The following is a 109,974-nucleotide window of genomic DNA, read 5'->3' on the forward strand; positions in this document are numbered from 1 at the left end:
CCCACTGTGAGAAATTTGCCTTAGGCCACTTCTAGGTAAAGGTAAAGGTTTTCCCTGACGTTAAGTCCAGTTGTGTCCGACTCTGGGGGTTGGTGCTCATCTCCATTTCTAAGCCGAAGAGCCGGCGTTGTCCGTTGACACCTCCAAGGTCATGTGGCCGGCATGACTGCATGGAGCACTGTTACCTTCCCGCTGGAGCAGTACCTACTGATCTACTCACATTTGCATGTTTTCGAACTGATAGGTTGGCAGAAGCTGGAGCTAACAACGGGCGCTCACTCCACTCCCCGGATTCGAACCTGCTACTTTTCGGTCTGCAAGTTCAGCAGCTCAGTGTGCCACCAGGGGCTCCTAAGCTACTTCTACACTGCCCTCTATCCCAGGATCTGATCCCAAAATATCTGCTTTGAACTGGATTATATGAGGGCCCTTCCACACAGACATATAACCCAGAATATAAAGCAGAAAATTCCACAATATTTGCTTTGAACTGCATTATCTGAGTCCACACTGACATACATTCCAGATCAAAGATGAAAATGTGAGATTTTATTCAGCTGTGTGGACGGGGCCTGAGTCTCCACTGTCAGATAACCTGGGATAAGCAGATAATCTGGAATCAGATATTAGAATATTGGGGCAGTGTGGAAGGGGCCTCGGGACACTAAAACAGAAAATATTGTGATTACATATGTAAAGACAACCTAAATTCACATAAGAAATTGCAAACAAACATCAGACATGGGGCTAATTTCCTCACGGACAGATAGAACACTTCCAGCTGGGTAAACTATCACATAGTCATTGCCATTTTAGAACTCAAACTGGGACCATCATTGCTCACAAAAAGGCTAGACGTATGTCCAGGCAAATTGTACATATGTTTGGCATAACATGAGAACACCCATATGCCTGCCCATCTCACCTTTGGACGGTCTCTCTTCCTTTTTTCTTCCATCATTCTCTTCTCCAAGCTTTCCTGTCGCCTAACAATGTGGCTAAAGTACTCCATCTTTGCCTCTAATATCCTTACCTCCGGTGAGCAGCCGGGCATTAATTCCTGGAGTGTGGACTAGCTGGATCTTCTTGCGGTCCAAGGCACCCTCAGAATTTTTCCTCCAACACCACAGTTCAAAAGCATCTATCTTCCTTCGCTCAGCCTTCCTTATGGACCAACTCTCGCATCCGTAGGTTACTATGGGGAATACCATTGCTTTAACTATGTGGACCTTCGTTGCCAGTGTGATGTCTCTATTCTTCACTATTTTATCAAGGTTGGCCATTGCTCTCCTCCCAAGAAGTAAGCGTCTTCGGATTTCCTGGCTGCAGTTTGCATCTGCAGTGATCTTCGCGCCTAGAAATATAGTCTTTCACTGCCTCCATGTTTTCTCCCTCTATTTGTCAGTTATCAATCAGTCTGGTTGCCATAATCTTGGTTTTCTTGATGTTTAACTGCAACCCAGCTTTTGCACTTTCTTCTTTCACCTTGGTGATAAGGCTCCTCAGCTCTTCCTCACTTTCAGCCATCAGAGTGATATCATCTGTATATCTAAGGTTGTTAAATTTTCTTCCAGCAATTTTAACTCCAGCCTTGGAATTGTTAAGCCCCGCACATTGCATGATGTGTTCTGCATACAAGTTGAATAGGGAGGGTGAAAGTATGCAGCCCTGCCGTACTCCTTTCCCAATCTTGAACCAGTCTGTTTTTCCGTGATCTGTTCTTACTGTGGCTATTTGGTCTTTATACAGATTTCTCAGGAGACAGACAAGGTGACTTGGTATCCCCATTCCACCAAGAACATGCCACAGTTTGTTATGGTCCACACCGTTGAAGGCTTTAGAATAGTCAATAAAGCAGATATAGATGTTTTTCTGAAACTCCCTAGCTTCCTCCATTATCCAGAAGATATTGGCAATTTGGTCTCTCATTCCTCTGCCTTTTCTAAACCCAGCTTGTACATCTGGCAATTCTTACTCCATGTATTGCTGGAGTCTGCCTGGCAGGATCTTGAGCATTACCTTACTGGCATGGGAAATAAGTGCCACTGTATGAAAGTTTGAGCATTCTTTAGCATTTCCCTTTTTCGGTATGGGGATCTAAACTGATTTTTTTCAATCTGATGACCATTCTTGTGTTTATACTAGAGCTTGAAAAACTACTTTAAGTCTAGAAGGAAAGATCATGCTGTTGGGGGCTTATAAAAGTTGCAGTCCCTACTGTACCACTACAACTACTACTCCGTCGTCTTCTTTTACAGTTTCTGTTTTGTATGCACTTCAAAGCAGAGTGTAGCACTACTACCTGACAACTCTGCTTTCAACTACAGCTTTAATGAGCAATCAGCTGTTTTGAGCTTGATTTCTAGATCGGCACAATTATGGGAGCTGAAAGCAAAACACAACTGAGCTGCAGTAGTTAAAAGAGACATGGAGATTTGCATCACCTGGAGGGCCTGAGTTATGCAAATAGTGCCTTTTCTCCCCGCTCCAGTCAAATCCTTTTCTCACTTTTTCCAGTTTACACCCCTCTCCCACCTAGGGTGGCCAAATAGTAAAGGAAACGCCTCTTTTAAAGCTGCATGTAGATGCTAATACAGTAGAGTCTCACTTATCCAAGCTAAACGGGCCCGGCAGAACCTTGGATAAGCAAATATCTTGGATAATGAGGGATTAAGGAAAAGCCTATTAAACATAAAATTAGGTTATAATTTTACAAATTAAGCACCAAAACATCATGTTATACAACAAATTTGACAGAAAAAGTACTTCAATAAGCAGGAATGTTATGTTGTAATTACTGTATTTACGAATTTAACACCAAAATATCAGGATATATTGAAAACATTGACTACAAAAATGCGTTGGATAATCCAGAATCTTGGATAAGCGAGTGTTGGATAATTTATTTATTTATTTACAGCATTTATATTCTGCCCTTCTCGCCCCGAAGGGGACTCAGGGTGGATCACATTACACATATAGGCAAACATTCAATGCCTTTTAACATAGAACAAAGACAAACAAACATAGGCTCCGAGTGGCCTCGAACTCATGACCTCCTGGTCAGAGTGATTCATTGCAGTTAATTGCAGCTGGCTTGCTCTCCCGCCTGCGCCACAACCCGGGCTCGGATAAGTGAGACTCTACTGTACAACAGATAAAAACATATTCCAATAAGTAAAATGCAATAAAATCGACATAGTACAGGAGCAATACAACAATAAAAACTCATTTAGAGCATAAAATGAATAAGATAAAATGGACCACCAGGTTGAAGGAAGGGGATAGTATAGAGGGGCCATTAAAACTAAAGTGCAATAATGTAGTTATAAGGTGCTTCAGGGCAAAAAGACAAAATGCGAGCATTTCTCAAGAGTCGAAGTGAGGAAGGATGACCAGTTAAATATAGGGAAAAGTGGGACAATGCAAAAAATAGTATATATATTTTTGACTTTAGATCATGCATGCCATATGCCAGCAAATACGGAAAACACAAGATTGGCCATCAGATTGGAAAAAATCAATTTATATCCCCATACCAAAAAAGGGAAATGCTAAAGAATGCTCAAACTTCCGTACAGTGGCACTTATTTCCCATGCCAGTAAGGTAATGCTCAAGATCCTGCAAGGCAGACTCCAGCAATATATGGAGCGAGAGTTGCCAGATGTCCAAGCTGGATTTAGAAAAGGCAGAGGAACCAGAGACCAAATTGCCAATATCCACTGGATAATGGAGGAAGCCAGGGAGTTCCAGAAAAACATCTACTTCTGCTTTATTGACTAGGAAAGGAGTACAGCAGGGCTGCATACTTTCATCCTATCTATTCAACTTGTATGCAGAACACATCATGCGATGTGCGGGGCTTGACGATTCCAAGGCCGGAGTTAAAATTGCTGGAAGAAACATTAACAACCTTAGGTATGCAGATGATACCACTCTGATGGCCGAAAGTGAGGAGGAGCTGAGGAGCCTTATCACCAAGGTGAAAGAAAAAGTGCAAAAGCTCGGTTGCAGTTAAACATCAAGAAAACCAAGATTATGGCAACCAGACTGATTGACAACTGGCAAATAGAAGGAGAAAACGTGGAGGCAGTGACAGACTTTATATTTCTAGGTGCGAAGATCACTGCAGATGCAGACTGCAGCCAGGAAATCAGAAGACGTTTACTTCTTGGGAGGAGAGCAATGGCCAACCTTGATAAAATAGTGAAAAGCAGAGACATCACACTGGCCACGAAGGTCCGCATAGTCAAAGCACTGGTATTCCCTGTAGTAACCTATGGATGCGAGAGCTGGACCATAAGGAAGGCTGAGTGAAGGAAGATAGACGCTTTTGAACTTTGGTGTTGGAGGAAAATAATAATAATAATAATAATAATAATAATAATAATAATAATAATAATATAATAAAACTTTATTTATACCCCGCCACCATCTCCCCAACGGGGACTCGGGGCGGCTTACATGGGGCCATGCCCAAAACAATACAATGTAAACAGCATATAAAAGAACAGCACAACACAATACAATAAGCAATACAGTAAATAATATCCATTATAAAATAAAACAAGGAGACAATAAAAACAAGGGCAGACCACATGAACATTAAGTTAAAACTCGGGGTGAGACATAAAAATAAAAACCACAGCGAACAGGGTCATAAGGGAGTGGGGTATTCTGGAGGATAGATATTAGGGGGAGAGTGCCTTGGACCGCAAGAAGATCTAACCAGTCCATCCTCCAGGAAATAATGCCCGGCTGCTCACTGGAGGGAAGGATATTAGAGGCAAAGATGAAGTATTTTGGCCACATCATGAGAAGACAGGAAAGCTTGGAAAAGATCATGATGCTGGGGAAATTGGAAGGAAAAGGAAAAGGGGCTGACCAAGGGCGAGATGGATGGACGGTATCCTTCAAGTGACTGGCTTGACCTTGAAGGAACTGGGGGCGGCGACAGCCAACAGGGAGCTCTGGCGTGGACTGGTCCATGAGGTCATGAAGAGTCGGAAACGACTAAATGACTGAGTAGCACCAGGTTATTCAAAAGCACAGCAGGTTATTCAAAAGTTTTTAATTCCTTTTAAAAAGATGCAAGGGTGGGTGCCTGCCTGATCTCCCTAGGGAGGGAGTTCCAGATCCGAGGGGGGCACCACCGAGAAGGCCCGCTCCTTCGTCCCCACCAGCCGAGCTTGCGACGGGGGCGGGAGCGAGAGAAGGGCCTCTCCCGTTGATCGAAGAAACCATGCAGGTTCATACGGAAAAACAGGGTCCCGAAAGTAGGTGGGTCCCAAACCGTTTGCCACAGATGCAGGCGAAACACCAGGAAAGAATGCTACTGGAACATGGCCATATAGTCCGAAAAGCTCACAGCAACCCTGTGTATACATTTGATAGTTTTCAACATCATTCCTATTTTGTTCTATTTCAGGGGTCCCCAAACTTTTTAAACAGGGGGCCAGTTCACGATCCTTCGGACCATTGGAGGGCCGGACTATAGTTGGCTACCGAACAATAATAATAATAACAACAACAACAATAGACATTGACAAAATTACGATCTGCCAACTACAAAAGGCCACCCTGCTGGGATCTGCACGCATCATCCGAAAATACATCACACAGTCCTAGACACTTGGGAAGAGTTCGACTTGTGGTTTTGTGAAACGAAATCCAGCATATCTATCTTGTTTGCTGTGTCATACAACGTCGTTGTGTCAATAATAATAACAACAACAATAATAAATAAGAGGGTTGGAAGAGACCCTTTGGGCCATCGAGTCCAATCCCCCTTTGCCTTTGTGCACCGAAAGCACAAGCAAAGCATCCCTGACAGATGGCCACCCAGAATCAATGATAATAATAATAATAATAATAATAATAATAATAATAATAAAGAGGGTTGGAAGAGACCTCTTGGGCCACTTAGTCCAAACCCCTTCTGCCTCTGTGCACCATAAGCACAAGCAAAGCATCCCTGACAGATGGCCACCCAGAATCAATGATAATAATAATAATAATAATAATAATAATAATAATAATAATAATAATAAAGAGGGTTGGAAGAGACCTCTTGGGCCATTTAATCCAAACCCCTTCTGCCTCTGTGCACCATAAGCACAAACAAAGCATCCCTGACAGATGGCCACCCAGAATCAATGATAATAATAATAATAATAATAATAATAATAATAATAATAATAATAATAAAGAGGGTTGGAAGAGACCTCTTGGGCCATTTAGTCCAAACCCCTTCTGCCTCTGTGCACCATAAGCACAAGCAAAGCATCCCTGACAGATGGCCACCCAGAATCAATGATAATAATAATAATAATAATAATAATAATAATAATAAAGAGGGTTGGAAGAGACCTCTTGGGCCATTTAGTCCAAACCCCTTCTGCCTCTGTGCACCATAAGCACAAGCAAAGCATCCCTGACAGATGGCCACCCAGAATCAATGATAATAATAATAATAATAATAATAATAATAATAATAATAATAATAAAGAGGGTTGGAAGAGACCTCTTGGGCCATTTAGTCCAAACCCCTTCTGCCTCTGTGCACCATAAGCACAAGCAAAGCATCCCTGACAATGATAATAATAATAATAATAATAATAATAATAATAATAATAAAGAGGGTTGGAAAAGACCTCTTGGGCCATTTAGTCCAAACCCCTTCTGCCTCTGTGCACCATAAGCACAAGCAAAGCATCCCTGACAGATGGCCACCCAGCCTCAATGTTAATAATAATAATAATAATAATAATAATAATAATAATAATAATAATAATAATAATAATAATAATAATAATGGTTGTAAGAGAAGAAGGGACCTCTTGGGTCATTTAGCCCAACCCCTTTCTGGCCTTGTGCCGTGGGGGCCGGATAAATGGCTTCGATGGGCCGCATCCGGCCCCCGGGCCTTAGTTTGGGGATCCCTGTTCTATTTAGTATACTTCACATCATATAGGCTTACTTTCTATTTGAATGAACATGATTAGAGAATGAGAAGAGAGAGCGAGAGAGAGAGAGAGGGAGGGACGGCGGCTTCTCTTCCCCTCCCTTTTCCCCGCCCGTGGAAATCAAAACCCAGATTTGCAGCAAGGTGCAGGTATTCTCTGACGCCTGATTGGACAAACAAGGCCAATCAGCTCCGAGGGGAAGGGAGGCCTCGCGGAGAAGGCAGGCGGCAGGCGGCGGGGGAGCTCGCGACGCGGCCTGAGCGCGAGACGGGGATTAGCGCGGGAGAAGGGAGCTGGGTCTCGTCGCTCCCGGGACACCAGAGGTGAGGGCGGCGGGGGAACGTCGGCCGCGGCAACGTTCTCTTTTGGACCGCGGCGTACAATCGCTCCGCAGGCGCGCGCCTCCGGAAGGGAGGGAGGAAGGAAGGAAGGAAGAGGAGAGAGAGCAAGGATGCCCGCCTGGGCGCGTGGAGGAAGGTCTGGACCTGAATTTCCTTTTGGGGTTGAAGTCGGGGAAGGAAGGAAGGAACCTGCTCTGCTTCCTTTAGTGGACAAGGAAGGGTTGGCTTTCCTAAGAGGAAGAACCCAGGAGGGTCTCTTTCCCTTTCCTCCTCCCAAGAAATCCCAAAAGTAGAACAAAGTAGATTGCGTTTCAGTGATTATTACAATAGAGTCTCACTTATCCAGCATTCGCTTATCCAACGTTCTGGATTATCCAACGCATTTTGTAGTCAATGTTTTCAATACATTGTGATATTTTGGTGCTAAATTCGTAAATACAGTCATTACTACGTAGCATTACTGCATATTGAACTACTTTTTCTGTCAAATTTGTTGTATAACAGGATGTTTTGGTGCTTAATTTGTAAAATCATAACCTAATTTGATGTTCACTAGGCTTTTCCTTAATCTCTCCTTATTATCCAACATATTTGCTTATCCAACGTTCTGCCGGCCCGTTTATGTTGGATAAGTGAGACTCTACTGTATTTGTATCCCTCTTTTTCTCTCTCTCACCCAATACCGCCAAGACAATTGGACACCTTAAGAAATATGCAAACATTAAAACTGAATTAATAGTATTAAGAAAGCAAACAGTTAAAAGCCTTAGAACAGGCATGGAAGCATAAAGGGCAGACTCAGGGGAGGTTGGGTGGGATTTTAGTGTATTGGTTGTGTTTACATTCTGTTTTTACCACACTGTCCCTATTTCATTGTTTTGTTTTGTTTTTTACTTTTGTATTGTACTTTTCAAACTTGTCTAGTGTCTGAGAATTCCCTCAGGCAGGAAGCAGCCAGGCTTTGAAGCTGCAGCACCTTTCAGTGCTAATCAAGGTGGCCAATTGCAAACATTCACACTTTCCTCGAACAGACAAGAGTTCTTTCTCCCACACAGGACCCTCCACAGATATATAAACCTCACAACAAACCTCACAACCTCTGAGGATACCTGCCATAGATGTGAGCGAAACATCAGGAGAGAATGCTTCTGAAACATGGCTATACAGCCCGGAAAACTCACAGCAACCTAGTGTGAGATTGCTAGCCGCCTTGAGTCCTCATGGGGAGAAAGGTGGGGTATAAATAAAGTTAATACAGTAGAGTTTCACTTATCCAACATAAACGGGCCGGCAGAACATTGGATAAGTGAAAATGTTGGATAATAAGGAGGGATTAAGGAAAAAGCTGATTAAACATAAAATTACATTATGATTTTACAAATCAAGCACCAAAACATCATGTTTTACAACAAATTGACAGAAAAAGCAGTTCAATACACAGTAATGTTATGTAGTAATTACTGTATTTACGAATTTAGCACCAAAACATTGCAACATTTACTACAAAAACATTGACTACTAAAAGGCAGATTGCGTCGGATAATACAGAACATTGGATAAGTGAAGCTTGGATAAGTGAGACTCTACTGTAGTAGTAATAATAATGGGCATTCAAGGCGGCTAACAATCTCACACTAGACTAGTTTAAAGAGATCAATACATAAGTTAAAAACAATGAAATAGTAACAGTGTGGTAAAAACAATTAAAATACAACTAATACACTAAAACAATAATCTGCTCTCCAGGTGTTTTGGACTTCAACTCCCAGAAATCCCAGCCAGTTTACCAGCTGTTAGGAATTGTAGGAAAAGTGTGATTTATTGTTATAATTGTATTATTTTACTTTGTTTAATAATGTGTATTATGTTGTTATGCAATGTTTGTGTTTGCTTTTATGACTGTAAACCGCCCTGAGTCCCATCCGGGAGATAGGGCGGTATATAAATAAAGTTTTATTATTATTATATTATTATTATTGTAGGAGTCGAAGTCCAAAGCCAAAGTTTGTTATAGAAGATATAGCCACAGTTCAAGCCTTTATAGATCGAATCTTTCCAAACTCTGTGTTGTGACACCTTAGCTACAGTGTGTGGCAGTGCTGTGCAAACCTAATGACTCCATGTGAACTAAGCTCTGAATCACAATTTTAAAAAACAAAGGTTTTCACAAAATAAGTTGTGTCCTTGGGCATTTCGGTATTACAGTTTATGTTTGGACAGGCAGTCCCCTAGTTACAAACTTCAGACTTACAAACAACTGAGAGCTAAGAACAGGAAGTAAGAGAAATCTATTTAATTATATTATGTATACTAGCTTGAGTACCCGGCGTTGCCCAGGTTATTTGAAAAAGTAAATGTTTTACTTGTACAAAATGCATAAGGTTATGGGTTAAGTGCAGCTGACATCATGCCAGGTTAACCCCCAGAAACTCCATTAGTACTTAACGTTTGTTATGTTGGGCAAGTTTGCTCTGGATGCATCATCGGTGGGATTCAGTGTGCTCTCTGGATGTAGGGTAACTACAACTCCCACTATGGTGAGTCAGTCCCCTCAAACCCCTTCAGTAGGTTGAGTTAGTCATGGGGGTTCTGTGTCAGTTCTGCCCAAACCTCTCCAGTAATCAAATTTTGGCATATCAGGTATGTGTGCCAAGTTGGGTCCAGATCCATCTGTATTTGGGTTTTCAGTTCTCTCTGGATGTAGGTGAACTACAACTCCTCCAAATCAAGGTGAATTTTCCTCAAAGACCTCCAGTATTTGTTGCTGGCCATGGGGCTTTTGTGCCACGTTTGGTCCAGTTCCATCATTGGTGGAGTTCAGAGTGCTTATTGATTGCAGGTGAACTATACATTCCAGTACCTACAACTCCAAAATGTCCAGGCAAATTCCTCTCAAAACCCTCCAGTATTCAAATTTGGGCATATCGGATATGCATGCCAAGTTTGGTCCAGATCCGTCATTGTTTGGGTTCATAGTAGTCTCTCGATGTAGGTGAACTACAACTCCTATAAAACCCTCCAAAGACCTCTAGTAATTTTTGTTGATCATGGGGGTTCTATGTGGCAAGTTAGTTCCAGGTCCATCGTTGGTGGAGTTCAAAATGATCTTAGATTGCAGGTGAACTATACATCCCAGTCCCTACTACTCCTATAAATAATGCTGAATTCTCCCCAAACCTCTCTAGTATGTTCAGTTGCTGATCAATTCCTCTGTTTGCTGTGTGCCATAGAAAAGAATAGGAAAGGGTTATGGGAGAGGCAGTGGGAGGGGTCATGCAAATTCCACACCAATGGAGAGAGTCAGAAACATAGGGATGTCTGTGGTGGAGGAAATACAGAAAATCTAGGATGAAAATCTAGCCTTCACTTGGGTGGTGGGCAGTATTGTGTTTATGGAAGACCTTGGCAGGGCTCTTGGACATATTCATGGCACTCACTATAACCTGCAATGTCATTGGAGGGAGAGCCGTTGATGTCTTCTGAGTAGTGGGAGTTATCCCTATTTCTGAAAGTGGGACCTTGTGGACACCCCAGCCACACACACACACACATATTTTCACTTCTATTATATATATAATTGTATTAAACATTGAAAGTGTACTGTGGAAAAATCTATGGTACATTATCTGGGCGGAGGCCACTGGGGGCAGTAGAGAGAAAGATACTCCACTTTTTGGGGGGAGGGTGGGTTGAAGGAATACATAAATTTCCCCCATTTTCCTGTTATTTCCCCCACCCATGCCGCCTATATAGAAACAACCCTTGTTTATGGAAAGGGGGGAGGGAAAATAGCCAGCAAAACTGCAAAAATTGTTTTCCTCCCCTGCCCGATAAAATGGACTAACCTTGTCTGTCTAGTGCCCCCTTTTGGCCTATGCCCAGATAATGGAACGGTGCCAAATCTACTTATAAACATTCAATTTACACACAACCTATATTTAAAAACGGGGTGATGAAACAGGAAGTGAGATACATCTACCCCCAGGAAGGGACATTCAATCCTGGAAGAGTTATGGGAAAAAGGGTCTCCACTGAAACTTTATCCTCAATTCTTGTTTCCACAGCAAGCCAATTTTTTCAAAATCCAGCTATCACAGGGACAGAAAGTGAGGTGAAATCTTCTGAACTGGGGCATAGACAGCAAAACAAACACCTCAGTGATGTTAAACCTTCCCTGTGTCATCCAGGACATATATACTCTCTCACACACACATATACGCCATATATATATTTATATTATGTGTGTGTATTTATATATATACACATACATAGAGTGGAGTCTCGCGTATCCAACATAAACGGGCCAACAGAACGTTGGATAAGCAAAAATGTTGGATAATCAGGAGGGATTAAGGAAAAGTCTATTAAACGTCAAATTATGTTATGAATTTACAAATTAAGCATCAAAACATCATGTTTTACAATAAGTCTGCCACTTGTTTGGGAGCGTGGCTGCACATGTGTTGTTGTTGGGCATGTTGGCCCGCTGCATGTTGCTGCCTAGAGAAACAGCAGGATCCGGGCGGGAGGCAGACTGCGTTGAATAATACAGAACGTAGGATAAGTGAAGGTTGGATAAGCGAGACTACTTTGTGTGTATGTATGGCATATATAGAATCACAGAATCATAGAATCGTAGAGTTGGAAGAGACCTCTCGGGCCATCCAGTCCAACCCCCTGCAAGAAGCAGGAAAATCTCATTCAAAGCACCCCCGACAGATGGCCATCCAGCCTCTGCTTAAAAGCCTCCAAAGAAGGCTTATGTGTGTGTGTGTATATATATATATATATATATATGGTATATACACACATACACACACACACCTTAAGAAAACCTACAGAACCTATGTTGCTTGTAACATGGGGACTGCCTGTATATGTAACTCTTATAAGTGGTAGGTCATTTCTTAGTAAAACTTGAATGACTGCGTCACAAAGTGATGCATGTCTACAAAGCTTGTCACCGACATAAAATATTTAGAAAGCATCTCTTCAGAAAGCTACAATTCAAGAGGTCCCCTCAAAAGGGAGTGTTCAACTAGCCTAAATCTTTAAGGTGGCAGTGGCCAAATCGATCAACCTTTACCTAAAGGAATATTATAATTGAAGCAAGCATGCTAGAAATTCACTTTGAGCACTGCTTGCTTAACAGGACTCACACATTAGATCTGTGATGGTGAAAAGTAATACTACATGGGCCAAATCTGGCCCTACAGAAACTTAGAGCATGGCCCAGATAGACTCCTTTTTAGGGCCCCTTTTGAAGATTAATAGCACTCAAACACCATTTCTGAATTCAAGAGGGGACTTTCCTGCATAACCTTTAAAGATGAATCTACACTGCCTTATAATCTAGTTCAAAGCAGATAATCTGGATTTTATATGGCGGTGTAGAAGGGGCCAGAGTCTCCATAATGAAGGTTGATGTGAGATTGAAAAACTAACTGAGAACAGTTGGAAGTCAAGCCCACAGAGGCTTCCAAACTCTGTGACACATTAAGAGAGTTCGCTGCAGAGTGTAGGTGTGTCATGCAAATATGACAATATTGGAAATGTATGTTATTTTCTCTCCAATCATATATTTTAAAATAGAGAAATGAAACGTTTTGATGACATACATTTCCTCCTTCCAATTTGCGCCTGTATCTCTTATAAGGGGTTGATTTAATCTCCTGTTTGCTAGTAAAAATTACTGTTGCAAAATAAATGTATCCCTAAAAATCGTGTCAAAGGGGACGCTTCCTCTTCAGAAGTAATTCCCCCCTGGAGGACATCAGCAAGGCTAGGAAAGACACTCTTTTGCAGGGCAATTGTAAGTATTAAAAACTATCATTTGAAGTGGTACAATCCATTCTGCCTGCAAGGATGATACTTTTTTTTGTTGGTGTCTTGGTTTTGAGGCCTGTTCTTGGGATTATTTGGGGTATTGATTCAGAAAATTACATTGGATAAACTGTATAAGTTCTTTTTTTTTAGATGCAGTGTGTCAAATGATTGGAAACTTTGTATTATAGGTATCATAGGTTTGTATGAAATACAGGCAGTCACCAAGTTACAAACAAGATAAATTCTGTACCCCGTTTCCCCAAAAATAAGGCCTCCCCTGAAAGTAAGACCTAGCAAAGTTTTGGTTTGGAAGCATGCCCACTGAATAGAACACCAGAGCATGCAGGATCAGTAAATGTACGTACCATAGATTGTTGTACAGGGAAATAACGGTAGTAACAAGAAAGTTTTGATAGGATTCACAGTTTGGTTATGCTGGCTTGTGATGGCAACCACTGTACAGTATATAATGAATGTTCTTTTTTTTTTGTTCAACAATAAATTTGAATTCTTCTTCATGGAAAAATATGTCATCCCCTGAAAATAAGACCTAGCACATCTTTGGGAGCAAAAATTAATATAAGACACTGTCTTATTTTGGGGGAAACAGGATAGGTTTGTTCTTACGCTGAATTTGTTTATAAGTCGGAACAGATACATTTTAAAAGTGTATCTCCAGCCATACTACTTTCCAAGGCAAGGTGCCACCACAACTTCAAATCTGGCCATATTTATTATTCAATACAATTAATTGTTTTAAATATTCCATAGAACGTTACACACACATACATAGGCTTTGGCTAGCATAGAGAAGGGTTAACACCCCTTTGCTGTTTGTTCCCTTTCTGTGCCCCTGTCAGAAGATTTCACCTCACTTTCTGTCCCTGTGGACTTTGAAAAATTTGGCTTATTGTGGAAACAAGGATTGGTAAGAAACCTTCATTGGAAACACATTTTCTCCATGCTAACTCTTTCAGGAATTTCCTTTCCAAGGGGTAGATTTCTCTCACTTTCAGTTGTCTCACCTCTGTTTGTAACTATGAGTCATTTGTAAGTTGGATGTTTGTAACGCGGAGACTGCCCATAACTAGAATTTTTTGTAGTACACTTTCACTGTTTAATATATTTAATATATAATTAAATATGCTAATCCAAACATCACATTAAAATATCCTGATTTTTAATGGGTGAACACAGTGAAGGTTGATAGATAGCATATGTTCTGTATCTCAAACACTAAAGCTGATAGGGAAAAACTGGTGCCATTTTTGGAATCAGCAAGTCAAATATACTCAGAAAGAGGTCTAATATTTGAGGCACAAAAATATGTACTGACCAGTGTTAGGGAGCAAGAGAACTCTTCAAAGCAGAGATGTTCTCTAGAGTTGGTCCTATAACTGCTTTAAATCTCAGCTCCTAAAATTACTTGGTGGTGCCAATTGGGACTTCTGGGAACTGGAATCCTAAACATCTGGAAGATCTTAGGTTGGTGACCCTTCAATCCTGTGTCTGGGGCTAATAGTAGCTGTAAACTGTGAATGTCTGGAGCAGGCCAGATGTTCCCCATTTTTGTTTTACAAGTGAGATATATACAAAACAGTTCAGTGGGCAATTTATTGTTCTCCCTAGTCTAGGCATCATCTAGGGTAGTGGTTCTCAATCTGTGGGTCCCCAGGTGTTTTGGCCTTCAACTCCCAGAAATCCCAGCCAGTTTACCAGCTGTTAGGATTTCTGAAAGTTGAAGGCCAAAACATTTGGAGACCCACAGGTTGAGAACCACTGCTCTAAGGCTTCTGGAAGTTGGAGGCCCAAATGACTGGAGGCTGGAGTTTGAGGATGCCTTCCTTAGCTCCACCAGAAACAAAGTGTAAATCTTTAATAAATGGGCCTTGCTATTGGGGAACATGCAAGTCTTCTGATAATATTTTTTTCTCTTTCTCCTCAGCTGCTGATCATGAGGAAGAAAGCTGAGGCGTGGAGGAGATACTTGGATTTCTGGCTCTGAATCACACATTGTATGCAGCATCCCGCGCTCATTGAGAAATGCATGTTCCGTAAATAAATGCTTCACTCTTCCCGGTGCTACATCTGTTGCTGGGGGGCTTTGAAACAAGAGATGGCTTTGTTCTGAGAGCTCTTGCTTATATGTAGAAGAGCAATCTATAACGGAGGAAAGCTGAATTTGAAAGAAGATTTGGAAATAATGGAGGACTTCACTACCAGGACCTATGGGACCAGAGGCCTGGACAATAGGCCTCTCTTTGGAGAAACGTCACCAAGGGTAACATGAAATCTGTCCTGTTTTGCTTCTTTTATATTTCTTCAGCTCTTAAGAAGCAAGTTTGGTTGAGAGACAACTTTTTTACACTTCACGGTTGCATTGGTGTGCCCTGGAGTTCTTTGCAGTCTTGTGACTGATGCAACTTTGCTTAAGTATAGTTCAGTGCTGTTCTTCCAACCATTCCTTTTAACACTGCAAAGGACTCTGGGGTGCATTATTTTTACGGTTAATTGACACCTTCAGAGCAGTTCCTTTCCAAGCAGCTGTGTAGATGTTTAATTTATAGAAAGGAAAATTGCAGAGATTGGATGCATTTTTCCCAGCGGCTTTTCAGATGCTTATGTCAGTAGCTTGAAATGTATGATACACTTTTCAGTCAAACAAAGCAGATTGTGTAATTTGTACAAGTGTTGCACCAACAGCATGCCTTTAGTACATAGCCTTCCCTTTTTGCTCAGTTATCTTCCTGATAAAGAAAAGCTTTGCGCCGCAGCCATTTGACAAAGCATTTGTCATGACAAACATACTTTGAAATTCACTTATATGTTTAATGGGATTATTTAAAGGGACCTTTTTGGAAGCACCTGGAATTCTGTGATTCCAATGTGAAATTGACTCATGTAACTGAAAACTCTGAATGAAGTGATGCTTTCCTATGAGTTTCCAGTACTACTTAGGCAGCTAATAAAGGTAATGCAATTTTTGGCTGCTTCAATCAGAGCATAATGTTGACAATGAAAGAAATAGTACAACTCTATATTCTATTCTATATTGGTCAGATCTCACATGAAATACTGTGTCCAGTTCTGGGCACCATAATTCAAGGAAGTTGTTGACAAGTTCAAATGTGTACAGTAGGCTTGAGCAAATTTTTCGTTAGTTCGTTAAATTCGTTTAAAATTCGTTTCATAATTACTTTTGAATTGATATTGAACCATCTGCTCACTGCCTTACAAATATTACGAATTTGAATAATAAAAGTACCTTTTTTTCGTTTGTTTCTGATGTCTTCGGATGTAGCTGTAGCCCCTCTGAGAGGAGAAGCCATGTTGGCATGCCTCTCAGCCAATCAGAGCGGAAGAGGGAGGGAGGGAGAGGCATGGCCATCGATCTGCTATCCCCCCCCCCCCCCGTGGGCCATTCCCCCCCCCCCCCGCAGGGACCACACCGGCTCAGTAGAAGCCTTCCGCGAAGCAGGGAGGGAGCAAAGAGAAGAGAGAAGAGACATGCCTGCCTGCGCTTGGCCTTCTCCTCGCCCTGCCTCACCCTGGAGCCGCCGTTTGGTTTTGCTTCTTCAGCCAGGCTTAAAGGGGAATACCAAAACCAGGCTTGCCTTGATGCCTTCCTAAACGGAATCCTTAGAGCCAGAGGATATCCCTTTAAGAGATATCTCCACTGAGGAGATCTCCCGGAAAGGATTCTGGCACCAGCTCAATTGCAACAGATTCAGTGCCATGTCATGTGAGCTGTAGTTTTACAAAGTCCCTAGCCTTCCCTGCAGAAGAGAGCCAGTACCATGCCAAACTACAACTCCCAGTTTTCTTTCAAATTGTTTTGGATTTCAACTCCTACAATTCCTAACTCCAGACATGGGCAAAGTTTGCCCTTGCCTGGTATAGAAGCATTCTATTCTTCTCCAGACATGCCAACAGTATTAAGTGATAAAATCTTGGGCATTTTTTCCTTTAATGCTAAAAGTTCATAGGTTGTTCAGCAACAGCCTACTGGCTGGGTTGCTATGAGTTTTCCGGGCTCTATGGCCATGTGCCAGAAGCATTCTCTCCTGACGTTTCACCCACATCTGTGGCAGACATACTCAGAGGTTTTGACGTCTGTGCGAAGCTAGGCAAGTGGGGTTTATATCTGTGGAAGGTCCAGGGTGGGAGAAAGAACTCTTGTCTGTGGGAGGCAAGTGTGAATGTTGCAATTGGTCACCTTGATTAGCATTGAATAGCCTTGCAGCTTCAAAGCCTGGCTGCTTCCTACCTGGGGGAATCCTTTGTTGGGAGGTATTAGCTGGCCCTGATTGTTTCCTGTCTGGAATTCCCATTTTCTGGGTGTTGTTCTTTTACTGTCCTGATTTTAGCTTTTCTGTAGCTAAAAATGCATATAAAATTGATTCTATAGGGAGGATAAATGATTGGATTTCAACTCCTACAGCTTAGCTTTCTCTGCCAATAATGGTACCATACCAAACTAAAGCTCCCAAGATTCTGTAGCAGTGAGCCATCTTGGATATTGTAAGGGATTTATTATTATTATTATTATTATTATTATTATTATTATTATTATTATTATTATTAGACCTTGCTCCCAGGAAGGTGCCTTCGCTGTGGCTCCCAACTTATCTATCTACCTTTCCACATATTCTCCACATTGTGTGTATGTGTATGTATATTATATATACATGAGCCCCGATGGCGAAGTGTGTTAAAGCACTGAGCTGCTGAACTTGCAGACCGAAAGGTCCCAGGTTCAAATCCCGGGAGCAGAGTGAGTGCCCGCTGTTAGCTCCAGCTTCTGCCAACCTAGCAGCTTGAAAACATGCCAATGTGAGTAGATCAATAGGTACCGCTCTGGCGGGAAGGTAATGGCACTCCATGTAGTCATGCCGGCCACATGACCTTGGAGGTGTCTATGGACAACACTGGCTCTTGGGCTTAGAAATGGAGATGAGCACCAACCCCCAGAGTCAGACATGACTGAACTTAACGTCAAGGGATACCTTTACCTTTACCTATATACACACACACACACACACATATGCAGGGACTATATATATATATATATATATATACAGTATATATCACACACACACCAATTTAACAAAGTTTCAGCCACAAAAACAAAGTTTCTGAAGTAGAACAATGACTTTCACAGTAAAGACAACCCAATTTAACAGGAAATAAGACTTTCAAACCAGGAACAGATTTCTGCAATTATTAAAAAATGGTTTATTATAAAAGCTATGAAAATTCGCCAAAAATCAGAGGATAAGGGAAACGTTCCAAATTTTGGTGAGCTATCAGTGTTAAATGTGTTCTACCACTGTACCAAGTTTGAAGAAGATCACTCAAAAAATGAGGGCGGGAGAGTCCTGTAAAATCTCCCCTCGTGCTGTTTTTTTTGGCCACTGCGCATGCGCGTCCGCCATTAACGAATTACTTTTGAAACTAACGAATTTTCGTTAAATTCGAATTTTTGGGGGGGCAAAATTCGGAAATGACATCAGAAACGAAACGCTGGCGCCCCCTACTTTTGAAACGAGTTTAGAATCAATTTTTTCATGGATCGCTCAAGCCTAGTGTACAGAGGAGGGTGACCAATATGGTAAGCAAAGGTCTGGAATTTGCTGTGAGGGGCAGCTTAGGGAGCTGAGTATATTTAACCTGGAGAAGAGAATCTTAAAAAGGGACATGATAACCATGTTTAAATATTTGAAATAATGTCATATTGAAGGTTGAACAGGCTTCTTTTCTGAAGCGTAAGAGTCTAAGGCACAGAGTAATGGATTTAAATTATACATAAAGAGATTCCACCTAAACATTAGGAAGAATTTCCTGGTGGTAAGAGTTGTTCAACATGAAATATGCACCTTCGAAGTGTTGTGGAATCTTCTCTGGAGGTTTTAAAACAATGGTTGGATGCGCATTAGCCAGGTTTGCTTTCTTGTGTGTTTCTGCAGTGCAGGAGGTTGGACCAGATGGCACTTATGGTTTCTTCTAGCTCTTTTGATTCTATGTTTCCACATGTCTTCAATTACTTAGTATTTTTATGCAATTTCTTTTAAAAAGAGAGTTGTATTATGTCTATGATACCTGTTTGTAATTCTATTGTTTCAAGATTTCTTTTTGTTCATTGTCCTGGATAGGATAGTTGTCTTCTCAATAGTTTTTGTAATCATAACTTTGCCATTTCCGCATAACCTGGCAGTAATAGAGTCTTGCATTTACAGGTCACAGAAAAGGCATGGTTGATTCTTGAATATGGACAATAGGCATTGAGTTATTATTTGCTGCCCTGGTCTTTTCAGGCAACTTGATAGAGTTGTCTTAAACACATATCAAGCTCTTCATATCTTGAAGCCAAGATGACCTATAATTAAGAATATCAGTGCAAAGTGCACCATAATTGAGAGCATATTCTAACATCTATAGCAGTGGTTCTCAACCTGTGTGTCCCCAAGTGTTTTGGCCTACAACTCCCAGAAATCCCAGCCAGTTTTCCAGCTGTTAGGATTTCTGGGAGTTGAAGGCCAAAACATCTTTGGATCCACAGGTTGAGAACCACTGATCTATAGTGATGTTGCAATACATGACTTCAGAGATGCACCCAGGCTGATGTCTTGTGACTCTAGGAGGTTTTTTCCTAGCACTGCTGCACTTCTGTAGAGTAAAGGTTGGCAGTTATGGGTCTTCAGTTGTTTTTTGGCCTACTGCTACCATCAGCTCTAGATAGCGTTGCCAGTGGTGAGAGATTATGAGACCTCTAGCTAGACAACATCTGGAGTTCCTCATTCCCGTAGTAAGAGGATACTGGAGAATTCATTTAAGATTGATTGACGCTTCACAATTTTGGTAGGAACTTTTCCCAACTTTATTCATTCTTATAGTTGTGGTTACGGTGGCCAGGAAACAAGCTGCTAATGTAGTGGCAGTTAGTTTTCCATGCATTTACTGTCTCTATAGGGATCTAAAGCAGCAAATGTGTTTTTGTATTTCTTTTCTGTCTATCTGCAGAAAACTTAGTTTTTCCTTGAAATTGTGGTGGGATTTACATCCTTCTTTCTCTTCCAGCCCCATGTTTATTTTTTGCGATAGATCAGACATTTATGTGAAAACATATGGCTATGTATGGGAAGTCTTTGGCTTGTAGATATTTTGGACTTCAGTTCCCAGAAATGCGAGCCAGCCTGAGCAGTAATAAATGTGAGAGTTGCGGTCCAAATTATGTGGTGGGCCAAAGGTTTCCAACTCCTGTAATTGTGTTGGAATAATATTGCATCTCGGAGTCTCTAAGGGTGTATCCATACTGTTTAAATCAGGCTTCTTTCTTGACTGCTGAGTAACAGCCAGTTCTTCTGCTTGTAGGGCAGCATGTGCTTTGTCTGCGGGTCTCTTCAGAGTGTCTTGATTGTGTTTCCGGAAATGTATTTGGGCTCACTTGTTGCAGTGTTTATCAAAGAACACCAAACCGAGAGAGGAAGGAGCATTGTTTCCTGGAATTTAAAGACTAATTCGTATGAGGCAGCTTCTGAACTGCATAGTATTAGCAATTTGATTTTTAGGTTTTGAGATAAAAAACAAACCCAATGGAAGTAAAATTATGTTTTAAATAAAATGTCATTATTGAGAAGTTTGAAATTGCTTCTTACAGTCTTTTTGGCTTTGGAAGAAACTTATCATATATATCTGTTTAGAATTCAACCTCATGTATAAGTTGAGGTCAGGTTTTGGGGGCAAAATTAAGGCCTTCTGATATTATGCGTGGATAAATTGGGATTATTCCATAGAGAGAGGTCAGCATGAATACAGCATCGGGGTCAGTATTTCTTCTAGGTTCTCCTGGGACAGATAAAACACTTATCTTTTGCCAGTGTATTTAGAGAAGGGAATGTTTCGAGTTAAGGTACAGTACTCCCATTGACCCATGGATATACCCACGATCTTTGGTTGATTTTTTTGACTGAAATTTTTATACTTACACATGAATATATGTATGTATGTAATCTTTCTGTGATCATGGCCAATGTAGATATTACCTTAATTTTGTTGTATGCTACCCCAAGATCATTTGATACAAAATGGAGATTTAAATGTTTAAATAAATATTTAAAGCATCTGTTTGCTCAGGAATAAGCCCCACTGGGTTCAGTGAGACTTATTCTGAACTAAGTGCATACCTATGTCACCCTGTGGATAAAATGAGCTGGGGAAGTTGTTGTTGGTCCAGATGTTTTTGGTCTAGAGCTTGGAAAAGATTGTAAACTTTACTTGACTAGTAAACTGTTGCCGTCAGATCATTATTGTCTGAAAATACAAATGAATATAAAATATTTTGCCTGCCAGTTTCCTATAACTGTTAACAAATTGGAAGGGGGATATTTAAAAGGCAAGTAGATTGGGAGAGAAAGGTTTTGTTCCTGTGTCTGTTTGCTTGTTAGATGCTGTGTCCTGTTTTCATTGTAAATCGTTGTTTTGGCATTGATTGCTGTCTGCAGACAGAAAACTTGGGGGGGGGGGGGTTCATTGTGGAATTCCACCTGAACATCAGGAAGAACTTCCTCACTGTGAGAGATGTCCGGCAGTGGAACTCTCTCCCCCGGACAGTGGTCGAGGCTCCTTCTTTGGAGGCTTTTAAGTAGAGGTTGGATGGCCACCTGTTGGGGGTGCTTTGAGATTTTCCTGCTTCTTGCAGGGGGTTGGACTGGATGGCCCGCGAGGTCTCTTCCAACTCAATGATTCAATGATTCTATGAATGCCATTTGCCCTGCAGAATATAATATTGCTCTTTAACAGATATGAGAAGTGACCTTCCTTCATTCTAATGGTGAAAGGTGCCATGGCAGTGGAAGAAAAGCATTTTAGCCATTGTGCTGAGGTCCTCCTTACGTCTTCAGTTCTGTAATCGGAAGAAAGTGCTTATGGTAGTTTCACGGTTATGTGACCTAGGCTCCTTCCCATTCTTGGCCATGTGGAAATAACTCCTCTGAGCATCAGAGGCAGATAGGAAAATCTTTCTTGCCACATTTACTTGCTGAAGAGCTACAGTTGGCCCTCCATATTTGATTCTTTTGTTTATTTGATTAAAATGTTCCCTGTAAGAATCTCTATGTCCTCCAGTGTGACTCTGTGGTCATTGTCCACCAGAAGTTCACCATAACATTACTCTGAAAGATGTAGAGATTCCTAAAATGAACATCTTTCTAGAAATTCTACTTCCTTTAGTGCAAATCTGTGGTCACCTTCTGGTGGAAGTTGATCATAGTGTTGTGTTGGAGGCCTTGAGGTCTTCTCTCAAATAAAAATGATAGTTTTTTATTTGTATTTTTCTCTTTTGCATGGGTCCAATGCCCCTAACCCCAATGAATGTTCAGTGGAATACATGAATACATACTTGTGTGTGTGTTCTCATCCTTGTCATTAAAATAATTATTACTTCGTTCATTAAATCCAACTTTTACAACTCCCCCCTGCACTTGATTATAAATTGTCACCCAACTGCCTAATTAATAATAATAATAATAATAATAATAATAATAATAATAATAATAATAATAATAATTTTATTTTTTACCCGTCTTTCCTTTTGGCTTGAAGCTGTTTACAACATAGCTAAAAAACACACAATCATCTAAAACCATTCTACAAAATACATATTAAAATGCATAGAACAAAGATTAAACATAAGATGCAAGTTTAAAATTAAAACTGGCTGGATAGGTCTGCAGGAAGAGATATTTCTTTAGATGGTTTTTAAATTTCAACAGCTCACTTAGCTGTTGGAGCTCTTATAGCAGGTCGTTCTACTGTCTTGGGGTGGCTGATGGAAAGGTCCTCTGGGTGACAGTTGCAAGATGGATTCTGGCAAGCTGGAGCATATGTGCCTCAGAGGACCTGTGTTCCTCAGTGTTTGGGGCGGATTGTGCGGGAGAAGGCAATCCTGTAGGTAACCTGGACTCAAACCATGAGTAGGACTTTAAAGGTCAATATCAACACCTTGTACTTTGCTTGGAAACTAATTAGTAGCCACTGGAGTGACTTTAGTGTAGGTGCAATATGCTCATTCCTGGATGTTCCTGTAACTAGTCTGGCTGTCATATTTTGAACCAGCTGGAGTTTCTGAACTTGTTACAAAAGTAGTCCACTGTAAAGCACATTGCAGAAGTCCCAACCCTGAGGATTCCAGTGCGTGAACTACCATCTTTAGGTCCTCTAAATCTAGGAAGGGGTGCCGTTGGCATATTGGCCAAAGCTGGTAGTAAGCACTCCTGACCATCGCATCTACCTGGGCTGACATTTGGAGAGATGGATCTAGGAGCACTCTCAAGCTGCGAACACAGTCTTTCGGGGGAGTATGACCCCATCCAGGACTGGTTGACACACCTCCATCCCCAGATTAGGACTCTTGATGGCAAGCACTTCTGTTTGTCTGGATTCAGTTTCAGTTTGTTTTTCCTCATCCAGCCATCCAGTCCATTACCTCCTCTAGGCATTCATTCCGAGGAGACACTATCCTTAGCTGAGGCTGTTTTTGAAAGTACGGAGAAATATATTCGGATGTCATCAGCATACTGATATCACCCTGCCCCATGCCTATGGATGATCTCTCCCAGCTGCTTCATATGATTATTAAAAAGTATTGGAGATAGAATGGCATCTTGTGGGACACCACAGAACAGCTCCTTTTTGGAGGAGGAGCTATCCCCAAGCAACACCATCTGGAATCTGCCTGACCGGAACCACTGCAGCACATTGCCTCCAATTCCCAGCCCCTCCAGGTGTTCCAGAAGGATACCATGGCTGATGGCATCAAATGCTGCCGAGAGGTTTAGATGTACTACAGGAACCTACTTCCCTTGTCAGTGTTAAGATGAAGAACGTCCACTAAGGCTACCATAGCAGTCTCAACTCCCTATCCTGCTCTGAAACCTATTTGAAATGGATCAGGGAAATGTGTGTCATCCCAGACTGCTTGAAGTTGGAGGGCAACTACTTCTCAATTATTAAGGTCCAGGGGATCCAGGGAGGACTTTTTCAGCAGCTGTCTAACTACAGCTTTTCAAGGCTCTCATGTGTGACAAGTTCTGTTATTCTGTGCTAAAAATGAAAGTACAAACAATTTTTCTTGCTACACAAGAATGAGGATTTTCTATTTGTCTCTGACAATTTGAGTGCCAGATATTTCCATATTTTAAGAATGTATGTTTAATTTTAATTTTTAATTTTGCATAAAGCTCCAGTAATTCCTGCCTTGTTACATGGACAGAGGAGAAGCATTGGATGAGTTCTTCATAACTGTGAGCAATCAGCTGGTCCTTTATTGCTTTCTGTTTATGTCTTTGTTTACCAAAAGATGCTAGAAACATTTCTGTGCAATATGGATTAAAATGCTCATGGTGTCTTGTGCTTGTACTGGCAACAAACTCTTTTGAGGGGTTTTTCAGAATCTGTGACACAGTGTCATGATCAGTGTTCATGTGAAGTCTTGGTTGTGCCATAATTTGCATTTTTCTTTTACAAATGAAAACATAATTTTATTTTTATTTATTTATTTTATTTTATGTAAATGCTTAGAACTTTGTCTAAGTAAAGCTTAGTGCCTTTACATGTATTTGATTTCAGTGGGCGCTTGGTTGTCATGTTGAAATCAATGGGCTATAAGACTGAATTTTAATGCCTGTTTAGGATCATAGAGCCTGCCTTATACAAAGTCAAATGATCTACTCTGCCATTCTGTCATGGCCCTTCCCTTTTGTTGAACCCCCATAGCAACATGCCTCTCAGTAAACACAGATGGGATTGCTGTATTTAGTCTAGTCTATTGCGCCATTGACTCTAATGTGCACTTCAATTTCCAAAACCCGGACCCCCAAAATTACCATATTTTGCTAATCTAATGTGCATGCTAATTTTGGGACGGTTATTTAGTTAAAAAAAGGGGAGCATTAGATGTGAGTAAATATGGTATATCATTCTAACTTGGACTGTGTTCCAGATCAAGGCTGCTTAATCTATTCAACTTGTGACCCCTTTTTGCTCAAGAAATTCTTATGTCACTCTGGGTATATAGGTATATAAAAATCAACCTTATTTCGAATATCAGGTGGTTAAATCTGTGGATATGAAGGACCAGTTGTATCATAGCAATTAATACATGGCTAGGTTCCAAGTACAAAAAACCCAAAGCCCTTACATAAAATATATTGGTCCTCAGTATCTGCTGGAGTCTGGTTCCAGGACGTGCAGTGGATACCAAAACCCATGGATGCTCAAATCTCATGATATACAAAGGTGTAGTAAAATGATTTCCCCATATATAAAATAGCAAAGTCAAAGTTTCCTTAAAATAAAAAAATCAGATTTCCTTCAAGCAAGAGGATGCAGTTGGGGAGAACAAAGAGCAATAAATTCCTGGAGGAGCTAACAGGGTTCCTTCACCACCACCACCCTTACACAACTCCTTTGCCTTTCCTCATTCCTCCTCCATTGCTGGGCTGATTTTTTTTCTCCCTGTATAAGGCTGCCTCAGTTGGGCTCCTTTCCCTTCCCTTAGCAGTTTGGACTGGGCTTTTTCTTTTTTTCCTTTGATACTAGTAGTAGCAGCAGCAGCCACTCCTACCCTATGGGGCAATGCCCAATATTGAGCCAAGGGGACCCCATTGGGGTCAAGACCCACAGTTTAAGAAGCTTTGTTCTAGATAAATAGGACTTTTAACCCTCTATTTTATCTTTAATGATCTTTGTGATGGAATAGGCTCTGTGAAGTTCCTTGTATGAAGGGGTATCACTTGGCGACCGGGAAGCAAAGGCACTAGCTCTATTGTCCACAAGCCCCGACATCAAATGAGCCTTGACTAATTAGATTGTGCTCTTGTTCATTACTAGTGGGACTCCTTTGCTCCCAGATATGTGGAGCTATGTAATATATCTTCTGGCATCCATGTTCAGTACATGCCACTATGGATGCAACAGGAGCGATGAAATCCTTGCTTCGAAGAGGAGACTATATAAAAGTCCATATAACCTCCTTCCTTTGCAGAAGCAGGCTGACAAGTCTTGTGATTTAGCTTTTAAGTATTATTACTCTGGCTTGGCTTGGTTGAATTTACAAAGCAAGAATGCATATTCCCAATGTGGAAACTGGTAAAAGCATAAATCATTTATATAATGTAATGTGAGCTATGCCTCTTTGCTATGAAACTTGTAAATTGCTTTTCTTCACTTTGGCATCCTTGGAAATATTCCCATCAGGCCATATATACCTCACCTCTTGTTTTATTGCAACTGTTCGGAATACTGAAATAGAGGTTTATTCCCACAGATAGACCATTGTATCTCTTGATATTAGTGTAAATATAATACTCTTCAATAGAACCCCTTTATTTTCACAGGGACAAAATAATATGTGTCTCTCAGAACATCTGATTTCTCATTAGGAATTTCTCATTAGGATTTCTCATTTCTCATGGGAATTCCCATTAGAACTACAACATGCTAGTAGATTACCCAAAGTATGGATAGACAACAATATTTTGGAAACCAGGATTTTCACTAGGTTTAATGCTTACTCGCTGATTCTGGGATTCTATATGTTAAGTTTCTAATTAAAATTACACCTTCCTTGCCTATTTTAAAAAGAGCCAGATAGACCTGATAGCCTTCCCAATAGTCCAATGTCTAGTTTGGCTTTTGAATGTTGTCAACATTTTGACATTGCAGGCCTGGGCCACTTTTACCTGTTACTAATGTATGTATCAGGTGTGCATTTTCTCAATATGGGATTGGGCAAGAATTTTTTAAAAGTTACATTTGACTGGCATGTCTCATCTTTTTGCTGTTAGGGAAACTTGAACATTAACTACCCTGTTTCCCCTAAAATAAGACATCCCCAGAAAATAAGACCTAGTAGAGGTTTTGCTGAATTGCTAAATATAAGGCCTCCCCTGAAAGTAAGACCTAGCAAAGTTTTTGTTTGGAAGCATGCCCACCGAACAACACCAGAGCATGCAGGATTGGTAAATGTACGTACCATATAGTGTTGTACATGGAAATATTGGTAGTAACAAGAAATTCTTGATAGGATTCACAGTTTGTCTGGTTATGCTGGTTTGTGATGACAACTACTGTACAGTATATAAAAAATGTTCATATTTTTTGTTCATGGAAAAATAAGACATCCCCTGAAAATAAGACCTAGTGCATCTTTGGGAGCAAAAATTAATATAAGACACTGTCTTATTTTCGGGGAAACACGGTATATTTAAAGCATTTTTGGTACAGTAGATTAATCTTTACCAGCAGTTGGTTTATTTTCAATAGCAGTAGCTGAAATCTATGCAATACTTTCAATGGTATCTAAAGTCTCAAATTATATCCATAGATTAATGGTATGACTTCTGCTTAATATGCTGATAGTGTTGAATTTTATTCAGGTTGATGCAAATCTGTGCAAGCTATTTATTTGTGGTTCTTTTTTAAAAGAGGGTGTCCCATAGCATATAGAATTAGCCTCACTGTATGTTATGTATGTCTTGTAACATTTCTCAAGTTTGGTCTCTATATTGTGTATGGTATGGCTTAAATAGAAAGCCAGCATGGTGTCATGGTTCAAGTATTAGGTTATGATTGTTGGAGACCAGGGTTCGATTCCTTGCTTATCCATGGAAACCCAGTGGGTGACCTACACACGAAGCCCCAGAAAACCTGTGATAGGTTTGCTTTATGGTTGCCATATACTGGAAATTATTTGAAGGCAAATACTGTAACAACAAATGACTTAAATATCTCAGAGGCACTTGATCCTTTCTGATGTGGGAAGCTAGCCAGAGTCAGCACTGGTTAAAACTTGGATGGTGGAAAACCAATAATGGTAGGTTATATTTCAGAGAAAGAAACTGACAAAACCACATCTTAATATTATTTGCTTGAGAGAACAATTGGCAGGTGACTTGAAGGCATGAACACATGCAAATGCACACTGCCCTCCCCCCCCCTCCGATCATAGAATCAAAGAGTTCGAAGAAACCACAGGCCATTCAGTCCAGCCCCTTGCATCTAGCCACCCCAGACTGCACTTTGCTCAGCCTTGTTATACAACCTTGGGGAATTATAAAACTGAGAATAGATATGCCACTCCATAGTTTAGTGGCTGCCCTTATGATGCTGAACCATCTTTTTGTGTATTTTTATTTTTATTGTACACAAGTAAACAAACACAAAAACAAATAAGCAATAACTAACAAAAAGTATACAGTTACAACACTATACACTTGATGGAGTGGGGCTACTACTCAGCATGTTCAATAATGGAAGAATGTTAAAGTGGGATGGGATGCAGTTGACGAGTGTGAGTGGCAGTACTCCATGCAGTAACATCTTTTTGCAGATCCAACTTTTGTAGCAGTAGAAAGAAATCTTGGCTATGATTTATTGTAGTTGACGGAAGACTGCTTTATATTTCTCCATTCACATTTTGCTTGCATACTGAAACCAGGTAGAATTTATGACTTACCTAATGTTGTTGAGATCATAGAACCTGATTGTTAGTTTCAAATCCAGTCCAGAAAAATTCTCAGAAAAGAAGTTAATTAAGAATAAAAATCCTGGATGAGTTGCATGTGTGTGAGCATGTATAGAAAACCTGTTAGTCTAGTGGGTTAGTGGTTATACAGGTTGAGCAGCCTTTATCCAGAATTCCAAAATCTGGAATTGCCCACATGGGTGGCTGAGAGGGTCACACCTCTTGTTTTCAGATGATTCAGTGTAGACAAATTATTTAAAATATTATGTAAATTTATCCTCAAGTAATGTGTATAAAGTGTATATGAAACATACACAAATTTTCTGTTGAACTTTGGAACCCCTCTCCGTGATATCTCATTATGTACATAGATATATTTAATTCTATTTTAATGTTTTTTATATTTTAGGGCTACTGTTCCATTAACCAGGTGGAGGCCAAAGGGGGCACTAGACAGAGAAGGACAGTCCATTTTACAAGAGGGTGGGAGTTGAAGGAGGAAAACTATTTTCCCTGTTTTCACTGGTTATTCCCTCCTGCCTTATGTCATAAACGAGGGTTGTTTCTACAATGGCAACATCTGTGGGGGAAATAACAGGAAAACAGGAGGAAATAGCATTATTCCTTCAACCATTCCCCCCCCCCCCCCCAATAAAATGGACTATCTTTCTCTGTCTAGTTCCCCCTTTTGGCCTCCACCCAGATAATGAAATAGTACCTTTTTAGGTTTAAAATTGTATTGCATTTGTTTTATTGCAAGTTGCTTTGAGTTTCTTTTGTAGAGAAAAAAATGGGTATAAACAAACAACAACAATAATAATTAAATATTGGTATACAAAAATTTGAACAAAATACCCAAAACATTTCTGATTTCAGCATTTCAAATAAGGACTGTTCAACACATTGAGTCCTTCTATCAGGAAAATGGTGGGATAAAAATAAAGCAATTAAGAATAAAATATTTCTAGATTTTTCAGGGTTGAGCAACCATAGAAAGCACAGATTTTTTTTCCTATGTATAGAATACAACATCCTGGAAACTCCAATGATGAGAGAAATCCATGCCTAATTTCTCTTTAAACCAGTCTCTAAAAAGTTGGTTGTCTAATTAAGACTATCAGCCCAGACTTTAGAATATGTAGGCAGAAGTCTGATGTCCCAGTGAAGGGGAGATTAAACATGGGGTTTAATGTCAAGATTCCAGAAAACATGATCTTCCTCGAAACTTAACAAAATCAGAATGGATGTAAAAAAACATAAGTAATTTTGTGGCGCACAGATGTATGCATATTTTTCTTGACCCAAAAGGGTGATCTTCTCCTGGTTTTGTGCATTTTATTATACTTCTTCATGTTCAAAGGGATCTTGAAACACCTTAAAGACTAACAGAGAACAGCGTACCTGAAGTTTTACTATAAGCTGGCTGACCCTGAGTTGGTATTACTGTTTCCCCTTTTCATGGAATGACCCTTCACTTATCCATTGGTCATATTAAAGTCTATAATTTTGGCTTCAAATCTGCTCAACTTGTACACAAGGTAGACTTATACATGAGTATATATAATAGGTAGCATAAGCTTTTGTAGATTGAGTCTCAGTCTACTTCCTCAGATTGCCATCTACTTAATTTTTTAGTTCATCTCAAAGATGATACAAGATCACTTTGCATAGTAGTATTCCACACTTATATCTTTGTATATTGTACAATGGTGCTTGAAGAAAGGCCCACTAGTGGGTGAACAGTGGATGAACACTTGAATACAGAGAAAAAAAAAGAAAGTGCATAGCCTTGGGGGGAAAATATTTTATAGATAGCAACATAGTTACTATATTAATTAACACAATTATTTTATTATATTTTCATATTCAGCTCTGATACAGCTGTATTCTTACTACCTGCAAATGTCATCAGCTATGGTTCATTGTCTGTGATGTTTGTTTGTAACCAGAAAACAATCCAGACACCTTCCTGGCTTCTGGTCTGCTAAGCCGCCTCCTCTTTGCCAGTGTATTTTTAACCTTTCACTAGGCTAAGCTGTCAGCAAATTGTGGTGTTGCATGGTGCTATGGGAAAGCAGCTTGAGATCAATTCCAGGATTTCTTGTTCAAGTGCTTTTCATCTTGGGCTCCCCAAATGCCTGGCTTTGCCAAGAGGTTTCCTTTCAAGCTCTAAAAACATGAGTGTACTCTCAAAACTACCTAAAATTTTCCTTATTTTGTGGAGATATGGCTACTTCTTTATCTTTTACCTTCTCATAATTGTGTCCTCCATTTGTCTATTAGTGTAAAGTGTCTGTTGGCGATAGGCTGGATCAAAACAGTCCAGGTATGATTGGACAAAAAGCAACAGAATGGGATATCATCAGGTGATGTTACTTTGCATTCCCTGAAGCAAGGCCAGGGTAGAATTATAGTTGGGATATACCTGGATAAAAAGGACAGGGATGCTGTATTGTGTTGCCTAGAAATGTGGGTTTTGGCCAATGTAATCTGGCAGGCAGCCGTGCAAAATGTTCCTCCACGTTTAGCTATCAGTAATGTTGCAACTAGCATCTACATAATTTCCTTACCTCAGATCTGAGAGTGCACTTGCAGAATGCCAGGTTGGAGCATGATCAAATCTTCCCTAACTTTGGCTCAGTATACAGGCAGCTTCTGTATACAGGCAGCCCCTGAATTGCAAACACCTGACTTATGAACAATTCGTAGTTAAGAACGAGGGTGAGACAACAGGAAGTGAGAGAAATCTATCTCTAGGAAGGGACATTCACTCCTGAAAGAGTTATCATGGGGAAAAGTGTCTCCACTGAAGCTTTCTCAACAATCCTTGTTTCCACAACAAGCCAATTTTTTCAAAATCCAATTATCACAGAGACAGAAAGTGAGGTGAAATCTTCTGAACAGAGGCACAGACAGCAAAGGAAAACCTTCCCTATACTATTCAAAGTGTGCGTGTACACACACACACACACACACACACACACACACACGGCTGGAGTTACACTTAAAATGTACCTGTTCCAACTTAGAAATGTACCTGTTCCAACTTACAAATTAAATTTAAGAACAAACCTACAGGACTTACTTTGTTTGTATTAATGCCTGTAATTTAGAGATGGAGGAATATTGGTGTATTCTGGGTATTTGATCCAACATAAGTTTGTGCATGAAAAATGAGAAGGGAAGTCAGTGGTCTGCAGCAGAGTTGAGCAACTTTGAGTCTCAAGTTAGCTCTAATGCCCCTTCTATACTGCTACATAATCCAGGTTATTACAGCAGTAAATCCACATTATCTGCTTTGAACGTGATTATATGAGTCTACACTGCCATATAATCCAGTTTAAAGCAGATAATCTGGATTTTATTTGACAGTGTAGAATGGCCCTTAGAAACTGCATAGACATTAAAAAGTTTTAGTTTTTCACTTGGCTAATGTCTGATCAAACCAGGGGCTCTTTGATGCAGGCAAGGTACTGTACTCATATCCAGGGCAGAATTTCTGTCCCTTCTGGAATGGAATATATAATGTAAGTTTCCCACCTCGTACTGTGATTTTTTTTTTTTGTTAAACCTAAAATACTTGAAGGCACCAAGATGTCATCTGATATAGGGAGCTAGGTATGGGCAGGGATGAGAATATGTCCAGGTGGAATATGTCAGTAGGAATGTGACTAAGATTGCAGAGCATCTGGAAATCAAGATATTTGAGGAATGGTTCAGGGAACTGGGTATGTTGAATCTGGAAAAGAGAATATCAGTGGTGATATGGATGTTGTCTTAAGTAGAAGATAGAACAAATTTCTTTTCTGCTGCTCCAGTGGGTTGGACCTCAACCAATAGATTAAACTTCCAAGGAAGGAGATTCCAGCTGAACACTAGGAATAATTGCTTAGTAAGAGCTACCTGGCAGCAGAACAGACTCTTGATGATTTGGAGCAGAGAATGGATGCCCTGATGCTTTACCTATGGATTTCTGCATTGGCAGGGAGTTGAAATGGATGTCCCTTGGCATTCTTTCCAACTCTACAGTTCTGCCAGCCTGATAAGAGATCAGCATAAGCATTGCATAGTGGTAGCAGTGATAGTGAAAAAGCAGTTTTATCCATTACTGTTATGATGTGTCATTGTCATCTAACAATATTTAGTGGTATTGGGGTCATTCTGGTGACCTAATGGAATTCTCGATAACATGGTGTGTCAGTTTAGCAAGATATTTTGAGAATAAAATTGCTTTTATCTATTATAACTTGGCCTCCGTAATGGATACTGTCAAGTTCAATCCAAAGTTTGATTTAGTTCTGTGTTACTGGATGTCATTCATTTCAGTAGCTTGCGTATGTGACCAAGCATTTGTTAGAATGTGTTGTCGAAGGCTTTCATGGCCGGGATCACAGGGTTGTTGTATGTCTTTCGGGCTGTGTGGCCATGTTCCGGGCTTAGTTTTCTCCATACCTCACAACCTCTGAGGATGCCTGCCATAGATGTGGGCGAAACGTCAGGAGAGAATGCTTCTGGAACATGGCCACACAGCCCGAAAGACATACAACAACCCATTTGTTAGAATTTGACCAAGCAGATGTCTATGCTTTTAGCAACCCATGTGTCAATCCTTCCTCCTCATGGCTGATTTATATCTAGCAATGATTAAAGAGTCGATGAGATTCAGGTATTAGTCTACTGATTCTTTATTATGCGGTACCCCCAGCCTTCTTAAATGAAGCACTACTGTGACTGCGCATTGACTCAGAAGATCTTAATCAAAGGCTAGTCACAAATCAGCCTTCCTTGGAAAAAGGTGCTTGAGTGAGTGATTTTGGACAAGATTCTCGCTCATCTACATGATACTAAGCCTGTTCGAATTAAGATCTAAGCCTGCTTTTGGTACTAAAATAGGATTGTGGGATAACTTTGGCTTTTTGATGCCTTACCAGGGAGAAATGGAGCTGTGGTGATACCTGTACATGCATGTGTGTGTGTGCATGCATCTCAGTTTATAGTAACCTGTGGAATTCCATAAGACTTCTTTAGTTAGGGAACACTCAGATGTGTTATTTCCTTATCATTTTCCAGGAGCAGCTATCTAAATTTGGCATTGGTGAGGCTCCATTGCATCTCTCCATTAACAGATGGATGATCACTTGCAGAAGATGGAGTTAGAGACTGTTTCCTCAATCCTGTTGTCTTCGTTTTAAGGTCTCATTTTATTGCTCATGGTGTTGAACACCTACATGGAACACAGCAAGAGCTTTCAGGAAGTTTTGTCATTGTTCTCTTAGATTTTTGTATTTTTGTTGGTTTCATAGTGATGTTGATTTTTTAAAAATATTTTTCATACTTTTTATTTTTTAATAAAATGCTTGAGGAATGTAATTGATAGGGAAATCAAATTGTCTTTTTGATAAATAGGCATAACAAAATAAGCTTTAATATTAAACACATTTCTTGGGCTGATTAGTGGATGTAATTATCAAATTAAGTCACAGTATCCCTCCTGATTGTTTCATGACACTCTGTATTTATTTATGTGGCTTTTGCCCTAATTATTCCTAGAAAGAGTACAATTCTCACTGCACTAGCTTTTTCAGAGCATGACCATTAATACCATCCTTATAGGCAGTCATGTATAGGATATATTTTGTGGTTACCAGAGATTACCAAAAGGACACATAAATGGATTCTACAAGGAAATCAAATCAAACATGAGCTTTCTCTAGAAGCCAAGATTACAAAATGGATATACAGTAGAGTCTCACTTATCCAAGCTAAACGAGCTGGCAGAAGCTTGGATAAGCAAATATCTTGGATAATAAGGAGGGATTACAGAAAAGCCTATTAAATGTCACCCGGCCTGGCGCGAACGAGCGGGTGAACGGGGAGGGCCTTTGCGGCCTTCTTTCTTCACCCGCCCGTCCGTGCCTTGGCTCCTTTGCCACGCAGGGGCCAGCAGCACCGGCACCCAGTGTGGCGAAGGAGACAGTCAGCGAGCGGGTGAATGGGGAGGGCCTTTGCAGCCCTCCTCCTTCACCCGCCTGCCCATGCCTCGGCTCCTTCGCCACACAGGGGCCGGCAGCACCAGCGTTGGCCTGGCCAAGAAGAGAGAGAGAGAGCCCGCCCTCCTTCCCTCACTCACTCACCCGACTGGGTTCCGGCAGCACCAGGATCTGGCGGGGTGAGTGAGGGGGGGAGGAATTTGGCTTGGATTGCACGGACGCTCAGATGAACGAGGATTGAATTAGCAGGGCTTTACTGTACTTCAGATATACTGTGAAATGATAGGGCTAATTGAAAAAGGTGATTATGTATTTTAGTAAGAAATGATGGGAGACCATAAGACTACATCTATATATATAAAAGAGTGATGGAATCGCGGCACCGAGCAAAGCAACTAAACTACGGGCCCCCCAACCTCGACATTGGACAACACAACCCATCATCAACGCCTTAAGGTTAAAACAACACAAAATCACTTCACGCACCTCTACATGGAGAGAACCCACAACGCCCCATCGGGAGCCATGCCCGGGAGGGAAAAGAGAAGCCCTCATGGCCGCCGGCAACAGGGAAGGCAGGCAATGGGAAAAAGCTGACCCCTGGGTCCTAGCGCCCTCCCATCATCCAAACCATTTCTCTCCACTCCAACCTTCTACAATATCCAACCCATTTTAATACTCTATATTTTAAATATATGCTATGAACCATGACAATCAACACAGTCTCTCTCCTAATATTTTAACAAGCTTAAAATCACAACACCAAATAAAAAACAACACTCTTAAAACACGGGAATGCCAGACACTAAACAATCAGGGTCAGCGAACACCTCCCACAATCTGCCATGCAGGACACAATCCAAGCACTCCCAACAGATGGCCACCCAGCCTCTCAATAATAATAATAATAATAATAATAACAACAACAACAACATCATACAATCCTAATGTTTGCAGAGGCTGACTATTTCTGTGGCCTTTACATGTCACATCTCTTTTTATGTTTGGAACCTTTAGAGTGTTTACTTATCTTTTTCACATAGAAAGAAGATGGCTGTATACTCAGAAAGGCCTGACTATTTCTGTGGCCCTGACATGTCACATCTCTTTTTATGTTTGGAACCTTTAGAGTGTTTGCTTATCTTTTTCACATAGAAAGAAGATGGTTGTATACTCAGAAAGGCCTGACTATTTCTGTGGCCCTGACATGTCACATCTCTTTTTATGTTTGGAACCGTTAGAGTGTTTGCTTATCTTTTTCACATAGAAAGAAGATGGCTGTATACTCAGAAAGGCCTGACTATTTCTGTGGCCCTGACATGTCACATCTCTTTTTATGTTTGGAACCTTTAGAGTGTTTGCTTATCTTTTTCACATAGAAAAAGTATAGCTGTATACTCAGAGAGGCCTGACTCTACTGTACATACTAAACATAAAGCCAACCATACAACAGACATTCAATACCACCACTAACTCAAATTTCTCACCAACACTACCAGACAACGCCACAGCAACGCGTGGCCGGGCACAGCTAGTTGACTTAATAAAGAAAGGCAAAACAGTCTAGTTGGTAACAAGGTTCTTGAAAATCTTTCATTTTGGATTGCCTTAGTTGCTGCATTTGAAGCTATGAAACCATGTCAGGATTTTGGAATAAGGATGAGGAAAAACTAAGTAGATACTATTTTGCTAACTAGAGAGTTTTGTAGGGTTGGAAATTCTGAGTGAAAGTGCTGAAGATTCATTGCAAATCAAAGTGAGTCTTACCTCCATAACTGGCACATTTGCGATATTGGTTATCTTCTTTAGATAATTAAAATGCACAGATTTTTTGAAATGCCAAACTCAGAATTTCTAAGGTAACAAATATTTTTGCCTTTCCTATTAGATATTTATTTCTCTTACTATGAACAGACCCCGGGGAGAAGAGGCAATGAAAGTCAAAAAGGACTGCTTGGTCATGCCTTTAGCCTTCCTCTTAACCCAGTGCTTTGATACAACTTCCCTGTGTTTTAGTGTATTTTCTGTAGTAGAAGCACATCTTTTTATTCATAGTCCAGTTTTTGCAGGCAGAAAAGATATCTTCTGTATTGAAGCCAGTGAGTTGCATAATGAAAAAGATGTTTCTATAGATGTGGACTTCTGAAAATGCTCTTGCTTTACCACTGTTATTAAAACTTGAACAGTTTTTGTATAAGTTGAACATCCCTTATTTGGAATTCAAGAATCTGAAATGTTCCAAAATCCAAAAATATCTGCATGGGTAGCTGAGATAGGACACATTTGCTTTTTGATGGTTCAGTGTACAGAAGCCTTGTTTCATGCAATATTATTAAAAATAGTATGCAACATATATTGATGTTTTAGACTTGGATCCTTTCTCCAGGTTAACTCACAATGTGCATATATGCAAAATCCATTAAAAATCAAATTACTTCTGGTCCCAAGCATTTTCAATCAGATATTTCCAACCTGTACCAGAATTACCTAGTTCCTGTTATAAATGGTTGTAGGATTACTTTTTTTAATCATTCATGTATAAGCTAATGCATTTTGCATTCCTACACTTTTGAGAACAGCCACATAAATGACGACACTGAAGTTACAGCAGATATATGCAGAACCCCACACTTTGTTGCTGCCAGACAGCTTTATAATAAAACTTTTGAATTTGTGCTTTTACATAGAACAGAATATTCAGCCTGGGGGCCGGATGTGGCCCTCACAAGGCTTTGGTGTGGCCCAGCAAAGGCTCTGAAACTAAGCATTAGAGAGGGAGGCCACATGCAGTGCTACAGCAGAGTAGCAATTGGAACCCCCGCCATTCCCTTTTCCCAATTGTTTTACCTCTGCATTTCCTTTCTCTATGCATCAAAGTTTCCCAACTAACTTATGGAAAATGGGGCACCACTGATACATTCAATCAGGATGCTGGAGGTGCTTGGCTGGAAATATAGCCTGGGAAGATTGTTGTACTCAGGTTGGAGTTGTGAGGAGGGGAGATGAACTGTTAAGGGGTATCGGACATTTATTCAGGGATGTTGAAATCTTGGGCTCCAGGTTATGTTAAAATTTAACATATGATTGGCTGTTTTAGAGGGAGAAGGGTCTCAGGTCTTGCCTTTGCCACTCCTCCTTTCTCTTTGCTTGTTGTCTCCCTCTTCTCCAGTGGCAAAACCACCAACTCCATACTGTTCATTACCCTCATTTATATGGGAGAAACTTAGCTTCATCATGAAGCTGTTGCAGCAAAACTAAGTTTCTCCCTAACAAGTGAGGAAAATGAATGGAAAGGTAGTTTTTCCTCCTGGAGGAGAAGGAAAACAGCAGAGGCATCCCGGAGATAAAGAGAAAGAAAGGGTGGTGTAGATAAGAACTGATGTACTTCTTTTCCTTACAGGGTTTTGGGAGCAAGGACGGCAAAGGGGAAGGGATCTGGACAGAGAGGAAGGTGAGGGAGATGAGGGGAGGGCAGGAACAGGAAAGAGGAGGGAAAGCTTGGAGGGGGAGGGAGAGGAAGGGAACCCCAAGGTCTCTGTGGAGCACACTTTGAGAACTCCTGGTCTACAGGGATGGCTATAGAAGTGTTGTTGCTGTTAATTCTCCCTAAAAGGCTCCCAGATTTAATGCAATTTAATGCTATGACAACAACTGATCCTAATCCCTGGGCTCTGATTACAGCTAGACAGGCCAGTTTGTGTATCGCTTGATTTGCACAGCTGGTTTTCTGTAAAGCTTGGTATTGCTAAATCCTGCTTCACTTAATTTGCTTAATTCACAAGTACCCCACAAGCTTCCTCCCTTCCCCATTTGTGCCGCAAGAGTTTGTGACCTTCTGATGGAGGCCAGGAGCTAGTAGAATGGCTGGGAATACAAACATAGGGGTTGGATGCTTTCTCCAATCATCTTTTGATATTGTAAAATATGTGCCTGCATGCAACTTGTAGACTTGCTCTGACCCCTGAATTGTACAGGATTTCTTTATCAGGCAAGGGATATTCAGAGGTGCTCATGAATTATTTTATCTGAACGTAACCTCTATTACTTGGTAGTTGGCAGTCTCTGTTCCAAAAAAATTACCATGCCTGTCTTTGCTTTGCTTCTGCAATCTGATAGGGTCTGGTATCTTCAGGGAATATACCTTGTGGACTCTTTGAGAATTGCTGATGTTCTCAGTGGACCACTTTGTATACTTTTCTAGATATAGGTGCATGTAACTGGGTTAACCAAAGTGGATTCTGTGTATGCTTCTATTAATGGGATCCTTTTCCCCACTTTCAAAGATTACAGCATTAGGGAGTCTGCTGAATGGCATATACTTTGGAATGGAGAGTTTGAGTTTGTATGTAAAGTAAATCTTATAGAACATCCTCCCCAAATATATGTGATTTCTCTTCCACCCACATCACAGTTACACCATTCTTCTGTTAAGCATTTTTGGTGGTTTGGATGCCAATGAATAGGAACTTCTGCCTGTCCAAGTGTAGACTCATTCCTTGTTTCTTTAACAAATCACAGTATTTTAAAAACCTCCCATTTTAATTATATGAATCTTATCTTCTCTCATGTGATTGCTATGCCTGTTTTTATACAGTGCAGTTGTATCACCTTTGTTACACAGCAGGCCGCATCCATTGTTGGCTCTGTTTCTGCATTTAAACCGTGTGTCTGCTTCACTAGAATAAATCAGTAACAAACTTTATAGCTAAAGCGATGTGGCCTGAGGGTCAACAGGATTATTGATTTTTTCTGTTGATAGCCTGTATCTCTAATGGAAGGCTGGTTTACAACATGTAACTGGTACCTGAAGACTATTAAGTGTTAAGGTGGAAGTAGAAATGGTTGTTGTGTGCCTTCAAGTTGTTTCTGACCTATGGCAACTCTAAAGTGACTCTATCATAGGATTTTCTTGCCAAGATGTATTCTGAAGAGGTTTGCTATTGTCTTCCTTTAAAGCTGAAATAATGTGATTTGCCCAATTGGTTTTCATGGCTGAAACTCAAACCGCTACATCATGGTTTGTTTGCGGGGGTGGGGTGGGGAGCATTTTAAGAGTGCACCTGCACTGTAGAATTAATGTAATTGACACCGCCTCAATTGACATGGCTCAATGCTATAGAATCTAGGGAGTATGGTTTGGTAAGGCAGCATTACTCTTCATCAGAAAAGGCTAGACATTGTAAAACATACAACACCCATGATTCCATGGCATTGAGCCATTACACTTAAAGTGGTGTCAAACTGCATTAATTTTACAGTACAGGCATACCCTAAGTGCCATTATGTGAGCGATAATTGTGTTGTAGTTATGAAATGGTGACTGTAAAGGTATGAACTGCTGCCCTGCAGACTTGGACGCGGAACAATGGCTTCAAACTACAGGAAAGGAGAATCCACCTGAACATTAGGAAGAACTTCCTCACAGTGAGGGCTGTTCGGCAGTGGAACTCTCTTCCCCGGACTGTGGTGGAGGCTCCTTCTTTGGAGGCTTTTAAGCAGAGGCTGGATGGCCATATGTCAGGGGTTATTTGAATGCGATTTCCTGCTTCTTGGCAGGGGGTTGGACTGGATGGCCCATGAGGTCTCTTCCAACTCTACTATTCTATGATTCTATGAATTACTCACAAATGACCTTTCCTGGCCTTTATTTTTAAATCATACTCATTCCATTTAATGTACATTAAAACATGGGCTTTGAATGTTATTCGCACAATATTCCTGCAGATTTTGAGTGCTATTGTTTGTAATAAGTAACAGATTGTTACAGCTTGGTGTAACACCATTTTTTAAATTCTTCCAGGATAGAATAATCAATTTAGCTGTTGGCAGTGTAACATCCTTGCTGCTCACAGTAAGTATTCAATTTGGTTTAGTACATTTAAGTACAAGATCATGGTTTATAAGAATAATAGTGTGGGTGTGAACCTAACTTGGAACAGCAACACAATATTACACTGCATTCTCACCATCTAGTAGTAGTACTGTCCAGTTTTTTAGCCAGCTAGTCATGTCAGCTGTGACTATAAGGCGCTGAACAGGGCATCCCAGCTTTAATTTCTTTCCTTTCCATTAGACAGTGAATATTAAGCCTTGGTCGCTTTCCGTGTCTTTGTGGTAGATTTTCTGTCCTTGTGGGCTTTTAAAATCATTTTCATGTTGTCTGTGCATGCTGATATTAGAGGTGTGCAAAACTTTGGCTGTTGTTTCACTGCATGAGCGAAACGTTTTGAAACTTGGGAGGCTTACAGTTCTAATAATTGTCCTACAAGTGTTCCAAGTTTCATACTGATAGCCAGAAAAAAAATATTTTTGTAATTCTCTGAGGATGTGTGACTTGTCCAAGGTGCTAAAATTGGAAAAAAATCCTAAAAATCAGTGGATGACAGAATCTTTCTGAAACTTTGCAGGAATGATGTCCTACTCATGTTCTGCCACTATGGAGAAATTTAAAAGGCGACTTCTTTTGGTTTGTTCTTTTTAAAAATATATTTGTAAAAAATTTAAACATTTCTTAAAAATTAGTGGATAAACAAAACGTTCTGAAACTTGGCAGGCTTACAGTCATAAATGTGTCGTACAAGTGTCCCAAGTTTCATCTTGATAGCTATAAAAATTATGATGAAACAATCCCCTTAAATTTCCCCATTGCCACCAATGGAACAAAACGAATGAAACGATAACTTTGGAAATTCGGATTCGAAACGAAATTGGTGAGTAATGGTGGAAGTAGGGCTGACAAAAGCTAGCCTAATGCAGGCAATCAGAGCTTTTTGATCATGCCTGGTTTTCCCTTCCCAAGAATAATAATACAAATTCCAGAGAAGATTAAAATTTGAATTGTGTTGTTAGTTCTGGTTAGAATAGACCTATTTAATCAATAGGTCTTACCAATCACTGGACTCACCTTTCAACATTAGATCCACTGCTCTACTTGGGATTTAGGGCTCAATATTCACTTAGAAATAAAATGGAGTCAGGGAAAGAATGAAAGAGAGGTGAAGCATTCCTTGTCAAGAATGCTGGAATACTCTTGAAATCGTCCACATGAGATGGTGGCTGAGATAATTACAGCTTTGCTTTCTGATAAAAGACTTTGTTTATGCAAAAAAGTATGAAAAATATTGTATATAAAAATACTCTCAGGTAAGGTGTATATGAAACAACGGAATGTTACTGTTTGGTATTGGGTTCCATTTCCAAAATATCTCACTATAAACGCATATGTAAATACAGTAAATATAGTACTTTAAAAAATTGGAAATCCAAAACACTTATTGTCCCAATCATTATGTATTAGGGACATTCAACCTGTACCTTGGAAAAGTCCTTCGTGCATACACCAATCACTAGGAGAACAGACTCCCCTTTCTCTGTGCGGCAAATGCCTGATAAAATAGGTTTGGGGAGGTAGAGTTAGGGTCATGGCAGAAGTACCACAATTGTGCCTGCGTAAGAACTACTGAATGGTACAGATGTGTAACTCCAGGTTACACATTTGTACATCTGATCTTGGCATTTTTATGTTTTCTTCAGATGGTCTTTTTTCATCTGTCCCCGCTTACCTATGTGTAATTTTTAAAAGCTGCCTTTGGGGTATTACAAAACTTCAAGTAACATGGGAATAACCATAAAACAATTGAAGGAAAAACTATGCACATAAAATGTTCTAACGACTGAGTTTTAGCGTTTGTGCTATTGTCTCCACCGAGCTCTTCACACAAATGTTAACTAGTGCATTGAAACCACAGATTATTTATTTCATGATGCAAAATTCATAACATTGAGTTAACACTTGTGCAAAGAGTTGTCTGGGGAAAGCTCATCTTATTGCAGGCAGTCTCTGAGTTATAAACATCCGACTTATGAACTACTCCTAGTTAAGAAACATGACCGAAAAGTGAGGTGAAATCTTCTGAACAGGGAGACAGAAGGCAAAAGAAACACCAAAGGGTTGTTAACCCTATCCTATGATATCCAAAGCTACAAAATACATATTTTTGGCTGGAGTTACACCTAAAAATGTACCTTACAAAAAAAATTCAACTTAAGAACAAACCATACAAGCCTATCTTTCATAACTGCCTGTAATCTAACTTGGGAGACTGTATATCAATTTTAAATAATTAAAATTTCAAGTTAATATAATTCAATCAGTCCAAAGTAGCATTAATTTCCTAACTGGATGCTTTTTTCCTGTTCAAAGTCACCACTTTAAATATATACAAGGCCAGGCAGAATGGTCCTGGCATAGGAAGTAACTCAAAACAGTCACAACACGAAGTGCGCTATTCATTTCCATCCTGGCTGAATAAGCCAGATGGTCAAACAAAAGGAAATCCTTAATCTCCAAGGAATCCAGCTTGCAGTCAGGTCTTGAACTTGACTATTTCTCAAATTGTTAGATGGTGCATGATCTGGGAGTGCAAGCTGATTTTCATCCAGTTGGCTAGGAATAGGAGTGAACTGAAAAGAGCAGCCAAGTGATTGAGCCTAGCATAAGGAGACATGGAGAGCTGGGCTGGTGGCTTTTCAGATCTTGTAAGGCCATATTTAAGTGTTATTTGCTTTTGACATTGAGTTAAAATGTAGAACGTTAAACATGAAGCTAAAGCAGAGGATGCATACTGTTTCCACAGTTGGAGGTAAACATTTTTGTTAATGAAACTGGGATTTTTCTCATCCTAATTAGTTCTGTTGAAATAATTGTGTCTGTGGAAAAAAGTTACATGAAACTGACTCAACTGCATTCCTACAGATCTGCAGACCATGTTAGACACCATGGTGAAGTACGTAACACAGATTGCACCTTTTTCTCAGCACGAAGGTAATGCTTGTATCCTTGTGTTCTGTCCTATAGGTCACTCTAATCAGTGCTTTTGTGTTTCCACAACTACCTCCAAAACCAGTGAATATATTTTTTGCTTTCTGCATCTCCTTGTGTAGTGTTTCGGCGGGCATTCTTGTAAGTATTGTCACCCTTGCTTCTGTTAAGGTTAAATGACTCTTGCTCAAATTGAATAACATGGAGAGGATATTGCACAAGAGTTTGGCTGATACGGATTTTAGTACACGTTGTGTGGCTCCCTGTTCATTCATTACAATGTCGTAAGGTTGCTTTGCAACATCACCATTCACTTTTCTGGTCATTGCACTCATGGAAATCTATCCGCCCAAAAATCTATCTTTTGAGCATTACCCCCACCCCATCCCCCCGCTCAAAAAAATAGCCATTTCCATGTCGCATGAGAGTAGGGGATGAGTGGAGATACATCCAGTTCTCTGTCTGTAGGTGGATGTGTCTATAGAAAAAAAGATAGGTGTGTACTCTTATCTCCAGGTTCTCAGGCAGCACAAAAATTGTTATGGTTTTTTTTTTTTTTGGAGTGGGGTCTGTGCTGAAGAAAAGGCAGATTATGGTAGCATTGGAAGATGGAACTGTATCTGCGGATGCAGAATCGCAGCCATGGTTTTAGAACAGTCTGCATGACAAGCAGGATGTTTAAGTTACCTATTATAAATTTAGAATGAATGTGGAAAACAGTTGCTCCTTAATTACAGGATTTCCTTTGAAAAATAAACAGTTGATCTGTTTTAGGAATATTGAATAGCTGTGTGGAGATATTTACTAAGTGCTATATCAGAGATAAGAATATCCTGGGAAGGAGATATTTTTAAGTAGCCAGTCTAGACCTCTAGTAAAAATAATTTGTACATTTTGTGGAAGCCCTTGTACTGGCTTTAGACAGCTAGGAAATGCAGGCCTCAAGAAGAACAATCCCACATGCATATCTAAGGTAGCAAAAACCTGTCAAGTTTCAGTGGAATTGCGTAGGAGATGCTTAAACCAAAGCAACAATAAGCTAAAAATTGCCCATATGCCATGGCCTGAACATTTTGGATTTGTAAATGCTATAAGTGAAGAGAATTCAAAGTGTCCGATCTCTTTCTAGATGATGTTTCAAATGGAAAGATTATGAAGCCCAGTGCGTCATGGAAAAAATGAAAAAGCAGCTATTTGTTTTGACTTAAGTGTGTGTTGGAAGGGTACTGAAGGGGTGTAAAAGGTGCTTCTTTTTGTTTTGAGATACAGGAGCTGATTTTCTGAGTTCTTCAACACTATTAGGCTCCTTCTACATTGCCATATAAAATCTGGATTATCTGTTTTGAACTGGATTATATGGCAATATAGAACTGGATTATATCAGTTCAAAGCAGATAATCTGGATTATCTGATTTGATAATCTGGATTATATGGCAGTGTAGAGGGAATTTTGTGGACCAACAGCATGGCTTTTGTTTTGCCAACAGTAAAGGGAGGTGAGGGAGGAAGGGTTCAGACATAACACATGGAGCACTAAGGTAGTATATGAAGTTTTGCCTCTGCTTGAAGAATTCATTTAACGCAGCTGTATGTGTTTTTTTCCCTTCCCAGATCTACTGGTATCGACAAGGAGACCTGGAGCCTAAATTTAGGAATCTAATTTACTACAGCTTGTTCTCTATTGTTATGTTATGTATATGTGCCAATCTCTACTTCCATGAAGTAGGGAAATGACTGATTCAGTATGGGCTAGAATGCGTCAAGATGGTTCTGGGCACTACGGTGAAAAACGCTCTCAGGATGGATAACTAATCCCAAGTCAAGAAGAATTCATCAGCGCAAGCATGGAACGGGTACTTGAGTCTTGATGTCGATGTATGCTTTCACAGCCCATGGTTGTGGTGGGGTGAACTATTGCCATATGACATGCCATCTCTGCTTTGGTGGGGCGGGGGAACAAAACTACTAGTGCACTTAATGAACATTCCAAATGTACACTTGTTTTTCAGAATGGCATGAGCTTTCTCCTTTTTGGGAAAAATGCATTTTTTATTACACTGTACAAAAACTGCAGCACTGCAAATGTCTGTACTACAGTATAAATAAAAAGGCATCCTACTGCTACAGAAGACAAAATAGGTTTCTCACTTGTATGAAACTGAACACAGTCATTTCTGTTCCCTCCTTAAACAAATGTTTTTGTTAACTACAGATTCATTTTCACATGAACAAACTCACAGACTGAAGACAGAACTGACTTCAGAAAGCTAATTACAGCAATAAATAGTTTTTTACATAGCCTTGTTGCATTCAATCATGTATCTGTCAAGTCACATTCTAAGTTCAACTTAGTGTCTCTGTCTACATCCCTCTTATGTGGGCAGAAGCAGAAACTTGTTCATCCTTGATCTTCTGCTATGGATGGTCCACAAAGTTACACTACCCACATGTGCTGCACTGCATTTATTGGGGAGCTGACTTTAGCTTCTGTAAAATAAGAGCTTCAACAAATATGGTCAAAAAACTTAAAATGTTAAACTTCTCTTAATTAAAAGTTTACCTGGAGTGAGCCTTTCACAGTTTTAAGCTTCTCTTCCTACGTTTGCTGTACTAGCATAAGGAGTAGAAGTCTAAAAATTATAGTACTATAATTCTTTATCTACCATCCGTTGCCAGCAACAGATTATTTAGATTGCAAATGTGAACGGAGCAGTATGTAATACTACTACATACACTGAAGTAACAGTTCTGGGAAAAAATAGCTTTTCTATTGCCATTCATTGGTTTTCATGGTTATTGCCGGACTATTACTTTGTCCTGCAACATGAAGATTAGTGCACAAAGCCAAAGAACGACTTCTCGCTTTGCAGACTGTCTACTGTATGTTGGTCCACAGCACAAAATTCCCTCATTGCCCAATTTGGTTGCTCTTCAAAGCAGCCTAAGAAGGGTTAGGGATCACTCTGCTGAAAGACAAAAACCTTGGCTTAGATAAGTTGTGCCTGTAATATGTTTCAAGCTTGAGATCAGCACACATTTCTGGCCAGGGTAAGTGGACTGAACGTGTTTTCTTTGGAAAGGTGGTCTAGGGGTTACAGACAGCTGTTTAATCTGACATCACTGTTGCACTAGAAAACCATGGCTTGCGTTTAGTGGCACCTAACCAAATCTTCAACATCCTTGGAGTCTTCAGAACCAGGACTATCAAGAGAAGAGTCAATCATATGGGAATTCTCTCCGTGGTGCTGTAATATAGGATCTGGAATGAGAAGGATATATAAAAATGGTTGCGAATTTGCAAAAATTCCAGCTGATGTAGCAGAATGATATCATATAAAAATGGTACAATCATTTTCTGGGCAACAGTAATAATTTTAAACTAAAAGGTACCATTCTACACAGGGTTTCATCTAGAACAGGGTTCTAAAATGTCACAGAGCCCTTTTAGAAGCAAGAGCTTCTCACTGAATCCCAAGAAATGTTTATATGTTATATTAAATCATATATATATCAGGCATGGGCAAACTTTTGGACACGGGTCAAATAGTGTTTTAAAATTTGACAGACGAGGCAGATGGATGAAGAGCATTTGTGTGAATGAATTGAAGAAAACATGAATGAATTCCTATGCACACTGCACATATTTCATTTGTAGTGCAAAAAAAAAAAGGAAAGAACATGAACAATTTTAACCAACATAAATTTAATATTTCGATGGAAGACCCAAGGGGCCATCCAGTTATCCCCCTTTTGCATGCAGGAAAAGCACAAATCAAAGCACCCCCTGAGTAGTGGGAGGAAAATAGGATTCTGGAAACAACAAAAGTGAGAGGAAAAGGGTCTGTGTGGCGAGGGAGCATGGGGGAAAAGGTCCATGCCTGGGAGGCCAGTGCTGCCACCGAGTGCCCTTAGAACTGGAGGAAAGAGGAGGAGGAGGAAAGCATAGAACCCTCAGTATGCCTCACGGAGCCCCAAGGGCTCTGAGGAGCATACTTTTAAGAACTGAGGATATAGAATGTCTCATTTCTTCTCATCTTGCATCAGATAGGCCACACTAATCAGGACTAAAAATATTAAAAATCGATTCATTTCCAGAAAAACCTTTGCTGCAAGTGCCTCACAGTCTTAAGACCAACCACTTCACCAAGATTGTTTTTAGGCTGGCCCCATGTTGCGGCTTCAAATAAGTTCAAAATAGAGAAATTTAGTTCTCCATGATTATTGGACCTGAATCTTTTTTTAAAAAACAACCACAAACCCTTTGATGTGGGTGATTAAATCAAACCTTTAGTGCCCTTGGATAAATTTATTAGTAACCCCAGTTCTACAAATAAGAGATCATATATGCCAAGGAGGGATAGGAGAAGACAGACAATACACACAACTAGTTTTAGGAAGGCCCTATCTGCGGTGCTTTGTCAAAGTTAGTTTCACCACAGTTACCTGTTAGTGTTGTTAAAGGCAAGACTGATTCGCTGTCTATATCATCTGACGTCTGGATAAAGCCACGGGGAGAAGGTACAATAAGGACAGTGTCATCCATGGTAGACTGTTCCACTTGTTCTTCTGTTGTGGGAGAACTGAGGCCCTGTTGTGACAAAACCAGTTTTTTTTCCAACTATGCATTAACTAGAAATGAGCTTTAAATGAAGTCCATAATCACAGAATGTATAATATTGGGTAGCATCCTGTTATTGAATTACAGAGGTGTAAGTCAGGTATACACCATCACAACTCACTTTTTAAGGTGTCACTAAGGTTAGGGTTCTCTACTGACTAGACAGTGACCAGAGTATCCCCCCAAACCTAGCCATTTTTGGAGGGATATAAGCTGACCACAGAGCAAGGACATTGTCAGTCTCACCCAATGCATCCAGCTATAGGAAAATGGCTGCCTGCTGCTCTCCACCAAACAAAGAGGAGTTGGTTTTGGCATACTGTGGCAGTAGAAAGATGAAGTTGAACAGAAGATTATTTTAGCAACGTCTCTTGATCCAGATCACAACCATATCTGCTCCAAACTTTAGAGTGCAAGCAGCAAATGGAAATTTAGTCCCTGCGGTGAGCTTTGTTTTTTATTTGTCAAGCTTGACAAACTGAACTACAGTAGTATTACATAACTTCTTGGCAATCTGAAATGGAAAAATGAAAGATCCATGTACATTCATCATTTCTCTTACCCTGAAGGAAATGTGTCACTGCTCTAATGTTTCAGCAAAACTGTAATGACGAGGTTTCAAATAATATGAGAATCAAACTAGACATAAGACAGATCCCTTCATTTCAAACACTTGTTAAATATCAGTGGGGAAAAATATTATCACCTGAAAGTAAGGGGAAAGTGAGGCCACATGTAGGCCTTTCTCCTGGCTGCTTCTGCAACCCTTGACCCTGCTAGATCTCCCAGAGTCTCCCGAAGCAACAAAGCACCTCTTAAATTGAGTTTAAAAGATGCTTTTAATATTAAAAAATAATATTTTTAGCCTCCAACCATTCCCATTTTTTTTGTTTAGCTTTTAAGTAATCCATGTGGCCTCCAGAGGTTCCCAAGACTAAAAAATGGCTTTGTGCCTTCTCTGGTTGATTCTCTCACACATTCTGTAGAATTACACACTCCTGATTACTCTGATTCATACTGGACATAGTTTTTAACAACTAAGGAAGCAGTAGGGTACTAGATAGTGTCAGGAAGGAAATGATTTCTGCTAAGGAAGACCAGTGGCCTGGGTTAACCACCAAACTGAACATTTACCCCTTTCTCAACAAGTACAACTGCATGGTACACATTTAGCACATTCATAGTTACAATATGTTTAGTGTATACTTAAAGATGTGTAATATGTTAAATATGACACTTGGGTCAGCCTCTGTAAGCAGAAAGTTTATATAGCTACTGCTATTTAACATGTGCTGAACTCAAACTGTGCACCTGGCGTCTTAAATGGCCATGTATGGCTTTCCTTACCTCAGAAACGTACGGTCCGGCCAAATCAGACTGACAATCCTGTCCATGTTTGAGGCCTGCACTCAAAATCTCTTCTCCCGCACTCACCATGACTCTGTCTAAGAGTTCAGTGCTAGTTCTGTCACCAAATTTAGAAATGTTGTCTTCACCATAAGTGGCCTGCTCTTCAACCGCCAACTTGGATTGATGGATGTCATCTGGAAAAGTGTCTGTTTCCAAAGACGTCGGAGTGCCCACTAGGTCAACTGGCTGAATGTCTGAATCAACAGTAAGTTCCTCCTGGGTTACTGATGAAGGTATCTCTTCAGCTGCAACAGTGCGAATTATGACACTTGGCGCATGGCACTGTACTGTGACATTGTCGCTTGTGTTCAGCAAGTGCTCTGGCTGCGGGAAATAGCCAGAATAATACGTAATTACCAAGGGGTGTTTACAGCTTCTACCTTGACTTATTTTATATCTGCAGCCCAAGTACGTTTACTTTTGTTTGAGATGAAGTGGGAAACTCTGTTCACCAAGACATTATTAAGAGTATAACCCCCATCATCCTTCATTGCTAGCATTACTACTTTGGGAAACATATTCTGTAAGGCAGTGGTTCGCAACTTTTGGGTCCCCAGATGTTTTGGTCTTCAACTCCCAGAAATCCCAACAGTTGGTAAACTTCCTGGGATTTCTGGGGACCCACAGGTTGAGAATCACTACTGTAAGGCAACACATTTTCACACAAAATTTAAAGGGATTCAAGTCCAGTGAGTACATTAAATAACAAAATGGTATTTGGAGATCTGGTTATTTCCACATATAAATTTAGTTCACAGTAAAAGATTAAATGCTATGTATTTTAATTATCTATATAAATAAAATTCACTATCTATCTATCTATCTATCTATCTATCTATCTATCTATCTATCTATCTACACTATCTATCCATCCGTCCATCTCTCTGTATATATTTTTCAAGATGGCTCCCACATCCAGAGAGCAGTGAAACACATACTCTCCATGACCAACTTTAAGTAGTGACTGGGCTTGGAGGGCAATGATAAAGGACGTTGGGAGTTATAGTTTACCCATCTGCGAAGTGCACTATGAACCCCACTGATGATGGAACAAAACTGACATACATACCCAACATGATCAACGACCAACTTTAAATACAGGTGGGATTTGGGGAGGACTTGACCGAGGTCGATGGGAGTTGTAGTTCACCCATGTTCTTATGCATTTACTAATGGACCAATTCATAAAATCCTTATAAAACACCCAATTCGGGCATTCCCAGGGACCTAAGCTAGTGTATAATAAAAACATGCCAGCAGCAGCAACAACAAAAACCCAAATAAGAGGCATTGAACGTACCACATAGCTACACTATAACAAAGTGTTTTTAGTGATGAGGTATACTGGAAAGAATGCACAAAGTTGGACGGGAAGGTATACATCCCAGTACGAGCTAGTGTCCCAGTATGCTTCTTTCTGCTCTGTTCTACACAACTTGTATAGTACAAATTTTTAGTAAGAATTTGGAAGTTTCAGGGCACAATATGCAGCTGCCTTGTGATTCCTGCAGAACAACTCTTTAGTCTTACAAAGTTCAGCAGCTACTGTCCACTCAGAAGAACAAGATGGCCTTACACAATGTTCATTCTAAAGGTCTGGACAGGAACAGATGGGTCATTATCAAGCATATGCATAAAGGTTTACAACATATGACCCTCTTATTTCAGAAATTCATTTCAAGTGTCAACCATATTTTAGGGTTATTTTTATCTTCTTAGTCCAAGTTTAATGGTATAAACATCAAATACTTTATTTTGGCATACTAATATACAAGAAGTTATTATTATGTTTATTTATATGCCACATTTTCTCTCCATACAGAGATTTAAAGTAAAGACAAAAGGAAAAAATCCAAAACAAAATAAATAATTGGATATCAAGTTACTCCAAAGTCTGCATTGCATTCTGAACCTTGTTATTTGTAAATAAAAAAGCTCAATCTTTGAATGTATGATTTTGCTTAATTTTCTGTAGGTAGTGGTATACATTGTATACATGTTTCTCAATAGAGAGTACATCGATCATCTCCAGTCTATTACCTATTTGAGATAAGATGCACCCAATTAATGAAATGTAATACTATTGCAACATCACCTAAAAGTTAAAGTGTTCTTTATATAGCCATATAGAATAACTAGAATGTCTAATGGTAAAATCATATTCTGCTATTCTTTAAAAATAAATTAAAAATTCAGTTGTTATAGGAATTAGATAATGTGTAAACTTGGGACGTGATCAAAAATATGAAAAATTATTTACTGCAGCAGAATTGTACTTGTAGCATTTGTCTTCCATTTCTAAATAAATCTGACTAAGTTTGAATGGTGTCAAATATTCTCAAAATATTGATTGACAAAAATTCCCTGTCCACCAGCTCTTTCCTTTTTCCATTTCCCTTTTATAGATACATACGGATAAGGCATGAACGATAATCTGGTCTGGGGAGGCTGGTGCAGTGGCAGCTGTGAGGGTCACTGTTGGACTGGTAGTGAGTGTCAAAGGCAGCCCCTGGTTGGCACTTGTTTGGAGTAAGTAAGTCCCTGGCGTTCCAGTGGGCTGCAGATGAAAAGACTGGCACAAGAGAGAATGAGATAAACATGATGGACTCAACAGACAGACTCCAACAAGAACTTCTAGAAGGACTCAGGTATCCCTTTTCTAAATATAGTATAATTGAAACCCTCTATTAAAACCTTAGAAATATAGAGTAATTGCCACACTACTATCACCATGCCTTTCCCACATAGACCACTCCAAGTTGTACAATGCCACATCTCTTGTTTATTACATTTCCCCCATTCTTCATCCAAGAATCTCAAGCTAGGAAAAATTGTACTTCTCCCACACCCACATGGACAAGACCAGGGTCATGATCATGGCTACTAGGTATTTAACAAAACTGAGTTCACTCAGTCCTAATTTGACATTACTTAGTTCACCCTCTGTGTGTATGTATTGGTTTTCAAGCTGCTTGCCAACTCAGGATACAATTCCCATGAATTTCATAGGCTTTGCTTAGACTCAGAGGTGTTTTTTCCAGTTGCTTCATCTGAAATATAGCCCACAGCACCTGGTATTTGTTGATGGTCTCCCATCCAAGTATTAACTAGAGTTGACTCTGTGGTGTTGTATGTTTTCCAGGTTATATGGCTATGTTCTAGCAGTATTTTCTCCTGACGTTTTCCCTGCATCTGTGCTGGAATCTTCAGAAGATCCTCTGAAGATGACAGCCACAGATGCAGGAGAAACATCAGGAGAAATTGCTTCTAGAACATGGTCACACAGTCCAGAAACCACACAACACCCCAGTGATTCTGACTGTGAAAGCCTTTGACAATACAGAGCTGACTCTGCTTACATCCAAAAGCAGATAGGATCTGGTCCCTTCAAGGCATGCAGAAGAGGAACTCATTCCTTATTGCCTAGGAGCTGACCTGTAGGGTAAGAGAAACTGGGAAAGATGAAATCCTTATGGGGACCAGAACTATGTTGCTCCTCTGCTCCTTTCTCCTATAATCTACAATAAATGGGGCACCAGCTTTAATGCAACTTGTGGTTGGTATGAAATTACAGGTTGTTTTAAGAAGGATCTCCTTCCCAGAAATAAAGTATGGTAGGGTAGGTCACATTCTGCCTTGCTTGGTATGTATATTTGTAAAAAGTTAAGTCAGAACAAATCTCTTAAGTAACAAAGTACTTAGATCGTAAGAAGTGCCTTTCTGGATCAGACCAAAGTCCACACAATGAATTTTAATCAGAAATCTTAACAATCCAGACACAATAGGCGGTTCATAAGAAATTGGCTGCTGATTCAGCTATTCTCTGACTGAGCTCTTTTGTATTTTCAATGCCCAATTCAACTCTTAATGAGTTTCAAGCAGTCTTTGGTAAGACTTGGCTTACACTCTGGCTGTCAACAACAAAGCGAAAATGAGATAAAATAAAAATAAAACATTTTCTGGTTCCTAAGTAATGTTCACATTTTCTTCTTACAATTTTTAAAACATGGAAGCACTCCCATAAGTGAAAAAAAATATGAAACAGGATCAGAATATATATGGGACATAAAAATGAGTCAGACTCTCGGAATTGAGAATTGGGGATGGGGAAGATGGTACAAGAAAATTTACCCATATGGAAAGCCTGGCAAGAACTATTACCTTAAAGGAGGAGCAAGAAATAAGCTCTTCTTCTTTGCTCAAGACAACTGCTTTCACCTCTCAGTTGTTAAGACAGGTCTAAGTCAATCTTCAAATACTTTGTTACAAAGATATGAAAAGTACATTGATTCTTAATGAATCTCTAAAGGAAGAGAACAGCTGATGTTTCCAGTTGAGACAATCCCCCCCAACTTCCAGATGATCTCATTTTAAAAATCCTGGTTTCAATTAAAAGAAGCAGACAAGTTAAGTATGGTACAATTATGTTAGTTTTATGGTACCTACTGGCAGAATCTCAAAGGTCTGCAGTGTCCCACTATTTAGTGTTATTGTCTCAGAGTCAACAGAAGCCGCAGGGGATTCAGCAGAAGCTATGGAAGAAAAAGGGAAAATTAACAAATCTTTTATATATGGAAGTGATAGAACATAAAGTAGAATTAGAATCATAGAATCATAGAATAGTAGAGTTGGAAGAGACCACATGGGCCATCTAGTCCAACCCCCTGCTAAGAAGCAGGAAATCGCATTCAAAGCACCCCCGACAGATGGCCATCCAGCCTCTGCTTAAAAGCCTCCAAGGAAGGAGCCTCCACCACGGCCCTGGGAAGAGAGTTCCACTGTCGAACAGCTCTCACAGTGAGGAAGTTCTTCCTGATGTTCAGGTGGAATCTCCTTTCCTGTAGTTTGAAGCCATTGTTCCATGTCCTAGTCTGCAGGGCAGCAGAAAACAAGCTTGCTCCCTCTTCCCTATGACTTCCCTTCACATATTTGTACATGGCTATCATGTCTCCTCTCAGCCTTCTCTTCTGCAGGCTAAACATGCCCAGCTCTTTAAGCCGCTCCTCATAGGGCTTGTTCTCCAGACCCTTGATCATTTGTCGCCCTCCTCTGGACGCTTTCCAGCTTGTCAACATCTCCCTTCAACTGTGGTGCCCAAAATTGGACACAGTATTCCAGGTGTGGTCTGACCAAGGCAGAATAGAGGGGGAGCATAACTTCCCTGGATCTAGACGCTATTCCCCTATTGATGCAGGCCAGAATCCCATTGGCTTTTTTAGCAGCCGCATCACATTGTTGGCTCATGTTTAACTTGTCCACGAGGACTCCAAGGTCTTTTTCGCACACACTGCTGTCAAGCCAGGCGTCCCCCATTCTGTATCTTTGATTTCCATTTTTTCTGCCGAAGTGATTGAACTATGCATGCTGCTGGACTATACTTCCAAGACAGCAAAGCAAGTAACATGGAAATTAAACCTGTAGATAAAGAAGTCACTATTCAAAATTGTACTGGAAAAAAATAAAATACTACTGTAAATTATACAGAAGGTGTAGCAGATAACAACATGCAAGAACTACACAGAAATAGATGAAAGTGTAAACTTTCTGCTAATATGTACAACACCATGAACATCTCATCTCAGAATAGGTTCACAATGGCAAAGTGAGAATTACATAAACCATGAAATTAGTTGAATAATATCATAATAATATCATAAATCAGCTTTATCCCTCTTAAAAGAGACACAAAATGGCTAACAATAGTAAAAACAATGCAATATACAATTGAAAACCTAAAAAATATATGAAGACTAAAATTAAATACTGAAATTATTAAAAACAAATTGCAGACTATATGGATATAATTTAAAGTGTCCTGAAAAGGGGGAAAGGATACGAACTTTTCCTAAAATTCCAACACTTTTTTGATTAGAGAAATTCACCACAGCATGTGAGATATCAATTATTTCTATTGCTATTGGTGCCATTTAGGAATTGAAAGGAAGCAGTGGTAAAATTCAAGGTATGATTAAGGCACTGAGGGGATGGCAGGAACAACTCTCACAAAAATGACACAAAATGAATGAAGCTACAGAACACTTTACAGACCACATAAGTATATAATACGTACAGCAAATAGGAGTAAGTGGACACAAATCTAGAATGGGGCTTCTTAGCCTTTTCCCGCTCATAACCCCTTTCTGCCCAAGGAATTTTCATGTGACCCCAGGTATATAGGAATATAAAATAGGTATGAAAATAAAACATTAATGGTAACAAATCAGCATTTGCAAGGCTCGATAAACAGGCTGATTTTCCTTCGTGTGGAAACTAACTGAAGTATTTTCTGCAGAGTCAACAGCAAACACCGCACCTTGTTGCTAACCGATTGATATAAATATCAAGGTGACATTCAGATTTTTATTGTTGCCCAACATTGAGCTAAGGGAACCTACAGTATAAGAAGCAGTGATCTAGAAGTTATCTTTACCAGCAGTAGCAGTAAAAAGACTTTATTAGAAGTTGGAAGAATTCAAAGCACACGAAACCCTTCTTACGGTGTATGTACTGAGTAGAGGCATGTATATGCACATATGGAGAAGGAGGAAGCTATATGTCTTTCTGATCTCTTATGTCAGAGGTGGCCAACAAGGAATGGCTAGGAGGCTACGTGAGTCCCCAAATAGAACTTTGAGGGCCACCTTCTTGCAAATAAATCAAACATTTTTTGCTTCCACTGATGGATATTGGCATAATCACTGAAAAAATGTGCATAATTCCACCACAATACATTTTGGGTGGCATTTTTCTTACTGTTGTTGTGTGCCTTCAAGTTGTTTTTGACTTATGGCAACTCTAGGACAAATCTATGACAGGGTTTTTAGAGGCTAAGAGTGAGTCTCTTGTTCAAGGTCATGCAGTGAGTTTTCATGGCTGAGTGGGGATTCAACTATATTTTCAAGAGTTGTAGTTCAGTTCTCGAACCAACCTAGCTCCACCATTGTATAATGCATAATCTGTGTGCAAGACACAGGAAACACACATGCGCATGGAAGAAGTGTACTTTTTGCCACTCCCAAATGCAGATTCTCAGATTTCTAGATGCCAGGGAGCCCCTTGATTGTAAGATGGGTGATAGTGGAGCAACAAGTCAGGAACTTCAGCCACTTACAGACATGTGTAATCTGGACTGGAATCTGTAATGCTGCCATGGGCCCCGTGGAATGGCTTGAATTCTCATCCAGACGTGCCACTCGAATCTGCAGATGCTGAACTCCAGAACCAGAATGATTGCTTGGCAAGGATTTATTTTCTGAAAGCTGGTGCCCTGGAGTGTTTTTTTGGCTTTCATGAAGCTGTTTCAGACCTTTTATAAGAACTAAAAACAAACAAGCATGTTGGAGATATACAAATAAAGAGAAAATCTTCTGCATTATAAAATTGTTTTCACCATTTATTTTCCTGTCCCACAATGTAAGGTCACAGTTAAAAATCACAATTTTTTTTGTTTAAATACTTTCTTGGTCACCACTGGCATCTTTGGTGGTGGACAAGAAGGAATAAACTACCACATGGATCACATTTACTATTGTGAGCTGCCCTGAGTTCCTTCGGGAAGAGGCAGGATAATAATAATAATAATAATAATAATAATAATAATAATAATAATAATAATAATAATATCATACAAACCGATAAAGGAATAAAATGTTTCTTTTTTCACTGCAGGTTCTCTCTAATTGATGATTCTTTAGATATGCCTAGGTGTTTATTTATGTGCCACCATGTCCTGACCTTTATGATCCCAATGCAATACAATACTAATAATAATACAATACAATAATATTAATTATATATTATTTATTACATGTAATATTACTCGTAATATTACAGTATAGTGGTGTCGTGTAATATGCTGGTATATAGTGCTAGTGTTGTGCTGTGCTAGTGATATAATACACTGTATGTAAATATTATTTGTAAGCCGCTCTGAGTCCCCTTCGGGGTGAGAAGGGCGAGATATAAATGTAGTAAATAAATAAATAAAATAAATAATCGGTGAATCTAAGGGGTGATCTGAAATGGAAGGTTTGCTTGTGCAACAAAAGGTTACAATGACATGCTGCAATTGAATGCAGGCCTCCACAAATGAGAAAGGCAGTATGGCTAGTCTTCCATATCCATGGATTCTGCATACACGGATTCAACCATCCATGACTTGATTTTGCCACTTTGCATAAGGGACACCATTTTACTATGCCTTTGTATATAACAGGACTTGAACATTCATGAAATTTAGCATCCATGGGATTCCTGGAACCAAACCCAAGTGGATACCAAAGACTCATATATATAAATGAACAAATAATGAATGAACGAATGAATCTTGGAAGGGAACCTCACTAATTAGATAGAAGAATAATAGTGTATAACTGCATGAGTTATTTACAACTCTTGTCTGTACTTTATCATGCATCTCTACTGCTCTCTTTCCTGTTACATGAAGAGAGAGAGAGTAGTTAAGAGACACATCTCATCTCTGCAATAAATTTACTAGCTGGCCTTGGGGAAACTTTTTTGTTCAGTCCCAGCTCTGCCAAATAAGCATAATATGATAAATACACAAGCAGGATGCAAGGGAAACCATATCATCCCACTGCTATTTCCCAACATGCTGGGATCCTGAGACATGCTGCCTCTGATCCTGGAAGGGACACACAACCATTATGGCCAGTAGCCATCATAGTGGTAAGTGGTGTAGCGGTTTGAATGTTGGCACAAAATTACAGGAGACCAGGATCTGAATCTCTGCTCAGCCATGGAAAGCTATTTGGTGACCTTGAGCAGGTCACACTCTCCGATCCTTAGAAGAAAACAATGGCAAACCCTTCTAAATAAATATTGCCTAAAAGACTCTATGATAGAGTTGCCATGGTTCATCAGCTTGATGGCACATAGTGACAATGACTGGTAGTCTCTGATAGCCTTGTGACAGTGAATTACATACTGTTTCAGTGTGCCTTGTCTGAAGAAACAATTCCCTCTTCGGACAATCCAAAGAAAAGCTAGCAGTTTTTCTTTTTTCTTTTCTTTCTTTTTTGCCCAACCAATACAGGAAGGACAATACAGGTAAAGCACAACTCCGGAAAAGCAGAAATAAAAGTGTTCCTTTATTCTGAGGACAGGATTAAGGTACCCATACGGAAGAGTTATTCTGATTTCTAAATCACTGTGAATTAAATCGCAATGCAATGTACAATTGGTAGAGCGTCATAGGTTACCAGTGCCCCAGATCTGGCAGTTTTAAAATATGTTCTGGTTTGAAAACATCAGGATATAAACTGTGATATGGACCGTAATGCAGAGATTTTAAACAAGTATTCAAAGCTTCTGAGAATTACAACATATAGAACCCTCAACACTTTACCAGGAAATGAAACCTCTTTGTGGTTCGCAATCTGCCTCTTGATTGTCCACCATTTACTGCGAAGCCATTGTGGGGAACGCACGCTGCTCCAGCCTTCAGCCAGAAGGTCCCAATTGATGTCATTTTCATCAAACACTTCTAGCTCTGCTATTCTGGCAGGATTACAGAGAGAAAGTAGGATGTCAGACGATCCATCTTGTTCAGAAGGAATGTTCATTATTACAATGAATGAAAAAGTCTTCCTTGTAGGGCTTACTAGTTTCCCACACTATTCTCAGTTGAATTCTCTAAACTTTGAATTTGTTTTTAATGATTTTTAACTGGGAATTTTTTAATACTGTTTATATTTAATCCTTTTAAATGTTCATATATTTCTATATTTTAAATGGTTATGCTGATGATTTTATGTTAAGTCGCTTTGAGTCTCTTTTGGGGGAGATAAAGTGGGATATAAATAAATAAATAAATACAATAATAACAACAACAACAACAACAATAATAATAATAATAATATGTTGTTGTCTTTAAAAAACTTATCTTGGTTTTTTTGAGGAATATGTCACTTCACAGCATCATTCCATTCAGCCTCCAATGGAAAGAGGATCTACCCAAAACTAATGATATAGGATTATGATCCAACAAAGTTTTGAGTAAAATCCCCCTTTTCAGTATCTGGCCCCTTATAGGCTTTGAGATCAAATACTTATACATTCCGGAATGGGACTGATACCTTTTTTTTGGGGGGGGGGGAGTGAAGTCCACAACCTTTCCTATTTCAACTGCCATGGATTTACTAATCCTAAATTATCCAGTAAATTGAAAAAATTGAAATGGGAGTTTACCCCATTTCAGCTTAATATTTTGGTTGATTATTCAGAAGGAATGTCACATTGCTTTTGTTCTCATTGGTTTGTAAGTCTGAAAAGCTATGTTGTTTGGGACACATCAATGTACAATTAGTAACATATGGTCTCAAGAAGGAGTAGGAAGGTGAGTAGGAAGGAAACAAGTCCTGTCAGCATAGAAGTCTGATGTCTGGACAAGGCTTCATGAATAAGTTACCCAATACTCAGGACTGTAACCTACTGGTAGGCTGAAGTAGGAAAGATTACTTTTTCTGGATTGAAACTCCCAGAAACACTTTCAGAGCATTGCTTAGAGATTTAGGAAAATAAATTTTCCAATATAAAGTGGACTGTATTCAGGTATCCAATTCTGATGCACCTTCTTAGTGTAGATAAGTGGATTCACCTTGATAACATTATGCAAGCACTAAAATTCAATATGCAAACCAAATTGGCCAACACAAGAACATTTAACTATGAATAATCTGAGAATCAAAATACCTAAACATAGCAGCTTTTGGGGGAACATTTCCATAGCTATTGCAATAACTGAAAATCTAAAATAAAAGATACTTTCATGCCCACTCTCCATCTAAATGCAAATTGTTTCCTAGAAAGGGAGCACAAACCTAAGGATGAGGTTTATTTCATCCTCCTTAGTCCATTCAGTGCCCCCACTTTGTTTCCAGTTTAGATAGTTGAGCCATTTGGAGCGGCACTGCTTTTCAGACCGTGTCCCAACTCGTTCTGCCACAGCAGCCCAAGATACGCCTTGTGTGACAATGTCACCAGGTTCTGTACTAGTTAATTCATGTACCACTTCGGCAAGTCTCTTTTCTTCTTCTTCTGTCCATTTGCCTGAAATTATAGAAAGGAAGGAAGGAAGTAAAGAATATGCATGTAATACATGCCACTGAAGAGAGGTGTGGTGCTGTTAAAACTTAGGATTAATGTGCCTAGGTATCTTGAGTGCTCCCCTTATCCTCTATAGTGGAACTTCAAAGATTGTCCCAACTTAAGAGCATTTTTAATTAAGAGCCATACCTTGGCCCCAGATTGGCTTTGACATACAAGCCGCCTTTTGAGTTAAGTGCCAGAGGGAGTGCTGCCGTGAGAGGACAGGGCTTTTGGGCTTCAAAGGAGCAGCCTCCGTGCCCCGCACTCTTGCCCACTTTGAGAGATTGCTGTCCGCTTTGCTCTTGTCCGGTTTGAGGAACTTTGGATTAGTTGATTTTGTGTGGTTTTTATTCCTAGTATGTTTGGCTTCATGAAGAGAGGGAGAGAGAGAGCAAGAGAGGGAGAGAGGCTGGAATAAGTACAGTATGAAGAAAACAATGCTTTTGCCTCTTCCCTTTGGGCTTCCTTGCCACAGCTTTGTGCTTCTACCATTTTAAAGTTGATTTTTCTTTTTTATTGTTCCACATGAATGTGCATTTATACATTATTTGTAACTTATAAAGTACATTTTCTTATTTAAAATCACGTAATAAATATGGGGGAGGAGTTGGGGGGCTGGAATAATAGCATTTCTATGGGAAAATTCACTTTAAGATAAGAGTATTCTGAGTTAAGAGCACAGTCACAGAATACATTAAGTCAAGGTATCACTGTATTTTCAGTTGGCCCCAAATCCATAAATTGAACCATTTGTGGCTTGATTGAACTTTTTTTTTAAGTTCTAAAAAGCAAATGTTGATTTTGCCATTTTATATAAAAGACATCATTTTACTAGACTACTGTATACAATGCGACTTCAGCTTCCATGAATTTTGGTATCCATGGAAGGTCCTGCAGATACAACAGGCCCACTGTATTTATTTTTCTTTCAGTCTTTTTTCTGCCTCTACAAGTTTGATGCAACTCTGATCAGTCCCAGACTAGCCCAAAGAAGCTGTCAGAGAAAATATAAATTCTGATAAGTCTGAGACATAGGGTGTGCCAGATGTTTCCTGTATCATGAGACATAATTTTCCCCACTTTTAGACATACTGGCATGATTTACTAGCACATGAAGGCAAGAACTGTTTATGACAGAGTGTTTATGTTTATGTGTTTATGACAGAGAAATTTTAGTAATAATAACCATGCTACCACAAAGGCACCAAACACTCATCTGAAAAGATGCGTGGACAGCTCCCCAAACAAAGACTCAATCCACTGAATTTTGGAGAAAATAAAGCAAGGACTACTTGGGATTATTACATAGAGAACAGGGAAGATAAAGAATATGTGGAACTTTCTCCCAGTACTGAAAAACATATATTGTAATCTCTCTCAGCCTTCCAGTCCATAAAAGGCTAATGAAGAAGTTTTATCACCTTAATGCATAACTTCTATGACAAATATGCAATTTGAAAATTAATCTGAGTGGCATGGTGCTGAAAGTTAAATATCTATTATTAAACCAAATCTATGTGCCAATGAAACTTTTTAAACTGAGAAAACTACCAGCATACCAAGACTTTTTTCTTTGTCAATTATTGTAATATTTATACCTGTATTGCACGTGTCCTTCATTAGCCTGCATCGGTCTTTTACTGAAGAAGCACTTCTTCCAAGAGCTGCTCCTATAGTTGCCCAGTCATTGCCATGCTTTATCCTTAACCTAAATGGAAGGTGGTGGTACTGGTTAGTATTGGCCATAAGTGCATTGTCAAACACTAAACAAACTGTTTCTTTATGCATTAGAGAATGGGGACAGCCCAATTGATCCATCCATTTTCCCCCTTTTTTAGGCGTCATGATGAGTATTCGACTTATTTCACAGGTACACAATAAGCTTTTGCTCTTCAGAGTTTACCATGTGTTTCAGGAGCAAGGAAGAACTCTTCCTCCCTGAAAATCCCAGTTTTTACTGAAGCCTTGTTTCCACAGGCATGCAACTATCTTATTTACATGTTTTTGGCTAACAATTAAATATTGCTTTTGATTTTCATAAGGAATGGAGGAAGGAAGGAAGGAAAATGCTTTAGCTGTCAATCGCTGATGGAAAGGACTTCTCAGGAAGGATCTTAAAGTTCTTCTGAACTGTTTACAAGATCAAATTTAAAAAATATATAACTTACTCCTTGAGTTTTTCAATTTCATCAGGAGTGTACCTGTGAAACACGAAAACACCAAGTTTAATTAGCACACAATATATATGATTTCCCCCCCAAAATTTTTGACTTTACATTTCTGAGCATGAATGCTAATCCACATGATACTATTCAAAGGGAGTAAAATGATTGTGGTTTTCTGAATGAAGTGAAATGTGATCTTTTTGGAGTGTTGTGTGTTTTCTGGGCTGTATGGCTGTGTTTTAGCAACATTTTCTCCTGATGGCCATACAAGCTGGAAACCACACAACACTCCAGTGATTCCGGCCTTGAAAGCCTTTGAGAATACAGTGATATTTCTATTTATTATGCCTTACTATATTTATGTAGTCAACCAATAACATGTAGTGGCTGGAAAAAACCAGAAGGAACACAATGTGTGCAAATATGATGTAAGAACAGAGAGGGGGGAAAAAATCAAAGGCACTAACATACAAACAAGAAACTTTTTTTTGAATTAGAAAAACACAATATATTTTAAAAGGAAATTACAGATTGAACATATTGGCCAAGATCTGGCATTAAGATAGTAGAGCTTAAAGTTTTAGGTAGAATTCTTTTTAGGTAGAATTCAGGCAGTAAAACGCCTTTCCTCATATGGTAGAGGCATCTGGATGAAGGAACAAACTCCAAAGGTCTGAATTATTCAATTCTATGTGTATATTATTTGTATTTGCAACAGGCTCCTGTTGACAGATCTCTAAACTCTAGCAGGGAAAAATAGATCCCACAAGTCTGAAGTCTTGTCAAACCCTGTATCAGTTGTTTAGAATTATCACTTCCTATTAGTCTCATGTTAAGTGGAATAAAGAATCAAACATTACAGTTCTTCAGTAAATGCCCTTTAATGACAAATACACAATACAATTACTTGTCAATGTGGTCTACAAGTCAAAGTTCATATTGTTGTCATTATAGAAGAATGTTCATATGTGTAGAATGTAGTTATGGCCATGAGTTTGGATCAGTATACAAAGGGGTCTTGCAGTACTTTTCAGACTGAGAGAAAGAACACGATAGCATAAGCTTTCATAGACTTCACTCTACTTTATCAATGCATCTGATGAAGTAGACTTAAACCCATGAAAGCTCATGCTACCAACCCCTTTCAGTTAGTCTCAGAAGTTCATCTGGATGTGGATTTATATATACATACAGGTTTTCTCACCAATCCTTGTTTCTACAACAAGCCAAATTTTTCAAAATCAAATTCTCACAGGGACAGACAGTGAGTGAGGTGAAATCTTCTGAACAGGGGAACAGACAGCAAAACAAATACAACAGGTGTGTTAAACCTTCTCTATGCGATCCAAAGATTATGTATCTATATATTTGGTTGTAGTTACACTTCAAAAATGTACCTGTTCCGATTTACAAATAAATTCAACTTAAGAACAAATCTACAAAACCTATCTTGTTCGTAACTTGGGGACTGTATGTAGTTTTGCATCCACATGTGGATTTACTAGGCTTGACCGATCCACGTAAAAATTGATTCTAAACTCGCTTCAAAAGTAGGGGGCGCTAGCATTTCGTTTCTGATGTCATTTCCGAATTTTGCCCTCAAAATTTTTCGAAATTTAACGAAAATTCGTTAGTTTCAAAAGTAATTCGTTAATGGCGGACGCACATGCACTGTGGCCCAAAACAGCCCAGGAAGGGGGGGGAGTAAGATACCCAGCCAATGTGCACTTACTGCACTAATGTGCAAGAAAATAAAAGGGAAAAATACAGCCTCCCCTTTGCCCAAGTTCTATTTGTGTGGATTATGGGAATTACACCGTTTGCCAGACTTTGCAAGCATTGATAGGAGTAAGATACCCAGCCAATGTGCACTTACTGCACTAATGTGCAAGAAAATAAAAGGGAAAAATACAGCCTCCCCTTTGCCCAAGTTCTATTTGTGTGGATTATGGGAATTGCACCGTTTGCCAGACTTTGCAAGCATTGATAAGCTTAAGAGAGCCAGCCATTTGTGCAGTGCAAGAAAATAAAAGGGCTACAGAAGTGATTTTTTATCTGTGGCTCTTGAAATTATCTCCAGTGTTGTATTCATGTTACTTGCTGTGTACTCATTACAAGTAGTTCTGCTGGTACTGAAGGATGAGCTAGTGAGAAAGAAACCCTCTCTCTCCAGATCCCCGGGCCGAATGAGCCACGAGGCTCCCTGCAGTTTTCATTCAGGACGTACAAGCCCCTCCCCTGAGCTAAACGTGCTCTCCGATTGGCCACAAGGTGGAAACAACATGCTAGGTTGCCCCAGTGCACTGAAACAAGTTTGGGTGATTTGCAAATGCTTGCTTACCTAACAAAAAAAACGACATCAGAAAAATTGCCTATCGCGGTTCGAAACCGCGGGATCCACACGACGGGATAATGCGATTCGAATATCGCTTCAAAAGCGACAAAACAAACGAATTACTAACGATAAACGGGGAAATCGAATTTTTTGAGCAAGCCTGGGATTTACACACAGTTTTAGAAAAAGGTGCAATAATAATTTGACAATGCTAATTTATCTAAATGTTACAAAAAAGGGGGGAAGGAAGCTCATTTTTGTTCTCTGCATTGTACAAGTTATCCCACTTTAAAAGATGAGAGAGGCCTGTAATTGACATCATAGGTGGACCTCAACTATGAGAGACAACATGAAAAAACACATCCAGAAAATCACCTTGTCTGATTTTTCACAAATTTATTTGCAAATTATGATGGAAAATAAGTATGTCAATTACAGGCCTCTCTCATCTTTTTAAGTGGGATAACTTGTACAACTGGTATCTGACTAAATACTTTCCCCCCCCCACTGTATAGTGTAGACTTGAGATTGCATAATGTCCTATATGCAATAGTGATGGCGGGTGAGTAGGTCTTACTCCCATGCCCCAACACAAGAAGAGTTCAAGAATCTATGGAGGTTCTCTCCATTTCCTAGTATTGGGAATCTGAATCATGGTTGCATAATTATTCCAAGCTGTTTGTAAAACGTGTTCCCCTTTCACATCATGCTAAGTACATCCCCATCTCCCAAGTTTATTTCCCACCTTGGGCCTTGATTTAATCACAGTGCTATGATTTAAGAGAAGCATTTGACCATTCATACCCTAAATCATACCGTTTGGGTCAAACGTTAGGGTTCATACTTGCCAACGTGATTTCGGTCATCATACATGCGCAGCACCCGTCTATAAACAGCAAAGAGAGGCCGGTTCAGACCCCATGCAATGGTCCTGTAGAAATCTTTTCTTTCATCTTTTGACATCTCAAAGATGATTTCAGTGGCATCTTTTATTCCACGTGCCTAGTCACATTAAGATTTGGATGACACTTAGTTACCCAATATTTTAAAACGAATACAAGCTGGCACTTTATCAACAAGTGAGGGTTCTGTAGTGCAATATTACGCACAATGTGGAAAACACTGCTCTGCCAATGGGATTTGGTAAACAATACTGTTATATTTTATTATTACCTTTTCAATATGGATGCACTTGATGATGATTTCAAAAATCCCATTGTTGTTGTGTGTCTTTAAATAGGGTCGAATTTATGACAACCCCATCAAGTTTCCTTGGCAAGATTTGTTCTGAAGGGGTTTGTCTTTGCACTCTCTCATCTGAGAGAGTATAACTTGCCAATGTTATCCAGTAGGTTTCCAGGGCCAAGAAGAGACTTGAACCCCAGTCTCCTAGAGCCAGTGTGGCACAGTGATCATAACGTTGGACTCTAACTCTGGAAAATAGGGTTCAAATATCTACTTGGTGATTTTAACCCAGTGAGTGACCTTGGGGGAGTTACATACTCTTAGAAACCTTCAATCAATCAATCAATAGTGCAGTGGCTTGGTCTATGGTATATTCACTATATCCTTGGAGCCAACACAGCAGATGGAAAGTTTCTTTAACCTTTCTCTATTACTATCCATCATCTGCACCGGTTAATCTCTATTTTATTAAATAGTAATTTAATCCTTTACACCAGGCATGTCAAAGTCCAGACCGGGAGCCAATTGTGGCCCTTGTTCAAATTTCAACTGGCCCTCTGTCCCTCCCTCCCTTTCTTCATTTCTTGCTCCCTTTTTGGGGATCAGAGCCCCAGAAAAGGTGGGCTCCTTGGGAGGAGAGAAAGAGAGATGCCAGCCTCTTGTGTCCCTTCACCCAGATCAAGTGTTGCCTTCTCCTTGGGTGGCTCTGGCCTCGGGCATCCCATTCCAGTGGCCCCTTCTGTCTCTCTCTCTCTCTCTCTCTCTCTCTCTCTCTCTCTCTCTCTATCTAACTTTTTATCTATTTCTTTGCAAAGGAAAGCTCTCCAATTGTCCTACTTGCCACATATGATCCATGCCAAGAACAGAAATAGGCAAAGTGTGACCATCCAGATGCTGCTGAACAACATTCTTTGCCACTGGATATATTGACTATGACTGATGAGAGCTGCAATCCAACAATTTCTAGAGGGCCATATTTTGCCCACCCTGATCGAGAATGCATGACACAGAAAAGATTAGTCACTTAACCAGCAGACTAATTGACTGCAAACAAACCTTTAAATAACGTTCAATGTTGCTCATCAAAATGTCAATTTCTTCTTTTGACCACATTCCTTGCTTCCATTTATGACCTTAAAAAGTGAAGAAGAGACTGTCACACAAACAACACATCACTAGTAGAGAAAATTAAGGAGAATAATTAGCTCTCCCACAGAAAACAGGAACCAGAGTTTCATTGCTAATAGAGATAGAAATTACCAAAAGGTTAATTGAAGCGAAAGCAATTACACAACATAATGATCCCTACTGTTTCCCAAGCAAATGCCATGTTGAATGACTGTATGTGCTTGTGATGTAACACACATTTATCTGTGGGCTAACCACATACACAATATCTTCAGCAAATTAAATATTAAATGTATATATTTGGCATAGATGTCTAGTGTCATAAAACTGCTCAGAGACTGTTCAGTAAAGAATGAACACTTTGGTGTTGTAGAGAAAGAGAATACCAACTTTTACAATGCTCAAAAAAGGTCATAAGCAAAACTAAGGCCCCTTTTACACAACTGTATAAAATCCACGTTATTTGTTGTGAACTGGATTATATGACAGTGTAGACTAAAATAATCCAGTTCAAATCAGATAATGTGGATTTCTGCTTTGATAACCTGGATTATCTGGCAGTGTAGAAAGGGCCTAAGTGAAACTTACAGTGTATATTTCCCTAACAAGACACCAACCTTAATATGTTTTCTGTGAGTTGTTTTAACAAATATCAGTACTGTGTACACTTTTTGTAATGTCTTTTGTTTGACCTTATATCATCAATGTTTATAATGGCATATTGTATAGTGTGCAACCTGTTCATACAGGTTAAATATTCTTACACAAAATGCTTAGGATCAGAAGTATTTGGACTTTGGAATGTTTGCAAATATTGATACCTAATTAGATATCTTAGAGATGGGATCTAAATTGAAACATGGTAATTTTTATATGCAGTATTTAAAAAATGTGTGTATGAAACCAAGAGCCTTATCACACTTCTCCTTTCTGTCATGTTATTCAGTTTGAAATCGGTTCCAGTCAGTAAGTTGCCCTTGCCACATTTGCACTTTGCACTGCATAGCTTGATGAATAATGCATTACTGGCATCATTACCGGCTACCGTACTCTGCCTTTTGTTTCATGGTTGATTTATCTTTTTTAAAAAAAATGTAGCTGTTCTAGCACTATGACGGCAAAACGATATGACAGTAGCACATGCTATCACTTTACAATGCTATAAGAACAAATCATAATAATAAATCAGAAAAGGGACGGGGTCTGGAGGTATCCTGCTAGAGATTTCCTTTGTAATCTTTGATGGAAGAATGACCTGGCAATACTCACAGTGTGCTTACTAATGGCTCGTTCACAAAATAAAGCACTCTGAAATATTTTTAACTAAACTGGCTACAGAATTGATGTGAAGGGGGGGTATTAACAGATTTTTTTTCCAGTATGAGGGAAAGAAACACATTTTCAATTACCATGCAATGCAGCAATGCTTTGAAAGCTATGATGTCTAATAATAATAATAATAATAATAATAATAATAATTATTATTATTATTATTATTTCTTACCAGCCTCTCCTCATGGCTCAAAGTGAGCCACAGAACATGATACATCTGAGGCACAAGCAGGACTAATACTTATCTATAAAAACATGATGTAACAACATTACAGGTTTATGCACTATGAACCATCGGAAAGTAAAGGGGCCCCTTTCTCAGTCACCCATGTGGACAATTTTGGATTTTGGGATGAGGGACACTCAACACGAAATTCGTTTTGATATTATATTTTATTGCATATACAAGCATGTATAGGAAGCAGATGTATGAGAACTTACCTTTGTTTGTTAAAGAATCCTTATCTTCTTTGGTCGTAAACCAAGCTTGGCTAACTGCTGATACTTCTTCATTGCTTAGAGAAGAAATTTCATCCAGTTGTTCATTCTGGAGAATCTGGGGAAGGTAATTGAAGAGTAGTTCTCCTGACTGGCATTCACTGTCATGAAGTACACCAACATCATGAATTATGAATGCAGATACTTTATAGTCCTTATATGATGAATTTGATTATACTAGAATTTCTGTTGATTATATCAAATCCAAACAGCATTTTAGATGACATGCTATCTTGAGAGTGCAGAAAGCAGATTTATGAAAGTTAGTTTTTTATTTAATTGTGTTATTGGACACCCGATATACTCCTGTATAAGTGTAGACATTTTAGTTCAAAAAAACCAACAACCTCCAAAACCTAGGTCAACTTATCAACTGCCACCCCTTAGGTGTCATTTGTGCTGTCCCCTCTCCACGGACTGGCTTTTGACTTATCAATAGGTCATATCAAAATCCCTAATTTTGGCTCCAAACCTGCCTTTGACTTATACATGAGGTTAACCTATGCATAAGCATATATAGTAGTTAGCTTATTTCCTTGTGTGTGCCCTCATCACTTCAATAATTTTTTTAGTACTTCTAGTTACAGTTATGCATATAAAACGTCCCATCCCTTCCAGTTGAGTATATAGGGTAATGTAACTGCATGCATGCAATATGTGACAAGAAAACATTTTTGCCTCAGAACGTAAGTGCATTCATATTTACTGATTGAACAAAATACTGAGAATATCAACAATGGTTGATACCAGATCTATGATGGCAATTCTATTTTAATTTCACTGACCTAGAGAGGGCCAAAATAGTTTAAACATGTGGGGTATTTGGAGATATTTACTTGTGGGAGTGATGAGACAGTGGCACAGCTCCACCAAGCTCCACTAGGTGCCTCCACTCTATATTATTCAAACTCTTCAACAGTCTGGTTCTATATTGCTGGAGCTGGCAGAAATTTTTACCAATGGAAAACTGATAAAGCTACTATGGCAGTGGGTTGGACTAGATGATAGCTTCTAGTTCTATGACTAGTATTCAATTACTCTTATTGTTTAGAACAAACATGAAACACACAGAGAATCATAACTACAGACTGCTGCAAACAGCTTTCAGACTCTAATATACCTGGATCTGAGTTACAGTTCCTTCATTATCCTCATTGTCAGCTACTTCAGTGGTAGCAGTCATAGTCACCTCAAAGCTCTGGTCACTTTCTGAAACTTATACAAAAAGTAAACCTGTGATTAATACAGTGCTTTCATCTTTGTTACCAGCATTGCAGATTATACATATATTAAGCCTTCAATCCTTAATGAAGATTAAAATAATATTTTATTTTGTATAGCCATGAACCTTATTGCTCTTAAAAATTAAAATTGATATATTTAAAATTTATACATTACAATCCTAATACAATTAACAAGAACAATCAGATTATACAAGTCAGCTAAAATCAGGATGGAAAAGAAACTATTCCTATTGTTTCATTTACATAAGAGAATGTTTAAAAATGCCGGCTCTAGCAGGTGAAGACCTTGTCTGAGCCATGCCTTCTTGGAACCACAGAAGGTTATTTAGAAAACAGGTTAGCTTCTCCCAGCATGAGCCTGTAGGGTTTGATGTATGTTTGCCATAATTCGGTAGGAGACTTCAAACACATGCACACACACTTTAGGTGTTTTTTTGGTTTTTTTTAGCAAGGGTTAATCTTTTCAGAGTAAGTTTGACGAAGACCTAGAGACAATTATTTCCTGAAGACCATTGTCAAGAGTCCCTTCCCACCACTTGAAAAATATTTTATAAAAGATGGTGTGGTCTCAATTTATATAGATGGTAATCCTGATTTTTTTGGTCTCCTCTTTCATATAGAGGATGAAGGACTTTTCACAGACTGTATTCCCCAAAGTGAGATTTTCCATTGTAACCATATTTCCTCATCAGATCTACTGTCATGGCTAATTCCTTCAGACCAGACAAAGATATTTACAGGAGCTTCTGCAAGACCAGCAGCATCTCCATTTCCTGTTTTCGTAAGGTACCAGACAACATTCCACTAGAATCATTTTTATCAACATCGTGGTAGACAAAACCTCTCTCTTTTGCTTATCCACTACTGTATTATTAGAAACTGAACCCTACCTTTGCTAAAAGTGGGAACACCCACATTCTTTTATAAGAGTATTTATGATTAGATTCCTCCAATTAGCAGTGACTTACTTGGAACTGCAACAACAGAAATGCACGGGGTTGTATCATCCATACTCTGGTCATCTTCAGATGATAAGCAAAGCCTTTTGTGAGGAGGTTCGATGCTGTCTTCAGAATCTATTTCATCTGCCTCTGGATATACACACGCGAGAAAGTCAGAGAAAATCATAAGGGATTTGTGTTTTGCATTTTGTCGAAATGTTTATTGCAAAGTAATGTATGTACATCCAAATATCTTCTATAGCGAGGAAACTGAGGCCTATAGAAATGTGTTTATTGGGAGATGCCAATTTCATTAAATCTCTGCGTTTAGAAACAATGGTATCTTCTGCAGATAAGCCCAGGCTAACTCATGCATACATCCAAACACTGGTTCTTAACATAAAAAGCCTATTTTGTTGTATTCAGCAAATAAGGAACACCTCCCTCATTAATGGTTTCTATGACCATAGACATTATATTATGCTATCAAATTACATATATTTCAAATAATGTGCAAGTGACACTGAAACTCAAATGGATTCTCTGCCAAAGGCGCAAGGCGAAGAATTTCTTATAAGCCTGAAAAGTCTGTAAAGAACCTGGACATATGTGAGTACAAGATCCACAATGACTGTTTTAAAATTGCATTCCTTTAGGCAATGTGTCTTATACTAATTCCTCAGCCAAGAATTTCAGAAGACACATATGGGACATTCACAATTCAAGCAGCATACCGGAGGCCCATGAGCCTTGTCACTATTCTGCCTGGGGAAATTTAATTAACGAGGCCAACTTGTCTTTTAAGGGAAGACTAGAACTTGGTAGTAGAGTATATGAAGGCAATCTCCTGTTCAATCCCTGGCAACTTTGTCTTAGAGCAGTGGTTCCCAACTTTTAGGCCTCCGGGTATTTTGCACTTCAACTTCCAGAAATCCCAGCCAGCTTACCAGCTATTAGGAACTGCAGGAACTGAAGTCCAAAACACCTGGAGGCCCAAAGGTTGGGAACCACTATCTTAGAGTGTTGGGAGATGCAACCTGAAACCCTAGATAAAGCTTTCCAACATGCAATCTTATGTGCATTGAAGTTCAACTCAGCTGGTGGGCAAAACATGAAGAAGGTGAAAGAAGTGTCATTTGGGGAGGATTTCAGTCTTAAATGTCAGCTAAGAAATCCATTCATTCATTGCTGGGCTAGTTGGAGAAAAAAATCTGCCCTGATCTAGGGCAGCTTCCTAGAATGATCATTAATTTTCTTACTGAGAAAGTTCCACTTTTCCACAAACTTCCACGGAACACTGAAGTTCCCCAGAGCAGCCTGAAAGAACTGTACTGTTTTATAATAAAGACTCTTGCACAAATTGCAGCATCAAAATCTCCAAAGAAGATCCCACCAAATTTGATGTGCTAGTTAATTTTAGTTGGAAATAACATAGGGAAAGAATACAGTCAAAAAGGTTGTCTGTACCATCTTGAGGGCAGTGAAGAATAAGGTTCCCTTCGGTATCTTGGGTCAAAGTCACAGAATTCACGGTTTCTACTGTCACTGTGTCAGATTCTTCTTCAACTGTGCTCATACTCAAATCTAAATGAGAACAAATAACAGATCAGATATTTTTATTTTAAAGCTGTTGTTCTAACATTCTGACCACATTCTTGTGTACTGAGGTGGTATATCTTATATAATTATCCTGGTGTCAATATATGACTTTTTGCAGTATCAACATAGTGTGCCCCAAATTATGATTGGCAAGTGAAAACAGAATCTTATAGCTGATGTGCAGACCTACATAACACACACAGATACAGATTCCATTATGTTGAATAATGGCAATGGCCCTAAAATGATGGCAATGACCTTAGTCAAAAAACCCAACCCAATAAACCTGGGTCAACTTATCCAAGGGTCAATGTGGGTACTGTTCTTAACTCTTAACAAAAAGGAACCATTCCCTTCCCTGAGTGGAATGGCAAAAGCGTAATTCTTCTCAGAAGAATCTAAAAGAAGCATTGGCCCGCAGCAATATCTCTGCTGGGGCTCTTCTTCTGACCTTTCTGAATGCCTGAGGCAATTATGGTAGCAGCTAGGGGCAGATTGGAAAAAAAACTGGGGGGAAATGGAAAAAATGGGGGAAAAACAGGCCTTCCTATCTCTAATTGGTACTTTACTCTCTGTGGAATATCCCCCAACTTATCCACAAGTGATTTAAAAATCCATAATTTTGACATCATAACCTGCCATAAGTGAAGTTGACTTCTACACGAGTATATATAACTACTGCATGGCATTAAATTTGCTATACAGCAAACATAGGGAACATGAAAGCTATAACATAGGTCACAAGTTAATGTGATTATACCTCACAAAAAACCCCCTAACCTCTGCATATACCAAGGTATTACTTTAAAGAACAATATGAATTTAAAACTATGGGTACATCTACATCATATAATTAATACAGCTTGACCCCACTTTCAATGTAATGCCTCAATGTTATGGAATCGTGAGAGTTGTAGTCTAGTGAGGCACTAGCACTCCTTGGCAGAGAAGCATAAAGACCCTACAACTACTATTATTCCTTAGAATTGAACCATGGTTGTTAAAGTGGAGTCAAACTTATTTATTTATTTATTTATTTATTTATTTATTTATTTATTTATTTATTTATTTACAGTATTTATATTCCACCCTTCTCATCCCGAAGGGGACTCAGGGTGGATCACATTACACATATAAGGCAAACATTCAATGCCTTGACATAGAACAAAGACAAAGACAAACGCAGGCTCCGAGCTGGCCTCGAACTCATGACCTCTTGGTCAGAGTGACTGGTCTCAGCTGGCTGCAGCTGGCTGCTCACCAGCTTGCGCCACAGCCCGGGCCTTGGCACTGAGAGTCAGGCAAATGCTGCCTGGTAAGCTTTGCAGAAAGGCTGCAGACGATCTATGATAGATTGTGGAGGGCAGGTGGGGTCTGGAAGAAAGAGGGCTATGCATCAACGGGATAAAGGGCATCAAAGCAAGTTTAAAGATTGTGTGTTCTGCTGTGATAAATGAATGAGGTGTACCACTGAATGTCTAAGAACAGATGTGTGCAACATGGCGTGTACGCAAGAAAAAGTTGAATTAGAGGTATGATTCAGAGTGAAAGGGTGTAAAGCTCTTGTGTGATATTTGGAGACAATCTTCCTATTAACTGGAAGAAATCTATCTGGTAGAATGGCTTTGGTGTGCCATTTTGTGAAGCCTTGCCCTAAGATTCGCAAGGGTCTTTCAGCTTAGACCTAGAAATTTTGTCTTTCTGTAAAATTTGTGTTTTGTGTGTGATCACAACTCTATTTGAGGAGACGATCTGTCAAAGATTATCCAGTAATACCCATCCATATTTCTCAAGTTGTCATTCAACACCAACACGGCAGTTTTCTAGTGCCATGATCCAAAGGGTTCTCTGTGCTGAAAGTTATGAAATTCTCCTGCAGTTTCTAAAATAGCCAGCTGCTCATGTGGATCAAGGCTATGAACCACAAATCCCTCTAAAATATTGCTAGAGGCACTGGGGCAGGCTAAGCTTGCTCAGAAACTAAGGTTCACCTGAAGCTTTAGACCCGTGGTTCCCAAACTTATTTGGCCTACCGCCCCCTTTCCAGAAAAAAATATTACTCAGCGCCCCCTGGAAAGGTGGGTGTGGCTTAGAGGGGTGGGCGTGGCTCCTGCTCAAGAGGGCGAAGCTGAGCCTCTCCCCTAGTCCAAGATGCAGGGCTGGGAGAGGGAGGTGGGAGGGGCCACCAAAGGGCGGCCAGGACTGGAATGGGCGGAGTTACGAGCTCTGAAGCAGGGCTGAGCTTCTATCCCTGTCCTCCAGCGCCTGCCAGGACACAGGGGGCGGGGCTATAGGAGAGGCCAGGCCTCTTCCCAAGTGCCTGACGGGGCTGAACCTTTATACCCTGTCCCCGTGTTCTAACAAGTGCCTCAGGGGAGGTAAACAGAGGCTCAGCCCTGTCTCGCGCTCTTGGGAAGAGGCCCCGCCCCTAGCCCCACCCTTTAGTCCTAAAAGGCCTCTCAGGAGAGTTATAGAGGCTCAGCCCTGTCTCGGGCTCTTGAAAGGAGGCCCCACCTTCTTCCCTAGCTCCGCCCTCTGTATCCCAACAAGCGCCTCAGGAGAGGTATAGATTCTCAGCCCTGTCTTGGGCTCTTGAGAAGAAGCCCCACACACACTCTTCTAGCTCTGCCCCATGTCCTAATAGGTGCCATCACCGCCCTCCTGGATCACTGCAGCACCCACCAGGAGGCAGTAGCACCCACTTTGGGAACCACTGCTTTAGACTGAGGATCACCCTAAGTCTGACACGACTTGAAGGCACTCAACAACAATCCTAATTAAATTGACTATCTCATCAGCCAGAAACAGACCCACACTTCCCACTGAAATACTGGCAAGTTTATGTTGGTTAAGACTGTTAATTTTAAAGATTGAAGTATTCTTTCATGTTTTTTGCACTACAAATAAGATATGTGCAATGCGCATTGGGATTTGTTCATGTTTTTTTCAAACTATAATCCGGCCCCCAATAATCTGGGGGACCATGAACCGACCCTAAGTATAAAAGATTTGAGGACCCTTGCCCTAGCTGGATTTCTTGCACAGGGCAGGGGGTTGGATTCAATGACACATAAGGTTTCATAAGGGCTGGTGAACTTCCTCTTACCCTCCTTTGGAAAAACCTCTGAATTGCCTCGGGGTTAGGAATCAAGGCTGCCCAAAAGAAACAGAAAGACTTCACTTTTACAATCTACTATAATTATAGTGAAATATCTCTATTTTGTTTTCATCATATATGAAAAATATTAATAACTGACCATCCCAAAAAGTCCAGTGTGATCTTCCCTCTCTCTAGATGGATTTAGGATCAAAAATATTGAAGCCATGCTAACCATTTTAAGTTTTCAAGGTCCTATAATAGACAGTGCTATTAATGCAGATGGTAAATTTTGCAAGTTGAGCATGAAAGAGTTGGTGTTTGGGACAGAATGATTTACTTGAAGGTAGTAAAGGAAAAGGTAAAGGTTTTCCCGACATTAAGTCCAGCCATGTCTGACTCTGGGGGTTGGTGCTCATCTCCATTTCTAAGACGAAGAGCTGGATTCGTCTGAAGACACCTCCAAGGTCATGTGACTGGCATGACTGCATGGAGCGCCATTACCTTCCTGTTGAAGCAGTACCTAATGATCTACTCACATTTGCATGCTTTTTTCTTGAACTGATAGGTTGGCAAAGCTGGGGCTGGCAACAGGAGCTCACACCACTCCCTGAATTCAACCGCTGACCTTTCAGTCAGCAAGTTCAGCAGCTTAGCGGATTAAGCCACTGTGCCACCAGGGGCTCCTGAAGGTAGTAAAAAGTAAAATATACTTTATGGAAGAAAGTACCAGTATATGGAAATGACACCAATTTTCATTTTTGAGATACAACAGATCAAATGTGAGATATTTTGAGATATGATGTAGAAAATTATAACTTTGAGATATAACGTGGAAAATCAAACATAGAAATGGATCATTTTTCATCATAAAGTAAGAAATGGGCTCAGAAATGGCCTTACCGCAAATCCATTGCCTTTCAGTTGTGTTTACTATAAATCTTTACCCCAGGTCAGAATGGCCCATGGACATGGGAGTTGAAATCTAGCATATCTGGTGACCCCTAACTTAATGCATATTATAGCCATTTCCAAAATAAACAGAAAATTATTACAAAATATAAACAAAGAAATGATAAAAGATGGCCAGTGTAAAAACAAACTCAGCTGATTTTTAAAATTATTTTTCTTTAATGTTACTGATGGTTTAATTGCATTTAAGAATAATCTTTTGTATATTTAAACTATTTTCTGTTGTAATTTATAAATTGACCTGTCTCCCAATACTGAGGGGAAAGGCAGAATAAAATGAGTTTCTATTATTATTGTTATTCAGCATCAAACTCCAGTTAAGATAAGACAGACGAGACGTTCCAGAAATCAAGAAGACTGGGACTTTATTCAAGTCATGAAAGACAAGGTCAAAAATAGTGTTACATAGAATGCGTTTTAAAATCAGATGCGACAGTGACGGGTTTGCTTCTTAAAAACGACACTTCTCTAGCTGGTACTTCAATAAGAACTATATAAGAGTGCTTCTGGCGACAACCACAATCTGGAGTAAAGTCAATTCCAGCAACACACCCAAATAACAAACCTAGTATTTTAGAGGGAGTGTTACTTCACCCAGAATGTCAGCAGTGTATCAGCAGGTCTAATACACAAGTGAGATAACGTCAAATATTCATGCTACAATATCAGTCTTTGTATTGCCTTCAGAGTTTGCTGTTATGAGGGGACAATGGGATACAGATGTTTGGGGGATTGTGGGAGAGTAGTCCCATACCATTGGGACAAGGCGGGAAAGGAAATCATCACATTAATGTTGCTCAGCAAACATTACTTTAGAAATCCAGTCCAACAGTTAGATGTGGTGGCAGTGGTATGCAATACTGATGCATTCATTTCCCAAGGAGTAAACGCAGATTGTGAAGCCAACTGTTTAGTGGGCAGTGGATATAAAATGAAGAAACAAATTAGCAATTTATGGTCAAAACTTTGTTGGGGCATTATGTTAATGCAAAAACAAAAATAAAGCCAAAGCTGCATACATACAATTGCAAATGTAATTAGTTGTTTGCAAATACACACTAAGCATTTTTTCCTGATTTTTGATATGGTGGGTGTGAACTTACATTCCCATTACACAAGGCTGCAGGGCTGCTTGTTGCATAACACTATATAACAAAATCTGAAAAATCTTCTGTTCCTGATTTGAAAGCGATGTTACCTGTTTAATTGTGCGGTACTTACAGTACTTTTGAAAGGAGTTGTTATACTCCAAAAACTTCATTTTGTGGCTGAGTGTAGTACTATTATTTTCTTCAGTCTAGGAACTTTGTTTGTAATTTTCCTTAATTTAACCTTTCAATGTATAGATCGCAACAAATTGGCCCATTGCATTCATGGTATTCATAGCATAACAAAAGAAGAGGGGGGAAAGAAAGAAAAGAACTGGCAGTGCTACCTTACTCTTCTGTTCAAGAAACATTTCAGAGGCGTGAAAGAGGAGGAAAAGAGATGCCAGAATAACTGGAAGTGTGGAGAGTGAGAGCAGAATGTCTAATGTGGCATTATGTAATATGGAAAAGCAACAAGCAAGTATAGGATGACAACAGAGCAGAAGAGAGAGGAGGAGGGATAATGGACAGCATTACATTCCAACAGCTGATGGGCCAGATCTGCTGTTTACCTTTCAGTAAGATTTCAGTAAGGCCTTCGACAAAGTCCCCCATGACCTTCTGGCAAACAAACTAGTAAAATGTGGGCTAGACAAAACTACGGTTAGGTGGATCTGTAATTGGCTAAGTGAACGAACCCAAAGGGTGCTCACCAATGCGTCGTCTTCATCTTGGAAAGAAGTCACGAGTGGAGTGCCGCAGGGTTCTATCCTGGGCCCGGTTCTGTTCAACATCTTTATTAACGACTTAGACGAAGGGTTAGAAGGCACGATCATCACGTTTGCAGATGACACCAAACTGGCAGGGATAGCTAACACTCCAGAAGACAGGAGCAGAATTCAAAACGATCATAACAGACTAGAGAGATGGGCCGAAACTAACAAAGTTCAGCAGGGACAAATGCAAGATACTTCACTTTGGAAGAAAAAATGGAATGCAAAGATACAGAATGGGGGACTCCTGGCTCGACAGCAGTACGTGTGAAAAAGATCTTGGAGTTCTCGTGGACAACAAGTTAAATATGAGCCTACAATGTGATGCAGCTGCTAAAAAAGCCAATGGGATTCTGGCCTGCATAAATAGGGATATAGCATCTAGTTCCAGGGAAGTCATGCTCCCCCTCTATTCTGCCTTGGTCAGACCACACCTGGAAAACTGTGTCTAATTCTGGGCACCGCAATTGAAGGGAGATGTTGACAAGCTGGAAAGTGTCCAGAGGAGGGCAACTAAAATGATCAAGGGTCTGGAGAACAAACCCTATGAGGAGTGGCTTAAAGAACTGGGCAAGTTTAGCCTGCAGAAGAGGAAGCTGAGAGGAGACATGATAGCCATGTACAAATACGTGAAGGGAAGTCATAGGGAGGAGGGAGCAAGCTTGTTTTCTGCTGCCCTGCAGACTAGGACGCGGAACAATGGCTTCAAACTACAGGAAAGGAGTTTGAACATCAGGAAGAACTTCCTCACTGTGAGGGCTGTTCGGCAGTGGAACTCTCTCCCCTGGACTGTGGTGGAGGCTCCTTCTTTGGAGGCTTTTAAGCAGATGTTGGATGGCCATCTGTCGGGGGTGCTTTGAATGCAATTTCCTGCTTCTTGGCAGAATGGGGTTGGACTGGATGGCCCATGAGGTTTCTTCCAACTCTACTATTCTATGATTCTCTTTCCCCACTGACTTCCTATGCAAAGAGGGCCCATCTAACTTTAGAAGTAAGGCAGTCTGACACTCCTTTAACTGCCATAGTTCAATGTAACAATATTTGAAAATTTTTGTCCTTGTTCGAAAGTGTTATTTCCTGTTTATTTTCGATCTTCGTCGCTATGATACTTCATCTTGTTGATGGGAAGCTTCCCACCGGAGTGGAAATAATCTATCGGACATATGGCAAGCTATATAACCTCAGCAGACCGAAAGTCAAAACCAAGGTGACAACAACATCTGTTATAGAACTCCAATATACTGACGACAACGTAGTGTGTGTGCATTCAGAAGAAGATCTACAAGCCACTCTAAACACCTTTGCAGTAGCATACCAGAACCTTGGCCTCTCATTGAACATTGAGAAAACCCAAATGGAACCATCCAATCCCTCTGCAATGCCAAGAATACAGCTTAATGGTATAACATTAGAAAACGTTGACCATTTCTGCTACCTTGGCAGCCACCTCTCCACAAAAGTCTACATTGACGCTGAAATACAACACCGCCCGAGTTCTGCGAGTGCAGCATTTCTCCAAATGAAGCAGAGAGTGTTTGAGGATCAGGACATCTGTAGGGACACCAAGGTACTTGTTTATAGAGCTATTGTCCTACCAACTCTGCTATACATCTGTGAAACATGGACTGTGTACAGACCTCACACTCAACTCCTGGAAATATTCCATCAGCTTTGCCTCCGAAAAATCCTGCAAATCGCTTGGGAAGACAGGCGGACAAATGTCAGCATGCTGGAAGAAGCAAAGACCACTAGTATTGAAGCAATGCTCATACACTATCAACTCCGCTGGACTGGCCACGTTGTCTGAATGCCTAATCACGGTCTCCCAAAGCAGTTACTATAATCCCAACTCAAGAATGGGAAACATAATGTTGGTGGACAGGAAAAATTTTTTAAAGGCGGCCTCAAAACCAACATTAAAAACTGTGGCATAGGCACCGAGAACTGGGAAACCCTGGCCCTTGAACGCTCTAATTGGAGGTCAGCTGTTACCAACAGTGCTGCAGAATTCAAAGAGGCACTAATAGAGGGCTTAAAGTAGAAACGTGTCAAGACCACGTGGCATTATGTGGAAATATGGAAAAGCAACAAGCAAGTATAGGATGACAACAGAAAAGGAGAGAGAGGAGGAGGGATAATGGGCAGCATTACATTCCAACAGTTGATGGGCCAGACCTGCCACTTACCTTTCCTTCTCTTTTCACTTGGCCTTACTATACAAAGACTGTGCATCTGTAGAATGAATGCATTTTGACACCACTTTAACTGCCATGATTCAATGGCTATGAATCACAGGATTTGTGCTTTTATAAGGTCTTTAACCTTCTCTGCCCAAGAATGTTGGCACCCCATTAAAACAACAACACCCAGGATTCCATAGCACTGAGCCATGGCAGATAAAGTGGCGTCAAACTATATTCATCCTATGGTGTAGATACACCCAGAGACTATTTATCGACACCGTGAAACATTCCTTGGCATCTCTTCCTTCCAATCGCCTTGGACTCTTTCTTGGAATGGCTTTTGATTTTGGGGAATTGTAGTTCACCCGCATCCAGGGTGCACTGTGAACACAAATGTTGAGGGATCTGAACCAAACTTGGCACAGACACAACATGGACAACTTTGAATATAGGCAGGGTTTGGGGGTGATTGACCCACGATGTTGGGAGTTGTAGTTTATCCACATCTTTCCACATTTTCTAATGGGAGCATTCATAAAAACAAAAGCAAAGACTGACAGAGGGTGACTAAAATGATCAAAGGTCTGGAGAGCAGGCCCTACGAGGAGCGTCTTAAAGAACTGGGTATGTTTAGCCTGCAAGAGGGAAGGTTGAGAGGAGACATGATAGCCATGTATAAATATGTGAAAGGATGTCATAACAGGGAGCAGACTTGTTTCCTGCTGCTATGGAAACTAGGACACAATGGAGCAATGGGTTCAAATAACAGGAAAGCAGATTCCACCTGAACATTAGGAATAACTTCCTAACTGCAAGAGCTGTTCAGCAGTGGAACTCTCTACTTCAGATTGTAGTGGAGGCTCCTTCCTTGGAAGCTTTTAAACAGAGGCTGGATGGCCATCTCTCAGGGGTACGTTGATTGTGCTTTTCCTGCATGGCAGGGGGCTGGATGAGATGGCCCATGTGGGCCAACTCTATGATTCTGATTTATTTGTGACCACACATCTGGCATCGTGTTGCCATCTATGGAGACCAGTGACCCTAGGTATTTAAATTGAGTGGCCTTCTTTCATGCTTGTCCATTAATTTGTATTGTTTTTCCAGTTTGAAGACCATATTCCAGATACTGTTTTGGGTATGATCAGATGAAGTCCATTTCCACCGAATCTATCACTCCATGTCTGCAACGGCTGTTGAAGGGCTGCACGTTTTTGGTGGCTGAGTGCTATGTCATCTGCATATAGGAGTGTCCAGGGATGCATAATTTGACATAGCAGTGTCCATGCAGAATATGAATAGTAATGGTAAGAGTGCTGATCCCCCTCGATGGATTGTCACCTTGTCGTGGTGAGGGGGCTTGCGTGTTCCAGTGAACCTGCGGGCACAACCACTGGAGTCATGCACTCCCAGGAGTGGCCACAGGGGAGGATCCAGACCAAGCACAATCCGAAGACCCAAAGACCGCAACGGTGGAGCAGGCGGAGGATAACATGATACATGTTACAATGGCTGTGAAGGCGGAAGAAGGCTGCAACAGACTAAGAAGCCACTGTCGAAGCCACACCACTGCTGGGACCTCACTCTGTGAAGACTGTGTGTTGATCGACTGTGCACCGACCTCCACACATTAAAAAAAATCACACACAGGCATCTTCCAAGAAAAATACAAGAGACGGAAGACCATCATCCTTGAACTACGAGGGATCGCCTAAGGAAGGCTGATCCCTAATGCATGCCAACAGTGATGTTGAAGGATGGTGAAATCCCTGCAGGGCAGTGGACCGCTCTTGTTGTATTATTGTATAGTTGCTTTATCCATGTTACATAGTCTTCTGGTATTCCATGCAACCGTAGTGCTCATCAGATCAGGTCATGGAAAACCTGATCAGATGCTTTTTTGAGATCAAGGGTGGGTTGAAGAAGGAAAACCATTTCCCTGTTTTCCTGTTATTTCCCCCACCCATTTCATTGTCATGGAAACAAACCTCCTTTATGACATGAGAAGTGGGGAGGGGGAATAACCAGTACACTCCCATCTTCCCAAGGAAGCCAGAATGGCCCCCTCCCTGCTGTCCTTCTGACAGCTTTTATGTCAAGCTGTTTTTTTTCGCTTTGGAGGAGATAGAGTGGGGTATAAATAACTATAATAATATGAAACACAGAACCACCTTGGTAACTTTCCATTGTACATACATACATATATAAAATACAACATACACAGACATACATTATACACACACATATATATTATGGAGGAAAGATACCAGTGTGAATATATATATATATTCCATGGCAGTTAAGGCTGGAGCAAAGCACCCAGAGAGAAACGGTTGCTTGTCTCCATCAACAAGGATCATGAACAGCCAATGGGTGGATGATTTTTCCTCATTTTGTCATGTTGTTGCCATTTTCCTTTAGGAAAGGAGAGGGGTATCCTTCCCTTTGGAACGAAGGAGGAAAAGCTGGGGTTTGGAGGAGACATTGGGTTCCTCTGGAGAAGCCAAGAGAGAAAAGCAAAGGGATTCTGCCCAAGGGATGGATAGATAGATAGATATCAACTACTTCTGAGCTCCTGCTCTATTCAGGTTTGTTGGTTTGGTCACAACCCTGAAGGGTGGGCTTGATGGAAATCTATCTGTATATTTGGCAGGCTGGTTGGAGGAGGCAGACATTGCCCAGTCTTGGATCCAGGGTCATTCCTCTCAATGCCTCTCTGGGTCACAATGTGATTTTTAGCTTTGAATATGTTTCAATTGATTTTGACAGTGAACTTTTAATACTGTTGTTTAATTCTGTTATAAGGTAAAGGTTTCCCCCTGACATTAAGTCTAGCCGTGTCCAACTCTGGCGGCTAGTGCTCATCTCCATTTCTAAGCTGAAGAGCCAGCATTGTGTGTAGACACCCCCAAGGTCGTGTGTCCAGCATGACTGCATGGAGCGGCATTACCTTCCTGCCAGAGCAGTACCTATTGATCTACTCACATGTGCATGTTTTCAAACTGCTAGGTTGACAGAAGCTGGGGCTAACAGTGGGAGCTCATCCCGCTCCCTGGATTTGAACCACTGACCTTTCAGTCAGCAAGTTCAGCAGCTCTATGGTTTAAACCGCTGTGTCACCAGGGCCCCCCAATTCTGTCTTAATGTTTGCATATTTGTATAATTGTCTAAATGTTGTCATCATACTTTTAATTGTAAGCTGCTTTGAGTCTCCTTCGGGAGAGAAAAAGAGAGGTATAAACATAAATGTTATATTATGGAAAGATACTGAGTCATATATCTATATATATATCTATATATATAGATATACAGTGTTCCCTCACTTATTGTGGGGGTTACATTCCAAGGCCACCCGCAATAAGTGAAAATCACGAAATAGGGACACTATATAATACGTGTGGAGGAGAGCAAACCACTGAACACTTACTACAATGCAGTCTGTACTTTATTTTGGCAGTTACAATATACAGTACACTGGCAGAAAAGAAGAATGGAAGCTGAATAACCTTTTTATTTCCAACCCTCCCCTCCCCTCCCCTCCATCCCTTTATTTCTCCCCTTTCCCGTTTCCACTTTGCACACTGTAAAAACCCGCAAAACAGCGAAAATACCGCGATAAATGTGTACATTGATATTGAAAACCCGCAAAACAGCGAGGGAGTGAAAAGTGAACCGTGAAGTAGCGAGGGAACACTGTATATGGTTTTGATCTTTAAAGCCCTAAATGGTTCAGGCCCAACTTACTTATCTGACTGCATTGCCTTTTACCAACCTGCCCGATCATGAAGATGCTGCCGCCACTACCACAAATTTGGTTGGCGGCAACAAGAGAGGGCCTTCTCGGTAGCTGCCCTGGCCCTTTGGAACTCCCTCCCCATTGAGATTAAAACTGCCCCTTCCCTGTTATCTTTCAAGAACTACAGTAGAGTCTCAATTATCCAACATAAATGGGCCGGCAGAACGTTGGATAAGCGAATATGTTGGATAATAAGGAAAGATTAAGGAGAAGCCTATTAAACATCAAATTAGGTTATGATTTTACAAATTAAGCACCAAAACATCATGTTATACAACAAATTTGGCAGAGAAGGTAGTTCAATATGCAGTAATGCCATGTAGCAATTACCTTATTTATGAATTTAGCACCAAAATATCACGATGTATTGAAAACATTCACTACAAAAATGCGTTGGATAATCCAGAACGCTGGATAAGCAAATGTTGGATAAGTGAGACTCTACTGTAGTTGAAGACCTGTATTCAAGCAAGCTTTTGACGAATGAATTTAATTGCTAAGGACAACAATGTCAATTTATACTATTTAATTGATGAGTCTCCACAATAATTGTAATTGGTTTTAAATGTTTTTAATGCTTTTTTTTTACCTTACTTCTGAACGTTATTATGCTTTGTGTGATTTTCGTCTTGTATTTTATGTTTGGGAGAAAAGCGGGATATAAATAAAGATTATATATACAGTATATAGTAGTCTCACTTATCCAACATAAACAGGCCGGCAGAACGTTGGATAAACGAATATCTTGGATAATAAGGAGAGATTAAGGAGAAGCCTATTAAACATCAAATTAGGTTATGATTTTACAAATTAAGCACCAAAACATCATGTTATACAACAAATTTGACAGAAAAAGTAGTTCATTACACATTAATGCTATGTAGTAATTACTGTATTTACGAATTTAGCACCAAAATATCACAATGCATTGAAAACATTGACTACAAAAATGCGTTGGATAATCCAGAACGTTGGATAAGTGAGACTCTACTGTATATACATTGAGAGAGAGAGAGCGCTATGTTATTATATATTGTATATAATACGGAAAGATACAAAGGCGGATACATACGCGCGCGCACATAAACACACACGAGTAAACCCAGGATGCCTTCCGCTAGGCCAAAGGGAAAAGGAAAGGTTTGGCTAACTGCAGGCGGGATGGAACAGGAACGCGAGGCGGCGACGCAGCGATAACTATGAAAGGGATGAATGAGAGAGCGACATCCCTTGAATCCTCCCAACCGAAGCCGGCGAGGCGGAGGAGGGAGGTCCGGGCTGAGGGGGGCCAGAGAGACGACAATCTCGGCGCCCTCCCGCCGCCGCTCCTAGGCACAGGCCTTGCCAGCCCCTCTAGGCCCTGAAGCCACCTTTCCTGGGCCTCGAGGCGGCTTCCCGGCTCCGCAGAGGCGGCCTCCGCTCCGCCGGCAGCCAGGCCCCGCCGCAGCCCAGCCAACCGCCGCGCGCATTACTTACTTCCTGTTTTGGGTCCGGGCACTTGAGAAACCAGGATGGAGGCTCCGAAATACCAGGATGGAAGCGGCAGCCGCAGCAGCGCGGAGGGAGGAGGAGAAAGGGGGCGGGGCCAAGAATTAGGGGCGGGGCTTAGGACAAGCCAGCACAGCCCGGCCAGGAAGTGCCCACCACTTCCGCTTAGATGGCGGCGCCACAAATGTCGCGCGGAGGGTAGTACCGAGCACGAGGCGGGAACTAATTCCCAGCTGGTGTTTGTTGCCATTGGTTGATCCCTGTGCTTTCTCTGCTCCATACTTCGCCCTCCAGTATTCGTCCTTCGTATAGTTAATACAGTAGAGTCTCACTTATCCAAGCTAAACGGGCCGGCAGAAGCTTGGATAAGCGAATATCTTGGATAATAAGGAGGGATTATGGAAAAGCCTATTAAACATCAAATTAGGTTATGATTTTACAAATTAAGCATGAAAACATCATGTTATACAACAAATTGGACAGAAAAAGCAATTCAATACGTTATGTTGTAATTAATATGTTAATATTAATAATGTTAATAATGTAATTAATCAATATGTTATGTTGTAATTATTTATTTATTTATATTTATTGACAGTATTTATATTCTGCCCTTCTCACCCCGAAGGGGACTCAGGGCGGATCACATTATATACATATAGGGCAAACATTCAATGCCCATATACACATAGAATGGAGACTGACGCAGAGACAATTTAAACTTCTCCTGAGGGGATGTTCGATTCTGGCCACAGGGGGGAGCAGCTGCTTCATCATCAACTGTGACGTCACTTCCTCATTTCAACGTCGTAAATTAGTTAAATTTGCCTCCCCACTTTATAAGTGGTACTTTATTTCCTACTTGATAGATGCAACTATCTTTCGGGTTGCTAGGTCAACAATGAGCAGGGGCTATTTTTTATTTTTTAATTGATGGGTGCTCACCCCGCCACGGGCTGGCCTCGAACTCATGACCTCATGGTCAGAGTGATTTATTGCAGCAGGCTGCTCACCAGCCTGCACCACAGCCTGGCCCCTACTGTATTTACGAATTTAGCACCAAAATATCACGATATATTGAAAACATTGACTACAAAAATGGCTTGGATAATCCAAAAGCTTGGATAAGTAAGACTCTACTGTAACACTATGTAACAAACTTTGATTTTTTTCCTTGTTCCTGATTCGACAGTGTTATTTCCTGTTTCATTGTATGGTACTTATTTTGAAAATATGGTAGTTGTTCTACTCCAGAAACATCGTTTTTGTGGCTGCCACAAAGTACAGTAGAGTCTTATTTATCCAACATTTGCTTAACCAACGTTCTGGATTATTCAACGCAGTTTTCCTTGCAAAATTCTATCAGCCTACGTCCTGCTTCGTTTGGTTGTCCCAGACCATGCTTGCCTGTGATCCCGGTTGTCGTTTGATGCCCACCTTAGCATTCCAATCTCCTGTAATGAGAATAATGTCTCTTTTTGGTGTGTTATTCAGTAGGTGCTGCAGATCCTCATAGAACTGATCTAATTCTTCTTCAGCAGCTGTGGTTGGGGCGTATATTTGGATCACTGTGATGTTAAACGGCTTGCCTTGAATTTGAATTGAGATCATTCTATCATTTTTTGGGTTGTATCCAATCACTGCTTTCGCAACTTTATTATTAACTATGAAGGCTACTTCATTTCTTTGGTGTTCCTCTTGTCTGCAGTAGTAGATTTGGTGGTCATCTTTTGTGAAGTGGCCCATTCCAGTCCATTTCAGTTCACTGACTCCCAGAATGTCTACCTTTAATCTTGACATCTCACCGATAACCACGTCCAGTTTGCCTTGGCTCATAGATCTTACATTCCAGGTTCCTATAGTGTGTTGATCTTTAGAACATCGGATTCGTCCTTCACCTCCAGCACCGTCGGCCGTTAGCCTTTCTTTCGGTTTTGAGCTAACTGCGTCATCACATCTGGAGCTAGTTGGACTAGTCCTCTGCTCCTCCCCAGTAGCATTTTGACCATCTTCCGACCTGGGAGTCCTATCTTCTGATGGTATACCGACATTTCTCTGGTTGTACTGATCCACTTAGTTTTCATGTCAAGAATACTGGGGTGGTTTGCCATTGCCTTCCCCAGGGATTGTATTTAGTCAGTGCCACTGTTGAATATTTGTCCAATCCAAATTCCATGCTGATATCAGTGCTAAAAATTCGGACCGTGTTAGTCAGAGACTGGATTTCAGTTTGCGTTTTCCCATACAGCTTCAGGTCATCCATGTACATCAGATGCGAAATTTTGTGAGATTTCTTAGATGTTTGATAGCTGAGGTTTGTTTTTTGTAAGATTGTTGACAGCGGGATAATGGCAATAATGAAAAGCAGAGGGGACAATGAGTCTCCCTGGAAAATTCCTCTTCTGATGTTGACAAGTCCATAGCTTTCATTGCCAACAAACAGTTCAGTTTTCCAGTGCTCCATCATGTTTTCAATAAAGGTGCCAACGTTTTTACAAATCCCGGTGCCGTCCAGGCACTTGATGATCCAACTGTGTGGGAGTGAGTCAAAGGCCTTTTTGTAGTCAATCCATGTCATGTGAAGATTAGCTTTTCGGCTTTTACAGTTCTCCAGAATCATTTTGTCAATCAATAACTGGTCTTTTGTGCCCCTGCTTTTCCGTTTGTTGCCTTTCTGTTCATCTGGCAAGATGTTTTTTTCTTCAAGATAGTCTTGAATTCTGTCAGCTATGATGCCAGTCAGTAGTTTAAACATAGTGGGCAGACACATTATTGGCCTGTAGTTTTCTGGTGCTGCTCGTTTTGCTGGATCCTTTTGTATCAGGTATGTTCTTCCAGTTGTTAGCCATTCACTGATATTTCCTTTCTGCAGCATCTCATTGAATTGTTGGGCCATTTTTTCCATGTACACTAATCAAATATTTGAGCCAAAATCCATGAAATTGATCACTACCAATTGGAACAGGTGATGTCCAGTTCATTTGCTGATCATTTCAGTTGTTATTTCCATCTGTTCCATTTTGTTCTGTGAGAATTTTCCTTCAAACTCCTTTATCTACCCAGCATTTTTGTTTTAGTTCTTATTATTACCACCCCCCCCCCCGGTAGGTGCCACTTTGTCGTGGGGGGGGGGGGGGGCTTAACTGCTCCAATGGTGCTGAGAGCTGTGCTGGCGGTAGTGCAGGTCCAACCAAGCCAGAGAGGGCTCAGCTGAGGAGTGGAACTAAGAACACCTAACTCATAAGCATTATGGAGAATCAAACCAAAATGAAGTCTATACTGGCTCGGTTGTCGCCCAGGATAAAAAGGACCGCGGTGGATGCTGCTGATTCTGGACATCCATCGACAAGTGGGCTACGGAATCAAAATACAAATGAACAGTCACAGAAGTGACAGAAATATACAATGCCAGAAAACCGCACAATTATTATTATTATTATTATTATTATTATTATTATTATTATTATCATTATTATTATTATACTATGTAACACAATTTTTGTTCCTGAGTTATAAATGTCATTTCCTAATTGGTTCCATCATAAAAACATGGGGAATGTTTATTCTTTCTGTATAGAGAGAAAAGGCAGGATAAACATAATAATAATTTTGTTTGTTTCCCCCCGCAATCTGGCTAGATGGGGTTTTAGTACGGAGCCTGTGCTCAGAAAGAACCAATATAAGGTTTACAGAGAAGTACCGAGCATTTTATCCATTTTAACAGCTATTCAAAATACTTGCGCTCTCACCTGATTGGTGGAAAATCTGGCCCAGTTTGGACCCCAGTTTCAATCTCCTGTTGGCTGGGAGATCCTTCTGGTGTCACTGGTTGGAGGAGATCTGCCCATGGTGGGAGAAAGGAATGGGTTGGTAAATTCGAAGTCCAAGTCCGTTTAAAAGTCCATGCCTGTGAAGGGTGTGAGTCCAAGAATATGTTGACATCAAATGCAAATACAGTAGAGTCTCACTTATCCAAGCCTCTGGATAATCCAAGCCATTTTTGTAGTCAATATTTTCAATATACAGTAGAGTCTCACTTATCCAACACTCGCTTATCGAACGTTCTGGATTATCCAACACATTTTTGTAGTCAATGTTTTCAATATATCATGATATTTTGGTGCTAAATTTGTAAATACAGTAATTACAACATAACATTACTGCGTATTGAACTACTTTTTCTGTCAAATTTGTTGTATAACATGATGTTTTGGTGCTTAATTTGTAAAATCATAACTTAATTTGATGTTTAATAGGCTTTTCCTTAATCCCTCCTTATTATCCAAGATATTCGCTTATCCAAGCTTCTGCCGGCCCGTTTAGCTTGGATAAGTGAGACTCTACTGTAGTCCCATGATTGACTTAATGTACAGTCCAGGTAAACATAGAGATAGTTTGGACAACACAAAAAGGATTATTGAGATTACTTGATGAAACAGACTGGTCTCACCTACAGGTCAGCTCAAATTGTAAACTGATTTATGAAAGGAGAAGAGGTTTGTCAATGAGAGGACATTGTGGTTTGCAGAAACACAACAGACGTCTCATCAATGAGACTTAGGAACGTTCTGGCTTGCATACATTAGCTGTCTTAGGCTGTTTCTTGTCCCAAGGCATGCAATCAAGTAAGACCATTTTGTACATTTGCCGTTACAATTACATTTTAAGGATTTGATTCAGTTGATATACATTGTACAGTTTCACAAAAGTGAAATCATAGAATAGTAGAATTGGAAGAGACCTCATGGGCCATCCAGTCCAACCCCCTGCCAAGAAGCAGGAAATCGCATTCAAAGCACCCACGACAGATGGCCATCCAGCCTCTGCTTAAAAGCCTCCAAAGAAGGAGCCTCCACCACAGTCCAGGGGAGAGACTTCCACTGCTGAACAGCCCTCACAGTGAGGAAATTCTTCCTGATGTTCAAACTCCTTTCCTGTAGTTTGAAGCCATTGTTCCGTGTCCTAGTCTGCAGGGCAGCAGAAAACAAGCTTGCTCCCTCCTCCCTATGACTTCCCTTCACGTATTTGTACATGGCTATCATGTCTCCTCTCAACCTTCTCTTCTGAAGGCTAAACATGCCCAGTTCTTTAAGCCGCTCCTCATAGGGCTTGTTCTCCAGACCCTTGATCATTTTAGTTGCCCTCCTCTGGACGTTTCCAGCTTGTCAACATCTCCCTTCAATTGCGGTGCCCAGAATTGGACACAGTATTCCAGGTGTGGTCTGACTAAGGCAGATTAGTGGGGTAGCATGACTTCCCTGGATCTAGATGCTATACCCCTATTTATGCAGGCCAGACTCCCGTTGGCTTTTTAAGCAGCCGCATCACATTGTAGGCTCATGCTTAACTTGTTGTCCACGAGAATTCCAAGATCTCTTTCACACGTACTGCTGTCGAGCCAGGCGTCCCTCATTCTGTATCTTTGCATTCCATTTTTTCTGCCGAAGTGAAGTATCTTGCATTTGTCCCTGTTGAACTTCATTTTGTTAGTTTCAGCCCATCTCTCTAGTCTGTTAAGATCGTTTTGAATTCTGCTCCTGTCTTCTGGAGTGTTAGCTATCCCTCCCAGTTTGGTGTCATCTGCAAACTTGATTATTGTGCCTTCTAACCCTTCATCTAAGTCGTTAATAAAGATATTGAACAGAACCGGGCCCAGGACGGAACCCTGTGGTACTCCACTCGTCACTTCTTTCCAAGATGAAGACGACGCATTGGTGAGCACCCTTTGGGTTCGTTCGCTTAGCCAATTACAGATCCACCTAACCGTAGTTTTGTCTAGTCCACATTTTACTAGTTTGTTTGCCAGAAGGTCGTGGGGGATTTTGTTGAAGGCCTTACTGAAGAGGAGATATAGTTGTCCAGACTATTCCGCAGTTGATGCAGAGGGACATTTTTGGGATTGCAAAATTGGAGAAAAGGAAAAATAAAATAAATTCATATTTAATTCATCTCCATTTGTGTTTAATGAAGAGGGGGTCAATTTTTCAATAACACAGGGAGATATGGGGAAAATGACCTAGAAATAGGGAAGAGGTTGCAAAAAAGAAAAAAAAGAAAAGAAAAGTAGTGAAGATAGCCCAATGGTAGGGAAAGGGTTGCAGAAAGACAGGAGAAAATAGCCTAAAAGTGGGGAAAGAGTGGTGGAGAGATAAGGGGGTGATGGCCTAGGGCAGAGCTTTCCAAACATTTCAAGTTGGCAGCACAATCTTTAAATGTGCATCATTTCACAACACAAAATCAGTTTTACTAGCAAACCAGAGGGCAAAACTTTGGCCCTCCAGGTGTTTTGGATTTCAACTCCCATAATTCCAAACAGCTGGACTGGGATTTCTGGAAATTGAAGTCTAAAACACTCAGAGGGCTGAAGTTTGCCCTTGCTTGGGTTAAACTAATTCCTTATAAGAGATACATTGTACACTTACATACATTGTAATAACAAAAAATATGGGGACACAACATATCTCATGAAAACCTTTCATTGGTATCCTGAGGGAAAAGGCGGCAAAGCTAGTGACAGGAGGCCAAAGGTGGGAACTGTGAGAGGGATTATATCACAACCTGTTATTTATTTATTTATTTACAACATTTTTACCCCGCCCTTCTCACCCGGAGGGACTCAGGACGGCTTACAACAGTCGGCAAATTACATTGCCCAAAATACATTCAATAAAACAATGACCTATTAATAAACAATAAAACAATACCACATCAATTAAAACTCTAATTAGACTCTATAAAACCATGAATTATAAAATTTAAAATACATGTATAGTTAAATTCATCCACTAACACAGGGTTGTTGTATGTCTTTCGGGCATAACACCTTTGTGTGCACCTTGATTCACGTCATATCGACCTCAGATGTTACTCCTCGAACGCTTGAGTACATAGCCATGTCTTCACGGCTTTCCTGAAACCTAGGAGAGTCGGAACTTGTCGAACACTACTGGGGAGGGCATTCCACAGCCGGGGAGCCACCACTGAGAAGGCCCTGTCCCTCATTCCCACCAGCCGTGCCTGCGAGGCAGGTGGGACCGAGAGCAGGGTTTCTCCAGATGATCTTAACAACCTAGTAGGTTCATAAGAGGAGATACGTTCGGACAAGTAGTTTGGGCCAGAACCGTATCCTAGAATCCTAGCGCAACATTCAAGCTACTATAGCTTGCTAGCTTCCCAGCACATCCAGAGCTTATCTAGTATCATACAATGTAATACTTTATAAGTATGGAGGTTATTACTCTTTTATATTTTCATCATGTACTATTTTCTGTTAAGTATGAAAACTTCTTATTTTCTTTTAACTAATCTATAACTGGGGATGCTACAGTTCTTTAGTATTATACATAAGTGGGCAATGTAGTCTAATGAGAGAAAAATGTATGTTTTAGATCCTGTAAAGAATTCCACATTGTTTGTTCATTACATAATGATTGCTCTCTCCTGTTTACTTGATATCTGGAAAGGATTGCTAATCAAGCTTGTAGAGGCAGCTTTTCAAAGATCCAGAGAACTACAGTACAATAAAAAGTGGCCTTTTTTCTACTCCTATTAGGGCTTTATGACCCTGAGATCATAACTTTTAACCCTTTTTATTACAGCTACTAGTATTGTACTAACAAGATTTTGGAAATCGGAAAATATACCTACCAAAGATCTATGGATAGATAAAATTATAGAAATAAAAGATATGGACAAACTAACATTCTTAATTAAGAGAAACACGGGCAGACCCATGAAAAAAACAGAGTTGACAGTTTTTGAAGACTATTTTAAAAAGGAATACAAATAAAGAAAGATGAAGAAGAAAAATGGAAGAACGAAGAATGGAAGTCAACCCCCCTTCCCCCCCTGTTTTAGATCTCCCCCCCCCCGTACATAACCAGATGCCCTTTTCCCCTTTCTTTTCCTGTACTAGGAGTTATCCAAGCCTATCTTTCCCCCCATTCAACCCCCCCCCCCCAAACCCCCTCATCCCACCCTTCTTTCCTTAATTCTACCCCTTTCCCTTTACTCATTGGACCGTCCCTCCCCATCTTCCCTTTAGAATTTCTTTTATTGTAGTGTACTAGAAAATGAAGCAATAAAAATTATTATTAAAAAGTTGCCTTTTTTTGCTTTCCAGAATAAATGCGGAAACGTTTATGTATTTTGATTGTGTGCATGATTGTGTGTTCTGAATATAATATTTTATGTTAGTTGTATTTTAGTGTGATTACTTCATTTTCAGATGCTCCAAACAGATAAAAATATGTATCATTTCTTTCACACTACAAAGCCTTAGAGTGTGAGATCCGTCCCATACTAAAAATGCTGAGACCCAATATTTTGATTGCAACAGTTAAGCTTTTGTTCTCATACTAAATCAATGGAGGTTAAATGTTATGGTTGAGCCTTATGGCTCCGATACTGGGAGACGTGGTCGTAAGACTCCTCGGGAGTCAGACTCTCTTGAGGAGCGAGAAAGGAAACGGCTGCGGGACGTATTTGCAGAACCAACTGACGAAGACTCCTTTGAGGGTTTTACCGAAGGAATGGAGGAAGAGATGGTTAGCTCTGAGGAGGATGATATGGAATGGACTCGTGTGAGAGAGAATCTGGGTGTCACTGGCAATGATAGTGTGGGAGGCGACTGGCAGGTTGCAGGATTAGACCCGTGGACAAGCTGGAGGGATGGAACGGGATCCACAGCTGGGGATGCTGTGGGGCATAGTCAAAGGTGTTTTAGCTCTGATGAGGATGATGATGATGAGGCACCTGGAATTAGGGTAACAGCTGACAGCGATGAGGAGTTGTAACTGGCATAAAATGGGGTTTAGAATCTAGGGCTAATTGCGTTGGGCAAGGTAATCTGGACGAACGCTTGGGCTCTTGTTGGGAACTTCCTGAAGACGGGTGTGATTCGTTTGCTGAATACGTAAGTTACCAAGGACACTGGGCATAGACGGCGGGAGGAACTGTGTGGGCTTTTCCTGTGCAACTTGTGTTTAATCTTAATAGCTTGGACCTCCGTCGTCTTTTTGACGGACACTAATTGCCTACTCTGGACTGACTGACTGACTGACTGACTGACTGACTACGACCTCGGACTATCCCTTCTGTGGCTATCGGTGGAACTGGTGAACTGAAGACATCTGTACCTGGCTTTCAACCTCGGACCGGATTGAGACCCCGCTGACTGCTGCTGCCTTGATTGATGTGTTTGAACCCGGAGTTCGCTCGCTGCTCGGAGGAGTAACATCTTAGTTACTCAATCACAGCTTTTGGGTAGCAGAGAGGAATCTGCTGCCAGTTATTTGTGTTTCTTTGAATCTTGTTTACCAGCTTTTGTTTGTTTAAAGTGCCAGGCTGAATTAAGCATTTTTGGTTTAAACTCCAGTTTAATCCGGTTTATCTTTTGAAACGTTTTTTAGTTTCTTTTTCTCTGAAGGCAAGTGTTTGCCTAGCCCTTTGTCTTTTACGGGCGTTTTTGGTTCTGTAACTTTAATAAACTGTGTTGAATCCTATTTTGGTGGCGTTCTGTCTCTGACATTAAAACTGCAGCTGTGATTTATTTGGTCAGATCATGCCCATGCATATTTATTAGTGTACAAAACAACGAGATTATATGTGAAAATTTCACATGGGGGATAAAGTATGTGTGAGTAATTGCTGTCTGATATTCTGTCTTTTCAGCTTATTCTTTAAATCAGGGATAGAAAACGTGGTTCCCCAGTGGATTGCAATAGTAACAATTTCTCACCATTAACCATTAAAAGGTAATAAGGACTGTAGTTATGGTCCAATAGCAGCATAACTTTAATTCTCCTATTTCATATATTCATTATGCTTAATGTTGTTAGTAGCATATCTTAAGTTTTTTTTATATTAATTCACTTTTGTAATCAGTCCTCTTATTAAGTAATAACATAGAGCCAAAAACTAAACAAATGATTTATTCACCATTACTTAGCCAACTAAAGTACAGAAGAGTCTCGCTTATCCAACATAAACGGGCCGGCAGAACGTTGGATAAGCGAATATGTTGGATAATAAGGAGAGATTACGAAAAAGCCTATTAAACATCAAATTAGGTTATGATTATACAAATTAAGCACCAAAACATCATGTTATACAACAAATTTGACAGAAAAAGTAGTTCAATAGGCAGTAATGCTATGTAGTAATTACTGTATTTACGAATTTAGCACCAAAATATCACGATGTATTGAAAACATTGACTACAAAAATGCATTGGATAATCCAGAACGTTGGATAAGTGAGACTCTACTGTACCATGATTGTGCTATCCAATTATCACATACAGTAGAGTCTCACTTATCCAAGCCTTGCTTATCCAAGCTTCTGGATTATCCAAGCCATTTTGTAGTCAATGTTTTCAATATATTGTGATATTTTGGTGCTAAATTTGTAAATACAGTAATTACAACATAACATTACTGCATATTGAACTACTTTTTCTGTCAAATTTGTTGTATAACATGATGTGTTGGTTCTTAATTTGTAAAATCATAACCTAATTTGATGTTTAATAGGCTTTTCCTTAATCCTTATTATCCAAGATATTTGCTTATCCAAGCTTCTGCTGGCCGTTTAGCTTGGATGAGACTCTTCTGTACATTGGATAAAAATTATTTAAACTGGAAGACAATATTTCCATCTTAGAAAGCTAGATTTTCAATAATATGTTAATGTAATGTTACGCATTCTTTTCCTAAAGTAAGCCACATTGAATTCAATTTGGCTTATTCTCATGAAAGCATGCATACCAAAGGCAGCCATAATAAGCTGCTACCCTTCCATATGTTACTACATCATTCAAACCACTGATTTTTCAACACATATAAATAGTGGTTGTTTCAATATAAGTTGAGCATCCATTATCCAGAATTCTGACATAGGAATTACTCAAAAATCCAAAATTGCTTACATGGGTATCTGAGATAGTGATATCTTTGCTTTCTGATGCTTCAGTGTACAAAATTTTTGTTTCATGTACAAAATTATTTAAAGTATTGTGTAAATTGCTGACAGGCCATGGCATAAGGGTAGAGTTTTCGCCTGACATTAAGTCTAGTCGTGTCCGATGCTGGGGGCTGGTGCTCAGCTCCATTTCTAAGCTGAAGAGCCAGCGTTGTCCCTAGATGCCTCAAAGGTTATGTGGCCAACATGACTGCATGGAGCGCTGTTTACTTTCCCACCAGAGCGGTACCTATTGATCTACTCACATTGGCATGTTTTCAAACTGCTAGGTTGGCAAAAGCTGGGGCTAGCAGCAGGAGCTCACCCCACTCCCCAGATTCAAACGGCCAACTTTTTGGTCAGCAAGTTCAGCAGCTCAGTGGTTTAATCTGCTGCGCCACTGGGGGCTCCATAGGTTATGGTATCAGGTGTCTAAATGATTTTCATTTTTAGAGACAACTTATTATGTAAATAGAGGTATTAAAAATTCAAAATCCTCAACACTTCTGGTCCTAAGGTGTATCACATAGATGATACTCAAGCTGGTTTTCTTGTTTTGGTTTTTTAAAATTGTTTTCCTGTTTGAATCTTTACAACCACCAGGTGTCTCTGTTGTTCATATTTATACCTTGCTCTGCTGGGGTGAGAATCTAGCTGAGTTGTTTTTTAGCACTATTGTGGAAAGTGTTTCTCGAGGAAGACTGAAAAATCTCATGTGTTTTTTAACCTGTGGTTATGGCTTAGAAATCCAAGCCTTTCAGTGGGAAGATCTACAGAGGTATCCAAATTTTCCTGAAAACAATCTGTTCACCATTACTGATGTTGCAATGCAGAACAGCAGCAGCAGATGTGTTTTAAGATATACAATAATTTTAGTTCATGTGTGGCTTCAGGGCTGACAAACAGTTGGTAAGTAAGGAGTGTGCTTTATATCCACAAAATATCAATGCTCCTTTTCATCTTTGAATAACAAACCAGTACATGATAATAAAAAGTCTAAATTCACTTCCCTAGTGTTCAAAAAGTTTTACATACATTCCAATGGCTTTTGTATTAGTTTCATAGAGGGTTAAACCCTTGTGCCAGCTGAACTGCTAACCTGAAGGTTGGGTTGCTGACCTGAAGATTGCTGATTTGAATCAGTGAGACGGAGTCAGTGATTTGAATCAGTGAGACGCAGCTCTAGCTTGCGGTGACATGAGGGAAGCCTCCTAGCAGGATGGTAACACATTTGGCCGTCCCCTGGGCAATGTCTCTGTAAACGGCCAATTCTCTTACATCAGAAGTGACTTGCAGTATGTTCTCAAGTCTTCTGACACGATAAAAAAAGTTTCATATTGAGAGAATACACTGTATTTCTTCAGTTCAAATATGTCCTTGTTTTCCTATATAAACATATCTAAAAATAGGTTGCAATTTAGAATCACAGGTGTATCTTATGTGTTTCTGTTGGTGGTGGTAGTAGTACTGAAATGAGGGTGTGTCTTTCAATCAATGGCTTCTTACAATTGAATAAATATGGCAATATAGAAACAGAAGTGCAATCTTATGAAAAGGACTGACATTTGAAAGAATAGGGCTAATAACAGGGGAAAGGGTTTTCAAAAGCTTGAATACCAAATTGATCAACTTTATCATACATAATCTCATAATCATGACCCCAACATATTTTAGACTTGATAGAATGGATTACAAAATAAGCTGATAAAAAGCTAATAACATGTATTTTTGAGCACATGGCTTTACTTGTTTTCTTGTGCTAAGCCCAAAGCCTCTGTCATGAATACTTTTTAAACAACAGTTCTTTTATTGCAATTTTGGTGTGAGAGGATATATCAGAACTTTTACAGTTTTACACAAAGAATTCACATTGGACATAGACGTATAGATTCTATGTAATGACATTGGTTTCACAAAGTTACAGTTACATTGGCTAACAAACAGACAAAGGAGAATTACATTTTAATTCAGAATTCACTTCCATATACACATTCATTTGTCCTCATTCATACAAATATTACCATATCCTTTTCTCCCTCCAGACCCTGCTTTTCTTGCAGCCTGCTATTATACAGTTCCAAAACTTCCAGAACTTCTAAAATGCCAAAATGCCAAAACTACTTCTCTCCTTAAGAACAATGTCAAGGATCAGATTCTTGTTTTCCATACAGAACTGACTCCCTGTGACATGTATCATGACTCCAAAATGCACTCCTTTCTCTTCCCTTGAGAAAAGGAGGCAACTGACTAAACTTCATTCTATTGTAAATCTGCCACTTCCTATACACCATCTCTGTCCTTTCCAAGGAGCAGAGAGGCAGATGAACAGCTCAGCTGTCTATCACAAATTTCGGATTGTAATAAGGTCTCTTATATAGAAATATTCCTGCTGATGTTTTAAAGTTGTAAATGAATGATAAATGTTTTCCATCCTGAAACATGTTGATTCCATCTAAGTTTCCTGACAGATACTGACTCTGGTGTTGATAATGCAACAGCCTTAGGGGTTTTTTTTGTGTGTCAGGAGCAACATGAGAAACTGCAAGTCACTCCTGGTATGAGAGAATTGGCTATCTGCAAGGACATTGCCCAAGGGACGTCTAGATGTTTTGATGTTTTTACCATCTTTATGGGAGGCTTCTCTCATGGAGCTGGAGCTGATAGAGGGAGCTCATTCACACTCTTCCCAGGTTGGATTTGAACCCGCAACCTTCAGGTCAGCAACCCAACCTTCAAGTCATCAGTCCTGCCAGCACAAGGGTTTAACCCACTGCGCCACCGGGGGCAGCCTTGTGTTGACTTCTTTCTGAACATAAGGAATCTTGCAAACATTTCCTTAACTTAAAAGAGCCATTGTCCCTGATTAATGTAAACAGGTTGTTTCCCCCCAAAAGTTCATTAAGTAAGCAATGTCAGCAGTTAATCATTGTCACAGTTCTTATCAATGTCAGCAGTTTAGCAACTTTTAATTACAGTTGTTTTCCAGCCTTCAGTCTTTTTAGAATTGTGTCTTCAGCCAAATTAGGCCCCATTCATGCATTTTTCATACAATTCATTCATACCCACACATATTAAATCCACATCTATCAAATCTGCACATCATATTTCATCATGACATCTCTGTTTGACTACATAATTGCAAAGATTAATATTTGTAGATATATTAATGTGTAACAGAAATTGTTTTGCAGCTATAGAATTACCTGCAAAATTCTTTCAAGTTTTCTGGCACTGCAGAGGGATTGATTTGTGCCTGCTGGTAGAGCGCTTTCATTTTCTCAATGTTCAGTGAGAGGCCAAGCTTTTCATATGCTTCTTGAAAGATGTTTCAAGTGGTTTGTAGGTCTTCCTCTGAATGAGCACAGACTAGGTTATCATCAGCATATTGGAATTCTATAACAGAAGTTGTTGTGACTTTTTGGCTTTCAACCTGCTGAAGGTAAAGAGGTTTCCATCTGTCCGATAGGTGATAGCCATACTGGTTAGAAGCTTCCCGTCAACAAGGTGTAAAATCATAGCCATGAAGATGGAAAACAAGGTTGGGACAATAACACATCCCTGTTTGACACCTGATCCCAGCTTAAATAAGTCACTTTGGGAACCATTGCTGCCTAAGACTGTTGCCATCATGTCATCATGGAGGAGCCACAGTGTGCCGTTGCGCCTGGGGCTGTAAACTCTTAGTGAAAGAGGCATGGACGTGACACCTTTCCCCAGGGGATTGCTTCTTGCCCTCCTTTAGGGAAACTGGAACTCCCAAGGACCAAAACACTGTAGTTAACTCAAAAACTGGGTTTATTCTTCACAAAGGGGGTAAAAGAAAACATACATTACAGTCTTTGATTGTTTAAGTCCATGAAGCTTGTCCAGATCCCTCTTTCTGTGGCTGTGAATGCCGGAGCAAACTCAGCCTCAGTCCAATGACCTATATCTGAAGACAAGAGTCTTCCTCTGTTGCCAAAGGACTGATGTGAAGGCGCTTGAGACTCCTCAACGTTGTTCAGGTTGGCCCTGAACATGAAGTGTGAGTCCCAAGGGTAAGAACCTCAGAATTGGTGCTGAGAGGTAACTTTTGAAGGGCTTTCAGAGCCAAGCCTCTCTTTCACGTCCATCCGATAGAGTGGAATGAAAAGGAGGAAACACAGTCCTACTCCAGGAAGAGGTGGAGCCAAACAGTTTAGCTGAGTGAGCAATATAACAGGTACAAACAACATTGATTGACAGATATAAATAACCAATCCAACTACATTTACAGGGTAAGGGCAAAATCAGGCATGATACAATTCAAATCTTGAAACTTATAGTTTGACATATAGATGGCGCCACTCGCGCCGTCACACACAGGATGTTCACGCATTTATCAGGGCATCCGATTTTCAAGAGGATGGTCCAGAGAGCATTGCAATTCACTCTGTCAAAGGCATTTGCAAGGTCAGTGAATGCCATGCACAGAGCCTGATTTTGTTCCCGGCATTTTTCTTGGAGCTTTTGAGCAGTGAAATCATATCCACTGTTCCTCTGGAGGGGCAGAAGCAATTCTGGGATTCAGAGAGGATGTCTTCTGAAATAGATTGAAAGTGGTCTGCAAAGATTCTTGCGAGGTTAAAAGGGAGATACTTCCATAGTTTCCACAGTCCTTTCTCTCTTTTTGAAAAGGGTGAGGTGATGATAGCCTCCTTGAAGTCCGCTAGGATCTTCCCAGCCAACCACACTTTTTCAATGAGCTTGTAGAATTATGTCAGCTCAAACACTTCCTCTTTAAAGATTTCAGTAGAGTCCATCAGAAAATTATGTGAAAGATAGAGCAAGTCTGACTTATGCTTCTCATGAATACCATCTGGTTGCTTTCAAATCTTTTAAAAATCCTCTGCTACTCAGAGGCATAGTGGAGGAGTTAAGGAGCCATGTAGGGAAGGTGAGATTGCATGTCCCAAACAGATTTATACAGTGTTACAAAGGTCATGATTGAAATACATTCTGAATCTGCAATACAAATGTGAGGAAAGACGGATGCTACACAGATTATTGTTCTAATGAAAGGGTGAGTGGCAGGGGTGACAGAAAGGGGCAGTAAGGTTAGATGACAAGATTCAGAAGAGTGACAGCCTATCTTTTCTTCCACATTGTTTTGATCTCCCCCCCTTTCTGCCCTGCCAACTGCTTTCCTTAAGACCAATTAGCATTAACATTTAAATGCAAGAGACTATATGGAGGCTGCATATTCAAAGAAATTCAAAATGTTGTTTGTGGCTGCTTGCTTTTTCAGAGATTTATTTGAAAATAAAAAAGAGATTTGCACAGCAAGAATCTTTGTCAAGGGATTTGAATATGTCAATAGAATTTTCTAGTCCAGGAATGAGGAACTGTGATTATTTTTTATCATTAACCTACCATCAGCTCTAGGTAGGTAGCATAACCAATGAAGAGAGATTATGTGGGTTATCACCTAAAAACATGCCTACCTATTAGGCATGGGCAAAATATCGAAATGATTCTTAAAATCGGATTAAAATCGGATTGTTCCCGCTTTTTGATCCATTATCCGACTTGTGGTATCACGGCCCATCAAGCTTGTTAATTCAAGGCATTGTAGCCCTACTCTTGTTATGTCTCTTAATTTTTTTCGTATTTTTTTGCCCCAAAATAATTTTTATAATATTTTTTAAAAATTTTTTAAAAAAATTCAATGCAACCGAACTTGTTTGGGAGCGCAGCACAGCCAAACATGGCCTCGGCTCCCCGACCAATCATAGGACTCCACAGTGGACGCAAGGGTGGGGGCCAGCGTCCTATGCATGCCCACACATTCTTCTTCTATAAAAATCCCAGTTTGGGCTGCCTCATGGCATTCTGATCGGTGGGAGTGCGCAAGAGGGTGGGTGGATGGATTGATGCTGTCTGGGCTAGGCTGGGCTACTATTTGCTCTATCTGGCTGGCTGCCAGTGGGAAGGGAAGCAGAAAGAAGGGACAGAGAAGCCAGCCAGCCAAAGGGAGAAGCGGCTTCAGGGGTCCGTGAGGGTTCTAGTTCTAAAGAAGAAGCCAGGACTCCGTGTTGGGGTGTCTGGCTGGCTGGGTGGCTGGCTGGCTGGCCATGTTTATTTTGCATTTTGTCCCTGCTGAAAGGAAACGGGGAGAAACGGGGAGAAGGAAGAAGCAGGTCTGGGGGTTAGGTGATTTTTTGCCAGAAAGGGCACCTGTGGCTGGCTGGCTGTTGTGCTTGCTGCTGGCAGCTGGTTTTGAAAAGGGATTTTGAAAAGGCTTTTGAAAAGGGATTCTAGGAGGGGGTCTTCCTTAAAAAAAAAGAAATAAAAATATATATTTCTCAGAACTACATGCAGCTGTGTGAGGTTCCCTTTTGTGCCTCTCTGCTTGGCTTCTATGCACTTGGCTTCTATGCACTTTTAAGTGCATATTGAAAGAAGCATCTGTTTTTTTTAAATTTACAATAATTTTCTAAATTTAATTTATTTTTCTGATCTCCATTCCCCTTTGTGCCCAGCCACCATTGATGCCTTGCCTTTTTTCCTGATTTTCCATTTGGCAAGGCAGTAGGCTAGCAATCCTGAGTGCCCATTGCGAGAAGTGTTAATTTATAGTAGTAGATATTCTTTCAAAATTAGAAAAGAAATATATATTTCTCCTTGAGTTTAGCTCGCACAATGCACGAGGGCACAAGCTACACACTACAACTCCACACACACAATCACTGAGGTGGTATAGCCTCCTCCCTCAATGGTTGCTGGTGCAATCAACAGTGCTGTTATATCTTTCCTCCTTCGTGTTCGCTGGCGAGAATTATCCAGAAAAAGTGAGGTCTTCCAAATCTGAAAATTTAGCCAAATTTTCATTTTTCTGACCCGCCGGGTTTGGAAAATCTTCAAATTTTCCAGAAAACGTCACCTCTACCAAATCTGAAAACTTAGCCAAATTTTCATTTTTCTGACCCGCCGGGTTTGGAAAATCTTCAAATTTTCCAGAAAACGTCACCACTGCCAAATCTGGAAAACTTGCCAATTTTTGATTTTTCTGACCCGCCGGGTTTGGAAAATGATGAAATTTTCGAGAAAAAGTGACCTCTGCCAAATCTGGAAAACTTGCCAAATTTTGATTTTTCTGACCCGCCGGGTTTGGAAAATGATGAAATTTTCCAGAAAAAGTGACCTCTGCCAAATCTGGAAAACTTGCCAAATTTTGATTTTTCTGACCCGCCGGGTTTGGAAAATGATGAAATTTTCCAGAAAAAGTGACCTCTGCCAAATCTGGAAAACTTGCCAAATTTTGATTTTTCTGACCCGCCGGGTTTGGAAAATGATGAAATTTTCCAGAAAAAGTGACCTCTGCCAAATCTGGAAAACTTGCCAAATTTTGATTTTTCTGACCCGCCGGGTTTGGAAAATGATGAAATTTTCCAGAAAAAGTGACCTCTGCCAAATCTGGAAAACTTGCCAAATTTTGATTTTTCTGACCCGCCGGGTTTGGAAAATCTTCAAATTTTCCAGAAAAAGTGACCTCTGCCAAATCTGGAAAACTTGCCAAATTTTGATTTTTCTGACCCGCCGGGTTTGGAAAATCTTCAAATTTTCCAAAAAAAGTGACCTCTGCCAAATCTGGAAAACTTGCCAAATTTTGATTTTTCTGACCCGCCGGGTTTGGAAAATCTTCAAATTTTCCAGAAGAAGTGACCTCTGCCAAATCTGGAAAACTTGCCAAATTTTGATTTTTCTGACCCGCCGGGTTTGGAAAATGATGAAATTTTCCAGAAAAAGTGACCTCTGCCAAATCTGGAAAACTTGCCAAATTTTGATTTTTCTGACCCGCCGGGTTTGGAAAATGATGAAATTTTCCAGAAAAAGTGACCTCTGCCAAATCTGGAAAACTTGCCAAATTTTCATTTTTCTGACCCGACGGGTTTGGAAAATGATGACAATTTCCAGAAAAAGTGACCTCTGCCAAATCTGGAAAACTTGCCAAATTTTGATTTTTCTGACCCGCCGGGTTTGGAAAATCTTCAAATTTTCCAGAAAAAGTGACCTCTGCCAAATCTGGAAAACTTGCCAAATTTTGATTTTTCTGACCCGCCGGGTTTGGAAAATGATGAAATTTTCCAGAAAAAGTGACCTCTGCCAAATCTGGAAAACTTGCCAAATTTTGATTTTTCTGACCCGCCGGGTTTGGAAAATCTTCAAATTTTCCAGAAAAAGTGACCTCTGCCAAATCTGGAAAACTTGCCAAATTTTGATTTTTCTGACCCGCCGGGTTTGGAAAATCTTCAAATTTTCCAGAAAAAGTGACCTCTGCCAAATCTGGAAAACTTGCCAAATTTTGATTTTTCTGACCCGCCGGGTTTGGAAAATGATGAAATTTTCCAGAAAAAGTGACCTCTGCCAAATCTGGAAAACTTGCCAAATTTTGATTTTTCTGACCCGCCGGGTTTGGAAAATGATGAAATTTTCCAGAAAAAGTGACCTCTGCCAAATCTGGAAAACTTGCCAAATTTTGATTTTTCTGACCCGCCGGGTTTGGAAAATGATGAAATTTTCCAGAAAAAGTGACCTCTGCCAAATCTGGAAAACTTGCCAAATTTTGATTTTTCTGACCCGCCGGGTTTGGAAAATGATGAAATTTTCCAGAAAAAGTGACCTCTGCCAAATCTGGAAAACTTGCCAAATTTTGATTTTTCTGACCCGCCGGGTTTGGAAAATCTTCAAATTTTCCAGAAAAAGTGACCTCTGCCAAATCTGGAAAACTTGCCAAATTTTGATTTTTCTGACCCGCCGGGTTTGGAAAATCTTCAAATTTTCCAAAAAAAGTGACCTCTGCCAAATCTGGAAAACTTGCCAAATTTTGATTTTTCTGACCCGCCGGGTTTGGAAAATCTTCAAATTTTCCAGAAGAAGTGACCTCTGCCAAATCTGGAAAACTTGCCAAATTTTGATTTTTCTGACCCGCCGGGTTTGGAAAATGATGAAATTTTCCAGAAAAAGTGACCTCTGCCAAATCTGGAAAACTTGCCAAATTTTGATTTTTCTGACCCGCCGGGTTTGGAAAATGATGAAATTTTCCAGAAAAAGTGACCTCTGCCAAATCTGGAAAACTTGCCAAATTTTCATTTTTCTGACCCGCCGGGTTTGGAAAATGATGAAAATTTCCAGAAAAAGTGACCTCTGCCAAATCTGGAAAACTTGCCAAATTTTGATTTTTCTGACCCGCCGGGTTTGGAAAATCTTCAAATTTTCCAGAAAAAGTGACCTCTGCCAAATCTGGAAAACTTGCCAAATTTTGATTTTTCTGACCCGCCGGGTTTGGAAAATGATGAAATTTTCCAGAAAAAGTGACCTCTGCCAAATCTGGAAAACTTGCCAAATTTTGATTTTTCTGACCCGCCGGGTTTGGAAAATCTTCAAATTTTCCAGAAAAAGTGACCTCTGCCAAATCTGGAAAACTTGCCAAATTTTGATTTTTCTGACCCGCCGGGTTTGGAAAATCTTCAAATTTTCCAGAAAAAGTGACCTCTGCCAAATCTGGAAAACTTGCCAAATTTTGATTTTTCTGACCCGCCGGGTTTGGAAAATGATGAAATTTTCCAGAAAAAGTGACCTCTGCCAAATCTGGAAAACTTGCCAAATTTTGATTTTTCTGACCCGCCGGGTTTGGAAAATCTTCAAATTTTCCAGAAAAAGTGACCTCTGCCAAATCTGGAAAACTTGCCAAATTTTGATTTTTCTGACCCGCCGGGTTTGGAAAATCTTCAAATTTTCCAGAAAAAGTGACCTCTGCCAAATCTGGAAAACTTGCCAAATTTTGATTTTTCTGACCCGCCGGGTTTGGAAAATCTTCAAATTTTCCAGAAAAAGTGACCTCTGCCAAATCTGGAAAACTTGCCAAATTTTGATTTTTCTGACCCGCCGCGTTTGGAAAATCTTCAAATTTTCCAGAAAAAGTGACCTCTGCCAAATCTGGAAAACTTGCCAAATTTTGATTTTTCTGACCCGCCGGGTTTGGAAAATCTTCAAATTTTCCAGAAAAAGTGACCTCTGCCAAATCTGGAAAACTTGCCAAATTTTGATTTTTCTGACCCGCCGGGTTTGGAAAATGATGAAATTTTCCAGAAAAAGTGACCTCTGCCAAATCTGGAAAACTTGCCAAATTTTGATTTTTCTGACCCGCCGGGTTTGGAAAATCTTCAAATTTTCCAGAAAAAGTGACCTCTGCCAAATCTGGAAAACTTGCCAAATTTTGATTTTTCTGACCCGCCGGGTTTGGAAAATGATGAAATTTTCCAGAAAAAGTGACCTCTGCCAAATCTGGAAAACTTGCCAAATTTTGATTTTTCTGACCCGCCGGGTTTGGAAAATCTTCAAATTTTCCAGAAAAAGTGACCTCTGCCAAATCTGGATAACTTGCCAAATTTTGATTTTTCTGACCCGCCGGGTTTGGAAAATCTTCAAATTTTCCAGAAAAAGTGACCTCTGCCAAATCTGGAAAACTTGCCAAATTTTGAATTTTCTGACCCGCCGGGTTTGGAAAATCTTCAAATTTTCCAGAAAAAGTGACCTCTGCCAAATCTGGAAAACTTGCCAAATTTTGATTTTTCTGACCCGCCGGGTTTGGAAAATCTTCAAATTTTCCAGAAAAAGTGACCTCTGCCAAATCTGGAAAACTTGCCAAATTTTGATTTTTCTGACCCGCCGGGTTTGGAAAATCTTCAAATTTTCCAGAAAAAGTGACCTCTGCCAAATCTGGAAAACTTGCCAAATTTTCATTTTTCTGACCCGCCGGGTTTGGAAAATGATGAAATTTTCCAGAAAAAGTGACCTCTGCCAAATCTGGAAAACTTGCCAAATTTTCATTTTTCTGACCCGCCGGGTTTGGAAAATGATGAAATTTTCCAGAAAAAGTGACCTCTGCCAAATCTGGAAAACTTGCCAAATTTTGATTTTTCTGACCCGCCGGGTTTGGAAAATCTTCAAATTTTCCAGAAAAAGTGACCTCTGCCAAATCTGGAAAACTTGCCAAATTTTGATTTTTCTGACCCGCCGGGTTTGGAAAATCTTCAAATTTTCCAGAAAAAGTGACCTCTGCCAAATCTGGAAAACTTGCCAAATTTTGATTTTTCTGACCCGCCGGTTTGGAAAATCTTCAAATTTTCCAGAAAAAGTGACCTCTGCCAAATCTGGAAAACTTGCCAAATTTTGATTTTTCTGACCCGCCGGGTTTGGAAAATGATGAAATTTTCCAGAAAAAGTGACCTCTGCCAATCTGGAAAACTTGCCAAATTTTGATTTTTCTGACCCGCCGGGTTTGGAAAATGATGAAATTTTCCAGAAAAAGTGACCTCTGCCAAATCTGGAAAACTTGCCAAATTTTGATTTTTCTGACCCGCCGGGTTTGGAAAATGATGAAATTTTCCAGAAAAAGTGACCTCTGCCAAATCTGGAAAACTTGCCAAATTTTCATTTTTCTGACCCGCCGGGTTTGGAAAATGATGAAAATTTCCAGAAAAAGTGACCTCTGCCAAATCTGGAAAACTTGCCAAATTTTGATTTTTCTGACCCGCCGGGTTTGGAAAATCTTCAAATTTTCCAGAAAAAGTGACCTCTGCCAAATCTGGAAAACTTGCCAAATTTTGATTTTTCTGACCCGCCGGGTTTGGAAAATGATGAAATTTTCCAGAAAAAGTGACCTCTGCCAAATCTGGAAAACTTGCCAAATTTTGATTTTTCTGACCCGCCGGGTTTGGAAAATCTTCAAATTTTCCAGAAAAAGTGACCTCTGCCAAATCTGGAAAACTTGCCAAATTTTGATTTTTCTGACCCGCCGGGTTTGGAAAATCTTCAAATTTTCCAGAAAAAGTGACCTCTGCCAAATCTGGAAAACTTGCCAAATTTTGATTTTTCTGACCCGCCGGGTTTGGAAAATGATGAAATTTTCCAGAAAAAGTGACCTCTGCCAAATCTGGAAAACTTGCCAAATTTTGATTTTTCTGACCCGCCGGGTTTGGAAAATCTTCAAATTTTCCAGAAAAAGTGACCTCTGCCAAATCTGGAAAACTTGCCAAATTTTGATTTTTCTGACCCGCCGGGTTTGGAAAATCTTCAAATTTTCCAGAAAAAGTGACCTCTGCCAAATCTGGAAAACTTGCCAAATTTTGATTTTTCTGACCCGCCGGGTTTGGAAAATCTTCAAATTTTCCAGAAAAAGTGACCTCTGCCAAATCTGGAAAACTTGCCAAATTTTGATTTTTCTGACCCGCCGCGTTTGGAAAATCTTCAAATTTTCCAGAAAAAGTGACCTCTGCCAAATCTGGAAAACTTGCCAAATTTTGATTTTTCTGACCCGCCGGGTTTGGAAAATCTTCAAATTTTCCAGAAAAAGTGACCTCTGCCAAATCTGGAAAACTTGCCAAATTTTGATTTTTCTGACCCGCCGGGTTTGGAAAATGATGAAATTTTCCAGAAAAAGTGACCTCTGCCAAATCTGGAAAACTTGCCAAATTTTGATTTTTCTGACCCGCCGGGTTTGGAAAATCTTCAAATTTTCCAGAAAAAGTGACCTCTGCCAAATCTGGAAAACTTGCCAAATTTTGATT

The 109,974-nt window shown here is 40.1% G+C and overlaps 2 protein-coding genes across 5 annotated transcripts; one reads left to right on the plus strand and one right to left on the minus strand.

The window, feature by feature from the left end:
* Window positions 1-7,102: 7,102 nt before the first annotated feature.
* tmem243 (transmembrane protein 243) lies at window positions 7,103-45,765 on the plus strand. 2 transcript variants are annotated; one of them, XM_003227987.4, is made up of 5 exons: window positions 7,103-7,443; window positions 15,079-15,414; window positions 40,447-40,497; window positions 43,504-43,608; window positions 45,079-45,765. In XM_003227987.4, the coding sequence occupies exons 2-5, from the start codon at window positions 15,337-15,339 to the stop codon at window positions 45,199-45,201; spliced, it is 357 nt and encodes a 118-aa protein (XP_003228035.1). In that variant the 5' UTR covers window positions 7,103-7,443; window positions 15,079-15,336; the 3' UTR covers window positions 45,202-45,765. The 2 variants fall into 2 exon arrangements, with proteins under 2 accessions (XP_003228035.1, XP_062837881.1); XM_062981811.1 differs by having other exon boundaries at window positions 7,103-7,289.
* dmtf1 (cyclin D binding myb like transcription factor 1) lies at window positions 45,466-86,544 on the minus strand. 3 transcript variants are annotated; one of them, XM_003227988.3, is made up of 17 exons: window positions 86,414-86,544; window positions 72,900-73,016; window positions 71,460-71,582; window positions 70,368-70,462; window positions 69,191-69,305; window positions 67,346-67,422; window positions 65,949-66,106; window positions 62,773-62,805; window positions 62,203-62,312; window positions 60,337-60,565; window positions 58,863-59,014; window positions 56,607-56,813; window positions 53,942-54,027; window positions 51,909-52,067; window positions 49,433-49,819; window positions 47,911-48,055; window positions 45,466-46,726 (listed from the first exon to the last, which is right to left on the minus strand). In XM_003227988.3, the coding sequence occupies exons 2-17, from the start codon at window positions 73,006-73,008 to the stop codon at window positions 46,617-46,619; spliced, it is 2,295 nt and encodes a 764-aa protein (XP_003228036.1). In that variant the 5' UTR covers window positions 73,009-73,016; window positions 86,414-86,544; the 3' UTR covers window positions 45,466-46,616. The 3 variants fall into 3 exon arrangements, with proteins under 3 accessions (XP_003228036.1, XP_062837880.1, XP_008119668.1); XM_062981810.1 differs by lacking the exon at window positions 86,414-86,544 and adding an exon at window positions 86,010-86,407; XM_008121461.2 differs by lacking the exon at window positions 56,607-56,813.
* Between the last annotated feature and the right edge of the window lie 23,430 nt (window positions 86,545-109,974).

The sequence above is a fragment of the Anolis carolinensis genome, chromosome 5 (assembly GCF_035594765.1).
Source record: "Anolis carolinensis isolate JA03-04 chromosome 5, rAnoCar3.1.pri, whole genome shotgun sequence".
In the NCBI taxonomy this organism is placed as follows: domain Eukaryota; kingdom Metazoa; phylum Chordata; class Lepidosauria; order Squamata; family Dactyloidae; genus Anolis; species Anolis carolinensis.

Excerpts from the sequence above, each read along its gene's own strand:
- tmem243 (XM_003227987.4), top strand. The coding sequence starts at position 15,337 with ATGGAGGACTTCACTACCAGGACCTATGGGACCAGAGGCCTGGACAAT. Across the intron at positions 15,415-40,446 it reads TTGGAGAAACGTCACCAAGG|GATAGAATAATCAATTTAGC; the intron begins GTAACATGAAAT and ends AAATTCTTCCAG. Across the intron at positions 43,609-45,078 it reads GTGTTTCGGCGGGCATTCTT|ATCTACTGGTATCGACAAGG; the intron begins GTAAGTATTGTC and ends TTCCCTTCCCAG.
- dmtf1 (XM_003227988.3), bottom strand. The coding sequence starts at position 73,008 with ATGAGCACAGTTGAAGAAGAATCTGACACAGTGACAGTAGAAACCGTG. Across the intron at positions 71,583-72,899 it reads TCTTCACTGCCCTCAAGATG|AGGCAGATGAAATAGATTCT; the intron begins GTACAGACAACC and ends GTGTATATCCAG. Across the intron at positions 52,068-53,941 it reads AGACCTTTGAGATTCTGCCA|TCTTTTCATCTGCAGCCCAC; the intron begins GTAGGTACCATA and ends CTCTTGTGCCAG.